Raw genomic sequence first — 144,179 nt, forward strand, 5'->3', positions numbered from 1 at the left:
AATTTTGATTACTGTAGAATATATATATACATTTTTTTTGAAAAAATTGAAAATGCAAATTAAAAATGCAAAATTATAAAAAGTAAAATGAAAAATACAAAATTAAAAACAAAGTTTCTGATATTAAAATGCAAAATGTATGGGATTCACTTTAAAACTTTCATTTTTCCCTCTCTTTCTTCTCCAGGAACCTATTTTCTTCTCCAAGAACCCTACTTACATCTTTCCCAGCAACACCACCATACACCATCCGACCGACCCGTCGGATATGGCCGACTAGAGGTGCAGGAGGGGTTCCGGAGATGGCAACGACGCTCAAGACCTTCGATTTAGATACGTTTTTTTGCAATTGCAAGAAGGTAGAGTAGCTTTGGATTGTCAACGACCAAGCAAAAAATTGAGAAATTGATGAATGTTGTGTCGTATTGTCTATGGTTTGTTGTTATTGTAACAATTGTTTGTGTATTCAAGAAATTTGATGGATTTGAATGCAAAACTATAATTTTGAATGATGAATTTTGGATGAATTTTGAATATGAATCTGAATTTAATTTTGAGCATGGATGGATGGATTTTGAATCTGCTACGTACCATTATGGGATGGATTCTTGAATTTCGATTAGAAATTCTGGATGGATTTTTTATTGTGAATCTGAATCTGAAAACATACAACTTAATAAACATTAAAGTAGTCCATGATATTCATAATCAAGCTCAAATAGGTCCTAGACATTTTACAATAATTAGATGACTAATACTTCGAGATTAAGCCTAATCGGGTCAACAATTTGCTAATGAACAGTTGACCGTCAAAAATTGACGGAACTGTAAAAAATGGACCTAATCGACACGGATTTCATTTGTTTTGAACCCGTTTTCTAAAAGTGAATGTTTTGAACCAAATTCGTATTTCGGCCATATGTTTAGGACCAAAATTGACCTTTACTTTATTTTTATTGAAGTTTTCATATTCTTCTCTTTGATCTTTATTTCGTTTCTGATTGAACATATAAATTTACCTAAAAATAGTTATATATTAGTTTCTTTAAATTCTAAATTTGGGGGATATTTCACATTTGATTCAACTTCAAATTTTCAAAAATGACTAAAATTCCCATGCCTGCAATTTCGAATAAGTTAGATCGCACTATGCACTCTATTCACAAAATTTAATCCTAGACATCCATCTTATAAATCTAAAAACTAGGATTAGTGTTATAATGTCACTCTAAACATGGTGTCACCCTAATTCTCCATATTGTAAATATTTAATATACCAAAAACAGTCTAATAAAAATATACTACATGTTGAAAGTACATTTTAAAAAATATTAGGAGTTCAAATGTGTTACTATTTTTTTCTATTAAATAAATTCGAAACTTAGGTAATTAAGTAGTACTCCTACTTATTATCAAATTAAAATAAAAACCTTTTAATATTTTGTGTTGGGCAATGTTAGATGGGAAGAGGGAGATTTGGGAAGAATGAGAGACGATGCTACTACTTGGTGGGAAGACGGAGAGACGATGCTACTACTTGGTGGGAAGACGGAGAGACGATGCTACTACTTCGATGGAAGTTAGAGAGACTACTATGTTTCTCCACCTTACTTTATTGCTTTATATATTTTGATTTGATGATCCGCCACTGAGCATATCAGAGGGCTTCTTTTGACGGTATAGTGCGTTTCCAGTTCCTTGTTGAAATTTATGAAGCATTCCTATTGATATTTCTGTTTTCTTTTAGTTGTAGAGCTGTTCATTGTTAGCATCATTAATGGCGAGAAAGGGGGATGGACGGGCAATTGGGATCGATTTGGGGACGACGTATTCGTGTGTGGCGGCGTGGCGGCATGACCGCATTGAGATTATACCAAACGATCAGGGCAACCGCACCACGCCGTCTCATGTCGCTTTCACTGCCGCCGAACGTCTCATCGGCGACGCCGCTAAGAATCAAGTCGCCGAAAATCCCATCAATACTGTTTTCGGTGAGTTTTCTCTTCTATCAATTTTATTAGTTTTTCAGTTTTTTCTCATCTATTAGATTCATATGCAAACAAAGCACAAGTTTATTGTTTTTTCGGTTTCTCCTACTTAATGCATAGATGCAAAGAGGTTGATCGGTCGCAAATTCAGTGACTCAACGGTGCAGAAAGACATGATATTTTGGCCATTCAAGGTTATTCCTGGTGCTGATGGTAAGCCTATAATTGTAGTAACCTACAAAGGGGAAGAGAGAGAGTTTTCGGCTGAGGAGATCTCCTCAATGGTGCTCACTAAGATGAAGGATATTGCCGAGGCATATCTTGGATCTACTGTCACGGATGCTGTGGTAACTGTCCCTGCATACTTCAATGACTCTCAGCGTCAGGCCACCAAGGATGCTGGAACCATTGCTGGACTGAAGGTTATGAGGATCATCAATGAGCCAACTGCTGCCGCCATTGCATACGGACTGGATAAAGGGGGTGATGTGGCAAAGGATGTGCTGATTTTCGACCTTGGCGGTGGGACGTTCGATGTGTCTGTGGCCACAATTGAGGATGGTCTCGTTGAAGTGAAGGCTACTGCTGGAGATACTCATCTTGGAGGCCATGACATGGACAATAGGATGGTGAATCACTTCTTGAAGGAGTTTAAAAGCAAGACTGGTAAGGATATTAGTGGGAACTCAAGAGCTGTTAGGAGATTGAAGAGTGCTTGTGAAAGAGCCAAGAGGATCCTTTCCTCTAATTTGGAAGCCCAAATTCAAATTGAGTCGTTGTTTGAGGGAATAGATCTGTTTACTACTGTTACTCGTGCTAAATTCGTGTACCTTAACATGGACTTATTTAAGAAGTGTATGGAACTGGTTGAAAGTTGCCTTAGTGATGCAAATGTAGAGAAGAGCAGCGTGGATGAGGTGGTGCTAGTGGGCGGGTCGAGTAGGATTCCTAAGGTCCAGCAGATGTTGAAGGAGTTGTTTGGTGGGAAGGAGGCGTACAAAACAATTAATCCAGACGAGGCTGTGGCATATGGTGCTGCAGTGCTGTCCACCAAGTTGAGCGGTGAAGGCAATGGCAAGGTGCAAAAGCTCATTCTGTTGGATGTTACTCCGTTGTCTCTTGGTATAGAAACTAATGAAGATCTTATGTCAGTATATGTTCCAAGAAATTCACCAATCCCAACAAGGAAGGAGAAAATTCACTACACGATGTATGACAATCAGACCGATGTGAAGTTTCCAGTCTACGAGGGTGAAAGGAGCAAGTCAAAAGAAAACAATCTGCTAGGTGAATTCACACTCCATGACATTCCACCAGCTCCCAGAGGTGTTTCTAAATTCAAAGTGTGCATGGACATTGATGCGAATGGGATCATGAATGTGTCTGCGGAGCACATAACGACTGGAATGAAGAAGAGCATCACCATCACCAATGACAAGGGTAGGCTGTCTAAGGAAGATATAGAGAGAATGATTGGGGATGCGGAGAAGTACAAGTTGGAGGATGGGGAGTTTAGGAAGAAGGTTGAGGCTAGGTGTGCTTTGGAGGACTACACCTACGACATGAGGGACACCATCAGAAGTGCAGCAAAGGTCACAGCAGCAGACAAGATGAAGATGGAGGATGCTTTCGAGTCTTTCACACAATGGTTAAAGTCCAACCAACATGCTGAGATTTATGTTTTTAAAGACAAGATGAAAGAGCTCCAGACTATTTTCAATCCCATCATCGCCAAGATGATGTAAGAATGAAAAATGATGATTAGTAAGATATCGTGTGTCTTTACTTTTATCTATAACTAAGACTTTTTATCATATTTTGTGTGATGATTCCTAAGGTACTATTACTAGTTTATATTCCTCTTTTTTTATATATTTTAGTTATATCTCTCTTTGTTAGTTTCTTCTTCTTTGCTCTTTTTATTGATTATGCTTTAGCAATATAAGTTAAGCGAAATCAAGTGTTTTTTAGATTTCTAATAGTGATTCACTTAAATTTATCAGAGTACTGTTACTTACTATGTCTTATTTCAACCACAACATATTCATTGAAAAGAGGCTTGCTCATAGCATTTCATAAGGGTCAAAAGAAAGTCTTCTAGGACAATGTTGGCTGTAGTATGAAGATTCCGAAATTTTCTGCCTCTGGCTAATACACAAAAGAAGCAATGACTGTGAAGACGTTCTCACTCCAGAGTCGGAGCTGAGTAGTAGTCGTCAAAATGGTAAAAAATCCGCAAATCAGGAGGTAAAAATGGTGATGAGCAGTGGATTGAGCGAAAGATTTATATGTTCAAGCAGAAAGGAAATAAAGAACAAAGATAGAAGAATACGAAAACTTCATTGAAAAAAAAAGAGGCTTATAACAAATAACAAAAAATCAATATAGTAACTTAAAGCTATCAATCATCCATTTCCAGTCTTAATTCATCTTGGCAACGATGGGATTGAAAACAGTCTGGAGCTCCTTCATCTTGCCTTTAAAATCATCAACCTCTGCATATTCGTTGAATATCAGCCGCTGTATAAAAGACTCGAATGCATCCTCCACAGTCTTCTTGTCTGCTGCTGTGAGATTAGCTGCACTTCTAACTGTGTTCCTCGTGTTGTATGCGTAGTTCTCCGAATCATACCTCGCCTTAGTCTTCTTCCTAAACTTCTCATCCTCCAACTTGTACTTCTTCGCATCCTCAATCATCCTCTCGATTTCTTCCTTAGACAGTCTGCCCTTGTCGTTGGTGATGGTGATGCTGCCCTTCGCTCCAGTCTCTGTGTCCTCTGCTGACACGTTCATGATACCATTTGCATCTATGTCGAAGCAAACATTGGCTTTAGCAACACCTCTGGGCGCTGCTGGAATTTACCTAGCAGATTGTTGTCTGTCCCCTTGCTTCTTTCGCCCTCATACACCGGAAAACTCATACTGGTCTGATTGTCCTCCGCTGTGGTGACAATTTCCTCCATCCTTGTTGGTATAGGTGTATTCCTCGGAATAATCACGTGCATCACATCTCCAGTGCCTGAAATACCAAGAGACAAAGGAGTAACATCCCAAAGAACCACAAAGCACCATATGCAACAGCTTCGTCAGGATTAATGGTCTTCCGCTCCTCTATCCCACCCAACAACTCTTTCAACATCTCCTGCACCTTTGGAATTCTACTCGACCCGCCCACAAGCACCACCTCATTCACGCTGCTCTTCTCCATCTTCGCATCAATCAGGCATTTCTCAACCAGCTCCATACACTTGTTGAATAAATCCATGTTAAGGTCTTCGAATTTCGCACGAGTAACAGTATAAAACAGATCAATCCCCTCACAGAAAGATTCAATCTCAATTGGGGTTTCCAAGGTGGAAGAAAGTATCCTCTTTGCCCTTTCACAAGCAGTTCTCAATCTTCTAACAGCTTTTGGATTCCCACTTATATCCTTACCCTTCCTGAGTTTGAACTCTTTTACGAAATGTTCCACCATCCTGTTGTCCATGTCCTGACCTCCAAGATGAGTATCGCCACTAATAGCCTTTACTTCACTGACATTTGTCTCAATCATGGCGACTGTAACATCAAATGCCCCACCACCAAGGTAAAAAAAGAGCAAGTTCTTTGCAGCTGAGTTAGTAGCTCCTTTATCCAGTCCGTATGCAATGGCTGCGGCAGTGGGCTCGTTGATGATCCTCACAATGTTAAGGACAACAATGGCTCCAGCAGCCTTGGTGGCCTGACGCTGAGAGTCGTTAAATAAGCAGGCACAGTTACAACAGCATCCGTGACAGCTGGTCCAAGATATTCCTCGGCGATATCCTTCATCTTGGTAAGCACCATTGAGGAGATCTCCTCAGCAGAAAACTGTTTCTCCTCCCCTTTGTATGATACCGCGATCATAGGTTTGTCATCTGTGCCAGGAATGACCTCGAATGGCCAAAATACCATGTCACTCTGAACCGTTGGGTCACTGAATTTACGACCTATCAACCTTTTTGCATGTGTTAACAAATAATTTCAATTTAGGTGCATTAAAACAGAAATCATACATAATAAAATTATGGAGAATCAATTTACTATATTTAACCTTAATAAAAAAATTCCTAACTCAGGCAAATATTTATCTATTTCACATATAGATCAACAAATATAACATGGCAGGAAAACAAGAAAAATAAACGATTAAAACAACGGAAAATAGAAAAGAAAACTACCGAAAACATGTTGATTGGATTATTTGCGACCTGGTTCTTAGCAGCGTCGCCTATAAGTCAATGGGAGTTGGTGAAAGCCACATAAGACGAGGTGGTGCGGTTGCCCTGATCGTTCGGTATAATCTCAATGCGGTCATGCTGCCATGCAGCCACACACGAATATGTCGTCCCCAAATCGATCCCAATGGCCCATCCTGTCCCATTTCTCACCATTAATGATGCTAGAAATAAATGGCACTGCCACAACAAGAAAACAAAATTATCAAAACAATACTTCAATGATTCCCGAAAATATGAAGAATTCAACAAGTAACTGAAAATGCACTATACCTGAGAAGTTTGTTTTAGCAAGAGGAAAATGAAACAGATACGTTGAAAGAAAGCCTAATCTGAAATAGTACATAGCAATAGCTTAGTCTCTCCTTCCGATAAAAAAGCGGCTTTGTTATTGATAACTATTTATCATTATATTGAATTACTAGTTTGCATTCCCTTATATAGTAGTAGCATAATAACATGTAATAATCCAATGTTAGCGAAAAAAACAGTTCAGTGTTCACTAATAACCTTAGCTTTCTCACTTGTAAAATAGACTAGGCAGTGATAAATGTACATAATTGTACATACATAATCGAACTTTTTTTAAAGATTTTACAAGGAAAATCGATTTATAAATATTAATTGATATAAAATAAATTACATACTAATCCTGTTGCAACAATTTAAAACAGATTTGAAATTTGAACTTAAATATTTGCATGTTTAAGAAAAAAAAAGATATTTTTTTATTAAAAAATAATTGTGGGTATATAAATTAAAAATAATTAGGACTCTTTATATAGAACTAGTATGACACGGTGGAACATCAAAAACTATATGATAAGTGGGTTGTGGGTTAATTTTTATATTTATTGTATAAATTTAAAGTTAATTTCAAATTGTTATATTTATTTCATGATTTAGTTTATTTGTTTTCCTCGTTTTTTGTAGGTTACTTTGGACTCATAAATGAGTTAAAATTAGGAAATGAACATGATGAAGACTTCAACTTTCGTAAAAAAGCCTCTGTTAAGATCTGGTCTGAGATAATTGAGCCATCTCAGCCTGCCACTCTTCCTACATCTCATTAATTGTATAATTAATTCAAATTAAGCTCGAAATCATGTTACAATTCAACATAAAATTTCTATATCATTCCTTTCTTATTGCTACATAATAACATAAGATATAACAAAATTAATTTTTTAATTAAATTCAGTTAAATCTAAAAATCAAGGTTATTATGTACGGGTACAATTTATATACATTTATCTTTACTCAAACAAAGGTAATGTTAGTTTAACTTTTTATTTTATCTTTCGAGATCTTATTCTATTTGCAAGATACGATCGATATCCTTTTGAGTCATAGATTTGATTTGATTTGATTTTATCTTATTGATTTTCTTTGTTGATTCTAGGGGTGAGCAAAAAAATCGAAAACCGAAATTTTGAAATTCGGTTCGGTTTTTTCGATTTTTCGGTTCGGTTCGGTTCTGTTTAAAAAATATAAAAATTTTGGTTTTTCAGTTCGGGTCGCGCGAAAAAATCGATTAACTGAAAAACCGAATTATATTTTAAATATAATATTATATATATTTATTCTATTAATTTATTATATTATATCATATATATAATATATATTCTTTTAATATATTTTATATGATATGTATTGAGATTTTTTAGTGTAATTAAGAATTGAAATGCATTATCAGTCACTCATTTTTATTAAATGGGTGGTCCAGAATTTGTCATATAGAAAATATTTTTAGATTTATTAATTATGAAATGGTAGAATGATAATTTCATGTTTTAATTTATGGAAATGAGAGAATGTAGATGAGAATTGTGTAGTGTGGTGTGAATTTTTAAGTGTGAAAGTGGGGGTATTTATATATGAAAATGTGTATTTTTTGGGGGAAAAAATGAAAAAAAATTAAAAGTGGGTAGAAAACGGTTATAATTTTTTTGGGAAGTGGGAATATTTTTTTTATTTTTAATCGGTTTTTAATTAAAAACCAATTTTTTTTTTAAAAAAAATCAAATTGCCAACGGCTATGCCGTTGGCCAATCAGCGCCTGCCACGTCACCTGCTCGCTGGCACGGACGTGCTCGATGCATCGAGCAGCGCCGTGCCAGTGGCGCGAGCGCAGCGGCGGACAGCGTCTCCGTGCCGCTGGCACGGACGGACGGACGAGCTGCAGCTCGCGTGGATGCACTTATGCTCTTCAATTTTTCTATATAAAAGGATTAGTATATTATGATAAACATGTTATCCATTTGTTATATTATTTGTGATTTCTCGATTCTTTTAAAGATAAGAAATCAAAATATATTAAAAACCACCACCAATTGGTTATATCTATATATCGTTTATAAAATAGTCTTTAATTTTTTTCAGAATATGATTTGCCCATTATGTCCCTGTTACGTGATTAATGTTCTTATCTATTGCTTAAATAAATATTTTGTACATGGAAACAAAATCACATGGGGTTGTAAATGGTTACATACTTACATGTGCTTAGAAAACAAATAGATATTATACATGTATTACTAACTCTGAAATAGAAAACTACTGTAAGCTTATGAGAGAATTACTCCCTGTCACTGTTAATTAGAAGTCTCATTTTGTCATTTTTATAAAATACTTACTAGAAGTCATATTTTATTTTTATTATTTTTGGCAAATAGACCTCACATTCCGATAACTAACTACACTGACATTTTACTATCAAATCAATATATAAAAATATGACTCATATTTTTTCTACCACTTTCTTTTATAAAGTCAAATAATTTCTTAAAACTTGTGTTGGTCAAAAATTGGACTTCTAATAGGAATGGGAGGGAGCACTTATCAATATCAATCAAAACATAAATAATTATTCTAAGTGTAATAACATACCTCCTCTGTCCCTAAAAAATAGATTCATACAATTCATCATTTTAGCCAATCCCATAAAATTAGTTTACTTTATATTCTTGAAAATCTTTTATCATACATTATACTAATAATAAGGTGGAACTAGTTCTCCATTAACACACTACTTCAGTTACTTACTCTCTTTCTTAATTTCTCACAATTTACTAATTTCATTTTAGTAAAATTCGCGTTATCCTAAAAGTTTATTTTTTTGGAAACGTGTAAGTATAAAATAATATTACCACCTTTTAATTTCAGGCAATTTCTTTTATATTCGTAATCATTATTCCTCTTTGAATCAAACCTTACACCATTATATTCATTTCATTAGCCAATAAATGTTTTTTAACAGCTCGGATTTCAAGAAATTTTTTAACTTCATAAAAGAAAATATGTTGAAAAGTTAGAAAATATGAATCTTAATTTTATACACGGCTTTTATGATGAAATATGAATGAAATGAATTAGTAGAATATATAGTTCACATACCAAAAATTTTAAAAATGAAATCAAACATTTATAATGGATGGACCAAAAAGGAAAAATTAGACGATAAAATATAGCTTAATTGGTAAGACACTCATCTTTCAATTAATAAATCAATAATTCAAGTATTTACAAGGGTAAATGGAGAACCTTACTAATCATCTTTAAAAGAAAAAAAAAGGAAAAATGTGACATATAGAGATGAGTTTTTATGAAAATTTTGTACTATGTAAAAGCAACACATCAAGTAAGGCAAGACGGGGGCTGGGTATATGGTTCCACAGTTATCGTTAAATCGATAATCAAATTAACAGTGTTCGGTTTGGTTCCGGTTTTATGTTATGCTTAAATTCGGTTATCAGTTATAACCGATCGGTTATCGGTTATATCGGTTAAAACTAATAACTGCACTTAACTAATTCAATTTTATTTTCAATTATAATGTTGATATTAAATTGTATTCTCAAAAAGTAAAGAAAAACTTACATTAACTTTTTAAAAATTTCATTACTATATAAATTATTTATTTCTATATTAATTAGATTTTGAATTTTTGTTATTAGTAAATATGAACATCATGAAAATTAAGCACTTGATTATGAGTTTTTATAAAACTTTTTATGGGTAAAAAACTGAAAATCAAGCACTCGATTAATAGGTGAAAACTTGGTGTATTAATTTGATATTAATCTATTATTATTTTTGTTTGTGTTGGAATTTAAAATTTTAATTCGGTCCAATTCGGTTAGTACCGTAACCGACCGGTTCTAACCGAGTCGGTTAGTGAATTAACCGAACTAGAGTTCGGTTCGGTTTCGGTTAGTTTTTTGGGTTTGTTGACCGACAAATTGGTTCGGTTATTAACCGAACAGCCCATTTACCCAGCCCTAGGCATGATCATGGATCGGATAACCTATTAATCGGATAAAACAATATACGAATTCATATGAGATACGGGCCAATGGATTTATAATCTGGAGTTGGGCTGGTTGAAGGCGGAGCATGTGGGCTTGGCGGGCTTATATTCTACCGGCTTGAGTTATCGGACATAGCAAATACTTCATCCGTCTCATAAAAATATGAACATTTTTCATTTTGGTCCGTCCCATAAGTAACTCTTTTTCATTTTTGGTAATTTCTATCTTTAGTGAGGTGGTTATCCACTAACAATATTGCAATTATTTTTTCTTTTTGTATTTTTTCTATTTTATCAATTGTGCATTAAATCTTATGCAATACTAAATATCCATATTTTTATAGGATGAAAGGGAGTATAAATGTAACGACTTGAGTTTGCAGACCTACCAGTTCAAATATCACAAAATGTGTTTGCAGAGCTACCAATTCAAATATCACAAAATGTGTTTTATACTTTTCTTCATTATACACTTGGTGAAGAGGAAGACCTAGACCTGATGAGAGCTACAAATTGCTACAAGACATAACAAATTGCAATAATGTTTTGTAGTTCAAACAAAATATTATTTGCATGTCGAGCTAGAAAATAAGCTAGGATAATAATTCTCCACCACCCATCCGTTTAAAAACTAATTTGATTTGCCTTGCTTGTTCATTTGTAAATATTCATGCATAGATGTATTCATATTCATATGCTAAATATTGTTAAAAAACAAAACACTTTTTAGTCCATTAGATCTTGTGATGTAACGGTTAAATTAATGTCATGTGTCATCTATTAATGTAGATTATTAGTATGATAATGTAACTTAGCTAATAATATACACTATTTTAGTAAATAATGTACCATTTTAGTTTAATAATGTAGTTCTGCTTATAATGTACTGACATCATAGGCTAATAATGTAGCTTATCACAACCATCCAATCCAAGTATCTAAGGGTTGTGATTTGTGTTTATAATAAGGAGTTGTGAGGACCCTAATACACCCATTTATGCATATACACCAACTTCGTAATAAACGTATAACTACATGTACTCCTTTGTCCGCTAATAAATACATGTCTTATTTTTTATTGGCTCGGGTTCAAGAAATTGTTAAACTTTGTAAAGGAAAGTGATAGAAAAAGTCAATGGAATGTGAATTCTACCTTTATATATTGATTTATAATAAAATATGAGTGAAGTGATTTAGTGGAATCTAAGATTTATAAATCAGTAATAGTGAAATATTATAATTATTGAGGTACAAATAGAAAGAAAAATGAGATACTCCCTCCGTCCGTCAATAGGAGTCTCATTTCTTGGCGGCATGGGTTTTAAGAACTGTTAAGACAAGTGAGTGGAAAAAAGTTAGTGGAATTGATGTCCCACTTGTATATATTAGTTTTAAATAAAATATGAGTGTAATGGGTTAGTGGAAGGTGAGACCCTATTACCATTTATGGTAAAAGTGAACCGATACTCCTATTCGCGGACTGACAAAAATGAAAAAGAGACTCCTATTCGCGGACGGAGGGAGTATTTGATAAGAAATGGAGGGATATTTGATAAAAAAAATTGGACGATAAAATACAGCTTAATTGGTAAGACGCTTCTCCTTCAATAAGTAGATCAGTAATTCAAGTTTTCACAAGGGTAAAAGAAGAACCTTACTAATCATATTTAAAAGAAAAAAAAAAGGAAAAATGGGACACGTCATATAGGGATGAGTTTTTATGAAAATTTTGTACTATGTAAAAGCAACACATCGAGTAAGGAAAGATTGGGGCTGGATAAACGGTGCCACGGTTATCGGTAAATCGATAACCAAAATTAATAGTGACTTGTACGCATTTAAGGAATTTTCACATTAAATCTTTATAATTTCAAAACAAACGAGTGTACATATCATTTGAGTAAATTCCATTACTACTTAGCCAAGCATTTACTTAAACACTTAAGTTTCACTTCTTAATACTAACAAACTTCTGCATGCTAGGACTGAGGTATATCTTCACAACAATAGTGATTAATATGCCAAAATGTCAACACTCTTTAGGGATGAAGGAGGTATTATTTAGTGATTAATATGCCAACACAAATTTAGTTGACAAAGTCATGTCTTTGGGTTGACATTTAAATATAAATGTCAACAGAAAAACATAAGTATGTCGACTAGATTTGTATTGACATATTAATGTCATCGTATTGACATTTTTTATATGAAGAGTTGACAAGTTAGCAAATTAACCTAGTTAGCGGCCTAATAGGACCCTAAGAGATACTACCTCCGTCTTACAATAGAAGTCACATTTGTTATGTGCACGGGTTTTGAGAGAAAAATGAGTTGAATAAGTTAGTGGACTACGAATCCCACTTATATATATTAGTTTTATAATAAAATGTGAGTGAAATAAGTTGGTGAAATGTGAGGCATACTTACCATTTATAGTAAAAATAAAATATGACTCTTATTATGGGACGCACCTATATGACAAAATGCAACTCTTATTGTGGGACGAGGATAGTAATACGTAACTAAAGATAATTTGTAATGAGTGCAAATCGTAGATCTCAGTTGAATATTAGGCATCTTCAGGGATTGTCTCAGGCTTCTTCGGAGAATTGTTCTACTACAGTAAGTTTAATTGCAGTTCTTGTTTTCCGTTTTGCTTTGTTCTCTTTTTTTTTAACTGTATACGCCTTTCACTTCATGATGTCAGTAATCTCAAAGGCAGTTCAGATGGGTTGTTTGGCAACGGGGTTGCGTGTTGTGGCTGATCAATGGGCTCTAGGGATTGATGTTGCCCATCATCCGGAGTTGGGCTGTGATGGTTGGGCGAATTTTTGATGGTAGTAAATGCAGGTAATGAATATAGATCACGACACAAGGAATTACGTGGTTCGATTTACTGAGGTAAATCTATGTCCACGGGAAGAAAGGAGGGCAAGATTGTATTGCTTGATCTGGTTTTCCAGCTTACAAATACAGACTTGCAATATGATATTTGATGTCTAGAGAGCTCTCTTTTTTCTCCCCTAGTCTATCTGATCTAAGTTCTATTTATACATTGAACTAAGATCGTGGCTTGCATCACCACTAACTAGGTCGTGGCTTACATCATCACTAATTAGGTCGTGGCTTACATCATCACTAATTAGATCGTGGATGTCGTGGAGGTCATGAGATCCTGCATGGGTCCACCACTAAATAGATCGTGTAGTGGAGGTCGTGGAGGTTCTGCATGAGTCCACTATCTCCCAGTTCGGTCGAATAATGAGACCGAACTGCTGAACTATTGCCGAGCAGCTTTTGCCAATCTGAGAATAGAGCTTGATTGGTCGGCTTTTAACGAGCTGTAGGCTGGGGCCGAACTCTTTGGTAATGCCGAACTGATACTCTTCCTTGGGGACCGAACTGCTGAGCTATTGCCGAGCAGCTTTTGCCAATCTGAGAGTAGAGCTTGATTGGTCGGCTTTTACCGAGCTGTAGGCTGGGGCCGAACTCTTTGGTAATGCCGAACTGATACTCTTCCTTGGGTTTTGGGCTGATGGGCCGTTACTGCTATTGGGCTTGTTTAGTACGTACCCCATCACTACCCCCCCCGAAAAGCGAAGTGAATCACTTCGGCGAAGCGAGTCACTTCGGCATTCTGGATAAAGGTACGGGGGAGGCTGACGTTAGGGGACGTGCCTTGCGCGTGACTGCATTAAATGCGACAGTAAAATCCGGCCGTTGAATCCTGAAAAGGTGGGATTCGAAACGGTGCGATGATTTTGAAATCTTCTCCGAATCTGATAAATACGTCCTTTCTTCATCATTTGAACACTTTTGCTATTGCTTCTTCTGCATTCTCTCTCTTTTGCGTAAAAATTTCCTTCCGCTTTCAAGAATTTCTTCAGAATTTCTTCAGACTTTCAAAGAGTAAGAACTATGTCTTCTTCTTCTTCTGAGTCAGGTAGCGGTAGGAAAGGGGATAAGGGGTCTTCTAGCCGGAAAGAATCCGGGGAGAAGACCGTAGAGTATTTTCACAGCATCTTGAGTAAGGATACTGTGATATCCCTACACGAAAAATATTTTTTTCCTGGGGGGAAGGTTGCGATTCCCGACGACCTTCATAGGGCTGACTCGCCGCCGGAGGGTTACGCCACCGTTTACGAACTTGCTAAACAAGCTCGGTCGCAAATCCTCCGAATCTAAGGAGCCAGAGAGGCCGAAAACCAGCAGCTCGGCGTCTGATGCCGAGAAGAATCCGAAGAGGCAGAAGACCTCTTCTTCGGATCCAAAAGAGCCGGAGTCCACTTCGGCAAAGAGGAAGGGGAAGACCCAGAAGCCCCCAAGAGCGCCGGAGAGAGACATCGTCTTGGCGCCCCCTTCGGAGCATGTCTGTGAGCCTTTTGCATGGCCAACGGACTTTGCCGAGGTAACTTCTCTTCTTGATTCTTTGGCTTTGCTTCTTTCCTATGTTTTTTTTGTGGCCCCTCGGTTGACTTTTTCCTTTTTCCATTTTCAGAGGAACGATATGCTCTCCAAGCTCGTCGCCGTTGAACTCTCCAAAGCGTCCAACGATTATGCTGAGATGCAGAGGAAGTTGGCGGCTGCTCGTCACCAGGCCGAACAGGCTAAGGCAGACTTTGAGAAGGCCAGAGCTGCTAGGATCTCGGCCCAGGATGAAGCCCAGTTTGCCAAGAACCAGCTCGTCATCCAGCGAGAGCAGACAAAACGGAGGGATGCTGCCGCCGTGGTTGCCCAAGGGGAGGTTCTCCGTGCTTTCGCGGAGAAACTCTTTCTGAGCAATCAATTTTCGGCCTTTGTCGGTGATCTGCTGAAACTGATGACCGATAATGCCGAGCAGGGGCCCGAAGTCGTCCTGCCGCTGTACGGCCGAGAGATAGCAGCTCGTCTCCAGAGTCTGCCGCTCCTTGAGGAGCTTGCTTCGTCCTCGGTCCTGCTTTCTGCTGACCGAGTTCGTAGTTGCCGAGCTGACCGGGACGAGAATATGGAGGCTATCTTTGCCTCCTTAGGGCCAGTTTCACCCGCTCCAATTTTCCACGGAGAGGGTGAGACCGAGCAGCTTGATCAGCAGACCGGAGACAGGCAGGCCGAGCAAGAGGTGCTGCTGATCGGTGATGGGGGCACCGAGCAGGCTGGGGGGAGCAGGGAGGCCGAGGCTGAAGCTGAGGCAGACAAGGAGAAGGAAGCTGAACCTCACCGAGGAGCCGGAGACGAAGCTGGCGGAGTATGATTTCGTCTCCCTTCTCTTAGTTTAGTTTCTTCCTTCTTGTAAAATGGCCTTGAAGCCCTCGTGTAAAAAATTTTTTTCTTATGAATGAAAAAATTCTTCTTTCTGCACTTGTGTCTTCGTATAGCTTTTCGTACTCTCTTTTACTCCTGTTGTGGTTTACTACCTGCTCAGTAAACTGAAATGCCGAACTGACATAGGCTGCTTTGTATTCTTAACTCTTAAGGAGCTGGAGGTACTTCACTGGAAGCGGCTGTACTCTTCCGCTTTAGACGAAGCTGAGAAAAAAGCCATAGCTGACCAGATGAAGAATGACGAACTCTTGGCTTGTTTAGTGAAGCTGGAGGCCGACAATAAGGACTTAGAGTCCGAAAAGAAAGATCTGGAGGCCGAACTGAATACTGCCGTCGCTGAGAGGACTGCGTATGAGGATTTCATCTGCAGGCGCGGGGGAATGACCATCTCTGAAGTTCAGGAACGAGTTGACGAACTGTGGGAGGAATATCATGTACTCCGGAGGAACAATGCGCTGGAGAGCTCGGCTTGCCAACAAGTCGTGAAATCATTGCGGCGCTGGGCTTCTCGGTACGACATCATTCTTTCCCGGCGTCCCTCAATCGAGAGATTCCTTAGGCATTTCCCGCCAACAGATGCTCATACTCCAGCTCAAACCTCTGATCCACTTGCTCAAAATCCTACTCCAAATCAGCAACGAACTCAGGAGCAACCGGAAACGTCAAGACGAGAACGGACTCAGGAGCAACCGGAAACGTCAAGACAAGGACGGACTGAAGTTCGTAGAGGAGCTGTGATTATGAGTGAGCAAGATCAACAAATGCTTCGTGAAGAGACTCTTCGCCACCGAGGTGCCAGTACTTCCCGGACTCAAGGAAGAGGCGGTAGGTCGATCAGAGCATCTCGTCGACCTGCTTATTCTTCAGCTGCCCGGAACGCCCGAACTCGGCTTCACGAGGATTTTGTGAATAGATGGCTCAACTTTAGCAACCAGGGACAGTAGAATAGTCCTTTGTAATAGCGTAACGCCTTCTCGTAGGGCAGCGGAGTTGTATGCCGAACAAGTTTTAATAAATGAAATCTTCATTTCGCTTCTATCACTGCGTATTTACAGCCCAGCGAAAAAATTTCATCGTGCTCGTCCTCGGTCTTATGAAGTAAACTTCTTTGACCGGACTCGTCCTCGGTCTTATGAAGTAAGCTTCTTTGACCGGACTCGTCTTTGGTCTTATGAAGTAAACTTCTTTGACCGGACTTGGTCCTCGGTCTTATGAAATAAACTTCTTTGACCGGACTCGTCTTTGGTCTTATGAAGTAAACTTCTTTGACCGGACTCGTCTTTAGTCTTATGAAGTAAATTTCTTTGACCGGACTAAGCTTGTGTCCTAATTTGGCGAGTTTTATCGCTCGGATCGGACTTTCCCTTGTCCTAATTTGGGGATCGGACTTTCCCTTGTCCTAATTCGGCGAGTTTTATCGCGTGGATCGGACTTTCCCTTGTCCTAATTCGGCGAGTTTTATCGCGTGGATCGGACTTTCCCTTTGTTGCAGTTCGTTTCAGACGAACTGCTTGTTTCTTAAGCTGAATTGTGGTCTTGTATCCTCCTTAGAAGCTTGGACTCACAATCGTTGGCTTATATATGTTCTAAAAAGGGGATCAGCCTTCGAAGAACAAGATACCTCAGTAACATTTGTAAGAGACGACACGCACATAGACAGACAAAACGCACATAGACAAACAAAACGCATATAGACAAACAAAACGCACATAGACAAACAAAACGCATATAGACAAACAAAACGCACATAGACAAACATGAAACACAAGTAAAAAACAAAGAAAGCACATACCCCTAGGACCGAACTAGACACAAGACTGACTGACCGGACTGTCTCTTACAAATGGAACTTCATGAGGTTGGAAATGTACCATGTTCGGGGTACTTGTTCTCCTGACATGTGAGTCAATTTATAAGACCCTTTGCCGAGGACTTCTGACACCCGATATGGACCTTCCCATGTGGGTTCGAGTTTGCCCAGCTTTTCTGCTCGGCTTACTTCATTGTTTCTCAAGACGAGATCTCCCACTTAAATTGCAGCTTTTTCACCCTTTGGTTATAATACCGGGCTACTTGCTCCTTGTACTTGGCTGCTTTTATGCAGGCCAATTCTCTTCTTTCTTCGGCCAGATCTAGTTCGGCTCTTAGTCCGTCATCATTCATTTCTGAGGAGAAATTTAGAGTTCGGGGACTGGGTACGCCGATCTCAACCGGAATCACGGCTTCAGTGCCGTACACCATCGAGTTCGGCTCCGGTGTGACTTCGGTCATTTCGCCTGCCTCTGACTCCGGCTGCTGTGATTGCTATGCTTGATGGTGCCGATCTGATTGCTCGGCACTTTTAAGCGCAATCTGCAAACACTCGCTCTTTTTTGATCACCTCGGATGACCGCTATCCCTCCTTTAGTGGGGAAGGAGTTCGGCGAGGAAGCCTCTGATCGCTATGATCGGGCTTCTTTTTGTCTTCTCTAGATGAGCTGTCTAAAGACCGTTTTCGACGGTCTGCCTCATCGGCACGAGAAAACTGGTCCGCAATGTCCCACATTTCTTGAGCTGTTTGCGGACTGCATTCCACGAGCTTTCTGTAGAGAGCTCCGGGCAGGATTCCATTTTGGAATGCCGAAATGACAAGTAGATCATTGAGATCATCTACTTGTAGGCATTCCTTGTGGAATCTCGTCATAAAGTCGCTGATCTTTTCGTCACGACCTTGACGTATAGAAAGCAGCTGAGCCGAAGTGATTCGGGCTTCCGCTTTCTGAAAGAATCTCCTGTGGAAAGCATCCATTAGATCTCGGTAAGATCTAATGCTGCCTTTGGGGAGGCTATCGAACCACCTTCTTGCGTTCCCGATAAGCAGCTCGGGAAACAGCTTGCACATATGGACCTCATTGAGACCCTGGTTCGCCATGTTATACTGATAGCGTCCCAGGAAGTCATGAGGATTCACTAACCCGTCATAAGTCATTGACGGAGTTCGGTAGTTCTGTGGCAAGGGAGTTCGGGTGATATCGTCCGAGAACGGAGTCTTCAATGCTCCGTGCATGGCGAACCCGACATCTCTTCGGTATGGAGGAGATAGAGTTCTCCTGTGATTCCGGTACCGAGGAGGAACAGGAACATGTCGGGGTTGAGGATTCTTCTTCTTGGAAGACACGGCACTACTGCGGTAGTGACTTTCATGTCTGGATGAGGAGGGAGAATCCACCGTTTTCGTCTCAGGCTTTTGGCCTGTTTGCAGGAATGTTAAGAATTCATCCTGCTTCTCGGCCAAAAACAACTTGACAGCCTCGTTCAAATCGGGCTGCTGGGAAGACTCGGTGCGATGAGTCTTTGAGCGGCTTGTTCCTTCTCCGTGAGAACTGGAAGTAGATTTCTCCCGAGGCTGTTTTCCAGACCTGCGGGCTGGACTAGCTTCCTCATGGTTATCACGGACGGAAGCACGGGTATTATGTGATCTGGTATGCATTTTTTTGGTGGAAGAGGATCAAAAACTCGCTTTTATCACAGATTTGGTTCTCTGTTTCCCACAGACGGCGCCAGTGATGGTTGGGCGAATTTTTGATGGTAGTAAATGCAGGTAATGAATATAGATCACGACACAAGGAATTACGTGGTTCGATTTACTGAGGTAAATCTACGTCCACGGGAAGAAAGGAGGGCAAGATTGTATTGCTTGATCTGGTTTTCCAGCTTACAAATACAGACTTGCTATATGATATTTGATGTCTAGAGAGCTCTCTTTTTTCTCCCCTAGTCTATCTGATCTAAGTTCTATTTATACATTGAACTAAGATCGTGGCTTGCATCACCACTAACTAGGTCGTGGCTTACATCATCACTAATTAGGTCGTGGCTTACATCATCACTAATTAGATCGTGGATGTCGTGGAGGTCATGAGATCCTGCATGGGTCCACCACTAAATAGATCATGTAGTGGAGGTCGTGGAGGTTCTGCATGAGTCCACTATCTCCCAGTTCGGTCGAATAATGAGACCGAACTGCTGAACTATTGCCGAGCAGCTTTTGCCAATCTGAGAATAGAGCTTGATTGGTCGGCTTTTACCGAGCTGTAGGCTGGGGCCGAACTCTTTGGTAATGCCGAACTGATACTCTTCCTTGGGTTTTGGGCTGATGGGCCGTTACTGCTATTGGGCTTGTTTAGTACGTACCCCATCAGGCTGGTTGGAGGGGAAGCATGTGGGCTTTCCGGGCTGATAAAGGTATCAACTTGAGAGCTACCCGGACATAGCAAATACTCCCTTTGTCCCCCAAATATTGTCTCACTTTGACCCGACACAGGTTTTAAGAAATGTAATTAAAAGTGAGTTGAAAAAGTTAGTGGAGAGTGAGTTCTACTTTTATATATTAGTTTTATAATAAATGTGAGTAAGAATGAGCTAATGGAATATTAGGTCCACTACCAAAAATGGTAAAATTGAAATGAGACAAACTTTGTGGAACTGACGGAAATGAAAAATTGGGACAAACTTTTAGGGAAGGAGGGAGTAGTACAATTATACAAATGTATCGACTTGACTCTTGTGAGCTCCCAATGCAAATAGTCAAATACTCGTATAACAATTTGTGTTTCGTGCTACTCCCTTTCCCTCCGTAAGATAAACCTTTTCTTTTTCACCTTTATTTTTGAAAAATGATAATAAATAATTAAAGTGAAGAGAAAATAAAGAAAGAGATATAAAGTGGAGAGAAATTAAAGTAAAAGAATAATTAAAAAAGAATCTCCTCTATATTATTCTCTCTCGACATTTTTCAAATATATATGCAAAAAAGAAAAGTATCATTTTAAATGGGACCGAGTATTTCTTTTGTTCATATTACAGTTGACGTTGACGAAGACCTCATGAGAGCTACCATACATAGCAAATTCAATTACCAATTCAAATATCACAAATAGTTTTACTGTTTATACTTTTCTTCATTATAGTACTTGATTTATAGTACTTGATTTCTACACTTGACGACGACGACGACGACCTGAGACCAGACATCAAATTGCATTAATGATTTTTGTACAAGTTCAGACAAAATATCTTTGTAAATTTTCAAGCAAGTAGACTAATTTGTAGTAAATGAGGACTAGATATTCTCCACCACCCAATCAATTATAGATGGAAGGAATAAGAGAGATCGCTAGATATCGATCCAACAATTCTTCACAGAACTGGACGTTGACGGCGACGGGAAGATAAGTTTTAGGGAGTTCAACAAGACGGCGGGCTCGTGGCTGCGCGCGGAGGCCGTGTTCGAGAAGCTCGACGAGAAATCAATCTAATATTTTAATTTTTAGTAAAAGATATATCCACTTTTAGGTTTACACTCCACCAAAGCCATTTTTCTTTTTAATTTTGTGAATAAAATAATATATAATATTTTTTTAAGTTTGAGTTTAGTGTAAATAATGATTGAAATAAATTCATACTCCCTCTGTACGAAAAGTATGAACGTTCGGCACGAGTTTTAAAGAAAAAGTAAGAGAGAGATAGAAATAAATAAAAAGTTTTAAAGTATTTTTAGTTGAAAATGAGTCACACCCCATTATAGAGAAAAAAATTTCTAAAGTTAGAAAGATCATACATTTCAGGAACAGACTAAAAAAAAGAGTGCATACTTTTCAGGGACGGAGGGGTACCGTCCCTCTGTAGCTGAGTCGTATTCCTTTTTTGGTTGTTCCACTGTAGCTGAGTCATTTCCTATTTTGGTAAAAAGCACCCAACTTTTCTTCTCTCTTACTTTATTGTCTCTTCATCTCTCTACCTTTTTCCTTCCGTACTTTATTCTTCTTTCACTTAACTCATTATTAACACAATTTCTTAAATCTCGTGCCGAAAAGAAATGCCTCTACTGCAGAAGGACGGAGGGAGTATAACATTTATTTAGGAACCGAAAACCACCTTGAGAGATACCCGGTCAACAAATACAAATGTAAACTGCTTGTGAGATACCAATTCAAATATCACAAATTGAGTTTTGTACTGTTGTTCAATATAAGTTGACGAAGACGAAGACCTCATGAGAGCTACCAGACATAGCAAATTGCAATAATGTTGGTAGTTCTAACAAAATATCTTCGCAAATTTTCAAGCAAGTGAACTAATTTATGTGAGCTTAATGGTAAACAAATTCATATGAAATACGGGCAAATGGACTTATAATCTGTTGTTGGGCTGGTTGGAGGCGGAGCATGTGGTCTTGGCGGGCTTATAAATGTATAGACTTGAGAGTTACCGGACATAGCAAATACTTTATCCGTCTCATAAAAAGATGAACATTTTTTTATTTAGGTTCGTTCCATAAGTAACTCTTTTTTTATTTTTGGTAATTTCTCTATCTAATGAGGTGGACTCCATTATCCACTAACAATATTGTAATTATTTTTTCTTTCTATGTACCAATTGTACATTAGAACTTATGTAGTACCAAATATCCATATTTTTATAGGATGAAGGAAGTATAAATGTAATGATTTAAGTCTTCAGAGCTATGATAAGGCCAATTTCATGCATTGGTTAAGGGGTTAAATTTACACAATTGCTGGGTCTAACACACATTTTAAGCCAAGTGTGTAGAAGATTTTCGCCAGGTCCAGGAAAAGAAGTGGACAATCGCATGGTCCATGGAAACTGGCGTATTAGTGAGCATTATGGAGGGAATTGCAAGACGGAGGAAATCACGGAGCTGAAGGGTAGAATGGAGATTTCTACGAAGGCTTCTAGAAGATTATGTCCGCACCTATATAAGGGAGAAAGCATGCATTCTGGAGGGATCTTCTCGGTGGAGACCTCAGTAACAGATTTAGCTTGCAACTCACTTCACTTCTACACACTTTTGGGTTTTCATGGGGGCATTGTGGGGTAATTCTGGGTTTCACGTTTGCTAGGCAGTAGTGGAGTAACACCGTCCTCACGGAGGGCGAAGAAACAGTTTAAATCGCTTTCGTTTTAGTTTTCTGTCGTGGATTTCACCACTATAGCTTGAGCTGGCTCTCCGTCTAGATGAGCACTATGTAAGGAAATGGAAAAGATTCCTTATGCATCAGTGGTTGAGAGTTTGAACTATGTTCAAACATGTACGCGACCAGATATCACCTTCACGGTTGGTATGTTGGGTCGATATCAAAGTAATCCCGGAATGGACCACTGGAAGGCTGCAAAGAAAGTCCTCATGTACTTGCAAGGCACCTAGAGCACATGTTTATATAAAGATGATCTGAAGACTTAAATGTCATTGGATATTCAGATTCATATTACGCATGATGCGTCAATGGTAGAAATTGATGTTTGGCTATTTGTTCCTTTAATTAGTGGGAGCAATATCATGGAAAATGGAAAATAGTTTGTCATTGCTATTTCCATTATGAAAGTTGAATTTGGTTTGTTTTGAGGCCAAAGTTCATGAAAAGTGATTGCGAAACATAAATCTTGAGACTTGAGATTATTAACATTATGGCCAAGTCACTAAGATTTTGTTGTGATGATTTCGCAGAAATCTTCTTCATATAGAAAGATAAGTACATAAAAGTGTGAGTACTTATTTGTAAAGGAAAAAGTACAGAAACATAAAATGTCTTTTGAGCAGAATAGAACAATATAATGAGAACGTTTATGTTAAGTAAAGGATTACCCAAATGGCCATGAAAAGTATTGGGTATTATAGAGAAAGCCTTGCTATATGGATTATATTTGCTCATAAGGTGTAAAAAACTTTGAATTCAATAAATGTTATGTTTCTGTGTATTGATATGTTATCATTAAAGTTTGTATATAGTATGATTTTTAGATAACATATGTTATATTGAGAATTAAGATTTATCTCAATGAAAGGTTCATTCATATAAAGTTAGAATTGATTTGTGATACATGGAAGGAATCATGTCAACTAAATGATTGTGTGACCACCATGATTCAATCAAGTCTAACTTTATAGTTATTTAAAGTATATATGAACTTGATGTAAAGTGCGCAGAAAAGTAATTAAATAATTGAAAGCTACAAATGTCAAGTGGGAGAATGTAGGAATATTTATTCCTATATGTGACCTATGTAGATATTGGTTTAATATTAAAGGTCAAGTTCAAACATATCAGTTGGATTCTAATATAAAAGACGATACCGTGATGGATCGGTTTCAATTAAAGAATTAGAATCGGGTGTATTGATAACCCTCTTCTCTTGCCTTGCATAGATGGTATAAATATGTGCATATTAAAGTGTATAGAAGATGAAAAAGCTGTAGAATAAAGTCTACAGAAAATCTGATGAGTTACATGAAAGGATATAAGTGAACGGATGCAACCTTTCGTGAAAGGTTGCGTATAACTTATATAAACAAATCAGATTTTCAGATTTAAAGGTTACAGAAATCTCTACAGAATTCTATATACAAGAAAGTCATATATTATCAGATTTTTCTCCATCAAAAGAATCCGAAAAGTAAAGGCCAAAGAGACGAAAAGATCAACCGCAGCTTTAGGGGAAACATCAACTCGTGGAATTCCACCCTACATCAACTATAAGCTATGGATGGAGGTTGGTAAATCATCTCTTTGATGTGTTACGTGTTATGGTTGAATTAATACGAATCTAAAATTTGATTTCGGTATAGAAATCGGTAAAGCATCGAAAGATGGCTAACACTTTAGCCCCACCCTAAGTATATATGGGTCTGCCCCAGTTCATGCATATACATCAACTTCGTAAGAAACGTATAAATACATGTACTCCTTTGTCCGCTAATACATACGTATCTTATTTTATATTGACTCGGGTTCAAGATATTGTTAAACTTTATAAAAGAAAATGACAGTAAAAGTTAATAATGAAATACGGATTCTATTTTTATATATTGATTTATAATAAAATACGAGTGAATTGACTTAGTGGATGTGAAATTTATACTTGCTAAAATAAATAAAAGTGAAATATGATAATTATTGAGGTACAAATCAAAAAGAAAAATGAGATATTTGATGGACCATGTGGAGGGATTTTTTTTGTGGTTTGTTTAAACATTAGTATATTCATCAATTTATACACTTGCCAATACAAACATCACAAATTGTGTACAAAACGCGTTGAAAGATCAAATCTCTAATCAATACTCGCACTAGTCCCCACTAAATATTCATTATTTTTTTATTTAGACTATTCATAAATATAATTAATTTCATTTTTACTATTTTAAATAAATGGAACCCACGTTCTCTAACTCACTACTCATATTTTATTATAAAATCAATATTTATAAAAATAGATCTACACTCCACTAACCTTTTTCACTCACTTTTTTCTATAAATCAAATAATTTTTCAAAATCCGCACCAGTCAAATATAAGACATTCAATGTGAACTGGAAAGAGTATACCCGCATATTTCTCTAACTCACTACTCATATTTTATTATAAAATCAATATTTATAAAAACATATCTACACTCCACTAACTTTTTTCACCTACTTTTTTCTATAAATCAAATAATTTCTCAAAATCCGCACCAGTCAAATATAAGACATTCAATGAGTCAAATATAAGACATTCAATGTGAACCGGAAAGAGTATACCCGCATATTTTTCCAGCAAGTGGACAAATTTTGTAAGTCGATTAAAAAATGTTCTTCACCACACATCCATTTAAGAGTGAGTGATCAGTAAGTGAAAAGAGTCAAATTGAGAGAGAGATGGAAGAAATGAGAGAGATCGTGAGATCCTACTACGAGAGGGAAAGCGAGGCCGATAAGAAATCAATCAAACAATCCTTCACAGAAATAGACGTCAACGGCGACGGGAATATAAGCCTGGCGGAGTTCAAGAAGACGATGAATGACGGTGTGGTGGCCTTGCTCTTGTTTGATAAGCTCGACTTGAACGGCGACGGGAGCCTCGATTTCGACGAGTTTCTAAGCCTTTACTACATGCTAAATAACAAGGTGCCGATAACCTCATGCAACGGCTGCGCTAAGATTCTGGCGGGCCCTTACTTCTCTTGCTTGCGTTGCTTTGGAAGAGACGCCACTTCGTACGACATATGTTGTTCGTGCTACCGCAGTGGCGCCGAGTTGTCGCATGAGCACTCGCTTGAGGACATGGTGGATCACCACTATCTCATCAAGCTCTTCAGGGATGAAAAATCTAAAAACAAGGTACTCATGCACAAAATAATGTCTCATATTATCATTTCGAGAAGCTTTTTTACCCTTTTCTATTTAGGATTACAGATTTTATTATAAAACTAGTAAGTACTTCCTCTGTCCATGAATAATCGTTCTATTTTCCTATTTTTGTTTGTCCACTACTAAATGTCTCTTTTGTTTTTATACTCCTTACAAAAAATAGTCTCATTTGTGTACGACATGAGTTTCAATGAAAAATCGGTAAAATAAGAAAAAATGAGAGAAAAAGGTGGGGAAAGTATAAGAGATAAACCTTCCATTTTTAGCAATGAGACTATTTTTTATAGACATCCAAAAATGACAAAACGAGATTTTTTTTTTAGATAGAGGGAGTTCTATTTTTGTAATGGGCCTCTTATTTTTGTAAAACTAAATCCACCTTCCACTATCTTTTTTCATTCACTCTCCATTACATTTCTTAAAATATATGTCCAGTCAAACTGGGCCTTGTATTATTAGATAGAGAAAGTAACATATAAAAATAAAACTTACGTGCCACTAAATTAACACATACTCCATTTAGAGTGTGCGAATATTAATGATGTTGTTGTAACATGAATCCAAGCAGAAAGAAATAGAGGAAATTCGCGAAATCGCAAGAGCCCTTCACCAAGCCAGCTCTCCTGAAGTCCAAGAATTAGCAACCAAGTTTTTCCAATCCATGGACTCGGACGGAGACGGCCGAGTCGATCTGTCAGAGTTCCTAGCCTTCATGACGGAAGTAGGCCTTTCCTACAAGAAAACATCTAGTTTATTCGACGAGCTCGACGTAGACGGCAACGGCACCCTCGACTTCATCGAGGTCATGACGCTCCTCTACATCATCAAGAGCGGCCGCCCTCAATGCGACTGCTGCGAAAAAATCATCCCCGGTGTATTCTTCTCCTGCGTCGAGTGTTTTAAGAATCCCAAAACCTCGTTCGATCTGTGCAAGGATTGCTACAGCACGGGGAAGTACAACCATAATCACGGCGGCCGGGCTCAGTTTTTGGACAGTCATACGTTGTTGCAGGCTATGAGATGTCCGGAGATTGCAGATATGTCAGGCGTAAAAATTCATGAGGTAATTTTTTTATTTTATTTTATTTTTTGCAAAAATTCCAACCTTGGAATAATAGTTATTACCAATGAATATAGATAATGATTTGCAATAAAATGAAATACATAATTAACAATATATTTGGTGTATTCATTTCAATTATGATATTAGTCTTGAAATCATTAGGGAAAAATGAATAAAACACACAAGATATAATATTCAATTCGAATTAATTAATTAATTAGTGAATAATGCTGTCCTTTTCCCCCTTTATATGCGGTAATTAAATCTCTTGTTTGTGGCTGCAGGCAGGGAATAGATCCACAGTTGACACATCAAACCCAAAGTGGGTAAGTATGCAAAATTTGTTTTATGTGAATTTTGGTACGAGAAATTATACATATTGAAAATTAGATTTATGAAAATGATATATCAAAATATGCAAGCATAATATAAAAAATGAAACTCAATTTGATTAACACATTGCTCTTTCTTGATGCATCTCAGAGCAAAAGGAAGGCTGCATATACTACATTTGACATAGCATGCAAAGTCGGGACCTTTTCCAACGCCGTAGGCCTCTGCACTATTATGTGATAATATGAGAAGGCCAAATAAATTCAAATAGAAGAGGGCTAAAAAAGTGCATTTCTTTATATTAATGATATTGTACACGAATGTTGATTGGACTACTTTTTTTTTTCTTGTTCATGTAATCTTATTAATGATATTGTTCACGAATGTTGATTGGACTACTTTTTTTTCATGTTCATGTAATCATTATCTTTAATTGTTGATGTGTATGTTTAGTGTGAATGACATCATTTTAATCAAAGTAAGAGAGGACTCTTACTTATAGTATTATTTTTTTATCCTCTTTCCACTTTAACTCTCTTTGACCGTTATTAAATATCGAAAAAGGAAACTTGGGACACTTAATCGGGGACGGATGAAAAAGGAAACTTGGGACACTTAATCGTGGACGGACGAAAAAAAGAAACTTAGACACCTAATCGTGGATGAACGGAGTAAATAATACTACCTTCTAAATTCTTACAACTTCGGAAGTTCGAAGTTAATTGAGTCATTTCTATTTTTGGCAAAATATAATTTCTTTTTTACTTTATTCTCTATTCATCTCTCTTACTTTATTATCTCTTATTTTTTTCACCATCCATTAACACACTATTCTTAAACTCCGTGATGAAAAGAAATACTTTATTAACAAGGAACGGAAGGAGTACAAATGTATCGACTTGACTCCTGAGAGCTACCAATACAAATATCACAAATTGTGTTTTATACTACTCCCTACGTCCCACATAAAATGACACATTTTTATTTTCGGTAATTTTTTCTTTCCAATTAATACACCCAAATACTCTTTTTCTTCCAACTCTCTTTCTCTCTTCATTTAATCCTTTTACCCACTCTTTCTCTCTCTAATTAACCACAATAACCAACAACTCCTAAAATCCCCGTGCCGACTAAGAAATTTGTCATCTTAGCCGGGACGCAGAGTAGTATTTATTTTGTTCATATTACTGTTGATGTTTACGAAGACCTCATGAGAGCTACCAGACATAGCAAATTCAATTATCAATTCAAATATGACAAATTGTGTTTCATACTTTTCTTCATTATAGTACTTGATTCTTACACTTGACGACGAAGACCTGAGACCAGACAGCAAATTGCATTAATGTTTTTTACTAGTTCAAGCAAAATATCTGTGCAAATTTTCAATCAAGTAGACTAATTTGTAGTAAATGAGGACTAGATATTCTCCACCACCCAACCAATTATAGAGAGAGAGAGAGAGATGGAAGGAATGAGAGAGATAGCCAGATCCTTCTACGAGAGAGCAAGCGAGGACGAGCAGAAATCGATCCAACAATTCTTCGCAGAAATCGACGTCGACGGCGACGGGAAGATAAGTTTTAGGGAGTTCAAGAAGGCGGTGGGCTCGTGGCTGTGCAGGGAGGCCGTGTTCGAGAAGCTCGACAAGAACGGGGACGGATGCCTCGATTTCGAGGAGTTTCTGTGCCTTTACTACATGGAGAAGAAGGTGGACATCTCCGAATGCGGCGGTTGCTCGGATCTGCTGGTGGGGCCCTACTTCTCTTGCATCCTTTGCCAGGGAAAAGGCGCTAGTACGTACGACCTCTGCTGCGCTTGCTACCGCAGTGGCGCCGGCCCGTGGCACGAGCACGACGTGCAGCACGTGATGGATCATCACTCTCTGCTCATGCACTTCAGGAATGGCTCCGCTGAGTTTAAGGTAATCAATCTTGTTATGCTCAATCCATATTTTTGTTGTCGTTGACGAAACATGAATAAAACCTAACAAATTATAAAAATTTCTATTTTTGTTAATATTTGTAATTTTTAAATGTACAAATGAAGAGAATGAATTATGGATAGGGTTAATTGGTTAAATTTCAGCATGCGTTAATTCAAATTCTTAAATTTAGTTAATATAAAATTGCGGGCCCCTATAGTTTCAGGTAGGGGTGGGTCGATACGATATATCGTATCGAAAACGTTGTACCGTATATCGTATCGAAAATATCGATATGAAAGAATTTCATATCGTTATCGTATCGAAAGTTTCGATATATCGAACTTCCGATATGGAGGATATCTATATCGTTATCGTATCGATATTTCAATATATCGTACCGAAATTCGATATATCGAAAATATCGATATATATCGTATATTCGATATAAACGATATATCGTACCGAAATTTGATATATCGAAAATATCGATATATATCGTATATTTGATATATATCGTATATTCGATATAAAACGATATATCAAAAATATCGATATATATCGTATATTCGATATAAAACGATATATCGCGATATAAGGAAATTCATATAGTTATCGTATCGAAAACTTACGATACAGTATCGTTTCATATCGGAAATTATAATATATCGAAAAACCGATAATTTTTCGATATTTTTCAATACGATACGAGCGATATATCATTTTTTCGATATTTTTCCCCAACCCTAGTTTCAGGTAGCATTAACTCTACATGTGCATTGCCAGCACTATTGATGTGTTTCATTTTATTTTTAGCCTGGATAGATAGAAAAAGTTAATGGAACGTGGTCATACATCTACATGTTAGTCCCTCCGTTTTTTAAAAATAACAACTCGTTCTATTTTTGTCCGTTTTTTAAAAATAGCAACTTTCAAACCTTTTATTTTAGGAAATCTTTACAACTCTATATATCAATTTATTTACCACTTATACCACTACAATTAACAACTTAAAGTGGACCCCATGATCCACTAACATTAATTCCATTACTTTTTTCTCTCTCTCTTACTTTACTAATTTTTCTCCTCTCTCTTATTTTATCAAATTATGCATTAAAACCCGTGTCGTTTTAAACCTCCTTATTTTTTAAAAACGGAGGGAGTACTAGTTTTATAAAGTCCACTAACAAAAATAAATGTGATAAGTATGGGCGAATGGACAAAAAAAAACTATTAAAAAACTATTTTTAATAGTCACTCTTTCTTTGGTAAAATTTGTCATTATTACTCTTCTAAAACTTGTGGTACACCAAAATCTTCTTTCATACATGACCTATGATGAAGTACATTAGTCAAACCCAATGCCTGCAACTGATGAAAGCCCTACGGATTATGTACGTCAAATCCCGTCATAATTAAACTAATTGAAAATTAGCCTTACATATAATTAATTAAAACAATTTCTCAAAGTTCATAATACTCTCACTGTCCCATTAGAAATGAAATGTTTTCCTTTTTGGTTAGTCCCATTAAAAATAAAACGTTTCTAAAAACAGAAACAATACTCTCTCTACTTTTTCTTCTCTCCTACTTTACTCTGTCTTCATTAACTCACAAAAAACACTACATAAAATCCCGTGCCGAAAAGCAAATGTTGCATATTTAATGGGACGGAGGGAGTATAAGTAAAACTTTTAATAAAAGCCCAGCTCTAAATTAAGCTAATTTATTGAATGTTTTCTCAAAATTCAATCTATAAAACACTCTTAACCAAACTTATAAATTGTACTAATGAACTCTTATCCCAAATGCATATTTTAGTCTCAATAGTTGTGTGAATATGACTATATGCATTCTAGGTTTTAATGTAGCTTATTTACCATGACTTAAGAATATAACTAGTCAGTTAAAAGTAAAAACATGTACTCCACAAGATTAATCCTAGGCACCCATACACCTTAGTTGTTGATTTTGTAAGTCAATCTTTCTTTCTGGATATTGGCAAATAAACATAAATTTTATATTCGTTATTAATACATGAATCCAAACAGAGAGAAATGAAGGAACTGCGCGACATCGCAAGAGCCCATTACGATGCCGGCTCTCCACAAGTCCAAGCATTAGCCTCCAATTTCTTCCGATCCATGGACTCAGACAGAGACGGCCGAGTCAACTTGTCCGAGTTCCTAGCCTTCATGAGCCACGAAGGCTATCCCTACATGCAAAACTCTTGTTTCTTCGACATGCTCGACGTCGATTGCAACGGAACCCTCGACTTCTATGAGGTCATGACGTTGTACTACATCATTAAGAGCGGCCGCCCCTTCTGCAACTGCTGCAACAAATTCATCCCCGGAACATTCTTCTCTTGCGTCGAGTGCTTTAAGAATCCCAGAAACTCGTACTATCTGTGCCTGGCTTGCTACCGGACGGGCCGGTGCCACCATAGCCACGACGGCCGGACTCAGTTTTTAGACAATCACACGCTGTTGCAGGCTGTAAGAGGTCCGGCGCTTGCACATGCGTCGGTGGTTCCATTTCATGAGGTAATGTGGGTTTTAATAATTACATTACATAGTGATGTTATATTCCCGCGTCCCATTTAAAATGAAGCGTTTCATTATTAGTACAGAATTTCTTTCGGTGTTATTTTATGTATTAAGTGTAGAGAAAATATAGTAAAAAAGAAAATCGAGCCAAAAAAAATAAAAGAGTAGTATTTTCATTTTTAAAATAGAGCCAAAAAAGAAAATATTCCCCAAACAAAAAAAAAAGAAAGACTAGTATTTTCATTTTTTAAAATGTATAATTGGAGTGATACATCTAAAAGAATATGTAACTTTAAATATTACCTTTAGATGCCACTCTAAAAATTTGTAACAGTCTCAGGAGTCATAGAACTGGGCTTGTAAAAGGTACTCACAAAAGAATTGTTTAATCATATTGCGAGGGTATTCATAAATGATTTTTACATGAAAATGAAAGAATTTGACATAATTAATGAAAAAAAATCACAACAGTTAATGTGGAACATGACATAAAAATACTACATGAACATGTAGTTTAGTGTAAACCGTTTAAGATCCTTTCTCTTATCTTGTCGACACAACGCAAACACAATATTACCTGTCGATTCATGTCGTGGTCGTGTCAAATTCGTGTGACTATTATCATTAATATTATTATTTTAATAACTTAATTATTTCAATTCGTAGTTTACTCAGTTGTGGTTTATTTGAGCATTAATTTTAAACTTTTAGAATTTGGGATCCGTAGGAGTATGTGTCATATGAAATTTTTATTATATCTTGTCGTATCAGCATGAATTAAATCTTGTTGTTATCACGTGTGTGTCCGTATCAATGGATTTTTACCACATCATATTAGGGTTAAAAGTTATTGTGTCATGTTATTATCATGTTGACATAATAACAGGCCGGCACACACATTTGATTGGGAAAATTACACATGTAATATTCAATTAGATTGTATAATACTCCATCCGTTCAATAGTAGTAGAGTCATTTTCCATTTTGGGTGTTTCATAGTAATAGAGTCATTTCCCTTTTTAGTACACATTTTCTCACTCTTACTTCTCTATCTCTCTTATTTTATTCTTTCTACTTTTTTCTCTCTCCTACTTTATCATCTTTTATTTAATACATTACACACTTTTTTCTTAATCTCCGTAACGGAAAGAAATGTCTCCACTACTGTGAAACACTATACAACGGAGGGAGTAATAAATTATCCTTTCCTTAATTCCCCCTTTTTTTGTCCCTTTCTCATAGATAGTGAACTTATATTACTAGTAGCTGGTAAGTATCTTGTTTGTGGCTGCAGGCATGGAATAGACCAACACATGGCATAGCTCCATTGCAACATGTCAACGTGTATAATTCGTACATGAATCAATACAATACATACATAAATCACCAAAATGCAATTGTTCCAGCATCATCAAATTCAAACTGGGTAAGTACAATATTTCGTTTTAATATGATTTTTTGGATCGAGAAATTATAGGTATGGAAAATTATTTTATGTAAGGTGTTACATGTATATCAATAAAAAGAATTTTTGTAGTATTATTAATACATATCTCTTTCAATTGATACATCTCAGAGCAATTGGAAGTATGCACTTACAGCTCTTGAAGGAGGACTCAGCATTGGGGGCATTGCCAGCACCCTCTGCACTATTTTGTGACAATGTGATCAAAGAGGGAAATGAATACAAAGCTACAAGCATTTTACTTAATAGCAAAATCTGCATTTCTTTATAAGTGCGATTTTGTAATTTGCATATTCGGGAGAATTTTGACTGGAATATTGGCGTATGTTGCTGTTGAGTGTGACCTACCTCATTTCAAATCCTATAACATTTGGTATTTCACTTTCAAAGGATATATACTTTTTTATTATGTATTCGCTGCTTCTCATAATGGATGGCACACTTGTATAATGATATGAGATTTTATGAAATGTTGTTTTGTGTGTTGAGTAGAGAGAGAAAATATTTTATTTATATTATGAGATGTTGTTTTGTGTGTTGGGTAGAAAGAGAAAATATTGTAAGAGATGTTGTTTTGTGTGTTGGGTAGAGTGAGCATTTTCTATAAAAAAAATGAGACATATATTCCACCAACTTTTTCAATCATTTTTTTTTATATTTCTTAAAACCCGTGTTGTAATCAAAGTGGACAATTATTGAAAGACGGAGGGAGTAGTTGGTAAATTTCTTTTTTGAGGATGCAGACATGGAATAGGCATGGTAAACAATAATGTTGTACATGTACATTTTGTTTTCTGGATAATAAATTATTTCTATTTATATATTGTGATCCCTTCCAGGGTGGACTGGAGGGAGTATTATTTTGATGCACACAGTTGTATTATAACTTGTACTGATTCAGCTAAACGAATGAGTTCTAACATATAGGGAGATGATCAAAATAAAAATGTATTTAAATCCAGAAATGCAGCCCAAATCTTAGCCCTAGGATTAGATGATCTAATGGTCAATAATTAGCCAAAAACACGGAATGCCATAATTAAGCAATTTTAGGTCATATTATAATATTTGGGTTTAATGTCATGCTACGATCATTTTAGGTCATGCTTTGTTAGTATGACCTAAAAATTAACTAACTATGACCTAAAAGTGCCCTACGTATGATATTGTTCTGCGTTTTTGTATTTAAATCTAGTTTTGCATAGATCAAAACCCCATATATATATATATATATATATATATATATATATATATATATATATAGGGTATTGATCTATGGCAAACACCCCTTAACCAAATAACTAGAGAACAAATCTCAGCCACACATCTTAATACTCCAAATTAATCTTATGGCTTAGCTATTTTTACATGTTTTAAATAAAAAGTAATTAACAAGGGTATTTTTGGAAACTATATTCAATTCCAACCGTCTCCTTCAATTTTTCAACTCCAATTCACACTTCTTTTCCTCTCCCCTCTCTTCCTCCTCTCCCCAGCCTCCGCCGCCGAGCTCAACACCACCAGCCGCAAAATAGATGTGAGCACAGCCTTGAAGCAGCCAAGATATGATCGACTGCATCGAAATCCATCTTCTTCTCTCTACAAGCAAAATCCGGCGTACCTCTCCATAGATTCATGCGCAACGAAATGCGGCAGTAGTATCTTATGGATTCAATTTCTTCAAAAGCTACGTCATTAGCTTTGGGCTTCTTAGTTTACACAAAATCGGATGTTTAAGTAACGAGTATTATAATCAACGAAAGGACTAGCTGGTGCTGGATTCTTGCTGGGATGGTCCATTGCGTGGATGTTTCCTAGTTGGTGATAAAGATGTGCAGTCTGTATATAATCTACTGCAGCTTGAGAATTTTGTGGTTATTGTGCGCTTGTGTGATGTTCATAGAACTGTATTTCCCTTTTTCTTGTACGTGATTAAGTGTATTGCCTTCAATTTCAGTTTTTTGGTCTTTGAGTAGTCCTTTTTGTAGCAATGTTGTAAATATGATCTTGATGGAACTTCGGTAAATACTTACAATAATATTGGGCTAAGGGATGGAGTTGTAGCATTTTAATAGTGATGTGTTTTGTTAACAATAGTGAAGTAAAATCATGCTAAGAGTGATGTGTTTTGTAAACAACAGTGAAGTAAAATCATGCTAAGAGTGATGTGCTTTGTAAACAAGAGTGAAGTAAGATAATGCTGAGAGTGATGTGTTTTGTAAACAAGAGTGAAGTAAAATCATGCTAAGAGTGATGTGTTTTGTAAACAAGAGTGAAGTAAAATCATAATAAGAGTGATGTGTTTTGTAAATAAGAGTGAAGTAAAATCATAATAAGAGTGATGTGTTTTGTAAACAAGAGTGAAGTAAAATCATGCTAAGAGTGATGTGTTTTGTTAATAAGAGTGAAGTAAAATAATGCTAAGAGTGATGTGTTTTGTAAACAACAGTGAAGTAAAATCATGCTAAGAGTGATGTGTTTTGTAAACAACAGTGAAGTAAAATCATGCAACAGTGAAGTAAAATCATGCTAAGAGTGATGTGTTTTGTAAACAACAGTGAAGTAAAATCATGCTAAGAGTGATGTGTTTTGTAAACAAGAGTGATGTAAAATCATGCTAAGAGTGATGTGTTTTGTTAACAACAGTGAAGTAAAATCATAATAAGAGTGATGTGTTTTGTAAACAAGAGTGAAGTAAAATCATGCTAAGAGTGATGTGTTTTGTAAACAAGAGTGAAGTAAAATCATGCTAAGAGTGATGTGTTTTGTAAACAAGAGTGATGTAAAATCATGCTAAGAGTGATGTGTTTTGTAAACAAGAGTGATGTAAAATCATGCTAAGAGTGATGTGTTTTGTTAACAAGAGTGAAGTAAAATCATAATAAGAGTGATGTGTTTTGTAAACAAGAGTGAAGTAAAATCATGCTAAGAGTGATGTGTTTTGTAAACAAGAGTGAAGTAAAATCATAATAAGAGTGATGTGTTTTGTAAACAAGAGTGAAGTAAAATCATGCTAAGAGTGATGTGTTTTGTAAACAAGAGTGAAGTAAAATCATAATAAGAGTGATGTGTTTTGTAAACAAGAGTGAAGTAAAATCATGCTAAGAGTGATGTGTTTTGTAAACAAGAGTGAAGTAAAATCATAATAAGAGTGATGTGTTTTGTAAACAAGAGTGAAGTAAAATCATGCTAAGAGTGATGTGTTTTGTAAACAAGAGTGAAGTAAAATTATGCTAAGAGTGATGTGTTTTGTAAACAACAGTGAAGTAAAATCATGCTTAGATATGTGGTTACAACAATTAGCTGATCAATCAAATGACTCTATTATATTAAATTATATTATATTATAATCAATAACATGAATGATATGAATAAAATATCTAAAGTAGATTGCTTTATCAATTCATAATATGATTATTACTGCATTTGCTTTGGGGAAAGGATGTTGAGAGCCGTTTTTAGTAAGAGGATTGGGAGCATACAGAGAGTATTTGTTATCTTGCTACTATTATTGGACATTAAAATGTGTGATTTTATTTTAGATTGGAGCCTTTGCAGCTCCGGACAGAATACACTGGGCCCCTGGTCAACCAAAGACGACGAGCGGAAAGATAATGAGAAGAATTTTGAGGAAGATTGCTTCGCAACAGTTAGACGAGCTTGGTGATACAAGCACACTTGCAGAGCCTGGAGTTGTCGATCAGCTGATTGCACTTGCTGATTCCTGATTTGAAAGTTCAATAATATTCAAATAACAAATGCAAACTCCAACGATAGTTGCGAGTACAACATTCAAATACATAAATAGACGAATTCACCATGTAGCCCTCACAAAATCATAGGTGGAAGCCAAAGGAGATATGCAACCATGCAATTTGCAGAGTGTTTCGCCTATAAATACCGACGCTTCCGCTTCGCCACTTCTCATCACCACACACACAGCGCATCAAGATATCAACCATGGGCAAGCTCTCGCTCTCTGTTCTAAGCTTTCTTCTGCTGCTAGGATTGGGCTACGCCATTAGAGAGCAGCAGGGAGAATGCCAGCTCAGCAACGTGAAAAAAACGGCAACACAGTGAAATTTCATAATGTAATTTCCAAAAATACCCTTGGCCTATTTTAGATTATTAAAATAAATAATATTTGTTCCATTAAGATGTGTGGCTGAGATTTGTTCTCTAGTTATACACTTAAGATTAGTTATATCTTGATCACTACCCTATATATATATATATACTCCATAAATTAATGAAAATTTGTAAAGTTTGTAATAAGCATGCAAAAAGCAGGATATCTAGTCTGTGGCCGTGGGCATCTGGAAGCGGCAAAGCGGGCAGTAATGATTCTTCCGCAGCCAAACCTTGATGCACTCGCCGTGAAACACATGCGCACACGGACGATGGAGCGGGCGGTGGCGCTAAGGTGCAAGGAGGGGGGTGTATGAGATGGTTGACGTATTCTTTGTTGAGGGAAAAGTTGAATTTGAATTCGAGATGAGGGAAAATAGTGGTGTGGGGTGTGCTGCTTATTCTGAATCTGGTGTGACAACAGTATTGAGAATCCATGCTCATTGATTCAACTAACCAATGTTTTTTTCTTTGGGAGATTTTGTGCGAGACAATGGTTTAATCAAGGCTTTATTTGTACATGTCGGATCATTGATGTAAAAAGAATCCAACTTCAGTTAGGAAATATATTACCTTTAGACTAATTTTTGGTTTCTATTTAGATTTTTTGTGATCTAAATAAATTCTACGTTGAGATTTTTGGGTGTTTAGGTATTGAATTATTAATATTTTCATATTTCTGGATTCTATTTTATGTTTTTGACTTATTGATAAACTGTTGGCTTTACTTTTCAAATATTTCTTCCTCTTCATTTATGGTATTCAAAACTTTTAAACAAAAAAGTATATTTTGATAAACTGTGAAACATGAAACCAAGAAAATGAAATTGTGGTTGGATTGGACACATCACACTTCCTCAACAGTCACATACTAATTTAACATTGATTAAAAAAAAACTATCGTTCCTCTGACATACTCCATTCATCTGTCATTTAAAGAGTCATTTTGATTTGGTACGATTTTAAAAAATTATTTGACGTTATAAATGAAAAGTGAACGAAAAGTTATAATAATAGATCGTAACATCCTGACTTTTTCTACTTTTTAGTTGAGCTCGAAACGACATTAATTTTCAAGCAGAATATTTTTTCATTAATTTTTGTTTCTTTTCTACAATTAGAGGAGATACGGATGTTGACGATCAGTGAAGAGGAGTTTTGATTTTTGTTTAATGCTTGAAATAACACCAAAGTACACGGATAACGTGGGAATGAAAACAAGTTGCGAAAGAAATTACGAAATCCACAGCCTCCAAAGATCAGCGTTTTCTTTTTCTTCTTCATCTTCTGCTCCTCAGTCTCAGTAATCTGCAATCAAAAGTTCACACTTTCAATTAGCCAATAAAGTCTCAATTACGCATCTTAATGCAAAAGAGTTCTCTCTACTCCCTAATCTGCTCCTCATAAGCCAAATCAATCTCTAGCACTATCAATTCCTCCAAATCTTTACGACATATAGGTGGCGTTCGGTTGCCATGACTAATATCATGAGACTATCCATCTAGGATTAAGTTGTGGGTTTATTTTAGTTGGAGGGGGAGGCTATGACTAATTATCCTGAGACTATCCATCTAGGATTAAGTTGAAGGGTTCAATCTTATAAACCAAACATGATACATATTTAATCATGAGATTTAATCTTGCCAACCGAACACCCCCATATTGAATAACGATATATTTAGACAAATTGAGGAGCAGACATACTCCTTCCGTTCCTTTATAGTTGAGTCATTTTTTCATTTCGAAAAATTCCCTTATAGTTGAGTCATTTACATATATAGTACTCCCTCCGTCCCATAGTAGATGGCATACTTTCATTTTTAGTTTGTCCCACAAAAGATGTCACATTTCCTCTTTTGAAAAAAGTTTCCTCTCACATCAATTATAAAATTATATTTTCTCCCACCACTTAACACACAAAACTACGTCTCCTAAAATCTCGTGCCATCTACCAAGGGTGCCATCTCCTTTGGGACGGAGGGAGTAACATTTTTCTCTTTCTTACTTTATCTGCTTTACTTTATTCACTTTTACTTTTTTTCTCTAACTTTTTTATCTATTTATTTAACACATTCAACATCCCTTCCTAAACTCCATACCGAATAGTTTCGCCTCAACTATGAGGAAACGAATGAAGTAGTATTTTACGTCTCAATAATAAGGGAAAGTTAAACTCCCATCCTAAATCTGCTACTGAATACAATCAAAACTATCCGACTCTAAATTGCACAAAATATTACATATTTTTTGGTACTTCTTTTGTATTTATTTGCCTCTCCTATATTGTCACATGATTGTGCACAAGGTGGTGGAAAGGTTCCCAACGCTGACTGCTACTTCCAAGGCCTCAAGTGTCGTCTTGAATTTATTCTGAGATGCATCAAGAAAGAGCTACGTATTAATCATGAAATTTCATTTTATCTTTACATGTACGACGCATCATTCGCATAAAAATATTTTCCCATATCTATAATTTCTCGTTTTAAAAAAAATCAAATTAATACGAACTACGCACACTTATTACCCATTTTGAATCTGATGGTGCTGGATCAATTGCATTTTGTGTATGTACAATGCTATCATGATGTACTGGAACTATCGCATCTGTGGGTTCATCACATGCCTGCAGCCATAAACAAGAGACGGAAAAAGAGTAAAAGTGAAATAAGACATTTATTGGTGAACGGACAAAAAAGGAAAAATGAGATATTTAACGGCGGACAGAGGGAGTAGTTCCGTCACTATATAAAACCCACATTACCTCATTAGAATTTGCCCCTGACGCATGAGCAAGCCCCGGATCTCTGATAGCTTGCAGAAGCGCATAATTGTCCAAGAACTGAGACCGGCCGTCGTGATTATGATTGCATTTCGCCATCCGGTAGCAATCACAACACAGATGGAACGAGGTATTAGGATTGTTAAAGCACTCGACGCAGGAGAAGAATATACCGGGGATGAATTTGGCGCAGCAGTCACAGAAGGGGCGGCCGCTCTTAATGATGTAGTAAAGCGTCATGACCTCGAAGAAGTTGAGGGTGCCATCACTGTTTAGGTCGAGCTGTTCGAAGAAAGAACGGTTTTGCATGAAGGGATAGCCTTCGCGCCTCATGAAGGCTATGAACTCGGATAGATCGACTCGCCCGTCGCCATCTGTGTCCATTGATTGGAAGAACTCATATGCTAATTCTTTCACCTGTGGAGATGCGGCTCGGTAATAGGCTTTTGTGACTTTGCGCAGTTCCTCCATTTCTTTCTGCATGGATTAATGTTTCAACAACATCAGATCTAATATCATGGTTGAAAAACTAATTGTGTGAAGATTACATAAAACTAATACTGCTTCCATCCAGCATAAGTGAGTCATTTTTTTGGGACGTCCCTTCATAAGTAAGTCATTTACTCATGCCCTTCCAGTCCCTCGGCCAAGATCCAGCAATACACAACTCCTTTTTTTTCCAATCTCAAACCGGCAAACCAAAGCCAAAATCAAGTGAGATCCAATTCAAAAGGCCAAATCAATTGAATCAGCTTCAATAGGATTCAAACTCGATGGGAAAATTTTCCCTATTTGGTCTGAACTCATGCCCGTTGCCGTCTGCAGCCGAGACAAATCGGACCATCTAGAGGGTGACACCGTTCCTCCCAAGTTCGACGATCCAAAATTCAAAGAATGGCTGACCGCCGACTACACGGTCTTCTCATGGCTCATCCAAAACATGGAGCCCCGAATCGTCATGCAGTTTGCGCAACATCAGACGGCCAAGGCTATGTGGAAGAGCTTGGTCACAACCTTCAGCGTGAGGGCCGATCGAGTCCAAATCTATGATCTCGAAATGACAACAATCAAGACGATTCAAGGATATAACACACTCGAATTCTACTAGGGAGAACTCCAGAAACATTGGGTCAATTTTGATGCAAGAAAACCATGTCCCTACACCTGATGTGACAAGGGAGTCGAAATTTACATGAAGGAGACGGGTATTCAAAGGTTACACCAGTTTCTCGGTGGCCTCAACGACAAATACGACAGCCTCAGGAGAGAAATCCTCAAGCTTGGGGATGATACAACAGCCGAAGAAGCTTTTGGCATCGTCAAACAAGAAGAAGAACGGACCGCAGTTTGGAATCCATCGGTCAAACCGACCGCTGACTCAGGGGAGGCCGGAATTGGAGCCAGTTTTGGAGCCCTCAGAACAGAACATCCGCTCCACCCCACACCCGCGACCACAACCACCACAACCACACGGATATCCCCACAATCGGCCACCGAAAATTGACAAATCGAAGCTTTACTGTACACACAGTGGTATGAACAAACACACAATGGAGACATGCTTCAAACACATCGGATATCCGGAGTGGTGGGAAGTCGGCCACAAATTGAATTGGAATGGAACGGCCAAAGGGAAATCAGCGGCTCGGTGTAGGAATGCAAATGAAGGTAAAGGGTTTGGGATTTTAATCCAAACCCTCCTATTTTTCCCTTATTACAAAACACACCCCTAATTTTTCCTCAATCCCCCACCGTTTCTGAAAATTTTTTAAAACCACCCCATTCTGGTAATATCTATCAAACTGGTCCCCAAACTCCCCACAAATCCGAAACAGATCCACAAATTTGATTAACCCCTTTTTGGCTATAAAAATTGTTCTACTTTAGATGATCCATATATGGCTCGAATATGTCATGTTCAATCTGAGGGGGGTAAGAAAGATAAGCAATGGATTTTTGACTGCGGTGCTACTGATACAATGACGTGTGATTTAGCAGATTTGTGTAACTTAACCACGTCAAGACGCAAATATGTTGAAACTGCTAGCGGAGAACTAGCTCGGGTAAAAGGAGCTGGCACTATTCAAATTTCTCCATTATTAGCTCTATCAAATTGTCTCTATGTTCCATCTCTATGCCAAAAGTTGATGTCTGTTAGCCATGTAACAAAGGAGCTCGATTGCACCGTTCTAAAGCATCCTAAGTTTTGTGTTCTGCAGGGTCTTCGTACGAGAGCGATTATTGGGCGTGGCACTGAAAACCATGGATTGTACTGCGTGGATGAGATAGCTCAACCGGGCAGTATAATGTTGGCTCAAAGAACTTCACGACAAGAAACGATGTTATGGCATAGGCGGTTCGGGCATCCATCTCCGGGTTATTTGAAAATTTTGTTTCTTAGTCTTGTTTCAAATTCAGCATTTAATTGTGAGACTTGTGTTTTGGCCAAGTGCCACAGACAATTTTTCTTCTACCGATACTAGAGTTGAGACTATGTTTTCATTAATACATTCTGATGTGTGGGGTCCGTCTCCTATTACTGGGGGACATGGGTTCCGCTATTTTGTCTTGTTCATTGATGATTGCACTTGAATGACATGGGTCTATTTTTTGAAAAATAAATTTGATGTATTTTCAAAATTTGTTGAATTCTACTCGATGATTCTTACCCAAATCCAAACCAAGATTAAAATTCTTCGGTCTGATAACGGGGGAAATTTGTGAACTCAAAAATGAAAGATTTTTGTGCTGAGAAAGGCTTATTGCATCAAACATCTTGTGCCTATACGCCTGAGCAAAATGGGGTAGCCGAACGGAAAAATAGAGTCGTCCTACAAATGACTAGGCACTTCTCCTTGATTCCAAGGTTCCAATTTTTTTTGCTTAGAGGCTGTAGCTACTTCCATTTATCTCCTCAATCGTCTTCCTACTCGCAGCTTAAAAATGAGATCTCCTCTCCAAGCCTTATCTTCCTTAACAACAATCCCATCTTCTTTGTCTCTTAAACCCCGTATTTTTTAATGTTCAGTATTTGTGCCTATTCCGAAAAATGATCGTACCAAACTATCTCCTTGTTTCCTAAAATGTGTTTTTGTAGGATATGGCTTAAACCAAAAAGGATATAGATGTTATGATCTCAACAGTCGACAAGTCATTACCACAATGAACTGTTAGTTTTGGGAAAATGAATTCTTTTATGGATCCTAACTTCCGAGTCAGAGGGAGGGAAATACGATAGACTTCCTAAGTTGGTCACCTATGCCATGCACAATAGATCCTACTGAGGGTCCACCCGAGCCAGCTTATACTGCCCCGAGCAAGTCTTGCACATTGTACAACCTGTGAACCCGATGACTCACCAATACCCCGTCCGACACCTGAGGTAAACAATACTACAATTGAAATTCCTGTTATTACTGATGATAATTCTGCATGTTACCCAGTAGATGGAGATATTGGACAATACATTCTACCTCACTAGAGTAATCGAGGTATCCCACCCAAAACACATTCGCCGGAAAGAAGGGGGAAAGCAAGATACTCAGTAGGGAATATAGCAAGGGAAAACTTGACAAAAATGGCGAGAGCTTTCGAAGAAGCATTATATGAGGAAGAGGAGATTCCCTAGTAAGTCAAAGAAGCCATGAAAAATAAAAAATGGAGAGAAGCAATGCAAATAGAATTGAAGGCACTTGCAAGGAATCATACTTGGGAAAAATGTCTGCCCGTAGAAGGGAAACGTGCAGTGGGATGTAGATGGGTATTCACAATCAAACGAAGACCAGCTGGATCTGTTGAAAGGTACAAAGCTCGACTTGTAGCAAAAGGATACACTCAAACCTATGGAGTGGATTATTCAGAAACCTTTTCCCCAGTAGCCAAGATGGATACAGTTCGAGTATTACTCTCAATTGCATCAATTCGACGTTATAAATGTCTTTCTACATGGAGAATTGAAGAAAGAAGTCTATATGGAGAGCCCTCCTGGCTTTGAGGGGACTTCAAAGAAGCGGAAGTATGCCGACTGAAGAAAACTTTGTACGGACTAAAACAGTCTCTGAGAGCATGGTTTGGTAGATTCAGCGAAGCAATGAAGAAATTTGAATATCAACAAAGTAATGCAGGATCACACCTTGTTCCTAAAAAGGAAAGAAAATAAGAATACTTTCCTACTGATCTATGTTGACGATATGATCGTAACAGGAAATGATGAAGAGGAGATCAATCAACTCAACAAAAATCTGGCAACTGAATTTGAGATGAAAGATCTAGGAGCACTGAAATACTTTCTTGGTGTGGAAGTATTAAGATCAAGGAAAGGGATATTCATCAACCAAAGAAAATATATCCTTGATCTATTGGCAGAAGTAGGGATGATGGATTGTAAACCAGCAGAAACACCCATCATTGCAACCATGGTCTACAAATTAAAGAAGGTGCTCAACTGACAGATCGAGAAAGTTACCAAAGGCTTATGGGGAAGCTAATCTACTTATCTCATACTAGACCTGATATTGCATATGCAGTCAGTATAGTAAGTCAGTTTATGTACCAACCTCAACAAAAGCATCTTAAAGCAGCAATAAGGATCGTGAGATATCTGAAAGAAACATTTGATCACGGGATCATGTTCAAAAAGAATGACCATTTGGAAATTCAAGGATACACTGATGCAGACTGGGCAGGGAATCATAGGAGATCCACTTCTGGTTACTTTACATTCGTTGGAGGAAATCTGGTCACTTGGAAAAGTATGAAATAGAAAGTTGTGGCACTCTCAAGCGCATAAGCAGAATTTAGAGGTATTAGAAATGGATTAACGGAAGTCTTATGGTTACGAAGACTAATGGAAGAATTGGGGTTGTTATCACAGAAAACATGTAAGCTTTTTTGCGATGACAAGACTGCCATCAGTATATCAGAGAATCCAGTTCTACATGATCGAACAAAACATGTTGAAGTTGTCAGACACTTCATCAAGGAAAATATTGAGGAAGGAATTGTTGAATTCCCTTTTGTTCGATCCAAAGATCAACTTGCAGACATATTGACTAAAGCAGTTGGCGCAAGAGATTTCTCGGTTGTTCTTGGCAAGTTAAGTATCGGGAATCTCGTTATTTAACTTGAGGGGGAGTGTTGGAAAGACAACTTGAAGTATCCAAGAATGTTAGGAAGAGAAAGTATGAAGTTCCAACCCATTGGAAAGAGAATATAGCATTTATAATGTAGAGTCCCAATAGTCTAGTCCCTATGTGCATTTATATCTCATGCCCTATAAATACCAATGTATCAAACAAACACAATTCAGTGAATAAACATTCTTCTCCAATATTCAATATTCGATTATTCAACAGTGCCGTCCCCGAAGTGCATATTCTTTGGGGACGGAGGGGAGGGAGTAATTTCTTAATATTCGTGACAATTCAAAGTGAGTCTCTTGTTAAGGACAGGAGTATTTCCTAAGGTTGCGAGGAAAAATGAAAAGTAGGCTTAGTTGGTGATATTACTGTAATAAAATTACCTTGTTCCGAACTTTTTCATCGTCAGCGATGTGATGCCTGAAGAGCATGAGCAGAGAGTGATGATCCACCATGTACTGAGAGGAGTGCTCATGCGACGAACCTCGGCGGCGGCGGTAGCAAGTGCAGCAGAGATCATACGTATCGGCGCCTCTTCCCAAGCAAAGCAAGCAAGAGAAGTAGGGCCCCACCATCAGCTCCGAGCAACCGCTGCATTTGCCTATCTCCACCTTCTCCTCCATGTAGTAAAGGCATAGAAACTCCTCGAAATCGAGGCATCCGTCCCCGTTCTCATCGAGTTTCTCGAACACACCGTCGGTGCTCAGCCACAAGCTCACCGATTTCTTGAACTCCACCAGATTTATCTTGCCGTTGCCGTCGATGTCGAGTTTTGCGAAGGATCGTTGTATCGATATCTTGTCGGCCTCGCTTGCTCTCTCGTAGTAGGCTCTTGAGATCTCTCTCATTCCATCCATCTCTCTCTCAAAACGATGTGTGATGAAGAACATTAATTAATTGTATGGTATATCAGCATTTTCTGATTCGATTTACAATATTTGCCCACTTGATAGAAATAAGAATGCGAATATAACTAGCGTTAGTTAATTTGATACAACGACAGACTAGATAGTTAAATTGATACAACGATTAATAAGGAGGTATTACTAACTCTAAATATTATGCTAACTTGCTAACTAACCAACTTAGTATAGTAAAAAATATTAATACAATGATATGATTGTGTAAACTATATTTTTGTGTTGACATTTGTATATTTAAATGTCAACTGTCGACACTGTGTCGATATTTTATGTTGATGTTATTTTGTTAGGTATTGAAATTAACATGCAATCAAGTGTGTAATCAACAAATTTTGTGATAAATCGGACTTTTGTACGGAGTATATTAACAAAGACCAATAACCGAGAAAAAATAATTCCTTGTAACAACGGATCTAGAAATTGATTTTCTAGGTCGGACGAATATAAATATACTCCCTCTTTAGCTAAAAGTTTCTCACATTTTTCCATTTCCGTCTGTTCCACAAAATTTGTAACATTTAACTTTTTTTCATTTTTGGTAGTGGACCTCATATTCCACTAATTGATTCAAACTCCATTTTATTCTAAAACTAATACTCCCTTTGTTCCACTTAAAATGAAACATTTGGAAAACGACACGAGATTTTATGTAGTGTTATTTTGTTAGTTAATGAAGAGAGAGTAAAGTAAGAAAGATGAAAAAGTAGAGATAGCATTATTTTCATTTTAGGAAACGTTCATTTTTAATGGGACAATCAAAAAAAGAAAACGTTTCATTTTTAATGGGAAAAAGGGAATATATTATAAAAGTATGATCCATATTCCACTAACTTTTTCAACTCATTTTCCATTATATTTCTTAAAACTAATGTCCGTTAAAGTATAACAAAATTTAAGGAACAGAGAGAATAATGTTTAAATATATAGTGTTATAAAACATATTATAATCTACGTAGCATACTGTCAATTTAAATCTTGTCTAAATTGTTATCAATTAAACAATTGCCACATAATTGACAATCGTAATGATTTTTGTTCAACTATCATTAGAAAAATGATAGTTGATTGGGGTATTTTAAAGAAATCTTATCCATTAACCTATGAGGTACTACAACCATTACTGTTGAAAAATTCATAGTTTGAATAAACAAATTGATACAATTGAATATTATGCAACACTTGGTCAAATTTCTACCTATAATAACCCTAACAATCACTAATACGCATTGAATCCTACCAAGTCAATATTTAATTTTTAGCAAATTGATACAATTGAATATTATGCAACACTTGGTCAAATTTCTACCTATAATCACCCTAACAATCACTAATATGCATTGAATCCTACCAAGTCAATATTTAATTTTTAGCAAATTGATACAATTGAATATTATGCAACACTAGGTCAAACTTCTACCTATAATCACCCAAACAATCTCTAATATGCATTGAATCCTACTAAGTCAATATTTACTTTTTAGCTTTTAAATATTCTTTTTTCTTAATACGAATGTATATAATCTCTTCGTCTCATAACAAATGTCACACATGAAATGACACAAAATTTTAGGAGATATTATTTTATACTGTACTATGTAGTGGTGAGACAAAATATATTTTTATAATATTAATTTAAAAGAGAACTTTTTCGCAGCTCGGTGGGCTGCCCACTAGACTGACCCGCCTAATCATCAATCCGAACGATTAGTCTGATTTCGAACTGAATTATAATTTTTTCAGCTCTTACCCTATAATTTTAGCAGATTGATCAGGCTAGCTCATTAGATCCGGTTTGAACTAATGTACTAGTAGTTGAATTGAAAAGATGAAACACGAGCTACCGATTTCGAGATGCTAAAAGTATATATTCCCTCCGTTCACAAAAAAAAAATAGTCCTATTTGTGGACGACACAAATTTTAATAAGTAATTGGTAAAGTAAGAGAGATGAAGAGAAAAAGTAGGTAAAGTAAGAGGAGAGAAAAAAGTAGGTAAAGTACAAGAGAGAATTTTTCCATTTTAAGAAATAAAACTATTTTTTGTAGACATCCCAAAATAGCTAAATAGAACCGTTTTGTGGACAGAGGTAGCGCGTCCATATCACAAATTAAATGATTCTGAGTTTTTGCATATTTAGACTTTCGAACAAATATCGGGACATGACTTTCATTTTACTAAGCTCGATCGACCAACCACTAAAAAGCATCAAGTTGTACGCTTTCAGTGATTAATTATAATTGCCCGGTGACTTACTTGTTTTTTTCTTTTTTAAAAGTCTATTTGACATCACTAATTAATTTTATTACTTTACATATCAATTCCGAAGCTATCACCAATTAATTATTCTTTTCACAAGACTTTGTAAGTGACTAATTAATTAGTTGAAGTTTGAAATCGTAAATGCAAATTTAGTGTTATGATAGTTTTTTATAAAAATGTAATATATGCGTTTTAATCTATGTAAATTAAATCTTTAATACAAAATGCATAATCAAAACGTACAGATAGTGTTTAGGTCATTATTAGTTTATTTGTAGGTAATTTTTGGTAAGAATGACCTAAAATGATCTAAAAATAACATTTAATCCAGATTTTATAAAATGACTTAAAACTGATTAATAATAATCTTTCGTGTTTTTGGTTAATTATTGATCATCAGATCGCATAATCCTACGGTTACGATTTGAGCTGCATTACTGTATAAAGATGCATTTTTGTATTATCATTTTCCTATATGCTCTAATGCTAATATTCATTTTATGAAAATATCTTTTTTTTACTAATTCGCCTTTGGACTTAAGTCAGCTCTAATAATATTTAGAAAGAGAAATAAAATTACTGCCCCAATAAGTTAAGGCTATCTGCAACTCTGTCTCTTATCCGTCCCTTAACCGTCACTTAAATTACTATTCATGGGCCCACTATACTTTTTACTTCATCTCTTAACTAAGGGAAAGAACCTGCAACCCTCCATCTCTTATCCGTCTCTTAACCATCTCTTAAATTACTATTCATTCATTTTCATTTTTTATTTTTATTTCCAACAAATTCAATTAATAAAAAACACACTTCATTAAGTAAAATAAAAATACAACTTAAAATCCTAAAAAATACATAATTAAATTCGTGGAAAAAAAAGACATTATTTAAAATACAATTTAAACCTAATTATAAAAACTACTCCGCCGGCGAATCATCCCCCGAGGGCGGTGGCGGTTCACTACCTGGAGGCGGAATACCAAGTTGTCTTGCCATAAACTCAATTACGGCAAGATAGGCTTGGTATTGGGGAGGCGTCATGCGGGAAGTGTCCGCCATTTTGGCGGTCATGTACATGGACATTAGGGAGTTCGAGGGTGCCCCCGAGCCCGAGTCCGCCTGGATTGATTCGCCTCGGCTCCTCCTCCCTCTAGCCGCCTTTGCCGAATCTCTCCCTTGCGGCCGACGGCGCCCACGGGAGGACCCCCTGGCATCTTCTGCCGTGCCCTCAACCTCTTGCGAGGCAGCCTCTTGTGCGGCGCTGCCCGAACCGCCCTCACTAGACGAGTATTGGCCACCCGCAGTGTGCTTCGTGTGCTTCGAGGTCAAGCCCGAGCTGGACCTCACACCGCCGGCCAACCTTTTCTCGTCTTTGACGACCTCTCAAACATCGACATGTTTGAATTGATTGCCGGTGTTGTTGAAGTAGACTCGCAAAGCCGACCTCAGAATGTCGGCACCCCGTGGCTCCGCTTTGGTAATGAGCCGCTTCACTCTTGTACATGGCGCAGAATTTTTTGACCTCTCTGTCGACTCGGTCAAAGTGAGCGCGGAGCATCTTAAATGTGCGGCGGCGCCCCTCCCCCGGCTTAATCTCGTGGTAGTCATCAATGACCTTTTCCCAGAAGCACTTCGGGGATTGTTGATTCCCGACGATGGGATCGTACGAGACGCTGATCCAGGCGTTGTACACAACCATCGTTTCCTTGGGGCTGTACGGATGTCGGCCTAGATCCTCCTCCTCCTCGTCCGCCTCCGCCTCAGCCTTGGAGCTTCCACCGCCTCGGCCTCCTTCCGGAGTGGGTTCAACTGGATAATCCTTCTGAATCTGAGATAATCCCTGCGAATACCTCGGGGCGGAGGGACGGGGTATACATCCACATCAAAATGGGGTGGTTGGTACCCCGCCGGCGTCGACGAACCCTGGGGGCCCGGCGTCGACGAACCGGTACCACCACCCAGGACATTGTACATGCCCCCAGTCGCCGAACGCGTTGATGTCAAACCCGCCGGAGCCGCCACCGCCACCGCCAGAGTTTCCGTCGCCGGAAATGGAGATGATTTGGGAAGAACAGATGTGTATTTGCGTGTGAAATGAGGATGAATCAGGAGTATTTATAGAGTAAAAAAACAGTCGAAAAAACGGTAATATTACCGTTGACGCCCCGGCGAGTGGGCGTCAAGCATGGCGCCGGGGCGCGCCACGTCGCGCAAGCGCTTGGCGAGACGGCTTGCCATCCGTCTCGGCGGGCTGGGGACGAGGCGGGACGCTGCAACGCGTCTCGCCGGGACGTGCGTGACGAGTTACGAGCCACCCGCGTGACGCGTTGCGGGTGGCCTAAGACAACTGAAAATAGAGAAGTGCTGAAACATAACATGACTTATTTAATTGGTCGAGAAAGACGGTAAAAATCGACTCCCTTTCTCTTACCATCTTAATCGGTCATTTCCGTATATTTGCATTTACATTTATATGAAAATATTTGAGATATAGAATTACTCTGTTATTTTAAAATTTTATTCACCAACGTTAATGTTCATTAAAAAAATTACTCACAAGTTGTACTTTTTAAACCGGATAATGGTATGGTAATGGCAGCAGGTGGGTGGAAGCGACATGTTCCTTCTACTTTATAGAGCTATTCTCAATTCATTTATCCAATTTTCCAAAACACACTTGTTGGAACATGCCATTCTCACCGAGCGTCTCTCGGTATTGTGTACCTCTTGAAATTTTCACAACAGCCATTAGAACAACTCGTTTTGACATATCTTGTTTTTTTTACAGCAGCGCTAAGTTAGAAGCATTAATGGCGGGAGAGGGGGAAGGGCGGTCTATTGGGATCGATCTGGGGACGTCATATTCGTGTGTGGCAGCGTGGAAACGCGACCACGTTGAGATTATACCAAATGAACAGGGCAACCGCACCACGCCGTCTCACGTTGCTTTCTCTGACTCCCATCGTCTCATTGGTGACGCCGCCAACACTCAATTCGCCTATAATCCTTTCAACACTGTTTTCGGTCAGTTTTCTCTTCTATTTTCCATTGCTGCCATATTGTATTTGGTCTTTGCCTCATATACATATATTAGGCTAGGTAAACCTTTCTTTAAATGTAGTAAAAAGAAGTAGTAATTACAAACTTTGTTAAAATCTCTCCAATATTGACTTGGTAATGTAATGATAGTGTCTCATCTACGTAACCCTTCCCTTATAAGACCTTTCAAGAGGGTAAGTGACTCATTTCTTATATGATATTTAGATTAGATTTACCCCGCAAATATACTACCCAATGAATTAAACCTAATTACCACAACTCAATTATTTTCACTATCTAGATAATCAGTAATTAATACCCTTTCCGTTCCCAAAGAGTATGAACTTTGTGTTCGGCACAGATTTTATTGCATAATTGATAAAGTGAGAGAAAGATAGATAAAGAAAGTTTTTTAAGTATTGTTAGTGAAAAATGAGTCTCACTTCATTAGAGAGGAGAAAATTTCCAAAATTAGAATGTTCATACTTTTCAGGGCGAACTAAAAAGGAATTGGTGCATACGTTTCAGGGATGGGGAGTAGAATCCATTTTCTAACTCTACTAAATCATAGCTTAAGCAAATAAAATATGAAAACCAAGAACGGCAGAAGAAAAACATTACCTGTTCGATAACATTATTCTATGTTCAATCAATTTCCCCAATTTATAGATTTCAACACACTGAAGTCTCATTCTAGAATTATATTAACAACTCCTAATAAGCTCAGGTATTATTGATTAAGATGTCAATTTAATCTCCAATCAAATTAAATTACTCATCTCCCTATTGTTGTAGTACAATCAACATTCATTCATAAAATGCTATTTAGAATAGGCCAGCTTAATTGGTTCTCCGGTTCTCGGGTACCTGGAACCGGAACCAGAACCGACCGGGTAATTGAGGAATCGGGAACCGGAGAGCCGGTTCTGGTTCCGGTATCGGCTCTAATGTTTTTGAAAATTCCGGTTCCGGTTCTACCCGGAACCGAATAATATATCAATTTTAGATTTTATAAAATTAAATTTTTTTATTAAAATTAAAGTATAGTAATTAACGGAAAATATTTATTAATATTTGTCAAGGTTCGTTTTAATTCTTTAATTTTGCTGAATGTATTCTCTTAGCTACTTGGATATTGCTTAAAATAAATGCTAGATTGGGTTGACCATATGATTTTCCAATTTATGTGTTTGGATATTATACTTTATTTATGAATTCTATTATTTACTATTATACTCATCGAGGAAACATGCGAAGGAAATACCATATCCGCTTGGCCCAAGATTGGATTTGTTTGAAAACAACCAAGGTGGCGTTCATTCAATCAAATCTTTTATGCCTAATTACGGTTCAAGACGATGAGCGATCAGGGGACTTCTTTCTCCGGAGAGCCTAATGGGTGGAAAGGTCTGGAGAAGATACTCGTGCAATCTAAGCTAAATCTAGTGGTGTTAGATTAAAATTAGGGTAAATAATAAATAACTTACTGTTAGTTATTATACATAAATTAAAATTAAAACTACAAATTAGTTCCGGTTCGGAACCGGAATAGACCGGTTCTTACCCGGCCGCTTCCGAACTGGAACCGTCCGATTCTGGTTCCGGGTCCAAGATTCATGAAAATTAGCAACCGCGTACCCGGTCAACCGGACCGGGTAGAATCGGAACCGGCTGAATAAGCAAGCCTAATTTAGAAGGTAAAATCTTGTCTCCTCGCTATTTGTGGATTGCAACTTAAAAGTGAAGTCTCCTTCTAGAATTAAACTAACAACTCAGCGGACCGCTGACTTGATCCGTTTTATCCAGTCTTCATTTTTCGACCGTTTTCTTTCATTTTTCACGTCTATTTTGCATATTTCTAACAAAACACGTCAAAATACCAAAATATAGAAATATACTTACAATAAATATATATCTATGTCAATGAAAAATATGAATTCTTTCCTTTTTAGTCTGTCCCTGAAAAGTATGAACATTCTAAATTTGGAAACCTTTTTCTATCTAATGAGATGAGACTCATTTTCCACTAACAATACTTAAAAAAAAATTTCTATCTATCTCTCTCTTACTTTACCAATTATGCATTAAAACCCGCGCCGAACTAAATGTTCATACTTTTCAAAGACGAAATTGCATGAAAAATAATCGAAACTGACCAATTCTACGTTTTGAAAACATGCAAAATCTGTGTTTATCAGCCACCCAGGTAGACTTTGTGGACTCGCGACTCTCTATATGCATAATGATCCGGCCCAGGTGGCTTCGTGGACAAAGCCACTCGGCCCGAGTAAGGCCTCTGGAATGGTCCCAGTATATTCATTCATTCACCATTTCCTTTTCCCATATTTCTTAACATATATACTCAAGAAACTCGTCATTCAACCAATTGATGCATGATTGATACAAAAATGGACTTCAAGGCTTCAAGCTATAAAACTTGACAATAATGAGTTTATAACCCACATGTGGAAGTCCCATGTTCATGTTCATTGTTGCCCATTGAAGCAACGCGGAATGTGTAAGTGCGATGGTGCTTGATGGTAATGATGTACAAACCTCTAGGTCCAGAGGATTCGCTAGATCACAGGGTCTAGGAGATCGTGGAACCTTTGGATATGCAGTCGGTGGATGCACACTTTCTTGCTTCAAAAACTTCAACCCACTACACTATTGGCTAGCATAGGGAAGTAAAAGATCGATCCACGAGGACGGATGAGTTTAGCATGCATTTAGAGGATTTTGGAAAGGTTCGGTTGCTGCCACGCAACAAGTGGGTTGAAAATTAATCTACTGGACTTGGAAATAAACTTACTCTACTCTATCTAGTGGGTCCAAAGAACCAAAAGTACTTTAAACATAAACGCATTCATTATTTGAAAACTGAAAATTAACTCTGGCACATTTATCAAACTATTGAGTCTGGTAAAATAAAGTTTCCTAAAACAGTGAGACATAAAAGCATGAAAAAGTAACAGAACAAGTGTCCAGAGCCTTTGTCCTAGCGGCAAGGAGCTTAGACATTATTGTATGAGGTGTCGAGTGCGAGTCCTCTTGACATCAGTTGTAACTTCCTCCTATCTATAGTATAGGAGTTTATTTGTAATTTCCTTCCTTATATGGGAGTTAATTTAAAAAAAAAGTAACAAAACAAGTTTCCCTAATTAGCCAGTGACAGAAAAAGATGCAACTAACAAACAAACGTGGATCTGACTCTAACTACCGATTATCTTCATCATCTTCAGCAAACAAACATGAACTAGAACATAACAGAGCATAAAAACAGAGCATACTTCAGATCTAAAAACTAACAGATCTAATCTACTGGGTCAAGCAAATCAACAGTAATAGAAAATTCCATGCAGATCCAGAAAGTACGTACTCAGATTCAAAAATTAAAATTGAAATCTACACTAGATCTAACAGATTCAACATCAGCAAAATTCAGATTCGAAACTTTCAGCTCCGATTCAAACCAACAACCAATAATCAACTTAGATCTCTCCGATCTCAGCGACAAACAACCCAACAATTGCGAAAAGCATCCAGATCAGTAATTCAACACAAAACATTGCGAATTAGAGTGAAAACAGAAAATAGAAACTAGATTAACCATAAAACTTCAAAATCAGTCACAAAACAGTCGCCGAACTCCCGGCAAGGAATTCGGCGAGAGAAAGTACGTGCGGAAAAGTAAATGATTGTTTCTTCACCCTTATCAGGACGGTGTTACACTTTCAAATGACCAAAAACAACACCACACTACCCCGGATTTCCCATCTGAACCAAATGCGCGAGTTAAGAGAGTGAAAGGAAGGGTGAGCCGAGAGCTCCTAAGGATTTTTCTAACTAAAAGCGGTTGTTTCTTCAATATTTTTCCTCATATTTATAGGCGTGGCTCCAATCCCTAGGGCAACGGTCTTTGTGATTTGACGTTTGTGCCCCTGGGGATTCCGCTCATTTTCTTCACTTTTTTTGCTACTTTTCCTCCACCCTGGTAGTTGATACTCATTCCTGGGTCTGGCAGGTAATTCACGCATCTGGACTTACAAATACACGTTAGCACCATGGAAAACACAGAATTTAGATCCAAAATCAATGCATGAAACAAGCCTTATCACCCATATTGATAATACTCTTATCACCCACGTGTGGAAGTCCCATGTTTATTCCGGCTTACACGCTTGTCTACCTCACAAGTTGATGTCCGATGTTCATTCCAACCCATAGGTGATAATACTCTTATCTTGTCTGCCCAACGTGTGGAAGTCTCATGTTCATTCCGGCCCACATGTGTAAGGGTTGTATCTCTTATCTCTATATATCTCTCTTATCTTTTCTACCCCACGTCTTGAAGTCCCGTGTTCATCCTAGCCCACACGCTTATCTACCTCACGAGTGGAAGTCTGGTGTTCATTACCGCCCCCAATGCTCACGAGTGGAAGTTCGATGCTCATTACGGCCCAAACGCTTGTCTACTTCACAAGTGGAAGTCCAATGATTATTCCGTCCGATGTTCATTCCGACCCATATTGATAATGGATCTCTAATTTTTTCTACCCTATGTGTGGAAGTTCCATGTTCATTCTGGCTCTTATGTGTAAGAGCGTGTTAAAATCTCACTTTTAAGGGAATGAATGACTCATTTCAAGTTCAATATTGAGTTTATTATACAGTGGTATATATGTAAGAGGAACGATAGTTTTTTATCAATGTTAAATTAGCAAGCGACGGTTGAATAACAGTGATGTGTTTGAAACAGATGCTATTAATCCTATCCAACCACAATTTTACTTTCTTGGTTTCATGTTTCGTTTGTTTTGCACTGTAAACATTGTTGTTTTCTCATCTCTATTATTTTTCACACAGATGCAAAGAGGTTGATCGGTTGCAAATTCAGTGACCCAACGGTTCAGAGTGATATGAATTATTGGCCATTTAAGGTCATTCCTGGCACTGATAACAAGCCTATGATCGCGGTAACCTACAAAGGAGAGGAGAAACAATTTTCTCCTGAGGAGATCTCCTCAATGGTGCTCATTAAAATGAAGGATATCGCCGAGGCATATCTTGGATCAACTGTGAAGAACGCTGTTGTGACGGTGCCTGCTTATTTTAACGACTCTCAACGTCAGGCCACCATGGCCGCTGGAGCCATTGCCGGCCTTAACATTTTGAGGATCATCAATGAGCCTACTGCTGCAGCCATTGCGTACGGTCTTGATAATGGGGTTACCAGCTCGGAGCCAAAGAATGTGCTGATTTTCGACCTTGGTGGTGGCACGTTTGATGTGTCTGTGGCCACAATTGAGGCATATGACATTGTAGTTAAGGCTATCGCCGGTGATACTCATCTTGGAGGCCAGGACATGGACAATAGGATGGTGGATCACTTCAGCAAAGAGTTTGAAAAGAAGACTGGTAAGGATATTAGTGGGAATGCAAAAGCTATGAGGAGATTGAGGAATGCTTGTGAAAGAGCCAAGAGGGGTCTTTCCTCTGCTTTCGAAACTCCAATTGAGATAGAATCATTGATAGATGGGATTGATATGTTTTCGACTATTAGTCGTGTTACATTTGATGACCTCAACATGGATTTATTCAACAAGTGTATGGAGCTTGTTGAGAAATGCGTGAGTGATGCAAAGATGGAGAAAAGCAGTGTTGATGAGGTGTTGCTGGTGGGGGGCTCGAGTAGAATTCCTAAGCTGCAGGAGATGTTGAAGGAGTTTTTTGATGGGAAAGAGGTGCGCAAGACCATTAATCCAGACGAGGCTGTGGCTTATGGTGCGGCAGTGTTGGCCGCCAAGTTGAGTGGTGAAGGAAATGAGAAGGTGCAAAAGCTCATTCTTTTCGAAGTTACTCCATTGTCCCTTGGTGTTGAAATTATGGGACATCTGATGTCAGTGTGTATTCCAAGGAACACACCAATCCCAACTAGGCGGGTGTGTACTTATCGCACGCTGTATGACAACCAAACCGCTGCAGGTATTCTGGTGTATGAGGGCGAAAGAAGCAAGTCAAAAGACAACAACCTGCTGGGTGAATTCACACTCAAAGGCCTACCAGCAGCGCCCAGAGGTGATGTTGAAGTCAAAGTGTGCTTTGAAATCGATGAGAATGGTATCTTGAATGTGTCAGCAGAGCACATACAGACTGGAATAAAGGACAACATTACCATCACTAACGACAAGGCCAGACTGTCTAATAAAGAAATCGAAAGGATGATTCGGGACGCAACAAAGTACAAGGAGGAGGATGAGGCGTTTAGGGAGAAGGTTAAGGCCAGGTCTAACTTGGAGGACTACGCCTACAAAATGAGAAACTCCATTAGAGGTGCAGCAAAGATCACAGCAAAAGACAAGAAGAAGATGGAGGATGCTTTCGACTCTTTCAAAAAGTGGTTGGAGTCCAACAAACATGCAGAGGTTGCTCATTATATAAACAAGATGAACGAGCTTGAGACTGTTTTCAATCCCATCATCGCCACGATGAATTAAGAATGAAAAGTGATGATTGGCAGGATTACATGGTATGGACCGTTTCCAGACTCTCTATTCCAGACTATCTATCTTTACTTCATACTAGTATTTGTGTTTGTTTGATGATTCCCAGATTGTTTGGTTTAAGTGTTACTCCACTATATTGGCTTTGACTATTGTTTATTTTAGTCTATGTTATACTCCTCTATTTTTAATTATATTTTCATCTATTTTGTTAGTTTCTTCTTTCTTGGCTCTTTTTACTTTAGGGTAAATAAGTTCAACCAAATTTATTTTTTATTATCGGTCATGTGCTACATCCGTCCCACGATAGAAGTCATATTTGGTGTGGGCACGAGTTATAAGAAATGTAATTAAAGAAAAGTGAGATGAATAACTTAGTGGTCTATGGGTTCTACTTGCCATTTATTGTAAACGTGAAATGTGACTCTTATTGTGGGACAGACAAAATTGGCAAAATGTGACTCTTATTATGGACAGACAAAAATGACAAAATGTGACTCTTATTGTGGGTCGGAGGTAATAACTTATATACTCTCTCTTACCAATAGAAATAGGCCATCTAGGGTTGTTACGAGTTTTAATGCGCAATTGATCAAGTAAGAGAGAAGAAGAAAAAGTAATTAATATTGTGTAGTTAATGATGGACCCATAAATGATGAAGTATAAGAGAATGAGAAAAAGATTGCCCTAAATGGATATGGACTAATTCTATTGGACAAACGAAAAAAGAAATATACTCCCTCTGACCCACTTTCCTTTTTGGTATGTCCCTACCAAGATGACCTATTACTAAAATTAGAAACACATTTATCTCTACTTACTTTCCTCTCTCCACTTAACACACAAGATAAAGATGCATAAAATCTCGTGCCGCCCAAGGAAGTGGTCATCTTCCTTGGGACGGAGGGAGTAACATATTTCTATCGGACGGAAGGAGTATCTTCTTTCAACCACAATGTATATACATTGATAAGAGCACTCACATCGCGATCGGAAAAGTGGTTATACCTCAGGACGGTTTAGTGACGGAACCAGGAACTTAAAGAAACTGGTGCTGAAATTTAACGACAAGTGTGGTCGCATGGTGAGACGTGGAACGCTAGGCTTTTCTAGTTGTCCATATTAACATATCCATGATTTTCAATTTATAAGTTCGAAGGTAATATTATACTCCATCCATTCAATAGTAGTGGATGCATTTTTTTCGGTACGCAATTTAAGAAAAATTGTGTTAAGTGAATTAAGTAAATGAGGAATAAATTAACAAAAATGAAAAAGGTAGAGAGATAAAGAGAGAATAAAGTAAAAGAAAGTAAATTAAGTGAGAATAAATGTGTTGACTTTTACTAAAAAGGAAATGACTCCACTACTATATAATGTACCAAAATGACTCTACTACCATGGAACGGATGGAGTAGTTAATTGTCTACAAAATCCCGAAATTTAATCAAATTCTAATTTATCTGGCACTTTTCAAAATTTGAATAACAAATTATAAAGTTTCAAAATTTCTCAATTGGTTAGATAAATATATTTTGTACATGGCATCAAAATATTGGAAAGTAAATATTTTGTACATAGAATCAAAAAATCATATCGGAAAGTAAAATGTTACATGTGCTTAGAAAACAAATAGAGACATGTCACATAATACATGCATTACAAAGTCTGATATAGAAAATCCAAACATAAATAATTATTCAAAGCAATTATAACACATGGAAAGATTTAGTTAACACTCTAAATTAAAAACGACAGTAATATATTTACATAGACATCGCCATAATAAATAGTGGTACCACTATACCTTTTGAATTCTTGCATAGCATTATGGTGCCACCATAGTTAGAGTGACAACGTACCACCAACCTCGTGCTGCAACGTGACACGTTATCCAGCAATATTAGAGGCGTATCCAGCAATATCATAGTAAGCATTTTAGATGGATTTCTACAGATTGCATGATAGTACTACGTGGATTGTTGTGTGGAGTGTTGAGCATTGCTGTATTAGCTATTCAGCAAAATAACGGTATTAAAAAAGCAATATGTCTATATATATACTGCAACTGAAACATTTTATGCCTATACAGCAATACTCAACAATCTACACAATAATCCACCTATTACTATCATGCAATCTGTAAACGCATACTAAATGAATATTGCTGAATATGCTTCTAATATTACTGGATACGTGCCAAGTGGCAGTACGAGATTGGTGGTACGTTGTCACTTTAAAAAGGTTGTCATCATACCCTAATCCCTCATTTATATATAAATATTTATCCCTGCTTTTATATTCTTTTATAGTTTTGTTATAACACAGCTAGTATATCGATAGTAATTTCTCTAGAAAAACACGTAAAAACAAGGCTGGACCAATAGATAACTTAATTACTTGGATAGGTCAAATTGGCCGAGCCGAAATGGTAGATTAAATATGGGCCAATGGACTTATCAAAACTAAACCGGCCCAATCTGATACGCAACAAAATTTGTCACTCCCATCCACATATTTTGCTCCTTTGAAAATTCTCTTATCACCCATCTTCCATACTTTATCACCTTCTTCTAAGATATTCGGACCCAAAATTTCACCGTTGATTTGTGATCGAAAATAGAAAGTGAAATACGGAAAATAAAAGATGCAGAATATATACTTTAACGACTATATTTAATTATGGTTAATGAAAAGAGAACTAAACTTAGAATGACTGAACTGGTAAAAAGAATTCAAATAATTGAGAACTTCGGGGTATAAAATTCAAAGCAAAATTAATAATCAAAGTCTGATTTTTAGTTCAACAATGTTTTTAGTTCAACAATGAGGTCTTTATATAGGCTTTCCCTAAACTTATGGAAAATAAAACTAGAAGAAAAATAACTAAAAGGAAAATAAGCAAACGAGGAAAACCTAATTTATATAAGGAAAAACAATTACTCCTAATATTTTCCACCTACTAATTCTATTAACTAGGAAATAAATAAAATCCAAAATATAATTTACTTAGGTTTAAGGTGCATCAACTAGTGTAGCTCAAATGGTTAAGTTGGCTGAGAAAGAAACAAAGAGCCTAGTTCATTATAAATTTTGTAGCCTTCTATTGCTTCCTTTATGTAATTAAGGATTTTTCAGATTATTATTACTCATTTCACAGTATTATTGCATTTAAATCTTAATAATTTCAAAACAAACAAGTGTACATATCATTTTAGTAAATCCCATTACTACTTAGCCAAGCATTTACTAAAACTCTTAATCCACTTCTTAATAGTAGCAAACTTGTGCTTGCTAGGACTGAGGTATATCTTCACAACAATGGGCAAGTAAATCCTCTTAAGCTCCTTTATCTTCTCATTGAAACACTCTGCCTCTGCCTCTGAGGCTTTGTGCAACCTCAACCATATCATAGTTGACGCGAAAGCCTTCTCTATCTTCTCCTTCTCGCCTGCTCCAATCCTCCCTCCTGCAGATCTGGCGGTGTTCCTCATGTCGTACGCGTAGTTCTCCAATGCATTCCTCATATAAGCCTTCCTCCTATACTCCTCGTCCTCCCTCTTGTACTTCTCCGCATCCCCAATCATCCTCTCGATTTCTTTCTTAGACAGCCTGCCCTTGTTGTTGGCGATGGTGATGCCGTTCTTCACTCCACTCCCTATGCCCTCCGCTGACACATCGATGACGCCATTCTCATCAATGCCGAAGCACACTTTGATTTCAGCAACGCCTCTAGGCGCTGCTGGAATGCCTTCGAGCCAGAACTGGCCTACCATATTGTTCTCTGTCGCCTTGCTTCTTTCGCCCTCGTAAACAGCAAACATTGCACTCGTCTCATTGTCTTTAACCGTCACAATAATTTTCTCCTTCCTTGTCGGGATTGGTGTATTCCTTGGAATGTATACACACATCTGACCGTCATTCATTCCGATACCGAGAGACAAAGGAGTAACATCCGAAACAACCATTGAAGCAAACCGAGTTTAGATGCTCTTTCACACCCTCAAAATTTAAACAAGGATCTAAAAACCTAGGCAGGCTTCAACATTAAGGATTATTCCTTAATGTTGATATATATTTATTCCTTAGTCATGGGATAGATAGATTTTAATAACTCAACGCGGATATACTTGAATCTTTTAAATAGGCAAGTTCTAATTCTCTCAAACGAAAGTATATGTATTTCCAAGATATTCCGATTAATAGGAGACCAATCCAAGTAGATTTTGGATAAAAAGAAAATTAAATGCTAACAATTTTCAAGATTTTTAATCTTTGAGAATAGTTTTTTCTTGAAGCACACCCTCTAAATTTGTTCTTCAATCTATCAAAATAGCCAGAATTTTTTTACGTGTGGAAAATAACAAACTCAAGGTAAAGTTGGTGATATTATTTGCCAATTTCAAAGTTTGTGTGAAAACTATCTATCAAAATAGCCAGAATTTTTTTACTTGTGGAAAATAACAAACTCAAGGTAAAGTTGGTGATATTATTTGCCAATTTCAAAGTTTGTGTGAAAACTCAATTTTTGAAAGTTACATGATATTAGTTGCCAATATCCCTTTATTTTTCAAGAATCTTTATATATCATCGCATTCCATATGATATATTTGATTTATTTTCTTTGGGAAGAATATCTTTTCGGATCTCAGTCCTTATATTATGGAGTAAATCAGTATGAAGTAGTTGTTGAGAAAAAGAATAAATAAATTACATATTTTTATCTGATTCTCTACTCTTCTCCCTTCAATTCTTTCTTTCTTTTAGTTGCAGAGCTGGTTTTTACTGCTAGCGTCGTTAATGGCTGGAAATGGAAAGGGACCGGCAATTGGGATTGATTTGGGGACTACTTACTCGTGTGTGGCCGCGTGGCAGCACGACCGCATTGAGATTATACCAATCGATCAAGGCAACCGCACCACCCCTTCTTACGTAGCTTTCACCGCCACCGAGTGCCTCATCGGCGACGCTGCTAAGAATCAAGTCGCGATTAATCCCATTAACACTGTTTTCGGTAAGTGTTCTCTAATTTCATTATACTTTTAAACACTTTTTTCGGTGACTTTCCTCTTCCTATCATTATAAATATGTTTAAACTTGTTTCTCTTCTTTTCATCTTGGGGTGATCAGTACCACATCAACGCACTAGTATATTTTGGTGGTGTTTGATTTTCTAGATAAAATAATATAAAAATATAATATTGAATTTAATAATGAGATTATTTTAGATGAAGGAATGGACTATGACCACATGATTAACAATCTTAATGGATTTAATCTTATGAACCAAATATAATACATTGTCATGAGATATAATCTCGCAAATCGAACAATCACTTTCTTGATTAAATGCATTGTTTGTTTTGTGCTTTAGTTTTGTTATGTTCTCTTCTCTCCCTATTTCAACTAGTTTAATTATGCAGATGCAAAGAGATTGATTGGTTGCAAATTTAGTGATGCAACAGTTCAAAGTGACATTATATATTGGCCGTTCAAGGTCATTCCTGGCGCTGGCGACAAGCCTTTGTTTGCGGTAACATATAGAGGAGAGGAGAAACAATTTTTAGCTGAGCAAATTTCCTCAATGGTTCTCACTAAGATGAAGGATATTGCCGAGGCGTATCTTGGATCAACTGTCACGGATACTGTCATCACCGTGCCTGCTTATTTCAACGACTCTCAGCGTCAGGCCACCAAGGATGCCGGAGCCATTGCTGGCCTTAATGTTATGAGGATCATTAATGAGCCTACTGCTGCGGCCATCGCATACGGTCTTGACAAAAGGTCTACTAGCTCTGTGCCTAAGAATGTGCTGATTTTTGACCTTGGTGGTGGCACGTTTGATGTGACTGTAGCCACTATTGACGGAGATAGCATTGAAGTAAAGGCCACCACCGGTGACTTGGAGGCCAAGACATGGACTCACTTTGTAAAAGAGTTTAAAAGCAAGAAGGGAAAGGATATTAGTGGCAATCCAAAAGCTATAAGGAGATTGAAGAATGCTTGTGAAAGAGCCAAGATGATACTTTCTTCTTGTTTGGAAACCCCAATTGAGATTGAATCGTTGTTTGAGGGGATTGATCTGTTTTCTATTGTTACTCGTGCAAAATTCGAGGACCTTAACATGGGTTTATTCAAGAAGTGTATGGAACTGGTTAAGAGTTGCCTGATTGATGCAAAGATGGAGAAGAGCAGAGGTGGTGCTGGTGGGCGGGTCAAGCAGGATTCACAAGGTGCAGCAGATGTTGCAGGAGTTTTTCGGTGGAAAAGAGGTGCACAAGACCATTAATCTAGACGAAGCTGTGGCATATGGTGCTGCTGCGCTAGCTTCCAAGTTGAATGGTGAAGGCAATGAGAAGGTGCAAAATGTAGGTTTTTGTGGATGTTACTCCTTTGTCTCTTGGTGTTAGAACTATTGGAGATGTGATGCATGTACTTATTCCGAGAAATACAACTATTCCAACAAGCAGAGAGACATTTTATCGCACGTCCAGGGACTATCAGACGAGTATGCGGTTTCGTGTGTATGAGGGCGAAAGAAGCAAGGCGACATACAACAGTCTGCTAGGTGAATTCAGACTCCAAGGCTTTCCAGCAGCGCGGAGAAGTGTTGCAAGAATCAAAGTGTGCATCAACATTGATGTGAATGGTATCATGAATGTGACAGCGGAGCACATAGGTAGTGAGTTGAAGAAGGCGATCAGCATCATCAACTACAAGGGCAAGGGCAGGCTGTCCCAGAAAGAAATAGAGAAGATGGTGAAAGATGCGGAGAAGCACAAGTGGGAGGACGAAGAGTATAGGAAGAAGGCTGGTGGAAGGAATGCTTTGGAGGGCTATGCCTACTACATGAGGGATGCCACAAGATGTGCAGCCGGGATTGAAGCAGCCGACAAGAAGGCGTTCGAGTCTACTATAAAATGGTTGGAGGCAAACAAACTTGCAAAGGTTGATGCTTTTGAAGAGAAGTTGGAGGAGCTTAAGAGGATTTATAATCCCATTGTTGTGAAGATGCACCAAAGTACCATGCAATCTACTGGTCCCAATATTATACTTATAGAATTGGATTAAGAGTGGATTTGTAAAGGCCAGATGCTATTGCAACTAGTAAAGTTTTGATAATGGCTATAGAAAGAAGCATATTTATTAAGGATATATTTCTTATAGTAAGCACAGGGAACTCATTTAGTATAGCATCTATGAATTTGATCTAGTAGCAGTACTAAACACTTTATTTATTTTTACTATATTAATTATAATTTTATCAACAACAACAAATAAACATTTTTATCTTGTTCTTTATTTTTATTCTTATCTTAGTTTTATTTAACAACTGCTCGGTCTCAAATAAATTTTATATTTATTCGTATGTTCGTAATAAATTTTTCATTTTATTTTTAATATTTTTAGTAAATGGGTTATATATTCCATTAATTCATTTAATTTATAATTGTTATAAAATTAATATGTATAGTAGTACAAAATTAGGATTTGCATTCCAATACTTTTTTTCCACGCACACTTTATCTTACAAATTCAAATATTTTCTTAAACCTTCTACTAGTGAAACACATTTTCTTACAAATTCAAATAATTTTTTAAAACTTCTACTAGTGAAACACTATGAAACATTATATCGATAATAACATTCTTCCACGTCCCACCGTAAAAGAACCGTATTCCTTTTTGTATTGTACTGCTATAAATGTGTCGTTTTCTTTTTGTTAGGCAGAGGTTGCATTTTTACTCTCTCTTATTTTATTTTTATAATTTATTCTCTTATTCCATTTAATTCACTAAATATATTTTTTTTAAAGTTTTATGCCAAAAAAATGTCTTGCTTATGGTGTCCATAAAATTTGAGTTGCAATCGTTTATCCTACATACTGGAATTTTCATTGCAGTCTAATTAGTGTCCATCAAAATTTGAGTCGCAGTCGTTTATCCTACATACTGAAATTTTCATTGCAGTCTAATTAATACTCCATTAAAATAAAAAGAAAAAAATGTAAAGAAGTTTTTTAGTGTTGGCTCGCGTGTGTTGGATGAATCAAGAAGTAAGCTCTACGCGAAAAATATAGAAGCCGCGATGTTACTTGATGATTGGGTCAAAGCTGACGTCAGAGAACAAGAAAATTATTGGGATGATCGTCAGGAGGGAACGCAAGAAGAATTCACCGGGGATGAATCGTAGGCCAACCGTCAACCGTCGGGCGCCGGCCAAGCCAAATAGGTAAGTAATGTAAGAGAACTACGTGGCATTTGATTCCCTCATGCAAATGAGCATTGGGGATACGTACGTACCTCAACTTAAATTTTAAATTTAAGTTGAGCTCAAGTCCTTTTTCCTTTATTAATTTTTATAAAATTAATAAAAATCAAAGCTCGATTTATTGTTTTGTTCGTTTATTTAAAGTTATAGAGGAAAAAACAATTTGAAATTTGTTTTTTTATTAAGTAGTGTTAGCACGGTGCTACGCACGGACCAAAGAATTTTTGGCCAATTGTTAATAATTGAAAAAATTATAATTAAATACACTTTATAAAAAAAATGATCCTCTAGTCATAATCTTAACAAAAAATTTTCATATTCAAAACAAAATTTAATACATTTATAATTTATGAGAAGAAATAATAATTACTCACTCAACAATAAAAAGTGCGTCAAACGTCGAGATTAGTGTTGACGTAGCATATTATTTTTCCCAATTTTATAAATTCAAATATATCAATTGATCTCATTTATGTCACTTTGTCAACTACGTCACCCATAATAGTTGTTTTTGTTAAAAAAAATAACTTTGTCAATTACGTCAATTTTTTTCCTAAGTAACACGCAAATGATTTACCTAATATCACAAAATTTGCTAAAAATTTATTTATTGCAAATGAAAATGAATAAAAAAATTTATTTATTTGCTAAAAAAATGATTTACGTCAACATTTAAACTTTTTTTAAATGAAAATGAGTCAATTTTATGATTGAATAAAAAAAGAAATTATTTTTATAGGACGAGTATTTATTTCGCACGTGCCAAAACGCGGGGGCACCTTGGTAAAAGAAATCTCTGGAACTTCCTAGATTAGTAAAGAAGAAACCGTGATCGTATTGAGGAGGCCAGAATATTCCAGATTCCTCCACTTTCGCCTATATACCTTCGTATTATTTTGATTCTTTACAACAATTCAATCCAAAGCTCGCAACAATTACTCTAATTTCTCTGCTTTCATTCTTCTATACTTCGATTTTTGCTCAACTCATACTGTTATAATTGTTTTCGGCATTAATGGCGGGAAAGGGCGAAGGACCGGCAATCGGCATAGATTTGGGGACAACCTACTCGTGCGTGGGAGTGTGGCAGCACGACCGCGTCGAGATCATAGCCAATGACCAGGGTAACCGCACCACGCCGTCGTACGTGGCGTTCACCGACACCGAGCGTCTCATCGGCGACGCGGCGAAGAACCAAGTCGCTATGAATCCTATCAACACCGTCTTCGGTGAGTTTTCTATTCTGCGATCTGCGGCTGTATAGTTTTATTCTGCTGTGATTATGTCGTAGCTGTAAGGTTTAGGTGGATTTAACTTCTTTGCTTCTGTTTGTGGTTTATAAGTTGTGATTTAGCTGAATAATCGGGTTTCTTAACTAAAATTTCCAGTTGATGATAAAAAAGTATCGGTGCTTCTTTGCTTTTGAATTTGTCATTTCTGATTCGGTTTCGATTTTCTGCTGTGATTATGTCATTACTGTAAGGTTTATGTTCATGGATTTAGCTTCTTTGCTTCTGTTTGCGGTTTATTAATTGTGGTTTAGCTGAATAATCCGGTTTCTTTTTCACAATTGCCAGTTCATACGTTTTGAATTTCATCAATTTTGAATGGAATAAGTTGGGGATTCTCTCTGTTTGATATTCATCTTGCATATAGTAGTTAGGGTGTTGTTTCTGAGGGAGGGACTACTGGCTTCCTTGGAGTATCTGTGTCATGATTTAACTGTGAATGCTTATATCTGCGTTTACTGTGCTTTGCAGATGCTAAGAGGTTGATTGGCCGTAGATTCTCTGATCCGTCTGTTCAGAGCGACATGAAACTCTGGCCATTCAAGGTTATTGCCGGCCCTGCCGACAAGCCTATGATAGCGGTATCCTACAAGGGAGAGGAGAAGCAGTTTTCAGCTGAGGAGATCTCTTCCATGGTGTTGAACAAGATGAAGGAGATTGCAGAGGCGTATCTTGGGACGACAGTGAAGAACGCTGTTGTGACTGTGCCAGCATACTTCAACGATTCTCAGCGCCAGGCAACCAAGGATGCCGGGGTGATCTCTGGTCTAAATGTTATGAGGATCATCAATGAGCCTACTGCTGCAGCTATCGCGTACGGTCTGGATAAGAAAGCCACCAGCACCGGTGAGAAGAATGTGCTCATCTTCGACCTTGGTGGCGGTACATTTGATGTGTCACTCCTCACGATTGAGGAGGGCATTTTCGAGGTGAAGGCTACTGCTGGGGATACGCATCTTGGTGGTGAGGATTTTGATAACAGGATGGTAAATCACTTCGTTCAAGAGTTCAAGAGGAAGAACAAGAAGGATATAAGTGGCAACCCGAGAGCTCTTCGGAGGCTGAGAACTGCTTGTGAGAGGGCGAAAAGGACTCTCTCCTCCACTGCTCAAACCACAATTGAGATCGATTCATTGTTTGAAGGAATTGATTTCTATTCCACCATTACTCGTGCGAGGTTCGAAGAACTGAACATGGATTTGTTCAGGAAGTGTATGGAGCCCGTTGAGAAATGTTTGAGGGATGCGAAGATGGACAAGAGCACTGTCCACGATGTTGTGCTTGTTGGTGGCTCGACTAGGATTCCGAAGGTGCAGCAGCTACTCCAGGACTTCTTCAATGGGAAAGAGCTTTGCAAGAGCATCAATCCTGATGAAGCAGTGGCTTATGGTGCTGCTGTGCAAGCTGCAATCTTGAGTGGTGAAGGCAATGAGAAAGTGCAGGATCTCTTGCTTTTGGATGTTACTCCTTTGTCTCTTGGTCTTGAGACTGCTGGAGGTGTGATGACTGTGTTGATTCCGAGGAACACAACCATCCCAACGAAGAAGGAACAGATTTTCTCGACCTATTCCGACAACCAGCCGGGTGTATTGATTCAAGTGTACGAGGGTGAAAGAACCAGGACGAAAGACAACAACTTGCTTGGGAAGTTTGAGCTCACCGGCATCCCACCTGCCCCGAGAGGCGTTCCCCAGATCAGCGTGTGCTTCGACATCGATGCAAATGGCATCTTGAATGTGTCTGCCGAGGACAAGACGACAGGCCAGAAGAACAAGATCACCATCACCAACGACAAGGGCAGGCTGTCCAAGGAAGAGATCGAGAAGATGGTGCAGGAGGCCGAGAAGTACAAATCTGAGGACGAAGAGCATAAGAAGAAGGTGGAGGCCAAGAATGCTCTGGAGAACTACGCCTACAACATGAGGAACACCATCAAGGATGACAAGATTGCAGCCAAGCTCCCTGCAGACGACAAGAAGAAGATCGAGGATGCTATCGAGTCTGCTATCCAGTGGCTGGATGCCAACCAGCTCGCAGAAGCTGATGAATTCGAAGATAAGATGAAGGAGCTCGAGGGCCTCTGCAATCCGATCATCGCCAAGATGTACCAGGGTGCCGGTGGTGATGCTGACATGGGGGGTATGAACATGGGAGGTGACGGCCCGTCTACTGGTGCTGGTGGTGCAGGCCCCAAGATTGAAGAAGTCGATTAAGTGAACATGTAGATGCTGGGATGGTCATGTGTTGTTGTGATGGTTTTCTGCTTCTGATCTTTTCTGTTTTTTTTTCTCCCTGTTTTTGCTTTTTCCTTGTGTTGAAACTTGAAAGAACACCTGCGCTTAGTTTATTCTGTGACATCTTTGGTATACTCAGTTTGCTTGAAATTTTGGTGTTCTCAGTCTTCTGTTTTACTTGAGATTTGGCCTATTTGAATTTTACTTGAGATTTAAAATATTTTAATTTTCCTAAATTTTCAATAATTAAATTATGTCGTGATCTCTCATTTTATCAACTGTGCAATTTTGACGAGAAACTGCGGTTGCTAAAATTACTAAAATAATTATATGATTTTCTAATTGCAACAATATATTTAAATGGGCTCACATCTAAATTTGATACTAGTATAGAACTCAAAGTTTACATGGTTTTGTATCAAGGAAGAAATGCAGAAGAAAGTGACTTATGAAACTTGGTGTTACAGTATTAGAGAAATATGTGAATAATTGGGTAGATAACTTAGGGGTGGGTAGGTACGGTATACCTTACCGAAACCACCATACCGTATACCTTACCGTAAATACGGTATGCGAAAAAATCATACCTTTTCGGTATGACAAATTTTCATACCGATACCGTACCTTATTTTCGGCATACCATACTGAAGTTCGGTATACCTGACTTTCAACATCAATTAAAATAGAAAATTAGAGTTTTTAGAATATTATTTATATTTTATAATTTTAAAAATAAATTAAATATAATTTATTCATAATTATATTTATATTTCACAATAGATTTTATAATTTAAAAATATATAAAATATATTTTATATATAATTGTGTTTATATTTTTGTGGTATATACCTTAGTTTACGGTATATACCTTAATTTACGGTATATACCGAATTTCGGTATGCAGCGGTATACCGCGGTATTTGAAAATCCATACCGTTACCTTACCGAAATTTTTCGGTAAGGTATCATACCATACCGAAAGTCACGGTATACCAAAAATTCGGTATTTTCGATATTTTTTCGGTACGATAAGGCCGGTATTTCGGTATTTCGGTATTTTTCCCCAGCCATAGATAACTCTATCGTCTATAGTGATTCGATTATTGACCATTTTATAAGTCCTGATATCAATTAAGATTAAAATCAATCTAATAATGTCCTAATGCATCAATCACAATGGTCGTCGGACCGGTCACTTGAAGTCGTTCTAAGAAGTTCAAGAATAAATAGAATTGATTTATACAAGAAATGTTGAGTAAAAAATTATCCAAAAAGCACAAAATAAAATGATTAAACAGTGCATTAATTTAATTAATTACATGTAAATGGGCCACAAATTGAAAATAAATGAAGAAAATAGTCCAAGTAGAGCAAACAATGAAAAGAATTTCTAAAACTTGGTCCTAGTTAATTAGAATCAGAAAATGGAAAGTTGTTAACTATTAATTAATTTTGATATTCTTTCCTTTTATCAATTAAAATTTTAATTCAACATATTTTCATTTTTGCGTTGCTCTATCCTTAGAGCATCCACATCCGTGCTCTTGCCAACGAGCACGGATGTGGGCCCAGACCCACATTTACTCCCTGCTCTTAGCCAAGAGCACAACACCCACATTCGTGCTCTTCCGCAATGACAAGCTCAATGGTTCCACCATTCTATTATTCAATTTAAATAAAAACACTTCCACAATATTAAAATTTATTAAAAATAACCAAAATAATATTACAAATTACAAAAAAAATTAAAAATTACATAATTAGAATCCTAAAAAATAAAAATTACATAATTAAAATCCTAAAAATTAAAAAGTACATAATTAAATTCATAAAATTAAAAAAACCCACTACTCGTGGCCGAATTTCGCCCAAATGTGTTTGATTAGGTCTTCTTGTAGCTCAACGTGGGTTCGGGTATCGCGCATTGTGTGCCTTGTTTTCGATCCTCTCACCCACCGTCGTATGCACACCTCGGCGTGGGGATACCTGGCGGTTGAGCTTCCGGCTTCATCCCCGTCGTAAAAGCTACCTGCTCTCGGTCCTTTGTCGGCTATAATCATGTTGTGCAAGATAATACACGTGTGCATGATGTCGGCGATATTTTTCACGTACCACAGCCGAGACGGGGCCTTCACAGTGTTGAATCGGGCTTGATGGACCCCAAAAGCTCTTTCGACGTCTTTCCGAGCGGACTCTTGACGCTGCGCAAAAAGAACCCGTCTCGGGTCTTGCGGGTTGCTGAGCGTCTTCACGAAAGTCGACCACCTTGGGTAGATACCATCGGCGAGATAGTAACCCAGGTGGTATGCATTTCCGTTGACGGTGAAGTCGACCGTCGGTGCTACACCATTCAACACATCATTGAAGAGTGGTGAAGAATAGAGCACGTTCAAGTCGTTGTTGGATCCGGCATCACCGAAATATGCATGTCAAATCCATAGACGGTAGTTAGTGACTGCTTCAAGGATAAGTGTTTGGCCGTCGCCTTTGTGGCCGCTTAAGTGTTGCCCCCTCCAAGCAGTTGGGCAATTTTTCCACCTCTAATGCATGCAGTCAATGCTGCCAAGCATACCGGGAAAACCATGGATTGTTTCGTGAAGACGAAGCAACCGTTGGCAATCATCGGTGGTGGGTGCCCGAAGGAATTCATCCCCGAAAGCTGAACGAGCGCCCTCGCAAAAATTTTTAAGGCAAATGATTCTAGTGGACTCACCGACATGCAAATACTCGTCGAAGAGGTCAGCCGTTTGCCCAGTAGCAAGTTGTCGGATGGCACACGTACACTTCTGCAACGCCGAGAGACTTTGCCGACCGGTTGTGTCTGTACTTGTTTGAAAGTATTCAACACGGGCGGACAATGTGTTGACAATACTCATAAACAAGCATTTTCACATGCGAAAACGGCGCCGAAAGTAATCTTCCGGAAACCGCGGCTGGTCGGAAAAATAGTCGGCAACGAGCCTTTCGTTGGCTCCCTCCCGGTCACTATGGATGTAGCGGCGAGTTGATCTAGTTGGTTGAGGAGGAGGGGAAGGGGTATTCACTGCGACATAGGCTTCATAGGCGGCACGATATTGTTCATAGTATTCTTGTTCTTCGCGCTCCGCTTCCGCAATGAGATTGGTGAAATCCATTTGAGGGTTTGAGTGAGAGATGAAGATGTAGATAAGTTGTATGAAAAAATATGAATGAGAGATGATTTGATGTGAAAAATTGATGATGAATGTGTGTATTTATAGATGATTTTGGGGATAAAAAATATAAAAAAATTAAAAAATACAGAAAAACTGTCAAAAAACGACCATTTTTTGGGATTGTGAATTTTTTTAGTATTATTTTCGATTTAAAAAAAAAATGAATTTCCAACGAAAATGCCGTTGGCCAATCAGAACGCGTCACGCCTGCTGCCCGCTGGCACGGACGTGCTCGATGCATCGAGCAGCGCCGTGCCAGCGGCGGACAGTGGTTCTGTGCCGCTGGCACGGGCGGACAACATTATGCTCTCCGCTGTGGATGCTCTTATATCTTCAATATCTTTATAATTTATTTCCTTATTTCTTTCGAATTTATATCAATATTTATAGAATTTATGGGTATTCCCTTTTTGCGAATATAGACGGCTTATTTGACTCGTCTGCCTACCTTTCACACCACCGTCAACTAACGCCGTCAGTTTATCGACACGGCGGTTCCAACTGGTGCAGGTCTCTCTCTCAATATCTTCCTCCTTTATTCCACACTCTCTCTCGTCGTCACTGAGGTACACATCTGCTCTCTCTTGATTTTATGCTGCGATTTATTTATGTTCTCGATTTCTACTAGTGCAACCAATTAAGCGTTTCCCCTTTTATCCGATTGCAGAATGAGCTGTACACAAATCTAACCTAAAATCGTTGAGATTCGATTTTGATGGTGTTTGCGTTTGTCTCTATTTTGGACGTCGATTGAGATTGCTGTGATTCTGAAATAGCTTCGAATTTTAGGTGTGCGCTCCAGCTTGGCCGGGTTAAGGGCTTGTAGATCAGATCACTATTTCCGTTTGATTTGAATCGTGTGAAGATGTATTTTTTCTGCTTTTGTTCTTGATTGTTTCTGAAAGAGGTGGGGCTTTTGATATCACTGAAACATTCGCATAAGGATGCCTACAAAAGAGCAAATTGGGGATAATTTACTCACAAACTTATCCATGGAGAGCAGCCATTTATCCACTCTCTTGTCCATGGATTCGAGCTCTTCGAATCAGGATGAGAGGGTGAGAGAGTTCAATCGATGCGTTAACCTTTTGCATCTCCCACCGGATATCAATCTCCCCCTCTGTGCTGAGCCCAGCCCCCCTCCCCAGCATACATGGAATGATGCTTGTGAAATGTTGGAGGTCAGCCTTGCACCTCAGAACTACGATGTTGAGATTACTGGTAACGGTGTTTCTAAGGTTGGGAAGAAGTGTGCGAACGCAAAGCGCCTTGACAGCGTTTGGGGGGCGTGGTTCTTCTTTAGTTTCTACTTCAGGCCTGCTCTGAATGAGAAGTTCAAGGGGAAGATTGCGTGCGAGGCTAATGGGGTTTGTGATGAGTATGATAAGACGGATTTGAAGCTGGAGGTTTTCCTGGTGCAACATGATATGGAGAATATATATATGTGGGTGTTTAAGGAGAGGCCGGAGAATGCTTTGGGGAAGATGCAGTTGAGGAGTTATATGAATGGGCATTCGCGCCAGGGGGACCGCCCCTTTCCGTTTAGTGTGGAGAAGGGTTTTGTCCGATCTCATAGAATGCAGAGGAAGCAATATAGGGGGCTTTCTAATCCTCAGTGTGTTCATGGCATAGAAATTGTTCCATCTCCTGTTCTTACAGGAATTGACGAGGAAGATAGGAAGAGATGGAAGGAGCTGACGGGGAGAGATATTAATTTCTCAATCCCTCCCGAGGCCAGTGATTTTGGGTCGTGGAGAAACCTCTCTACAATGGAGTTTGAGATTGAGCGACCTTTGCAGCTGAAAGGTAACGTGAATTCGCAGGTTAAGAAACTTCACAATGGTCCTGCTTTGAATCTGTCAGCTAAGCCTCGGGATAATCTAAATGGGGAGGTAATGGAGCTGAAGGGAGCTGCACCCGCTGCTAAGCGTAAAAAGAACTTCTTTCCACATGGAAGTGACGATGATTGTGATTTGGCGAGCGACTCCCAGGACAGGATCTTGGAGATTCATGCCATCGAGCCCTCTTGGCTAAGCGAGTTTGGTGGTGTTATGAGGAGTGCATATGGCCCAGTGACAGCTGCAAAAACTATTTATGAGGATGATAAAGGATTCTTGATTCTCGTCAGCATGCCGTTTGCTGATCTGCAGAGGGTGAAGGTAACGTGGAGGAACACTCTCTCACACGGGATCGTGAAGATATCCTGCGTGAGCACTGGTTGTATGCCGATTATCAAGAGAAAAGATAGGACATTCAAGCTGACTGATACAGCACCTGAGCACTGCCCTCAAGGGGAGTTTATCAGGGAAATTTCGCTTCCAACTCGCATCCCAGAAGACGCCAAACTGGAAGCATATGGGGACTCAACGGGGACTATGCTCGAGATCCTCGTGCCAAAGCATTGCGTTGGGCCAGAAGAGCACGAGGTTCATGTGTGCCTCCGCCCTTCTCCTTGGACTGATCCAGCTTACGTGGATTGGACAGAAGCCTTGGTATGAAATAGTCCTTAGATTCTTTTCATTTATTTGATTATCTGCTGCTATCATTCCTTCTGATTAAGCCCTTAAAACGTTATATATTTCTTGTTTTTCAAATGTCTCTTTCTGTTTGTCGCTACTCATTTAATCAAAGAAAACATTGTCACGTTGCTCTGTGTTTTATTTCATCTCATCTTAATAAAATGATAATAATAGTAGTAGAAGCAGGCAAATAGATGGTGACTTCCCATAAAAAAAATTAATAGTAACATTCTTGCTATATCCGTCACCAAACTCAAACAAACACACCAACAAAGTCATGGCAGATGACGACAACAACGGCCTCGTGCTCAAGCTGATCATCTGCCTCATCGCAGCCGCGTCTGCCGCGGTCGTCGTCACCGTCTACCACTGTGTCACGGCAAGGTACGCGCGGCCGCAGCCTCCCTCCAGCCGGCGGTGGCTGCCGCCGTTGGAGGTGCAGCAGCAAGAGATGAGTGTGAGTCTGGAGCACTCCGTGGCGGAGCTCCTTCCGGCTCATAAACACAGCAAGGGCGCGGGATCGGACAGGGTGGATGACAGTATGTGTGCAATTTGCTTGTGTAAGTTTGAAGAGGGCGAGGAGCTCCGGACCCTGCCGGAGTGCTCGCACTCGTTCCCCGTGGCGTGCATCGATATGTGGCTTTGTTCGCATTGGAGCTGCCCGATCTGTCGCTCTGCGGTTGGGGTGTTCGGGTCGTCTTCGCCGAGGCTTATGCACTTGCTCAATCCTAGCAGTGTTACGCAGAATACAAGTCCCATTGAAACATTGTGATGGTTCCATTTTCTTGTCTCAATTTCTTTGAAATATTCAATCAGTTGGATTTTTCTGGTAATATGCCAAGGAGAATTTTCAATTTGGTGAGCGTGTTTTCTTAAAAATTCAATGCAGTAACTTATTTCTTAGATTATTCTTTTGTAACTTATTTGGTGAGCGTGTTTGCCTTTGGAATATTGATCAGGTTCTATGTTCAGTTTGTAACTTTCTTAGATTATTCTTTTGTAAAATGCACAAAATATTGGTGTCATAAATTTAAAAACTTTGCACTTTGCATATGCTATTTCTTAGGTGACTTTTTTATGTGAGGTGCGATGTTTGAATTAGATATTTTAATAATGTACTTAAATACATAAATAATTGTTTGCAAATATAATGCTTCTTAAACTAATAATAGCACATTTGAATATGAAAGGTACATCGCAAATTATGTAATTTTGATTTATATAAACTATAAATTACCTAAATTTCGGTATACCGTAATTTTCAGTACGGTATAAATTTTCACATACCACGGTATCGAAATTCGTTATATATTGTAAATTAAGGTATATAGCGTAAAATATAAATAAAATAATATATAAAATATTTTTTATATATTTTTAAATTATAAAATCTATTATATAATATAAATAATATTTCTCAAATTATCTATTTTCAATTATGTTGTAAGTAAGCTACACCGCAAAAGTACGGTATACCAAATTTTGGTACGATTTACCAGAAACTAGGTACGGTATCAGTATGGAAATTCGTCATACCGAAAATAAGGTATACCGAAGTTTGGTATACCGAAAATTTTTGGTAAGGTAATGGGTATGATTTTTTCGCATACCGAATTTATGGTAACGTATACGGTATGGTGGTTTCGGTAAGGTATACCTTACCTACCCACCCCTAGATTAGCTTGATAGCGGAAATCATTGCGTGAAATTCTGAGAAGGAAAGAGAAAAAAAAGCGCAAGGAATTCTTAGAATCGAGGAAGAAGTGCGTTTCGTTTGATTAGTTTCATTATTATAAGCTAGTACTCACTCCGTACGGCATTAGGAGTCCCGGTTGACCATTTTCATCCGTCCGACATTAGGAGTCCCGGTTAGACATTTCCATAAAAAGTGAAATAAAAATATTATAAAATAAAACACTATAAAGCACAAGTAAAAACACATCCAAACAATAAAGTAAATAATAATGCAAATGGGTCCCGCATTCTATTATCACACACTCAAACATTTCTTAAAACCCACACCTAACTCAACCGGGACTCCTAATGCCGGACGGAGGGAGTATTATTTATTATTTTAACATTCCGCTTTTAATTATTAAACGATGTTGACACGGAAAAAACTAAACAATTGTTAATAGTATTTTTTTCCTAATATTAAAATCCTGGCTTCGCCACAGCTTGAATTCTCGACCCGAAATCGAGCTTGACATATAAAAGTAAAAAAATGACCGTGTTTGGAATTTCACACAATTGATGTTTCCGTCGAAATCGAAACACACATGAAACTTGTCCATTCATATGTGGCCAAAACCGAAACGAGGAGTAGTATAATTTAAAGAATGGATAAAATTAATAAATGAGACTAACAAAAAATTTAATGGAGTAAATAAGACTAACAAATATGACACTGAATACAAAAAACTAAATTTCGTGTATAAACAAAAAGAAATTTCGATCTCGAGTTGAACCGTGAGATGATCACATACCTTCGCGCCCAAATGAAGAAGCAGTAGTTGTGGCTCGGGTTTCTAGTATTTTTAATTTGCTTCGTCTAGGAAATGTAATGTTAATTTCTAATGAACAATGCATTTTCCCGGTTTCAATTGTTCAACGAATTGCATTTATGAGTTAAATATGTTGAAGTTGTGAATAGTGTCATTTATTAGTTGCGGCCCGGGTTGTGGCCTGCAGGTTAGAGCAGCTGAAGCCTGGGCCGCAACTGTAGAGGAATGATGACGTAGAGGGGACTTGGGGCCTGAAACCGGGCCGGGGTTATTGATGCCCTAAGAACATGAATTAAAAAAATTTGGGTTGAGATTTAATCTCAAGGTTTACGTGAAGCATCATTGCTTTTCCCGTCTGATTAGTCAACATAGATCGATTTTGTCGGAGTCATTAATTATGAGAAATCACAAACAAGATTTTTACAACTAATTTTTTTTTTAATTCCAAAATTTGGTCATAATTGGTGATATTAGAGTATTTGCAACCGTTTGGAAACCATCACGTCATAGTCCTCTAAAATGGGGCAGTCCAATGCTTAAGATCTACTCTTTCACTGTTATCGTGTTATATTTTATGTATACGAGTTTGATGTATTGATTTTTTAAACATTATAATATGTCAAAGGGTGATTTGTCTCATTTGTAGGAGTATTATAAATTCAATCATGTTATAATCAATTTATATGCATTTAAAAAAAAGTTATTTAATCTATTTTTGTATTTGTCATTTTAGTTCATTCACCAAATTAGTCCACTACGGGGGTGTTCGGTTTGCAAGATTGTATCCGAGATTAAATTTGTAGTGTGTTTGGTTCATGAGATTCAATCCTAGATGAATAATCATGGGATAATTAGTCATAGGTAATCCCCTATGACTAAAATAATCTCACAACTCAATCCTATATTATATCTTGGTATTATTTTATCTTGGCAACCGAACACTACCTACCACTACTAATAATATATTGCTTATTTGCTTAATAACGCGTGTGCAATTAATTTAGAGGTGATGAAAACGAGGGAGATGATGAGAAGAAGAAAGTTGATGAAGAGGCTCCCCATATTCACGATTGAGCAACTAAATATTTTGCGGGATTATTAGGAAGAATAATTGTTATTATTATTTAAAATGTTTTTGTTCCACATTTATGCTCATTTATCATTTTACATGTGAACGATTTAATTAGCGATATACCGAGAAAGTACTAGGACAACACTTGTGAATGTCATTTGACAATGTCGGTGATTTAGTATGAAGAGATAACAGTCAATTAAATCAAGGATAAAATTCTGGTTAGTTCCATGAAATTTATAAATACAACATTAAATCAACTCTCAATTGCTCAATCAGTATATAAAAACAGACCTTTTTTATGATGCTAGAAATGACATTGATTAAATATCTATTTAATAAAAGGCAATAAATAAACATGTCTAAAACAATAAAACAATCTCTAGTTTGTAGTATTATCTTTTAATTTGTTAAGAATCCAAGCATTACTCGATTTCCTTTGGGTGTTATGTTTCCAAATGAGAATGAAAACAATTTTTAGTTTGTAATTATCTTCTTGACAATCAATTAAAACTACCTCATTAGTACTTTATATTGCACCTTCAGATATATTGGTTTGTCTTTTCTACATGTTCTGATGTTTTACTTCTTTCCTTTTCTTAGTAGAATCATGTTTTGAATACCCCTGATATTTTTATTTGCATATTGTGTGTTTTTTCGTACTTCTGCATGAACAATTTAGGTACGACTTCAGTTTTAAACACATATTCGAAAGAGACCATAAATGAAAAATAAATTTGAGTTAATCGAGTTGAGAAGCTAGATCGCCATTACTTTATTTTGATTATGATGATATGATGTAGTCGACTTTTGCTTCTAATTTTGTGAAGTTCTAAAACATAGCATCCTTTCTGTATCCTTCACAATGGAAGCTGTATTTCATGGAAATGCAAGTATGCCTTGTAACTCTGTAAGGTTTAAGATACAAGTTACAATTGAACATGTGTAGTATTATAAGCTTGTTTGAAAACCTTATCTGATAGCATGGTTTGTTGTCTGGATTGGCTTTAGCCTATACATATTTTGACAGACATTACATTTTGTGTACCTTTTAGGGCACATTTGGACTCTATCAAGGTGCAAGTAATCATAATTTGATGATTCGCAGGCTTAAGAAAGATGTTCTCCCCGAGCTTCCGAAGAAATGCAGGCAACAAGCATACATTTGTGTAGAAGAGTATATGTAAATGCAAAGTGCAAAGGCAAAGTGCATTTGTAAATGCTTATTCTGGCTGCTCAAACAAATATTTGCCATTTTTATTTTAGATGAATGGAAAAATCCCATTAATGATATTTTGTTTGTGAAAGGGAAGATCAAATCATGTCAGTCCAAGGAAGAAGCTGAATCATTGAAGTTCACAGACAAAAATCTTATTAATAAGGTAGGACTGTGAAACAATCCTTTTGTTCAGCTTTACTTGATCACTTATGTTTCACCATTGGTTACACTAAATGATTCCATGACCTTTTTATTTATTTCATAAAATGCCTCTGATTCTGCTGCAGTTGATCAGGTATCATGTTACCAACTTTATTTTCACATAGGCTGACAAATGACAATGCATTGCTATCAAATTGAATGAAAAAAAAGAGGTGACACAATTCATTAGGTTTACTTAAATCTCTTAATAATACTTACTTCTGAGCATGAGTGGAGGTGACCAGTCGGTAATATTATTGACATCAAGTTTTCTTTTATTGTGAGTAAAAATAAATACTTTAGATATGAAAATGCTAAAAGTTGTAATTTTACTGGAAGCCTATAACCAGGGCCTAGTGCTATCTAGAGGAATATGTTAGAAATTGTTGAGTGTAAAGTGTTAGTCCATTTTGTAGCCAGGTTTAGCATCTTTGATTATCAAGTCTCAACTGTAATAGGAGTATCATACAAATTTACAATAACGAAAATTAAGTTATTGTCACATTCAACCTTAGATATATTTTAAGACTGAACTACATAAATGATACTTGATCTTTTACTTTCGCACATAAATAGTACCTGGTCTTTATTTATATTGTTTTTGGTACCTATAAATCACATTTTTAGTACCTGATGCAATTTTCACCCCAAAATACCCTCTAAACAAATTCATTTTTTCATTTGTGTCATAAAAGATATTTTGGACATTGACAGAACTAGTACCAAAAGTGATATTATAACATCTTCTCTCATTCTCCTCACTCTCTATACTATTATTATTAATCAATATTAATATTACTATTTTGATGTTATAAATTAATAATTAATTTATTTTATAATATCATTTAAATATACTTAATCATAATTATAGTTATAATTATATTTAATTATTATAATAATATTATTGTTATAATAGTAAAAACTAGTACAAGTAATTAATAAATAATAAATATATATTTAATTAATAACTAATCAATATAGTCTTAATCAAAATTTAAAATTGTGAGTTATATTCATAATGATAAAGAGTTTGAATAATTTTAGTTAGGTGTTTCAATCCTAAAATGAGTATAAATAATTTAATTAAAAATATTCAATTGATTTAAATACTTTAAATAATTAATTTAATTAGGTATTTTGTTATTGATTTATATTATGAATGCAATTAGATGTATGTATAAAATACTAAAAAGAAAGAAAAAAAAGAAGAGAAAAGAAAAAAGAGGAAACATAAACTAAGGAGAAAAAAGAATAGAAGAAAGGAAGATAAAATACTAAAAAGAAAGAAGAAAAGAGAAAGAAGAAAGGAAGATAAAATATTAAAAAGAAAAAAGAAAATGAAGAAAAAAGAAAGAAGAATAAACTAAAGAAGAAAAAAGAAATAAGAAAGGATGAAAAAAAAATCACATATTTGGTTCTATTTAATTGAAATTTCCAAAAATATCCTCTATAACAAAAAAAACACATGTTTGGTATCTAGGATTATTTTTATCATGGGGTACCAAACACTATATAAAATTAAAATCAGATGTCATTTATGTGCGAAAGTAAAAGATTATGTATCATTTATATAATTCACTCTATTTTAAATCAACTTAAATTAATTTTAACTAGACAAAGTGATTCGAAATAAATGACAATGGACATTTTAAGAGTGGACCTAAAGATGAATTATATACGAGTAATAATATAAAATATATTCTTATTTATAATTGTTTCAAATTGGAATCATAAATATATCTGATAAATAAGTTTTAGTGTACATGGTTTTTTACCGAAAAAAGGCAATCCCACTATGTTACCTTATGCTGATTGGAAAAATACCAACTTCTCATAATATATTTAATATACATCCAATATTTGTATTAAAATTGGCGGTAGAATGATCTAAATTTTCCAATTGGCACCGTAAATTTACCCAATTGATATGATCAATATTATTGAAAGTGACAATTTGAATATTACTACTCCCTCCGTCACAGTTTAAGAGTCTTGTTTTATTATTTCTGTCCTTCCCAGTTTAAGAGTTTCATTTAGAGTTTACCTTATTTGGACATAAAATTTAACCTCATTGTTGATGAAATTTACACTCAAATGTCATTACTTTCATAAAAATAAAACAAAACAAAATTTTAAACATACTCCTTCCGTCTCATTGAAGATGACTCACTTTTCTTTTTTGTTTGTCCTAACTAAGATGACTCATTACTAAAAATTGAAATACCTTTCTCTCTACTTTATTCTCTCTCTCTTACTTTACTCTCTCCCCTTTACACACAAAATAAAGATGCATAAATTTTCGTGCCGCCCAAAGAATGGGTTATTTTCCTTGGGACGGAGGGAGTACAAAAAGTCAAAAGGGTCTCACTTTTCACTACTTCACTTCAATTATTACACATTCCAACAACTACTACACTTCAATTATTACACACTCTAACAATTTCTTAAAACTCGTGTTCTAACTAAATTGCACTCCTAAACTGGGATGGAGGGAGTATATGATTGTAGTTTAGTCTTCCACGCGTTGGAATTTTCTTTTCTTTTTAGTACTTCATCCGTCTCATTAAAGATGAACCACTTTCCTTTTTTTATTTGTCTCAATTAATATGATCCCTTACTAAAAATTGAAACATCTTTCTCTCTATTTATTCTCTTTCTCTTATTTTACTCTGTCCATTTCACATATAAAATAAAGTTGCATAAATTCTCATGCCGCCTAAGAACGGGGTCATCTTTCTTGGGACGGAGGGAGTACCACTTACCATAATTTTTATCGAAATTTTAATAGTATAAAGTAGGATTAGAGTGGCGCGTAAATTGACTAATGGCATAATATGATCGTAGCTGCAACACAATACACCTTTTCGGTATCGAATTGTTGGAGTTCATCTTGTACATACATAGTTACATGTTTTATTTGATTGAATTGTTTGAATTCCATTTGATTTATCATATAGTATTACTTGTCACTTAAATGTCCCATTTTATTATTTCAAAGTTGTTATTAATAATTTATTTTACTTTTATTATATTTGGTATATAAATCTCACATTTCCTAAACTCATTTCATTCCCATTGAATTATATAATGCAAATTGTAAAATAAATCATAAATGATTGTCATATTTTGATTTGTCCCACACTTTCAAAAACTGAATTATAAATCGCGAAGTTTTTGCAAGTTTTTGCATCGCAATTATTCCATCAGTCTCAGTTTCGGAAAAAATACTCATGTGGCAACTAATTTTTGAACACCTGAAATTTGAAAATGTTATTTAGGAATATTGTTAACTTTCTTCCTTAATTAGGAGGATATATGTTCAAAATATAAAATTACAAAATTACGAAGTTTGTCAGTTTTTTTTTAAACATGCTAAGTTTGAATAGTTATCCCTTGCCACATACGAAAACACATTTTTATTTTACTCGTATATATTAGTAAAATATTTTAATATTGGCTGTCACTCAACATGGGAGACTGTAACAATTGTGGGAGATTATTAATAATTAATGGAATGTCTCATTGAGCCCCATGCGTCAATAGGAATAATTTCTTATGGTAGGTTCGTATAGACTAGTTAATTAATTAATGTGGTAATCTATAAAACTATACAAAGATTAAATATTGTGTTAACAACAAATAAGTTTGACCTATATAGTATTATTGTCATCTACAATAAAATGGAAAGGTGGTGATATATTGTGTAAATCAAATGTATATATGTATTTAAACACAAGACTATCGCTTTTGTATAAATAATCATTTAATTTGTTCATTTTCATTCCTCTAAACACAGACTTTAATTTTTTTTCATTTAGGGTTTAAAGTGATGTTTACTCTATCTAAGATTCTCTTAGTTGTTTTTTGGGTTTGTGAGGGTCAACTTTAATTAAAATAACATCCGATATTTATGTCATTTATCTTTTCTGTATTGATAATATGAAAGGGTTAGTTTGAGATATATATTAGTATAAAATTATTATACAAATTTGATACTTTGAAAACAACATAGAAAAGATGCAAATAGAATTAGTTTGAAGAGAAATGAGAGTTAAAGCATCAAAATAGGAAGAGTGGTGTGGCCATCACTTGTTCAAAAATTGAGCGAATAACAAAGGAGCTGTAAATTCGGAGCTATGGAATAATCACGTCCACACCTCTTTGTATATAGTTACACATTCATTCGCAATCTCTCCAGATCGATTTCCTAATTCTATATTCACAATTTTGCGTAGGTGTATTTTCAGTTTCTCTCTCAGCAATTGGTGATTTGATGTTTTTCTGCTGCTGCATTTGGTTTTTGATCGATTGTGTTGCTGTAATTTTAATGGAGATGTGGCTAAATGCATTTAGATTTGATTGGATAATGAAATTGTTAGCATGAAAAATGATTTTTTTCTTTGAAGAAAATTGGTAATTAATTGTGCATATATGATCCGATCGTTAATCTGATTCATGCATAGATCGAGTTTTACGAAAATTGATTGTATTTGGAAATCATATTCTGGTTTTGTTGGATTATCACATTAATTGTTTTTGGAAATCGTATTTTGTAGTTTGAGCATGTTTTGGTTTGATTATCTTTTCTAATTTATCTCACATCTGATTTGAAGAGAGATCATATGTTCTGTGTATGTGCTTACTGTTAATCTGTTTTCAGCTGAAAAACTAGTTTAAAATGGCGGAAGCCGAGGATATCCAACCACTCGTCTGTGATAATGGAACTGGAATGGTTAAGGTATTGATAAAACTCTTATCAGTGTGATGAGACATGAATTTTGTTGATTTGATTATGTGCATTAATGAATGGTATCAAATTGAGGTATTGTTTGTATAGGCTGGCTTTGCTGGAGATGATGCTCCACGAGCTGTGTTCCCTAGTATTGTAGGGAGGCCCCGCCACACCGGTGTGATGGTTGGTATGGGCCAGAAAGATGCATATGTTGGGGACGAGGCTCAGTCGAAGAGAGGTATTCTAACTTTGAAGTACCCCATCGAGCATGGTATTGTCAACAATTGGGATGACATGGAGAAGATTTGGCATCACACGTTCTACAACGAGCTCCGTGTGGCCCCAGAGGAGCACCCCATCCTTCTCACAGAAGCACCCCTGAATCCAAAGGCTAACAGGGAGAAGATGACTCAGATCATGTTTGAGACATTCAATGCCCCTGCCATGTATGTCGCTATCCAGGCCGTCCTGTCCCTGTATGCTAGTGGACGAACCACTGGTAGGAAGTTTGCATATACATCGTTTACAATACATCTCTGGTGATAATGATTTACTGACATGGTTCCTTCCTTGAAGGTATTGTGCTGGATTCTGGTGATGGTGTGAGTCACACTGTCCCTATCTATGAGGGTTACTCCCTCCCACATGCCATCCTTCGTCTGGACTTGGCTGGACGTGATCTTACTGACTACCTGATGAAGATTCTGACTGAGCGTGGTTACTCATTCACCACCTCAGCAGAGCGAGAAATTGTGAGGGACATGAAGGAGAAGCTGTCCTACATTGCTCTTGACTACGAGCAGGAGCTCGAGACTGCAAGAACCAGCTCCTCTGTTGAGAAGAGCTTCGAGCTGCCTGATGGGCAGGTCATTACCATTGGTAATGAACGTTTTCGTTGCCCTGAGGTCCTCTTCCAGCCTGCAATGATCGGTATGGAAGCAGCGGGTATCCATGAGACCACCTACAACTCCATCATGAAGTGCGACGTGGATATTAGGAAGGATCTCTACAGCAACATTGTTCTCAGTGGAGGTACTACTATGTTCACTGGTATTGCTGATAGAATGAGCAAGGAGATCACCGCCCTCGCTCCCAGCAGCATGAAGATTAAGGTCGTCGCTCCTCCTGAGAGGAAATACAGTGTCTGGATTGGAGGCTCCATTTTGGCCTCTCTCAGTACCTTCCAACAGGTTGCTTCTTTTACCAATGATCAATTTTCAATCAACCGAACTTCACTTTTAGTCTTCTAACTTGACTATCTTATGTATACAGATGTGGATATCCAAATCCGAATATGATGAGTCGGGTCCATCCATTGTTCACAGGAAATGTTTCTAAGCAGGCCATCTCACAAGGTTTTGGCACTGGTGATCTATCGGTGGTCAGGATCAATTTTTGGATTTTAATTTTCATTGAGATGGTAAAGAGTTTTTTTGCTTCATTGTTCCTATTCTTTAATTTGTTCTTCGTTTAGCTACAAAAAAATCGGTATGGAAAGTAGATGTCCGATAACATGGGCATGTCCTGGTAAAAGTTAGATGAATAACTTGACGTTCCAGTTCGATTGTGGAAGAGTAGAAGTCCATGCTACTATAGATGAGGTCTTGATCATTTTCTGGGTGGAGTATTTGTTGGTTCATCTTGAGCTGGTGCTAAGAGCGCACTGTATGCCATCTCTGCAACTCATGTCGCGCTCTGCTGTTTTTCCTCAAATCTACAAGGGATGTTAAGAGAAATAAATTAGAATGGATTTGTATTCTTTTATGCTTTCATTACATCTTTTAGTGTGTAGATTTTGTTCGAGATTCTTAATAAAATGTTGCGTTATTTCATTGGCAGAAAGTGCTGTTTCTAAGTTCAGTTGTTGAATTTTTTTCATTATCACACACAAACACACTATATAACATGCATATAATACTGCATTGTCCAATACATAAATATCTGTGCATGAAAATAGTTGGATAATTTTGTTCTTGATGAAGTTAGATAAAACCAACTAAGGACTTTTACTTGAATAAAAAGCAGGAATTCCTATCAGCAACTATATAAATTAGTGCATCTCTATATCCTCTTATATAATGTAAAACATGTCCTGGAAGTATTTAGCAAAAATGTGAAACACTAAGCAAGGATGGTCTGAGAAGGAAAAGCCGCGGAGGATGCTAGAAACGATTAGGTTGTGTGAGCTATAAGACATTTAGAACAAGCTATTGTAAGGAAAATTAAACACCTTAACCTGGTCTTGAAGTGTTTGGATTGAAACACAAGCCTTAAAACTAAGGCCATTCGCAACGCTGTCTCTTATCCGTCTATTAACCATCTCATCTCTTCACTATTCATGGGTCTCACTGTACTTTTCATCTCATCTCTTAACTAAGAGACAGTACATGTATCCCTCCATCTCTTAACCGTCTCTTAACCATCTCATCTCATCTCATCTCATCCCTTAACTATTCATTCAATTTCATTTTTTATTTTTATTTCCAACAAATTCAATTAATAAAAACACACTTCATTAAATAAAATAAAATTACAACTTAAAATTCTAAAAAAAAAACACACATAATTAAAATCCTAAAAAAAATTAAAAATACATAATTTAATTTATTCTGCTCACTCTCTCTAAATTCAAAATCTCACAACACAAAGAAGCTGAAGAAAGAGTTATCTAATGACGATCATGTATGTCTACTGGTTGCCAAATTTTGCCCAAATGTACTCCATTTGCTCAAATGGATCAATGAATGAATTAAATTTGAGAAAAGAATAATGTTTTGAGATGAAGAATGTAGAGTGTTTGAGAGTGTTTGAGTGAGAATAGAGAGTTTTTTTTGGAGAATTAACTTGTGAGAATGATTTGATATTTATAGAAGTGATTGGGGCTTAAAAAAATACAAAGAAAATTAAAAATTTGTAAAAAACGGCTATAAACGGCTAGTATAATTTTGGGATTTTTTTATTTTTTGAGTTTTTCTGAATTTAAAAAAAAAACAAAAAAAATACATTTTCAACGGAAATAAACGACGCCCACTCGCGGACTGCCGAGTGGGCTTCACGAACAAACCACAGCTCGCCACGTGGCAAGCTGTCTCGCGGGGCGTCTCTCCGCGGCGAGACAGGGGACGGGCTGGGGACGAGACGGAGCCCGCATCGCTGTCTCGATGCGGTCTCGTCTCTCCAAGATGAGATAGAGCCCGCATCGAGACGCGATGCGGGTGCCCTGGCTGTGTCTGCCTGCAAAAGAATTGAAACTCACTTTAGATAAAGAGCACTGAGAGCAAAATAGAAGCAAATATAGTTTGATTATCCATCGTTGCAAATTATAAGCTGTTTCTGTCGGTTGCTACCTTATCATAAGGAGATATTACCTTGACATCAATTAAGTAATGTTCTGATGCACCATCCTCAAATAACTATGAATAGTATTTCTTCAATATAATGTAATAGGGTTTGTTTCAACCGTTTCTGCTGCAAAATAGAAGCAAATATAGTATTTCTGCTGAGAGAAATTGCTGTTTGTGTAATTCGTATTGCAGTAATAGGGTTTGTTTCATTTATTTCTGCTGTAATTTTTCTTTGTTCATTTGACTAGTGTTACGATCCGAGCTCGTAACTTCCCTATCTTAGCTCGTCACTGCCGAACTCAGTGACTTCTTCTCGGTCCTACTTGTTACGATCCGAGCTCGTAGCTTCCCTATCTTAGCTCGTCACTGCCGAACTCAGTGACTTCTTCTCGGTCTCCCTCTCTTAGTTCGGCATTGTCGAACTCAGCGATAATACGCAAAGCAACTCTTGAATGAACAACCGAGGATCGTATTATTGAATCAACAAGAAGTTTACACGATAGAAACAATCAAACGAAGAGGAGGAACTAGATCCACGATCTAAGCTCCGATTTACAATTCAACACTATACTCGACATAACCGAAAGAAATAAGCAACTCCTCTACTTATACTCTTCATCTTAGCTCACTTAACTAACTAACATCCACGTCATATCTCACGTGATGATTGCCAGCTGGCTTGAGTTAGTTACACAGCAACTAACTCCTACTTAACTCCCAACTTCCAACGACTTCCTTTATAGCTCGCTATCTTGTGTTGCATGCATTTTACGCATGAATGATCATGCATGCAACAATACCCCCGACTTAAGGTTCCTTGTCCTCAAGGAACCAAGGGAAACGCTCGGTGATCACGTCCGCGAATTCCCAAGAAGCATCGGCAGGGGATCTATCTTTCCAATGGATCAGCCATTTTGTAGCCGCTTGATTGTGTCGCTTCACCATTTTTCTATCCAGAATCGCTTGTGGTATAGCATCATTGATATGAGATGTAGATGGTAGATCTGAAATAGGCCCGAGAGGAGGTGCAGCGGCCTTCAGTAATGAAACATGAAAGACATCATGTATAGCAGCTGATGAGGGTAAATTCAGCTTATAAGCTACCTTCCCCATTCTATCCACGATCTGATATGGTCCAAAAAACTTAGCTTCGAACTTGTGGTGTTTGCCCCGAATAGATTTCTGCCTATAGTCTTGAAGCTTCAGCCAAACCCAATCACCAATCTGAAACTCTCTGTCAAAACGATGAAGATCAGCTTGTTTCTTCATTCTTGCTGCAGCTTTCTCAATATTTTTCTTTAATATGACAATCATCTCCTCTCTATCTCTCAAAGCAATGTCTATAGCTTCAATATCTGAATCCCCAGGTAGGTATGGGACATGTAAAGGAGGTGGAAATCCATATAATGCTTCAAAGGGGGTCATCCGAATACTCGAGTGATAAGTAGTGTTGTACCAATATTCGGCTAATCCCAGCCATTGAACCCAAGAGTGTGGTTTCTCTCCCATAGAGCATCTCAAATAACATTGTAAACATCTATTAACAACCTCAGATTGTCCATCGGTCTCAGGGTGATAGGCTGTAGAATATAGCAATTCCACACCCAATAAAGTCATAAACTCCTTCCAGAAAGCTCCCACAAACACAGCACCTCGATCACTCACAATTTTAGCAGGCATGCCATGTAATTTGAAAACAAAATCCATGAATATTTCTGCTACTTTCTTGGCTGTAAAAGGATGGGACAAAGCCATAAAATGAGCATACTTACTCAACCGGTCTACCACCACAAATATAGTGTCTTTTCCATGCGAAGTAGGTAAAGCCTCTATGAAATCCATAGTGATATCAGTAAAAATTGCAGCAGGCATAGGCAGGGGTTGAAGTAATCCAGCCGGGGAAGTAGTACTTGGTTTATATCGTTGGCAAGTCACACACATCCTCACAAATTCTTTAACATCCTTCATCATTTTAGGCCAATAACACAAGGCAGAGATCCTCTTGTAGGTTCCCAACACACCCGAATGGCCAGCTGTTGCAGACTCATGGAATATAGTTAGAATTTTGGCCTTCAAGAATACATCATTTCCAACTACAAGTCTGCCATTTCTCCTTAACTCACCATTTTTCCAGCTAAATTTAGGGTGAGAAGTAGTATCAGTCTGTTTTGCATTCAAAATTAATTGAATTTGTTGATCTGCTTTCCAAGATTCCTTAATCTGCTCAATTAATTCCAAGGGAATTATAAGAGAAGTTAGAGCAAATATCATAGATTCTGGCACCCTAGATAAGGCATCAGCCACTGCATTATCACATCCTTTCTTGTACCTTATCTCATAATCGAATTGCATAAGTTTTGTCATCCAAGCTTGTTGAGTTGGAGTTGTCAACTTCTGCTCAACCAAATATTTGAGGCTCTGATGATCAGTTAGGATTATAAACCTCCTACATTGCAGGTAGTAATACCATTTTTTTACTGCCATCAAGATAGCCAAGAGTTCTTTTTCATACACAGACAGGGCTTGATGTTTAGGAGTTAAGGCTTTGCTGATAAAAGCTATAGGATGTTTCTCCTGCATTAGTACAGCACCAATACCCACTCCAGATGCGTCTGTTTCAACTACAAACTCCTTGGAGAAATCGGGTAAAGCTAAAACTGGTGCAGATATCATAGCACTTTTTAATTTATCAAAAGCCTCTTGTGCTTCCTCAGGCCAACTAAATGCAGCACCTTTTGTCACCTCTATCAATGGTTTAGCAATGACTCCATAATTGTATACAAATCGCCTATAATATCCAGTTAAACCCAAGAAGCTTCTAACATGTTTAATCGTTTTTGGTCTTGGCCAATTCTTAACCGCTGCTATCTTGGCTTCATCAGTAGCAACACCATCAGCAGAAATGACATGTCCCAAGTATTCCACCCTTCTACACCCAAAACTACATTTAGACTTCTTAGCTAGAAGGCTGTGCTGCTTCATTAAGTTCATCACAGCCTTCAAGTGAAACTCATGGTCTTCCTTACTTTTGCTATAGATCAAGATGTCATCAAAGAAAACCAAAATAAATTTCCTCAAATGCTCTCTGAAGACAGAATTCATCAAGTTTTGAAAGGTGGCCGGAGCATTTGTTAATCCAAATGGCATCACTAAAAATTCATAGTGACCGGAGTGAGTTTTGAAGGCTGTTTTATGGATGTCCTCCAGCCTCATTCGAACTTGCCAATAGCCAGACCGTAGATCAATTTTAGAAAACCAAGTAGCCCCACCCAACTCATCCAAAAGCTCCTCAATAACCGGTATAGGATATTTATCCTTAACCGTGATAGCATTTAAAGCTCTATAATCCACACACATGCGCCATGATGAATCCTTCTTCTTGACTAAAACAATAGGGCTAGCAAAGGAACTCTCACTATGCCTTATAACTCCAGATTTCAGCATTTCATCAATCATAGTTTCAATGATATCTTTCTGTTTGGAAGCATATTTATAGGGCCTTATGTTGACAGCATTAGACCCCTCTTTCAAAATGATTTTGTGATCTTGCTCCCTCGGTGGTGGTAATGAACTTGGCTCTGCAAATATGGCTTCATTCTCATCCAATATCAGTTTAAGTTCTGGCCATATTTCCTCTGTACTGATCTCATAACAGAAGGAAATTTCCTCTTCTATTGAAGGCATCAGCTGGCTGATCTTTCTTTCATTTTCATCTTTTTCTTGCAGGTTGCAGATATGTAAACAATGTAATTGATCAGATTTTGGTGACCATAGCTCTCCTTGCAACTTCACAACCGCACCATATAATTTGAATTGCATAGTCAGCTTGTTGAAATCCCATGTAATCTCACCCAAGGTAGACAACCAAGCACCACCCAATATCAAATCATAAGTTTCTAAATGAATAAGATAGACCTCAGCTTGAAATGTTGCTCCCTGCATTTCCCACTCAAGGTTACTACATTTCTGATTGCATTGCAGTAGTTGTCCATTAGCAACCTCTACAGCCTTAGAGCTCACTGCAGTGAGTTCACACTTAATCTTTTTAGCTACTCTGGAACTCAAGAAGTTATGAGTACTCCCAGTATCAATTAAGATCTTTAAAGCCTTTTTCTGACAGATTCCCCTAATCCTCATCAGTTGAGGTCCATTCTTACCCCAAACAGCATGTAAAGACAGCTGGAGATCCGGTTCTTCACCATCCCTTGTTTCATCTGCCAAATCTGCTTGTTCCTCACTTTCTGCTGTGTCTCCCAGCTCAATCAGTTGTATAACATAAAATTTCCTCTTAGAACATTGATGATTAGGAGTGAATTTTTCCGTGCACCAGAAACACTCCTTCCTAGCTCTTTTTTCATCCATTTCTTTGGGTGATAGATTAGTGCTAGCTCTAACACCACCCAAACGATTAGGCTCCTTATTACCTCCACTCCAATTGTTAGTATTCACCACAGGTTTACTATTAGTGGTGACTGCCAGAGGCTTACTACTCGAGTAATAACTGCTATTAGAATACACGTTACTCTGCATCACCTTAGGCTTAATTCCTAAAGCCTTCACAGTTAGTTCTTGCAATTTAGCTAATGAGTAAGCCTCAGCCAAGCTCTTAGGTTTAAACATTCTCACTGGCATTTGTAGTTCATCAATAAGTCCAGATAAGAAAAAACTAAGTGCTTGATCCTCTCTTATACTAGCTCTCGGATACAACTCATCAAAAGTATCCATGTATGATTGTAGCGTACCTTTTTGTTTGAGATTCCTCAGATCTGCAAGCGGATCCTCAAAAGCATGAGCTCCAAAGCGAGCTGCTACGCACGAGATGTAATATCTCCAATCAACATACGCCTCATTTCCATGTAGAGTCAAAAATCCTCTATGCCATTGGAGAGCTTTTCCTTCCATATGAATTGCTGCTACCTTTACTTTCTCCGCCTCTGGTACCCTTGCTACTTGAAAAAAATATTCAGCTCTCATCATCCAACCTTCAAATCCTTCACCATCAAATTTAGGAAACTCATATCGAGTAGATCTTCCCCAATCTGATTTTCCTTCGCTACTTCCTTCACCATTATCCATTGCTGCGTTGTTTTTCTGATTCTGCAAATTAATCGTAGCGATTGCTTGCCTCAATTCCAAAATTTGGATTTCCTGCTCATGAATGACTTGATCACGCTCACTTAACTTCTGATCCATCAATTCCGCCATTTTCTTCTCCATTTCAGCGCCTCGCGTCACTGTTCCAGTTTTCGGAGATCGACTGCTCTGGATACCACTTGTTACGATCCGAGCTCGTAACTTCCCTATCTTAGCTCGTCACTGCCGAACTCAGTGACTTCTTCTCGGTCCTACTTGTTACGATCCGAGCTCGTAGCTTCCCTATCTTAGCTCGTCACTGCCGAACTCAGTGACTTCTTCTCGGTCTCCCTCTCTTAGTTCGGCATTGTCGAACTCAGCGATAATACGCAAAGCAACTCTTGAATGAACAACCGAGGATCGTATTATTGAATCAACAAGAAGTTTACACGATAGAAACAATCAAACGAAGAGGAGGAACTAGATCCACGATCTAAGCTCCGATTTACAATTCAACACTATACTCGACATAACCGAAAGAAATAAGCAACTCCTCTACTTATACTCTTCATCTTAGCTCACTTAACTAACTAACATCCACGTGCTCGACTCTCATTGGCTGCAACACGTCATATCTCACGTGATGATTGCCAGCTGGCTTGAGTTAGTTACACAGCAACTAACTCCTACTTAACTCCCAACTTCCAACGACTTCCTTTATAGCTCGCTATCTTGTGTTGCATGCATTTTACGCATGAATGATCATGCATGCAACAACTAGCTTGTGGTATTAGTTTTCATTGGTAAGTAGTGTAATTACTTATATAGCGGATATTGACAGGCAAAATGCAGAAAATATTTATAAAGCGTAAGTACCCACAACATCATCCCAATCTATGTAGCTACACACATTCCCTAAATCAACTACTTTATCCTAATCAATTACTTAATCCTTCATAAATCTTGGTGATGATTGGATTATAAACTCCCTCGAGCTCATTCATCATGTGTTTGAAATCATCAGCCTCTGCAAGATTTTTTGAACTCAACCACAGCTCAGTTGACTTCAAAGCATTCTTGATCTTAATCTTGTCATTTTGGGTGAGCATAGTTGCAATCTTTTCATACCTTAAGGCTTCCTTCATATTGTAGACATACTTTTCCAAAGCTTTCTTGGCCTCAACTTTCCTTTCCTTCTCCACACCCTGCATCATCTTCCTTATCTCTTCCTGGGACAGCCTACCCATGTAGTCGGTGATTGTGATCTCGTTCTTGACTCCGGTCGCTATGTCCTCAGCTGAAACATTCATGATACCATCTGCATCGATGTTGAAACACACATTGATACCAGGAATGCCCCTTGGTGCCGGGGGTATGCCTTTGAGCTCAAATTTCCCTAACAGATTATTGCCTCTTACCGTTCTTCTTTCACCCTCGAACACCTTGATCTCCACACTGGCCTGATTGTCCTCGCACGTGGTGAACATCACCTCACTCGTTGTCGGGATGGGCGTATTCTTCGGAATGAAAACCTCCATCTGGCCTGTAACACCACGAATGCCGAGAGAGAAAGGAGTAACATCCATCAGAACCACACTCTCCACTTGCTCATTGCCTTTACCACTCAGCTTGGCAGCTAGCACTGCAGCACCGTAGGCCACAGCTTCGTCTGGGTTTATGGTCTTGCACACCTCCTTCCCATCGAACAACTCCTTCAGCATCTGCTGCACCTTAGGAATTCTCGTCAATCCTCCCACCAGCAACACCTCATCCACGTTGCTCTTATCCATCTTTGCATCCCCCAAGCATTTCTCAACCTGCTTCATACACTTTCTGAATAAATCCATGTTAAGTTTTTCAAATTCAACACGAGTGATAGTCGAAAACAGATCAATCCCCCCAAACAAGGAGTCAATAACAAGTGTGGTTTCAGAAGCCGAGGAAAGTATCCTCTTGGCTCTTTCACAAGCAGCCCTCAATCTCCTCAGAGCTCTTTGGTTCCCACTGATATCTATATCATTGATGCGTTTGAACTCTTGTACGAAGTGATTCACCATCCTGTTGTTGAAGTCTTGACCTCCGAGATGGGCATCACCAGCAGTAACCCTCACCTCAATAATATCCGCTTCTATCGTGGCCACACACACATCAAAAGTGCCACCACCAAGGTCGAAAATCAGCACGTTCTTAGCCACATTACCCCCTTTATCAAGACCGTATGCGATGGCTGCAGCAGTAGGCTCATTGATGATCCTCACAACGTTAAGGCCGGCAATGTTTCCAGCATCCTTGGTGGCCCGGCGCTGAGAGTCGTTGAAATAAGCAGGCACGGTGACAACAACATTCTTGACAGATGATCCAAGATAAGCCTCGGCGACATCCTTCATCTTAGAGAGCACCATCGAAGAGATCTCCTCAGCTGAAAATTGTGTCTCCTCTCCTTTGTAGGAGACTTCTATCATAGGCTTGTCGTTATTAGGGTGAGGAATGAGTTTGAATGGCCAGAGTTTCATGTCACTCATAACCATTGGGTCACTGAATTTCCGGCCAATCAGCCTCTTTGCATCTATAACAACATAATAAGAGTAAGTGTAACTAACTAAAACATCAACTAATTAAGTTAGTTTTGAGCATGTAAGAGAGAGGACTAATTAACTTACCGAAAACTGTGTTAGTAGGATTAAAGGCGAGTTGATCTTTAGCGGCGTCACCGACGAGACGCTCCGTGCGGGTGAAGGAGACGTAAGAGGGCGTGGTGCGGTTGCCCTGATCATTCGGTATAATCTCAACGCGGCCGTGCTGTCAAACTGCTGCGCATGAATACGTCGTCCCCAGATCTATCCCGATCGCCCGTGCTTCGCCATTTTCCGCCATTGATGATCGATGCCAGCAGCAATAAACAAACACTTTTGTTTTGTGGAAACAACTCAACTACTACGAAACCAAGATTCGGCAATATAGATAAGCTCTGCAGGAAATCTAAAATGAAATCTAAGAGCAATGATGGCCTCTTTCCATATCTGCATTACTAGCTAGTACGATCATACCCATCTACATGTGCCCAACTCGACTTCACGTCTTGTAATAAATCAACTGTCATGAGAATATTTACTTCATTTGTATTAAAAAAATATAGTTAATTTTTGCTATTTTGATCCATCCTTACCTTAATTAGTGTATTTTTTTTGTTTTTTAAATAAGAGTCATTTTTTTACTAATAATATTTTAATAACTTTTTTCTCTTATTTCACTTTACCATTTGTATAGAAATATGACATTCTCAAATCCTCTATTTTATGAGACAAATGGAGTAGGAATAAAATTAATATTCCATTCGTATGCGATTAGGAATCTCAATTGAGTTCGGTATAAATTCCAGAGAAACATGAATTGGAATAAAAGATGAAATTGTTTTTTATGCTAAGTTTGTTGTTTATAACATTTCCTTGTTCTCCTGGCCCTTGGCAATTTTTATACAGGCAAATTTCTAAGCTCTATTTTATAATAATGTTAATAGTACTCCCTCCGTCTCGTTGAGGACGACCCACTTTCATTTTTTGTTTGTCCCAACCAAAATGACTCATTACTAAAAGTTGAAACATCTTTCTCTCTACTTTATTCTCTCTCTCTGTTATTTTACTCTCTCAACTTCACATACAAATAAAGTTGCATAAATTCTCGTGCCGTCTAAGAAATGGATCATCTTTTTTGGGACTGATGGAGTATATTTTAATTAATTTTTTTAGAGAAAGCATTCAGTCGAAAGCTCTATTTTATTAGATATTTTTATTATTTTTTAAGAGAACACATTCAGTCTAGGGATGTCACTCGGGCCAGCCCACCAGGCTTCGGGTCAACCCTATTCGGGTTGCGGGCCAATTGGGTGCGGGATAATCGGGTTGTGATTTTTTCGGGTTATAAAAGTTCAACCCTAACCCTAAAAGCTCGGGTTTCGGGCTAGCCCATCGGGTTAATTGGGTTGCTACCGATAAAATTAACATGCGATCAATCCAATAAATAATGGTGAAAATTAGTTATATTTATAAAATGTAAAATATTTAATTATGATAAATTTGAGATATATGCTTAAACTCAAACATAAACATGATCAAATACTAATATTTGATATTTATGCAAAATAAAACATAAACATTAAGAAATTTTAAAGCATGTTTAGAAATTTGAATATATTTTTAGTGAATTTGAAGTTTCTAATTCATTTATCTATTATTATATTAATAAAAACTTAATATATAATTTATATATTTAATATATAAAATGGAAAGTTATTTTTTCAGTAATCTATATTATAAAATAATCAATGAAGTGTCGAACTAGAGTAAACAAATAGAACAATAGAACTTTTATCGGGTTACCAGGCCAGTCCATCGATTTTTCGGGTCTGACCCTAACGGGTTAATCGGGTGCGGACTAATCGGACTGTAATTTTATTGGGCTGAAAATTTTCAGCCCTAAGCCTATAAATTTGGCGAGCTATTCAGGCCAGCCCAGGAGTTACGGGCTAAATTTACATCCCTAATTCAGTCAATTAATTTCCCTAACTTTTTTTAAAGACCGCGTCAAGATCTGAATTGAATTTGAAACCATTAACTTTGGACATTAATCATTTTACTATTACTAATGCATAGTCTAAAATTATTTGGCCACATATTTTTCAGCTTGATTTATTTTCACATCGCAACTCCACATTTCAAATTACTCATTATTATAACTTGACTGTATTATCAATCGATTTCAGTTCAGCCTATCAATCAATCAGATAAGTCACGGTTTCGACTTCTATAGCAAATTCTGCAAACAACGAATATGGCCAAGAGTGTCCACTATAAGCGGACGGACCCGCCCAATAGCCTCGCCCCTGTTTTTGTCCATAGCCCTAAAATTTTGTGTCCGCCACTATAGTGGACAATTCCAATAGCCCCCAAATTTTATTATCAACTTTCATTTTATAATATTTCAAGTAATTATTAACAAATTTATCGGGCTCTTAGTGGATTAGAAAAGGCCGACTATACGAATTAAAAATAAAAATAAAAACAAAAATACAAATAAAATAAAAATTAAAATTAGAATTACACACTAAATTTAAATTAAAATTAAAATCATACACTACATTGAATCTAATACAAATCACTACCAAGTTTACACAACGCCACCACCTCCCCAACGTGCTCACACTTCTTCAATCAAATCGGCCTGCAGTGTGTTATGTGGAATATCTCGGGTGGATAACGGGGGTTATCCACGAAGTAATCATCCATTAAACGTTGGTGAGCACCGACGTGGTCTCGTGGGATTGTCCGCCGATGAGTAATGGTGCGAGGGATCGGATCCTCCGCATCCTCCGCCTCCTCCGCCAAACGGGCCGCTACCTCCTGGGCGGCCTGGTGTTGCACCTGTTGAATCAGAGCATTCCAGTTGTCTCTCCACAAATTGTTCATTTCCGACCCCAAATTGTAGTGAGAGAAATTTGTATAGATGTTGTGTCTGAATGGTGTGAAAATAATGAATGGAGTGGAGTGTATTTATAGGTGAATTGTAGTGTAAAAAAAAAAATTTCGCATGCAACCACCGCGGCTTTATCTTCGTGCCACTATAGGCGCCGCGCCTATAGGCGCGGCTATAGCCCCCCGCCGCGTCCTCGCCCCGCACCCGGCGATTCCGCGTCCGCCGCCCCTCCCCCCACCCGCCGCGTCCACCCCCGCGGCGGACACCCTTCCCACTATAAGTCGCCCCGCTTCCGTCCCGCTCGAGGCTATAGCCGCGTCCACATTATAGTGGACGCTCTAAGGCATCCACTGTGCTATCTCTATATCGTGCCTTAACTGTCCCTTAAACTACTATTTGAGAGTTCTACTGTACTTTTTTACACCATCTCTTAACTAAGGGACGGAACCTGCAACCCTCCGTTTCTTAACCGTCCCTTAAATTACTATTCATTGAATTTCATTTTTTTATTTTTATTTCCTACCCAATTAAATTAAAACAAACCTACTTCATTAAAAAACACACAATATAAAAAAAATTACAACTTAAAATTTAAAAAAATAAAAAAACACACAATTAAAATCCTAAAAAATTAAACGTTGCATAATTTAAAATACAAATTTAAAGAAAATAAAAACACTACTGTGCCGGCGAATCATCCCCCGAAGGCGGTGGAGGTGCAATATGAGGCGGAAGACCAAGTTGTGCTGCCATATACACAATTTCATTCCACCAGCCTTGGTATTGGGTGGGCGAGAAGCGGGAAGTGTCCGCCATTGTGGCGGTCATGTACACCGCCATAAGGGTGTTCGAGCCTCCCCCAAGCCCCATCCCGAGGCCGCCTGGCTTGATTCGCCTCGGCCCTTCCTCGCTCTACCCGCTTTCGCCGCCTTCGTCCCTTGCGGCCGACGGCGCCCACGGCTGGGTCCCCCGTCATCGTCGGCCGTACCCGCAAACTCATGCGATGCAGCCTCTTGTGCGCCGCTGCCCTCACCGGTGTCACCAGACAATTATTGGACACTCGTCGTGTGCTTCGTGAGCTTCGAGGTTGAGCCCGAGCTAGAGCGGACACCGCCGGCCCACTGTTCCTCGTCCTTGACGGCCTGTCAAACATCAACAAATTTGAATTGTTGGCCGGTGTCCTGGTTGTAGACGCGCAAAGCCGCCCTCAGAATGTCGGCTCCTGTGGCGCCGCTTCGGTCGAGTAGATGCCGCAGAATTTTTTGACCTGTCTGTCGATTCGGTCAAAGTGAGAGCGGAGCATTTTATATGTGCGCTTGCGGGACCCTTTCGGCTTGATCTGGTGGTAGGTCTCGAGGACCTTTTCCCAGAAGCACTTCCGGGGTTGTTGATTCACAACGATGGGATCGTACGAGACGGAAATCCAGGCGTTGTACACCGCCATCGTTTCGTTGTTGTTGTACGGATGCCGGCCTAGATCCTCATCCTCATCCTCTTCCTCTTCTTCTTCCTCCTCCTTCTCGCCCGCCTGGGCTTCCGCCCTAGAGCTTCCACCGCCTCGGCCTCCTCCCCCGCCTAGGCCTACTCCCGGCGTGGGTTCAACGGGAAAATCCTCCCGAATCTGGGATAATCCCTGCGAATACCGCGGGGTGGAGGGACGAGCATATGCATCCACGTCAAAATTGGGTGGTTGGTAACCTCCCGGCGTCGTCGAACCCTGGGTGCCCGGCGTCGCAGAACCGGAACCACCCAATGTGTTGTACATGGTCTCCCAATCGCCGAACGAATTGAGATCCCACTCGCCGGAGCCTCCACCGCCTGAGTTGCCATCGCCAGACATTTTGTGATGAGATGTTAGATGAAAAATTGAGAGGAAATTGAGATGATTTAGGAAGAATATATGTGTAGTTGTGTGTGAAATGAGGATAAATTAGGAGTATTTATAGAGAAAAAATTAATTAAAAAATTTAAAAAAAAAAGAAAAAACAAAGATTTATTGCGTCAACGCGTGACGACGCCCACTCACTGGCCGGCAAGTGGGCGTCACGCATGGCGCAGGGGCGCGCCACGTCGCCATGGCCCGTGGCGAGACAACCCGTCTCTTGTCTCGCAGGGACGGGTCGCGGGATGGGCCGGTGTGTCGCAACGCGTCGCGCGAGCATTCCGTCTCTCGGCGACGGAACGTGGGACGGTGGCGCTCCGCATAGTGGATGGCCTAAGAGCATCCACTGCACTATAGGTGGATACTTCCAATAGCCCCGCCACTTTTTTTGTCCACAACCACTTTTTATTTGTCCGCGGCCCAAAAAAAATGTCTGTAGCAATAGTGGACACTTTTTTTTAGCCACTTTTCACTTTTTTTATATTTTAATTTAATTATAATTAAAATTATCAAAATGTAAATAAATAGAAAAACAAGATAATACTAAAATTAAAAAAAAAATATTAAGACCAAATATATTCTCAAATCCCAATTAAATTATACCAGTCCAAAACGAAAATAAAGAAACAAAATATATCCTCCCAATTTTAAAATAAAACACATGTATACACTCTGGTACCATTTTAAAACAGAAAGCAAATTTCATACTCCCTTTTCAAAAAAAACCTGTACTGCCTCTCATCCACTTAAATTTCATGCTCCCTTTTCAAAAAAAAAACGTGTACTACTTCTTTCTCTCTCCCGTTCTTCCTTCTTCCTTCTCCAATCTCCCCCTCTCTAAAAATGTCGAAAATAAAAAATTAAAAAACCGGCGGCCGCCTCGCCGGTAGACAGGCGCGCCTATCGCTGCGCCGCTCCCCCACCTGCGTTGCCTCGGCGTCTACTCGCCGATCGCCCTTCCGCCCCATAAAATTTGTCCGTGTTACAAATAAGGGAAGAAATTCCCAAGCCGTGTACAGGCGGTACTCTAACTATTACAATCGAAAGGAAACTTTGCAACAAAAAGAGAAATGAAAATTACAATGGAAATAAAGCAAACCAAATTTATAAGTCGAGTCGAGGAAAGCCCTCTTCCGCAAGACAAATTACGCCCCGGCTAGTGCTCACGGAATGGCGTATTGCCCCCAAAGATAAAACGACTTCCTCCTAGCGTGTAGAAGCACCTCAAACCCGCTAGGCACCGGTGAACTTGATGGAGTTCCGAGAATCGAGCTAGACAATACTCCTAAAAAGCTAACTAGAATGCTTGAGAGCTAGAGAGAAAATAGAATGTTTTGTTTGTGTGTTGTTGGTGTCTTCTTCTCCTCAAAACAAGCCTATTTATAGGTTAGGAAACACAAGTGAAAGGTCTTGTAATTAGGGCAACTCATAAAGGTTACACCATGTGAAAAGCCAAAGGCCTAGCCTTTTGAAATTATCACATGTGTTTTCCTACAATCTCCCACATTGGTTAGAGCGCTGCAAGCTCAAACCAACACTAGACATGTATGCATGTATGCAGACTCTTTTGCTCAGTTCTCAGGAAACGATACTGTATTTGGAGAGGTAACTTGTGGTTTTGAACCTTCCATAGTCAACACTATCGGACATACCGGCGGACTAGTGGACGCGATGCCTTGAACTATTCCTCCTTGGTGTATGCCTAGTAGCATTAACACAATATTGTCTCAACTCCATCAGTTCTCACGTTTGTGTCCGTTTCGGCCGTGGAACACCTCTTTGGAATTCATAATGGAGTTACTCACACGAAGCGGCCTCACTTCTCACTTATATAGGTGATTCTTTCATGAGTATCCTGCCATACTGCATCTCCTTGAGATTTCAAGAATCATTAAAAGTCAAAAGACTTAACCTCTTACCACCTGCAGGTTACAACACTCAAAGCTTTCTAAAGAATGGGCGAAGATTAAAAATCTTCTAAGTGTTACAGCTAGATTTGTATAGCTTCGTTTTCCCATTGAACCAATCTCATGGGATCTCCAATCGTATGGTTGGGTTACCACTATACTCATCTTTTAAGATGTGGCTTTCAGTCCCATTCCTTTTAGCAATTTATGCATTTGATCACGGTTTAAACCTTTTGTTAACGGATCCGCTAAGTTATCCATTGACCTTACATAGTCAACTGTGATAACACCACTTGTGATCAATTGTCTGACGGTATTATGTCGCCGACGAATATGTCGAGACTTACCATTGTATAAGCCACTGTGTGCTCTACCTATAGCTGCTTGGCTATCACAGTGTATCACTACTGTCGGCACTGGCTTCTTCCAACATGGAATATCTTCTAGGAAGTTTCTAAGCCACTCGGCTTCTTCCCCTGCTTTATCCAAAGCGATAAACTCAGATTCCATGGTGGAACGAGCAATACACGTCTGTTTCATTGATTTCCACGAGACAGCACCATCCCCCACAGTGAACACATACCCACTTGTAGAAAATGAGTATTTTGAATCAGAGATCCAATTTGCATCACAGTACCCTTCAAGTACTTGGGGATATCTTGTGTAATGCAACCCAAAGTTAAGAGTATACTTCAAGTATCTTAAAACTCTACACAGAGCTTTCCAATGTTCCTTACTTGGGTTGCTCGTAAATCGGCTCAACTTGTTTACAGGACAAGCAAGATCAGGTCGAGTACAGTTTGTGATAAACATCAAACTTCCTATGACCTTTGCATACTCTTCTTGAGCAACAGAATCACCCATATTCTTGCTCAGATGGACATTGAGCTCCAAAGGAGTCTTTGCTGGCTTACAATCAGACGAGTTGAATTTCTTAAGCATTTTCTCAACATACTAGGCCTTTGCCTTTTCACATGGTGTAACCTTTATGAGGTGCCCTAATTACAAGACCTTTCACTTGTGTTTCCTAGCCTATAAATAGGCTTGTTTTGAGGAGAAGAAGACACCAACAACACACAAACAAAACAAATCTTCTCTCTACATCACTTAAGCATTCTAGTGGGCTTTCTAGGAGCATTGTCTAGCTCGGTTCTCGAGAAACAATATTGCATACTTTACGCTCTTGCCCAGGCACAACAAACCCTTCGGGTTGTTCCATATATATTTCTTCTTCCAGATCACCATTCAGAAACGCAGTTTTCACATCCATTTGGTGAATCTCAAGATTGTGCAAAGCAGCAATCGCAAGAAGCACCCGAATGGAAGTGATTCTTGTAACAGGTGAATAGGTATCAAAAAAGTCATGCCCTTCTTTCTGCTTAAAGCCTTGGACAACTAGGCGAGCTTTGTACTTATCTATAGTACCATCGGGCTTATATTTCCTTTTCAGAATACACTTGCACCCTAAAAGCTTACAGCCTTCAGGCAAGTCTACTAACACCCAAGTGTTATTTCTCATGATGGATTCAATTTCATTGTTGATAGCTTCTTGCCACCACGCTGCGTCTGGGCCAGACAAAGCTTCCGCCACTGACTTTGGTTCGTCATCCAACATAAAAGTTATGAAGTCGGGACCAAATGTCTTAGCAACTTTAACTCTTTTACCACGTCTTGGTTCAACATCCTCAGGACTTGACCTCGTCCTTTTTGGAGGATTAGAACTAGTGGATTCATCCATCATTCTTTCACTAGAACGATCCTCTTGCCTCTTGCAAGGGTAAACATTTTCAAAGAATATAGCATTCCTTGACTCAATCGTTGTTCCTTCAGCCACGCCAGGCACAGCTGATCTATGGACTAGGAAACGATAGGCACTACTATTAAGTGCATGGCCAATAAAGATGCAATCGACTGTTTTAGGGCCTATTGCAACTTGTTTCGGAGGTGGTACTTCTACCTTCGCTAAACACCCCCACACTTTGAGGTATGAATACGAAGGTTTCTTCCCTTTCCACAACTCATAAGGAGTCACATCCCTATTTTTTAGTGGAATTTTGTTCAGGATATGATTCGCTATTAACACAGCCTCCCCCCACATGTTCTGGGGTAATCCTGAATTAATCAACAAGGCATTCATCATCTCTTTTAGTGTTCGATTTTTGCGTTTAGCAACACCATTTGATTGAGGAGAATATGGAGCTGTGGTTTGGTGAATTATACCACTTGCATGACATAATTCTGCAAACGGAGCTACATACTCACCACCTCTATCACTTCGAACACACTTAATTCGACAATTAAGATGATTTTCAGCTTCATTTTTGAAGTCTTTAAACGCTTCAATTGCCTCATCTTTACTTCTTAATAAGTAAAGGTAACAATACCTTGTGCAATCATCTATAAATGTGATGAAGTACTTTTTACCACCTCTTGTTTGCACAAATTTCAAATCACATACATCTGTATGGATCAATTCAAGAGGTTTTGTGCTTCGCTCTACCGAATGGAACGGCAGTTTAGCCATTTTGGCTTCAACACACACTTCACATCTTTCTTGTGAGTTAAACTTATCTACTTTTAGTAAATTAAGATTTACTAATCTTTTTATAGCATTTAGATTTACATGTCCCAGTCTATTATGCCATAAATCAGAGCCTTCAAGCAAATAAGAGGATGTGTTTTCTTCCTTATTGCTTATTCCTTTTCCACGGTGAATGACCGTAACGTTCAGCTCAAAAAGTCCATTCACTAGGTGGCCTTCACCTATGAACTTTCCATACTTGGTCAATAAAACCTTTTCACACTCAAATTCTAGTGAAAATCCATGATTTAGTAGAAGTGAGCCTGACACCAAATTATTTCGGATGTCTGGGACATGCAATACATCCTTAAGGGTAAGAACTTTTCCAGATCCTAATTTTAGGAACACATTACCCACACCAACCACCTTAGAAGAGGCTTGGTTTCTCATACGTACTTTTCTACCTCCAACAGATTTGTAGGTAGAAAAAACGCTTCTCTCGGAGCACACATGACATGTGGCACCCGTATCAACAAACCATTCATTTGGATTATTACCATGGTCCACGTCGGAGACCATTGCGACCACCTCGTGATCTTTGTTGTTTATAACAGCACGTTCAAATAATTTGCACAATATTGTCTCCATCAATAAGTACACAATTATATTGAACCATATGTGCATTGGTATATTCAGTAACCCATGCATCCCAATTACTACTACCAAGTCTAAATTGGTCTTGCTTGTCAGATGACAAACGATAAACACAATTCTCAAGAGAATAGATCTCAAGGAATTAACCATTTCGTAGCCCATGAACATTGGTACTGTTCGTTTCTTCATTCCAGCTTTGGTGCTCATGTTTCCTCCAACTTCAATTGGTATAATCCTGCCTTAGAAGAGTACACTAATTTGTCTTGCGATTGTTACAAATAAGGGAAGAAATTCCCAAGCCGTGTACAGGCGGTACTCTAACTATTACAATCGAAAGGAAACTTTGCAACAAAAAGAGAAATGAAAATTACAATGGAAATAAAGCAACCCAAATTTATAAGTCGAGTCGAGGAAAGCCCTCTTTCCGCAAGACAAATTACGCCCCGGCTAGTGCTCACGGAATGGCGTATTGCCCCCAAAGATAAAACGACTTCCTCCTAGCGTGTAGAAGCACCTCAAACCCGCTAGGCACCGGTGAACTTGATGGAGTTCCGAGAATCGAACTAGACAATGCTCCTAAAAAGCTAACTAGAATGCTTGAGAGCTAGAGAGAAGATAGAATGTTTTGTTTGTGTGTTGTTGGTGTCTTCTTCTCCTCAAAACAAGCCTATTTATAGGCTAGGAAACACAAGTGAAAGGTCTTGTAATTAGGGCACCTCATAAAGGTTACACCATGTGAAAAGCCAAAGGGCTAGCCTTTTGAAATTATCACATGTGTTTTCCTACAGTCCGCTACGGGGCGGACGCCCCGCCCACTATAGTTAGCCGCGGCTTAGCCGCCTCCGGGGCGGCCGGCGCGCCGCCCCTATAGTGGATGCTCTAATAATTTTTCCCACGAATACACGCATGCATATAGAATTAATAATTAAAATATTATTCCCTATGTCCTATTCAAGTTGTCCACCATTCTTTTTTAGTTTATCTCATTTAAAACGTCCACTATCTATATTTGGAAATAAATATATCTCTAGTCTCACCTTATTAAAATATTCAACTACCTTTTACCCTCTATTTACTCCACTTAACAATTTCTTCTAAAATTATGGACACATCTTAAGTGGAACGGAGGTAGTACTCTATATGTCCATGAGTCCATCCCTCTTATAACAAAAGTAATCCCATTAAAAAGAAGTTATTTTTGTTATGGCTAGTTTTCTTTTTTTTTCTTTAATTATTTATTTGATTTTATTTTCTATTTTATTCTTTTTACTTATTAACTTTATGATTTCTTCTATTTTATTCTTATTCAGCTTAGCTTCGTGCTCAAAAGAGACGCATAAACTGTAATGAGACGGATGCAATATTAAGTATTAACAGGTTGCACGAATTTGATCCGAACTTAGACCTGAAATTATTGTATCCAATTTTTTTTACTACTCCTTATCTTTATTGTAATTAAGGTTGGGTTTTAATTTTGCTTTTTTACAGAGCTGTTGGTTGTTAATAGATCTTCACTATTATGCAGACACCAATTAGATCTATAAAGTGATATAAAGTTCGGTTAATAGTAAAAAGTTACATTCAAATATATGGAGTGGACTATGCATAGACATTCACACATTTGTGGCAAAGATGGTTTTATACAATGTGATAATATCAGTTGTTGTGAACCAAGATCGACCTCTCAACTAGGTTACCAACAATGCTTCTTGCATAGTAAAAGTTACTCCCTCCATTCCCTCATAGTTAAGGCGAAACTTTTCGGCACGAAGTTTAAAAAAAGAATGTTGAGTGTGTTAAATAAATAGATAAAAACATAAGAAAGAGAAAAAGATAGAGATAATAAAGTAAAAAGTGAATAAAGTAGACAGAATAAAGTAAGAAAGAGAAAAAAGTTACTCCATCCGTCCCTCTGTAGTAGATGCATTTCTTTTCGGCACATGATTAAAGAAAAATTGTTTTAAATGAGTTAAGTAAAAGGATAATAAAGTAGAAAGGAAAAAGGTAAAGAGATGAAGAGAGAGTAAAATATTTTTTGCCAAAAAATGAAATGACTCAGCTACAGTGAGACAACCCAAAAAGGAATACGACTCAGCTACATAGGGACGGAGGGAGTACTATATATGGAAATGACTCAACTATGAGGGAACTTCCCGAAATGGAAAAATGACTCAACCAAGAGAGAACGGAGGGAGTATATTCGTTCTAAAGACCAACTGACATATATTTTGACCAAGTCGGTAAACTCCAAGAGTTTTGGCAATGTTCTAAACGAGTTAAGCGTCGGTAATCCCGTCACTTAACTTGAGGGATTGTGTTAAAAAGATAAAGATGTTAGAAGTCAGAGAAAGGTGAATCTAATCAATGCTTTACATGAGATCAAGCAACACATCAACTTCCCAAAATAAGCTATCAGGGCTTATGTACTAGATAGAGATAGTGTCAAGATAGTCTTTTTAAAATGTTGTTTGATACACAAATTAGTTTTGTAGATATAAAATTGTAAGGACAAAATTACCCTTTTATATTCAATTTCTTTTATACATCTTAAATATCTATTTTTTCAATTACTTTAATTATATAATTGATTATTTAAATAAATTAAATGACTCACGATTGATTGGTAAATATTATTATTAATTACAGCAAAATTGATTTGATTATTCTTAAGGCACATAATTAAAGCTTACTTATATACATCTTAATATATTTAATAAATATTACTACAAAAATTGCATAAAATTAAATGACTCACGATATTTAGTAGGAGTATTAAATATCTAATGAAATGAATCCCAATTCCCAAGTTCCAACACGATATTTAGTAGGAGTATTAAATATCTAATGAAATGAATCCCAATTCCCAAGTTCCAACAGTATACTGTATACCCAAAATCCATTATGCAATTTGTCTCATTTCCCACTCCTAACTCTCTCTCTCCCTCCCTCCCTCTTGCCCCATTTTCTCGTTCAGCCCATTCTCCACCGCTTCGACTCCTCTTTATGAAAATGGTCGACGGCACCGGCTATGCCCCTGCTGGAGGGGCTTGGCCTTAGCTGGTTCCGCCGCTGGATGGAAGCACTGTGGTCTTCTTGATAAGGTAGAGAGAGGGTGAGAGGAAGAGGGAATTACAGAAGAGAGATATGGTAAATTGAGTTGCAGAAGAGAGAGAAACTGGAAGTGAGAGTGGGTGAGAGAAGAATGTTGCAGAGAGAGAAAGGAGGGTAGTTATGACTATCATGGACAAAAAGCTTATTATCGGTGGTTTTTTGTGAGATAGTGTATTACCAAATTTCTGGATAGTCCACCGGGCCGAGACGGACTTTTCACTTTTTTCGGGCTTAGAGATATAGATATCATACCAACCAAAAACTACATAGAACCTAGATAGCAGGCTATATCTATGGCTATCGTACCAATCAAACACGCCCTAAGTTGTGTATTAGGATAGAAAAATACATACTTAGTTCCATAAGACCTCCACAATGCCGCCCAGCCGAGCGCCGGCGCTGGGCGGTTCGCTGGGCGGTCTATTGCAGTCGCCCAGCGGGCGAATGGAGAGAGAAACCGCGCAGCGCTGGGCGGTCCGCTCAGCGCTATTGCAGCGCCCGGATCGCCCAGCGCACCGCCTAGCGCGAAATTTAAATTTTTTTTTCCCGAAACACTATATATACGCGCTTTGCTCGTCATTTTCTATTTTTGTATTTTTTTTTCTCGACAGCGACGGATGCGGCGACGACGGAGACGATGAGTGAATTGGCACTCCTTTTTATTATTGTATTTTTTTTTAAATTAATGTATTTTTTTAAATTATTGTACTTTTTTAAATTTTAATATTATTATTAAACTTTTCCCGTATATGTCTCGTAAATTAAATTTCGTATATTTTGTGATTGTTAATTATTTCATTTTTTATATATTTGTTAATAGTGATGTGGATATTATGTGGCTAGGCTATGGCTGGGCTATTGCTGGGCTATTTGCTTGTTTTGATGATGTGGCAGGAGGATTTTTAGTGCTGATGATGTGGCAGTGGCTGGGCTATTGCTGGGCTATTCCTATTGTGGATGGCCTAAGAAAAACATGTAACCTCTTTCTGAATCATTCAATACAGAAGACAATTATCAGTTGTTACAAAGTTACAAAATTTCATCTCTTTCCCAGTCTTTTGATCCATGTTTAACAGTGGTAAACTCATTCTTTTTTGTTGCAAGACAAGCTAGTCCTTTGAATTGACTGGATTAATGATTTTCTGCAAATAGATTTACAGAAGGTGTTGGGACAAATTGTATATCAAGTTCTTCAAGAACAACAGATGGTACTAAGCACAATCCCAGGCTTTGCAGGTCCGATCTTCGTTCTCCTATCTGCATCGCTGTTTGGTCTCCTGATATAATGTGAAACATTTCCTGCAAATTACATTAATAAAACATGTGAAATATACCAAGCAAAGAGAGTCTAAGAAGTAAAATGTTAAAAAACAATTAGGTTGTAAGAAAAGTTAAACACCTTAATCTGGTCTTGAAGTGCTTGGATTGAAACAGAAGCCTCTAGAAGCACTGAAGCTGTGTCTGTCTGCAAAAGAGAGAAGTATAATTTCAAAATAGAAGTAAATATAGTTTCATTATTCATTGGTGCAAATTGTAAGCTGTTTCTTTCAGTTGCTACCTTGCCATAAGGAGAAACTAGCTTTTGAAGAGTTGTGAGTTTGTCAGTTAACTTCTGGCTTCTCCTCCTCGACGTAGGCTCCTGCGAATTCGACATCAGTCAAGTAGTGTTCTGATGTACCATCCTCACATATGTATGACTATTATTTCTTCATTATGACATAAAGAGAAATTGCACCTTCTCTTTGTGCACTTTTGGCTTGAAAGCGCGTTTGCCTTTTCTTCTCCCTCTCCGTCTCTTTAGTTAAACTGGAAGTGGCACCCTCAGCCGGTCTCTTTCTTGCATCTTGAATGAGCCGAACATCCTATAAAACCACGGACGGATTGCTCATGAAAAGCCCGAAATCTCAACCATTTTACCCCACCAAATATAGTCCTTTTTTTTGACTATGTGCATCAAATTTTATTTGTTAGTATTGAACTGAGTAAACAATTCTTGTTATATTCGTGATTACTTGTGTGATTATTTCCTAACAACCGAATAAATTAAGTATGGAAGGAACTCAGTACTTACGTTATTATGTTGAAGAAAAGTGGAGTTCCATGGTTGGGGTAAAAGGTGTTTTCTTGTAGAGGCATGTAGTTCGTCTGAGAAGTTGATGTTGATTCTATATAATTAAAAAATGTGAAGCCATAAGATTGTTGAATTTAGACAAATAAAACATGATTATAACTATTGATTCAAAAGAAATGTTGTGATCAAACCTGTGACAATAATGCTATCCACAGTATTTTGTAGATCAAAGTGAGCATGATCACTTGCAGCGGCGGATCTAGGATTTTTGATTTGGGGATACGATAAATAATTATATATCTTCGAGTTTTAGAATCGGTTAATTATCTTCTCTTTAACATGTCATTGTTTTTTTTAAAAAAAAGCTTCATTATCTAGACTTCCATTGTCAAAAATGAAAATTCTTATATTTATATATCATGGATAATTTATTTAAGCTTTTATTTTTAATGATAAAACATCTTTTGGCTGATTTAAAAAGAATTTCAACAATTTTTTAAAAAAAAATTAAAAAAGATATGCATTAGAAATACAAAAGATAAAAATATTATGTATTACAGGATGATTATAATACTTTACAAAATATTTGAAAAATGATTAAAGTAATCTAAATATATTTAAAAAGATAAATACATTTAATACAGAAAAAGTAATCTAAATATATTAAAAAAGAAAATAAATACAAAAAAAAGTTTAAAATACAGAAATTTAAAAGGAATTAAGCTTGAAAATAGTGAAAAGATAAGGAAATTAAATATATTATATAAAATTAAAAAATGTTATATGAGAAATTAAAGGCATTAAATATTATAATGCATTAGGAATAATAAAAGGTAAAGAAAACGGAAAAATCAAAGAGGAGAAGAGAAAATTATGAAACGGGCAAGAGGAGACTCAAACTTGGGCTTGGCCGGAGAAACCCAGAGCATTCTACCGCTAGGCCATCAACTACAATTGGTTATAATCGAATCCTATATAGTATTATTTCAAATTTTTGGGGTACAGTTGTACCCCTTCGTTCCCATGTAGATTCGCCGGTGATCACTTACTAGTCTCCATAGAAGCACAAGCTATTATCACTGGGAAACCCGTCCAAATTAATTTTAAGGACACATTTTATTTATTTATTATTTATAAATATATCAATTCAATTAAGGTAAAAATTAAAATTCAAGAATCAGAAAATGGCCAATAACTCAACTTACAAGTTGGTGTTTATTGGTGAAGGAGTTTCTGTCAAAACCTCACTGCAACCTGAAAACTATTGTCATTACTTTCATTACAAAAAAATCTAAAACTAAAAATAAAAGGAAATGTCAAAAGCATAGAGAAAAATATTCTTCATGATTTGTACTACCATTGTTAGTGTAGGAATATGGAGAGAAGCAGGAAAGAATGCCATTCTTCATAGTTATTATGGGACTAAAAAAAGGCAAATAGATTACATAATTCACTTTCATTGAATTATGAAGTCGTTTCTAAACTAGATTAGATTGAATTGTTTAAATTGACTTCGGAAATTTTCTAATCATTAGGAAAGAAAGTAGTAGTAAAACTCAAGCAGCGGAATCCTTTTTACATATACCTTAATATTCTAACAATAATTATGTCTTTTGCTGGTAAAACAACAATCACTTACATTTTAAATAAAGCAAAAATGGTAGTATAAAAATTAGTGGGCCGTTAAAACTTAACGTTTATAAACTTTCCGACAATTTGTATAACTTTTTAAATGTGAAATCTATTGAAATTTAAATTATGACAAACGGTAAAATATGCATCTTGTATCTCTAAAAAAACCTGCATATCCGCATTAAAAAAGACGTAGATCTATGTGGAGTTTCAAAGTATTTTTTCGTTTCAAAAGAAAAAAAAAAGGCGTAGATCCATAAAACCTGCATATCCACATAAAAAAACACCGAAAAAGGAAAGTCAATGGAAAAAAAAGGAGCAGCAATTGGTATAGAGACATCCACAATCACAATACAAAGCAGAGAAACAAGAGATGGCAAGGCTTATGTTTTGGTTCAATTACTCAGACTCAACAGAATCCGCTTCCCTTCACTGTCTGTAGCAAGAACCCGGGCCAATTGGAGGTCTACGAGCATAGAAGTTTCTAACCGGGGCTGCTGGGACACCACGCCTCGTCAGCAGACAGCGGAAATACTCTAATCTTTCCAGCACGGTTGTACGCAAAGATCCAGACTCCTGAGCGCTCCACAGCCGCTCTGCAGGAACGTGAAACAAATTTAAATTAACGGCGAGGCACCATGACATGTCAATTTTTCATAACTGAATCATGCCACATTATCTACGATAGGACACACATGTTCAAGGCTCTAAAATAGTAAGACAGTGAATAGCACGTGAGACTCAGTGACCAACTACCAAAGAAAGAACGCTGGTGATTTTTGAACTACTCATTTTGTCCAGGGTTGATCGATTCATATTCATTTTTTGGGATGTTCCAAGTTAAACGAGTCATTTCCTCTTTTTGGCAAAAATCAACCTTTTTAATTTCTCTTACTTTATTCTCTCATACATCGTTCTCCACTTAACCCACTAAACACACTCTTAAATCCCGTGCCTAAAAGAAATGTCTCGATCAACTTGGACAGAGTCGCAGAGGGAGACATTGACATCAATAAGGCAAGTCTAGTTGTAAGTTTGAATTGGATCTCCTTGAACAAGAAACACTTTTACATAAATCGTCGACGCTAAACTGCAATGAGGAGTGTAATACAGTGCTTTTAGAAACATACCTGCTGCTGCAGCTGCTCGAGGCCATATTGTCTGTTGTACATCTGATGCATCAGCTGTTTCACCCCACATGCAAACTTCTCCCCCAAGCACAAGTTTTTGTTGCGAAGCATCGGTTATGTATTCTAGCGGCTCAGCATAATAGACTAATTCCCAAGGGACATCTAAGTGGTCGAGATACCAGAAACCTTGGTTACTGTAAATGCATCTAAAACCTTTCGCCACAGCCTTTGGACAAACACCAGCTCCTAGCCTATATTTTCATCATGAAAGTATGTTAGGCCAGAGAAGTTAACGACTTACTAGTATATCTAACATTTTAATGCTACAAACTAGATACACACCAGTTATGCACCACGGTCTTGGGGTTGAGACTTGTAGGAAAGCTGTTGAAGGTTTCTTCCCTGAGAAGGAGACTATATATCATACACGAAAACTGTGCAATTATCATAAAACTTCTTAAAAGTCGAAGAAGCACACTCCTGACTGACTAAAGTTCAATATTCAACAGTTGGTATCTGTTAGAATGACAAATGATGGTGAAAAAAGGATATCCAGCTACTTGTCTATAGTTGAAAAAGAGAATAGAATCCAGAAATGTTTTTGAGAAGACTAAGAACTTACCAATTAACTGGAGTCCAATTTAGAGATATAGCTATTTCCTGAGCTCGGAGAACAAAATATTTATATGCATCTTTAGCAGTCATATTATGATCTTGAAGCCTGCATAAATGATGTAACCGTAATCAACGCAATAGGTAGAAAGTCTAACAAATAATTGTATCGAGAACAATAGAAAAACACCACGCAAGTTCCAAACAACAGAAAATAATTCATGGTCTTTACAGAGAAACAAAAAACAGGACCGGCTAGATGATAGATTTTCCTATACAAGTTAATGGAGACAACAATTTCCAAGACCAATAATATGAATTTTGTGAATTTTGTGAGTTTAGGCGGGGACTTTATTTATAAGGACCATATACATGACACTTTGCCATAATGCAGCTAGCAATCCATCCGGAAGATAATAGACAAGGGCTGGGAACTTACCATTGCTGCACATGGGGGGTTGAGGTCCAACAATCTGCATAATTTTGAAGAGGCGGAATGAGAATGAAATCAAATAAATGGGCAGAAGCAGTAAAAATAATGCATCTACAGACAGAGCACACAGTTAAACTACCATATAAAGTGTTAACTTGTCCCCCAGCCTGCAGAAACTAGTGCTAAGTTCCTTCATCCAGCAAACATAATGCTAGATCTGAGGGAATCGTAACCATACCTTTTCTCTCCCAGAAGTAATCTTACTTAATCAGTAGTTTCTTGACACATGATTATGTCTCCAGGAGAGATCTTTTACCAATCCGCCACTTAAGCAGTTACATGTGTTGCCTCTTGGTGCGGAAACACAATTTTATCTTATCTCACTTTAAGTTTAAAGATAAACAATTTGCAATCAATGAAACAGACCAAAAAGCAAGAAGATAAGTGTTACCTGTATTGACCTCATCCCCGCCTAAATGGAAAAGCCCAAAAGGAAATATCTTCTTCATGTCTGCAAGTAAAAACCAAAACTTATTCCATGGCAGAGAGTAGTCAGACTACAAGAATGTTTTCTCAGCAATATGTCTATTCTTATATCCTTTGATGATGCAAGCCCAACATGAATAGCAGCATTCATCAAATAATTTAAACATCTAGAAGCTGGAAAAGCTAGTAACATCTGAAACTAGCCTAGCAACAGGTGAGTTAGTTTCAATTTATGTCCACCAATGTACATATATGAGAAATTAGAGGTGATGTGTCATGTTTTTTCAGATAAGAAAAATGAAATAAAAATGGGATTAATTAGTAAACTAAGTTGCAAAGGGCCAAATATGATACTTCAGCATTACTAACTTGCGCAGTAAGATAATATATAATTTCCAAACCCCAGACCCCATGAGGAAGACTCATTCGCAATGGACTGCACTAGGAACTACTTTAGTATTTGTACTCTGCTTTGCAAAAATAGTCCAGTAAAGTTACTTAAGCAAGAGTCTCTTACTGTAAGGAGTGAAGTTTGCAAAGTTCCAAGTGGATTAGACAAAACGGTGAGATTCAGTTTGCAAATAAATGCAGCAGTCTACTGGCAGGATATGCAGAGTATAGATTGTTGCACATCAAGAATGTGAACGGGCAGCATAATATCACTTAATTCATTCAAGAGAACATATTGTAACCTGAGAGTATGCCAGAGATCAAATCAAAAGTAAAGTTTTTTGAAACATCCAGAGGCTCTCTGCACGAAGAGGATGGCCAAAGATCAGGGTATCCTGTTCCCCTGCATATAGAAAACGCTCATCTGAACATGAACATTCAGAAGTGGTTGATGCATTTAGCAGATAACAGTGACTATGTCACGTTCTTGAATATGCATATATATAATGGTCGGACTTCTTAGTCAATGTTCCTATAGTCTAATGTGTCAGCGGAAAAATAGCCCAATCCTCAAAATAATTTACTCGCAGTTAATGCTCAAAATGCAGCAAGAACCTATCAAAAAGTACAAGTTGGCATGTATGCACCACTTTACTCTTTCACCAAGATTTCTAATATAATAAAAGAAGGCCAGTTCATATCTAACTTCAGCGGAAACTAGTAATATTAAGATACATATTCCATGTCCACAAAGCTCATTAGAGATTTGCACGATTTGCACATGTTCCAACAGAATATCTCCTGCATTTTTCTTGGTTTTGGGAGATGTGCATGGAACACTGCACCCATACAGGGAACTAATTACCCAAATAGAGGCCTAAGTGACAACCTTGATTATGGCCACTAATATATAACAGTATAGAAAACCATGGAAACTATTTGTTAGAAGTTATCCACCACAACTTCCTCATAAGTATTACTACTATGATTATATGAACCAACTTGCAACAATTAGATGACAAGTGCTGCTATTAAGAAGTAAAGGCACTGCATGTTATCTGCAAAATCACCATGTGATCTAAAGGACATAAAACTTACTAATAAAGAGTAGAATAAGCAATAGAAAATAGTTTAGCTTTAGACAAATATTAGTAACTTAAGTGAAAGAATAACTTAATCTCTTAACTTTTACCATGATTCTGCATGTCCAGGAACATCAACTTCTGCCATGACGTTAATACCTGAAAATGGAAACACAAGAAATATTGAGATAATGTGCAAGGAAACAGAGAGGACACATTTGGACTCGGGTTCAGAATTTGACAAATGATTTTAGCATGGTCAAGCAATCCTAATTTCAATACCAACATCATAAATAAAAGGATCTACTATCATTCTCTCATAGACCAGTAATTTTTTGCAGTAAGTATTTTTGGTGATTCCAGAATTCGGAACATTCGTATTCATAGGATGACAAGGAGAAAGCTTCAGAGGACTTAATATAAAAGGACTTGAAGTGAATGTATTTAACGATTAAATACTCCAACAGATCAAATTGGGCACTAAAGAAAAGATACATAATATTTTGTTGATTATATGACACAACGTACCTCTCTTTTTCGCAAAACTTCAATGTAGGCCACAAGGAGTATATGTTGCACATGGAACAAATCATTAGTTTCTCATGAGGCCAAAAAAAACAGAAGTAAAAGAAACCAAGATGGAATGTATGCATTCAGTTAAAATAAATTAAATTAAAATTCTTGAATCGTTATTTGGATCAATAGAAGGAAATCAGTGGATTAACATCCTCCTGCATAAGTTCAGATTCCGAGGATTATCCATATACAAAGAGCCTATATTTTCTGACACTGGTAATGGAAAGATAAACCTACAAATTCTTAATTACTTTTTTATAGAGTGCGGATATAAGAAGATTCTATGCTAGCAACTGGACGCAGGACTAATGCATAATTCAGATCAATGTGCGACTTTCTCAACACTACAGCCTAAAGGTATAGAAAAATTATTTGAAAACTTAGAGCAATACTATAGGAGGTCGACTCTAAATTCTCAAAAGTTGAATCAAGATGAAAATTAGGAATATGTATCGTTAGAGTGACTAGAATTTTACAAGGAAAATAACACAAGGTTTGCGAAAGTAAAATTTAACTGCTTAATGCCACATTCCAAACTCCTAAAAATAATAGGACCACTAAAATTCCTTTCTCACTTCTGGTAAGACTTAACACTCATTCAGTTGACGGGTGACAAAACTAGAAGCTTACTCAACGATTTCAGAAGCATCGTCTATGGTATACCGCTCCCATTTTGTATATGCTCCCTTCCACAATTTTGGGAAACTTGGGACTTCAAGAGGAAATGACTGTTCATCTATGATGTGCCAGTGGAGGACATTCTACTGAATGCAATAATCAAAATTCTTAAAAATATAAAATGGAAACAAATGTCTAGAGAAGGAGAAGTAATATTTGATTCACATATCTTACAAGTTTAGCATATGACATAGACTCTATAACTTGCTTCATTATCTCAATTGGCAAATAATGCCTAGAAGTATCTGCAAAACATGTAGACATGATATTCAACTTGAAGCAACCTTGCACATAAGCATAATAAAAGAAGAATGTCAGTCAAATATTGCCCCACTTACCAATCAGAAGACCACGGTATTCAAATCTCGGCTTATCTTGGATGTACCATGGAGCATTGTACAGTTTTACAGTTTTGGTTCCATAATCAAAAGAACATAGCTGGCTTAATGTCTGGACAAAAAGTATAAACAAGGGTAATTAGAAGGTTAACAATTACTACAATTCTACCTTGTAACTAATTTTTAGTATTATCTGAGAATCTCAATAAACATTAATGTTATTTTTTACAAGTCCATTAATTTTTCACTTTGCTTTCTTTTATTGACTTGTGAATCGGAGGCCAACCACGTGTAGACACATATCTTTGACACTGAGTATAAAAAATAGAATCACACAACTTTCCTGAACAAGTTCTCTTACACAATCATGAACCTACTACTCAATGTACCTCTAGACCATGCAGCGCTCCATAAACAGAATTTGCCTGCAGTAAGTAATAAAAAGTTTAGGAAGATCATATACGAAAATAGAAAAATGGAACATCAGGATACATAACCAAAGCATTTACTGTCTGTACGTCAGTCAAAGTCAGCAATACGAAGTCATGTTCCTAATTTCTCTCGCTTTTGCTGTTGGTTTACACTCAAATAAGTATGAAGATTTTGGAAAGGATGGAAGGGGTCAAAATAACAAAAGAAGTCCCAAGTGGCTGTCTGGCTGGTGAAGTAGATCATACCTCATTGGGTGAGCCAATAAGCTTGGTAAAACAAACACTACACATCTGACGAGCTGCTACATCATCTTCCTAAGTCAACTACTAAGAAGAATTGACATTCTACCATCATCTTAACCCTTGGAAACTTATTTGATTCATATAAATCAGTCTCATCAACACACTGATCACATAGACTTCACCAAATTCACGTGATTTTCCACTCAATAGGAAAGTGCGAAAATAAGACATTAATAACAGGTAAAAATAGGAAATACAGGAATCTAGCCTCAGAAGAAATTCACGATTTCAATTTCGAACATAGAAATTCAATGAAGGAACAAAATCAATGATAGTATTGAGTGCACCTCAATTGTGACTTCACCGATCACCGAATGCGCATCTCTGGCGGCCACCAGCAAATTGTAACTCTCATCCACTCCGAGTTGAAGCTACAACACACCAGACAAAAAAGTTGAACAAAAATTACTCGAATTAAAGCAAACAACTCCGTTTAGAAATTCAAAATTACCTCCTCATCATCTGAATGGACAAGTATAGTCAGTTTATTGAGATCATAGTCAATTCCAGAGCTCGGTAACTTCAAACTAGCATGTTCAAATATGATTCTCTTGTACCTATCAAATGCTTCGGAAACGATTCGAGAGCCACCGCCGTTTCCACTGGTAAATAGCGTCAGATTGGGGTTAACGGTGAGAGTTTGGTTGCCGGAGGTGTACTGCGACGGCAACGGCCATATGTAAGTCGGAGAGTCATCGGCGCCGTGGTAATTGAGCTGGTGGAGGCCTATATTCCGGGAAGTAGTGAGCAACAGTTGCGAGAGGAGGAGAAAAGCTGCGAGTAGAAGAGAGTCGGGGTTGAACGATGATGGAGAGTTCATTTTTTTTCAGAGAGGAATTGGATTGAAGTAAAATGATTTTTGTCTGTTGCTCTAATTTAAAACAGCAAATTACAAAATTAAAATATGATTAGTAAAATATATTAAAACAAAATGAAATAGATTGAATGATAAACAATGAGATAAAAATGTCAATCATACTCAGTCCGCTCAAGTTCGGGTCAATCATATTATGTTAATAAGTTATTCAATTACAAGTTATTCTGTCTTAGTTCATCTGTACTCTAATATATATCTCACTTTAATCTGACATCAATTTTAAAAAAATATAAATAAGAATGGGTTAAAAAGTTAATAGTTGGTGGGTCTTATTTTTGTAGGAGTATAGTTTATAATAAAATAAAATATAAGTGAAACCGATTCATGATAGCAAAAATAAAATAGGTTCAATTTTTGTCCTAAATATATGGCCGAAATACGAATTTGGTCCAAAATATCTACTTTATGAAAAATGAGTTCATAAAAAATGAAATTCTTGTCATAGTGGTCCTTTTCTTATGATTCAATCAAAAACTGACGGTCAACTCCTGATTAGTGATATTTTGACTGTATTAGTGAATTTTAATTAGTACAAACCATCTTTCTTTCTCCTTCTCATTCATCTCAAGAATCTTAATTTTCTCTGCAAGAACACACTACCTCAACTCCCATAATTCTCTTCCAATTCACTATTGAAAACCCTATGAAGAAATCGCCCAGCCCTTCAAAGCTAAACGCCCATTTTCTGACTCCCACAAGTCTCGATTGCTAAGTTAACAATCATTTTCTGACGACGATGGAAGTAGTCCAGTCCAAAGGAGCCGCTCAACGGTGAGCTACGAATCTTCATGGAAGCAGCAGCTCCACACCGGCTAACCATCACGAAGAGAGAGAGAGCTTGGAAGTGGCCGTACTGATTGCACAGGGGCATGATCGAGAGGGTGTAGCGGTGAGCAGGGAAACGAACGAGAAAGACAAGGGAAAGCCGTAACGGAAAGAGAGAAAGAGAGGGAGGCAGATCTGGAACAGTGTGAGGGCGACGGTAAGGCGCCATCACACGCTGGCTACGACGGAGGAAAAGAGCGGGCAAGCGACTGACAGAGGCGGCCGCTGGAATTGAGACAGAAAAGAGAGTGAATTGGTTGGGATTGAGGAGATAGAGAGGATAAGCGCGAGAAAGAAAACCGGCGGCGCCGCAACGGTAGCGGTGGAGGGGCTGAATTTCGTCGGCGGGGAGAGAATTTTAACGAAGGAGAAGGAGAGAGAGATGGGAGTCGTGAATTTGGAGTTTGTCTCTGATTTTTAGAGATGGAGTCGAAAAGTGAGAGGCTTAAGCACCACGCCGGCGAAGACGGCGAGCGCTGGAAATCCGTTTCCGAAAGGGAGCGTACCCTGGTTTTGCCGGCGATTTGCTAGTGGAGACAGGGTTTTTGATGAAGAAGGTGGCTAGCTTTTTTTTAATTTATTTTTTTACTTAATTATATATTAATATTCTAATTAGGTTAAAATGTGATTAATTAGCATTGACTGTTAGTTTTTTAACGGAGCCGTTAAAAAAGGACTACTTTGGCAACATTTTTATTTGTTATGGACTTGTTTTTTAAAAAGTGAATATTTTGGATCAAATTCGTATTTCGACCGTATGTTTAGGATCAAAATTGACCTTTACTCTTAAAAGAATATAGACCAAAATTAAAAATTGAGACATATAATTATGGACGGAGGAAGTATAATTTAAGAGTTACAAAGTATCCCATATTTCATTCTCCATTATCCATCTATTTTACTTCCTCTGCCCGCGAATAGAAGTCCCGTTTTTTCATTTCGGTCGGTCTGTGAATAGTAGTCCCATTTATTAGACTCCCTCTGTCCCACAAAGATTGTCTCACTTTGACTGGGCACGAGTTTTAAGAAATGCAATAAAAAGTGAGTAGAAAAAGTTAGTGGAACGTAGGTCCTACTTTTATATATTAGTTTTATAATAAAATGTAAGTAGAAATGAAATAGTGGAATATAGGGTCCACTGCCAAAAATGGTAAAAGTGAAATGAGACAAATTTTGTGGGACATACGAAAATGGAAAAATGGGACAATCTTTGTGGGATGGATGGAGTATTTATTACTCTACGATTTTTTCAAAACGAGTGCAAAAAAAATGACATACTTTTTTGGGAGAGAGGGTGTAGTACATAAAATCTCTTGCCACAATCAACTTCTAATTGCAAGCCATCTGTATAAAATACGTAATGCTACAATTCCCACATTCAGACATTCCACAGTCTCTAAAGAATAAATAACAAAAACTTAAAACCAATAAAAAAATCGTAACAGAAAAAAAAACAAACAAACCGTAAAAATTACATTGCATCAGTTTATACACAACAACAATAGAGTCGAAAAGAGAGAAAGAATTCGGTATCATTAGGCAACCAAATCCATAACTCAAGCCCTCTTATTCTTGCTCCGAACCAACAGCGACAAGTAGAACAAAATCTTAAAGAAAAATCCCCACGCAATAGTGACCCACAAACACCCCATCTTCGTCAGATCCGTCACCCCCTGCTGCAGCAGTATATCCGCCCCCGTCGTCACGCACGTGTTCCTCGTGATCTTTATCCCCAACGAGCTGCTCAAGCTCTCCAGCAGCTTCCCCTTCAGCTCCTCCGGCACCGCCGCCAACGGCGTATTGTCAAATATTTGCACGACCCCGGAGAGGAACGTGACGAACGAGCTCCCGGCCCAGAAAGATGCGAATATTATTACTAGATAGAACATGAAGCTCCAGTCTAGCCCCACCGCCCAGAAGGTCGTGGCGGTGAAGGCTAGGGAGAGGAACATCAGCGACGGCAGGGAAACTGCAGCGTGGGAGATCACGTACGACGACCTTCTGCAGGCGTTGTACGCGGTCTCCCTCATGAAGATGTACCTCTCATGGAGGAAGACTGGGAGCGCGTCTGCGCACGTGTAGAACATGGTGGACATGGCGAAGGCGAAGAACCCCACGCGCTCCTGCACCCCCTTTGGGGAGGTGTCGAGGCGCCAGAACACGGTGGCGAGGATGAACCCCGTCACCATGACGGCCCCTAGACGGACGCTGAATAGCTCTGGCATCCGTCTGGAGTTGGTTATGGACCGCTTCGACAGCACTGCCATCTCGATCCATATAGGGTTTGCGAATGTCGGGACTAGTGAGGCCGGGGCAGCGGCCCCGGTCCACATAGGGTTTGCTTGCGAATGTCGGGACTAGCCGGGGCCGCTGCCCCGGACACTAGCTTCCCTTTCGAGATACTCGCGCTTATCGCTTCTTTCAGGGATAAATTTGTTGCGTTATCGAGACGGCATCGTTTTCTCGTTTGAGCGCGTGCCATGTTTTGTTGAACTCGACGAGGGCTTTAGTCCCACCGGGTGAGCCCTCGAGCTCGCGGATGATGTCGAGGGTGAACTCAGGGCGATTCTCTTCCTCCGGGATGGGGTGCTTGAAGTCTGAGAAAAAAACCGGGAGATTCGACGGTGAACCGCTGTAAACCGTTTGCCCCCGGGACAGGAAAATCATCTGGTCGAGCAACCCGAGAATCCGATAGCTCGGCTGGTGGATCGACATGATCACGATGCTCCCGCTTTTCGCGATCCTCTACAGCACCTGCACTGTCAAACCCTAGAAGACACAATTCAAGGGAAGAAATAAATCTATTTTAGGAGAATACCAATTAGTGATTATACCTAGAATAGATTGATATGTTTCCAAATATACTTGTATTTCTCTCCTATAAAAAGATATCATTGTATACAATGTAAAACACACAGAAATACAGAAATAAGAGAATCATAAACTTTGTTCTCTGCAATTCACCATGCCTAGCATTTTATCCCTTATCCATCTCGGTTACCATCTTCAAGATGGTATCAAAGCAGGTTATTAAGGTGGGGACTCAGAGAGAGTTCATCACCGTCCCAAGGATACCTTTCCCGACCGTCTGTCCTTAACCCTGTGAGCAAACAAAATGTCAGAAACCACCGAGAGTTCAAACACAAATCCACATAACACAAACACTTCAAACCAAACCAATTTTCCACCAGATTTCGCGGCACAATTTGCCGAATTCCTGAAATTTAAGGAATTTTCATCAGGGCAAAGCTCGAAAAACCCCTCAACCCAGCCAGAATCGCTGGGGGAAGGAACCATCAAAACAAAGCTCAACGGGAACAACTATCCCATATGGGCCAACCTAATGAAGAGGGCTATTGGCGGTAAAGGGCTGACCTCTCACATAATAGGAGTCTCAGACCCCGAACCGCCGATAACCGACCCAAATTACCCGAGGTGGCAGCAGAGAGATCACTGCACCTTCAATTAGATTATCAACAACATCGAATCCGACCTTGTAAACGAAGTTTCTCAATACGCGACCGCCAAGGACCTTTGGGAAGGCCTGGCAATCACGTATGGCAGCGGGAGAGATCCATTTCAGGTGTACGACCTACACAGACAATGTATGACGATCAAACAAGGAGGAATGACCTTGGAAGCATTGTGGCAAAAATTACAGGATCTGTGGATATCCATAGACGCCCGAGATCCAAGCACGATTGACCATCCTCCGTCAATCGAGAAAGACAATCAACGGACCCAAAGGATGAGGATGTATCAGTTTCTTACCGCACTCGATGAACGGTATGAATCAGTCAAGAAGGAGATCATCAACAAAGAGCCATTACCGACTCCTCGAGAGGCATACGCGATGGTGAGGCGCAATGCTGACAATGCGTGAATATTGAAACCTACTGAACAACCAGGCTCCGGAGTTGGATCGGGACTGATCGTATTCGACCGCAACAGGACCAGTCAGCCTCCACCGCCACCACCGGCGCTGTCCCGGTATCCAGCCAATCACCGCAAAGGTGACGAAGATAAAAGCAAATTGTTTTGTAGCCATTGCGGAGGAAAGAGGCATACAAAAGATACCTGCTTCCTCATTCATGGGTATCCCGAATGGTGGGATGAAATGAAGAAATCCAAGCTCCAGAGGGCGGCGAATCGCGGCGGACCGAGGGCATCGGCATCAACAGCAGCGGCGGTCGGAGGCCAAGCCGCCTACGCCGAGCACGCGGCGGGTGGCTTCGGTACTCCAACCACCACCGGAAATTATGGCGGACGCGGGGAGGAGAAACCCGTGGCCACTGTCACAGCGGCGAGAGTGCACATTGGAGGAGAAGCAAACGTGGCAGACCCGTCTAGGGTTTGGAGTGAAGGTAAAGGGGGGTTCTCTCATTTGAACCTTCCAAGTTCTGCCAAATCACGTTTTTTACCCCATCCCCATAGACTTATTGTTTCCAGCCCCAAAACTCCTCACATATTGCACCCCGTACCCCACTTCGAAAATAACTCCTCTAAACTCCCCAAAATTCCTCATAAACACATTCCAACCCCTAAACCTTGTGAAAATCTTGTGATACATCCCACAATAAAATGTCAAAATTCCTTTGAAGTCTTGGCCATGTCATCTACCTCAGAAATAGGAGAAAAGAATAAAAATTGGATTTTTGATTGTGGTGCAACTGACACAATGTCTTTTGATATGTCTGATTTTGAAAGTATTTCCAAGTCAAATAAAACTCATGTTCAAACTGCGAGTGGAGATCTGGCACCTGCTCAAGGGGCGGGAACCATCACTATCTCCCAAACCCTTCGACTCTCGAATTGCTTCTTTGTTCCGTCACTATCTCACAAATTATTGTCAGTTAGTCATGCGACTAAAGAATTGAACTGCAAGTTACTAATGCAGCTTCATTTCTGTTTACTGCAGGATACCAAATCGGGGACGATAGTTGGGCGTGGCACTGAACGACACGGACTGTACTATGTGGATGAGGTGGCCCATCAGAGTACTGCGTTGCTGTCTCACGGACTAACCGATAAGCAGGCTTGGCTTTGGCATCGCCGGTTAGGGCACCCATCTATAGGATATTTCCGTCTGCTTTTTCCTAAGTTGAATTCTTCTTTTACCTTTAATTGTGAAACATGTTTTTTGTCCAAAAGCCATAGACATTCGTTTAAGTTAAATTATACTAAAGTGAAAACTCCATTTTCATTAATTCATTCGGATGTGTGGGGGCCTGCACCTGTTACTGGGGGATCAGGCTTTCGCTATTTTTTGTTGTTTGTTGATGATTATACACGCATGACTTGAGTTTATTTCTTAAAAACAAAATCTGAAGTTTTTGACAAGTTCACCCAATTCTATACCTTCGTACAAACTCAATACAAACACAATATCCAAATCCTTCGATCCGATAATGGGGGGGAGTTTGTCAATTCTAAAATGCAGTCTTTCTTCACTGAAAAGGGATTAGTCCACCAAACCACCTGTCCACATACTCTTGAACAGAATGGGGTAGCAGAAAGGAAAAACCGATATATTCTAGAAGTCACACGAGCCTTCCTAATCGAATCCCGAATCCCAAAATCTTTTTGGCCAGAAGCCGTAGCCACTGCTGTCTACCTTCTAAACCGTCTCCCTACCAAAATCCTGGACTTCAAAACACCTTTAGACATCCTATCTGCCCAAGCCACTATCCCATCATCTTTTCGTCTAGAACCTAGGATATTTGGGTGCTCCGTCTTTGTCCATATTCCCAAACACGAGCGGTCTAAATTTTCCCCTTGTGCTGTTAAATGTGTTTTCCTAGGGTATAGCCGGAATCAAAAGGGCTACAGATGCTATGATCCTAAAACAAGAACCATGTATACCACCATGAACTGCGACTTTGTTGAGGGAGAATACTTCTATAGCCAACCTAGCGGTCAGGGGGAGAGTCGACCAGAAATTTCGGAAAATGACTCACTAGGCTGGCTACCGACACCAATACCCGAACCTACACCTACACCCGTACCCGAACCTACACCTACACCAATACCCGAGCCTACACCAAACCAGGAAGAGAATCACAACAGTCAGGGGGAGGGAAACTTGACGAGTCCAAGTCAATTTGTTCTAAACGTCGGTCCACTAGAGACAGTTAGCGGTAACACCTGGCCGTCAAGTTCCAATGTACAGGACGAGGAGTTCGGGAACCTCGCTATCTACCCCGGTCAGGGATCCTGAGGTAAATAGTCATAACTCTGGAAATATTACTCCTGTGGAAGAAACTAATAGTGACAGGGAGAATGAGGAAATTGAGGAACAAGCAGACATGGGTTATGAGTTACCGCTAAGGAGTACGAGAGGCGTTCCTCCTCGGCGATACTCTCCAGACTGGAAAGGACGAAAGTCCCAATATTCTGTAACTAATCTTGTGCAAGGACATCTCACAGAAATGGCTAGAGCTTTTGAGGCTGCCCTCTATGAGGATGAGATTCCTCAATCCTTTGAGGAGGCGATGAAACACAAACATTGGAGGTAGGCAATGAAGAAAGAGATAGATGCCTTAATAAAGAATGGAACATGGGAGAAGTGTACTCTACCAAAGGGAAAGAAGCCAGTTGGATGTCGATGGGTCTTCACAATCAAAAGACGAGCAGATGGTTCAATCGAGAGGTATAAAACACGACTAGTGGCTAAGGGATACACTCAGGTCTATGGAGTGGATTATGCAAAGACGTTCTCTCCGGTAGCCAAGCTAAATAGAGTTAGAACACTGCTGTCTATAGCTGCATCTAGAGATTGGCCTTTACATCAGCTGGATGTCACTAACGCCTTTTTACATGGAGAGTTGAAAGAAAATAAGGAAGTCTACATGGAAGCCCCTCCAGGTTTTCTTGGAGAATTCGGAGACGGACAGGTATGCAGATTGAGGAAAACCTTGTATGGACTAAAACAGTCTCCCCGGATATGGTTTGGGAGATTCTGCCAGGCAATGTTCAAGCATGAGTATGAACAAAGCCACTCTGACCACACATTGTTCATTAAGAAGAAGGACGGCAAGGTGACATGTCTGATCATCTATGTGGACGACATGATTATCACAAGAGATGATGAAGAAGAAATCAAGAATCTGAAGGAGAATCTATCTAAGGAGTTCGAGATGAAAGAGTTGGGGGCACTGAAATATTTCCTTGGAATCGAAGTCTTGAGATCGAAGAAGGGAATCTTCCTGAGACAGAAGAAGTACGTACTGGATTTACTAGCAGAGACTGGTTTACTAGATTGCAAGCCCTCAGATATTCCTATGGTACCCAACCATGGATTGAAGACAGAAGAAGGAGCAAAGCTAGCAGACCGGGAGAAGTATCAACGATTGGTGGGAAAGTTGATCTATCTCTCACATACTCGACCAGATATTACCTATGCAGTTGGTATAGTCAGTCAGTTTATGTACAAACCGCAAGATGACCATATGGAGGCTGCCTTGAAGATTGTAAGATATCTGAAGGGGACTGTAGGATACGGAGTACTCCTAGAAAAAGGAGGAGATCTGGAGGTTCATGGATACACTGACGCTGATTGGGCAAGCAATCCAGTTGACAGGAAATCTACGAGAGGATACTTCTCGTTCGTAGGGGGAAACCTGGTCACTTAGAGAAGTAAGAAACAAAAGGTCGTTGCCTTATCTAGTGCGGAAGCAGAGTTCCGAGGAATCAAGAGTGGTTTAACGGAGATTATGTGGTTGCGGATGTTACTTACGGAGATAGGATTTGAATTTCCTCCAACACAGAAGAGTCAGTTATTCTGCGACAACAAGGCAGCGATCAGTATTTCAGAAAATCCAGTGCAACATGACAGGACTAAGCATGTTGAAGTAGATCGACATTTCATTAAGGAGAACCTAGAAAAATGAGTCATAGAATTTCCATTTGTGAGGTCAGAGGATCAGTTGGCAGACATCTTAACCAAAACTTTGAATTCTAAAGTGTTCAAAGAAGTTCTTGGCAAGTTGAGCATCGGAGATGCCGCGACTCAACTTGAGGGGGAGTGTCAAACCCTAGAAGACACAATTCAAGGAAAGAATCAAGGAAATAAATAAGTCTATTTTAGGAGAATACCAATTAGTGATTATACCTAGAATAGATTGATATGTTTCCAAATATACTTGTATTTCTCTCCTATAAAAAGAGATCATTGTATACAATGTAAAACACACAGAAATACAGAAATAAGATAATCATAAACTTTGTTCTCTGCAATTCACCATGCCTAGCCTTTTATCCCTTATCCCTCTCGGTTATCATCTTCAAGATGCACCACCATGTACGCGCTCGTCGAGTCCAAACCGGACGTGGGCTCATCGAGGAATAGTAAAATCGGGTCGTGGATTATATCTGTCCCGATCGACACCCGCCGCCTCTCTCCCCCCGAGATGCCGCGGTGGCCTTCATCGCCGATGACGGTGTTCGCCGCGTTGCGAAGCCCTAACTAGTCAATTAGGGCTTGCACGAGGAGCTTTTTCTTTGACTTTGACAATGTTCGCGGCAGAACATTAGGGTTTCCTCAACGGTGAGCATTGGAAAGAGGAGATCATCTTGCATGACGTAAGCAGAGATCACTTTCAACATCCTCGACTCCAGCTGCTCACCGTTGAGAGTAATCGACCCCTTCACGCTCCCCTTCGCCATGCGATTCGCCAGAGCGTCGATCAGCGTCGACTTCTCGGACCCCGACGCGCCCATCACCGCCATGATCTCTCCGTCACGCGCCTCCCCGGAGACGTTATTTAGTATCGTCTTCGCCGACGAGAACCCCAACTCGGGGTCCGTCGCCGGGCGGCGGCGCAAATTCGGGAGGGCGAGCTTGCGGCGGACCTTGACGCTATACGTGATGTTGGTGAAAGAGAGGACGAACAGGATCGAGCGGGTGCCAACGCCCCCGCTGATCTCGAGCGCCTGGTGCGCGGGCGTCTCGTCGCCGACGCACTGGAGGAGGTGGCCGAGCGTGGGCGACGCGAGGACTCCACGCGCGCCACCTCACTCGGAGGGATGTTATCAGCGACTACTCTCGACATTGCTGATTGTGAAAATATTTGCTTAATTATGAGTAAATACAAAGAAGAGAAGAATTATATATATATGTGTGAAGAAGCTGATGGCAATTAGGTGGAGTGTTGTAGGAGTTGTGAGCAATTAACAAAGTTAAAGAACCTTCTGCATTGCTATGAGATATGAAATTAAATTTGATAGCACACTTTATTGAATCTTGAAAGTTGAAAGTGATGATTAATTTATAATGATAGTACATATTTTAATTGGTGCCGTTATTTTGCATGAAGAGTGTGAAGTGTAGAGGGGTGTGGGATTGAATTTGTGGAGATGGATAGATTTGAGAGGTGGCCAACATCTCCTAATCTTTTATCTACAAGTATGGCTATATTTGGTCAAGACATGTGGACGTTTCTGGTTTGTTGAAGCGTGATTAATTTAGGTAGGGATGGTAATCTACTGTTTGGCTTACCCAATTGGGACTTTATTTAATAGTGTATGGATATAGTGCTTGAATTCTTTAGCCTTAAAATTACTATGTATTCAACCTTGCTCATCTAGGGGTACTATATGTATTCAACCTTGCTCATCTAGGGGCAAAAACATAGCATGTACAGGATATGTATTGTTGTATCATCATATATAGCCACATATGTGATCATGCACACATCATGCATGTATATATATAATATATACTCTCTCTTTTCCCATAATAAAAATATTTTTATCATTTAGTTCTGTTTCATAATATAAGAGTTTCTTTTTACTTTTACTATAAAAGGAAGTATGCCCTGCAATATTACACTAACTCATTATACTCAAATTTTTTTATAAAACTAATATTGCATCATCCCTCTATAAGTGAAGCGTTCGAGATTTAAAATACTACTTCCTTCGTCCCTTATTATTTGATGCATTTCTTTTCAACATGGGATTTGATAAAGTTGTATTTAATAATATAAGAAAGAATAGAGTAGAGGAAAGAAGAAATAATAAAGTAGGAGAAATGATAAAGTAAGACTAGCTAGATGTTTTGAGACATTCCAAAATGAAATACGAATTAAGTAACTTGGGACGGAGGGAATAATATTTAGAGAGCTAATTGGAAAGGGACGTCCCAAAAAGGAATGTGAATTGCTTTTAGTAGAACGGATGAAGTATATAAAAGTGATATACATATTTCACTCCCTTTTCCAAGTACTTTTCTTCACGTTTCTTAAACTCGTACCAAGTCAATTGTGGACTCTAAACAGAATACCTGGTACTCCATTAGTCATTTTTTTTCCAAGTTGGGAAAAAGGCCACACAATGTCCTTTAGTTAGGGTTTGTGATCTTTCAATATAATATTGACTTTTTAAATATCCTCGATCGTATGAAGAATTGAATGCCAAAATATCTTGATTGTCTAAATATGCAGGTACTACATCAATTCATTGATTTTGCATTTCACAACAATTTTCCATTTTCATACAGCCTAATCGCCAGTTATGTGTTACTCAGTTAATCTTATGTGTCCCAATAATAATTTTACTAGTATTTTACTAATACTATTGGTTGAATAAAAATTTATTATTACATAATATATCATGATAAACATCTGTAAAAAAAGTTGATTTTAAAATCATATACACCATAATATTGGTATATTTTTGAAAAAAATGATTGTTTTGGTTGATTATTCAAAAATATCGTATTGCGGACAGATAAGCTCAACCCAATAGATTTGTTGGGCCAAAATAAAGTTTGAGCATTGACTTAAATTGCTTGCTCAAAATAGAAAAATCCATTTGATTATTGGGTTAGCCCAACGGCCCATAAAGCTAACAGAATATGTTTAGTATAAAATCCTTGACAATAATTTTTCTTCGAATAGATAATATTTTTCTCAATTAAATAAAACTGAATATAAAATTAACTATAGATTCGAGTGGATACTAAACAAATACACGACTCTACAACAATATTTACTAAACTGCTCCATAAATAAACCAACAAAGTTATGTATTCATTCTCTAGTCGATCGAACCACTTTGAAAATTGGTTCGAGAAATTACATAGCATGCAATTAAAAGGGAAATTGTGCACGTGAAAGAGGAAGGAAATAATAAGATAAATAGATATTTCTTAAAATTAATCATAAATTAATTTAATTATGCGTCGACTCATGACAGTCAAATCAAATTTTCATAGTTTAATATTCTACTATTTCATTTTAAACCAGACCAAACAACGTACCAATGTGTAAATACTTCAAATATTTGAATAAATTGATATTGGTAAAGATAATCAAAAGTTTTTTAACAAAATGACTAAATCAGTTATCATTTCCATATAATTCGATAACTAAGTACAATTATCGAAATACCAATTAAAGGGAAATAGTTTACCTACTTCACTAACTTAACGCTAATCTATACTAATCTAAAGTGACAGTTTAATGAAAAGACAAATTTACCCTTTTTGGCGGGAAAAAATTACATTATCTGAGAGGGCACTTTTGGTAAATCCAATTGGCTAAATTTGGAGTTTATTTATTGATTTTATTTTATACTGCAGCCTATATTTTCTGACTTTTTTTGTTTTATTATTTTTCCATTTCTTGGTCACTAATATATTAAAGTAGTTTAGAAAACAAGTTTTCTCCACATGTGATACTGTCAAATATGATAAAATCAAGAAAAATCCATTTTCCCAATGCTCGAATGGAGTGAATTTTCTATAATCTATTTCCCAGGTGTGCAAGGAAATATAATCACATTTTTAGTTTTATTATTTTGTAACTAAGAAATAATGATTTTGAATCCTTTTCATTATTTTTATAGGTATCTTTATTTCATAGATCATATCTCATGCAATTGAAATCCTTATTGAACTAATATCACCATTTTCTGTAAATTAAAATGCAAAGTTAAAGGGAAGAGAATTAGATCACAAATTATAAAATGAAAAATAGGAGAGAGAGAGAGAGAGAGAGATAGAGAAATCGATAGACACATTTATGGGGAGATCGAGAGCCTAATAACTACAATCTTTTTTGCTAAGCAATTTTCTAAAGTAATAAATCTGTTTCCAATGCAATTTATCCCTGAAAAAGGTAAATAATCTGTTAGCATTCATGTATATATATTTTTAAGAAATTCGGATCTGTAAATGTATGCAGAATCAGTTCAATAAATGATGGAAATTATACATTAAAGTTGTAACATACCATATCTGCAAATAAGATTAGATTGTATTGCTGAGATATATACATACGCATGTTTAGAATAACTAAATAAAAGAACTTTGCTTGATTTAAGGTTTAAAAGCAATTGGGATAAATGATTTGTATCTTATCCGGTTATAGATGTTGTATATCTCTAATGATGATAAGTGCAATCAGTATACTGACTTATTTATCATATAATCATATACAGAAAGTGTATGGAGATAGTTAGATATATTGTAGTGTTGTAAACTTTGATGAGATGACATATTAATCAGAGAGAGAGTTGGAATTCGAAAGTGAAATTAGAACTAAAATGAATAATTGGTAATCTAATATAGAAAGGGTATTAAGATACTTATTGGACTTGATATAAACTAATATTATTTATGAAATTTGTTACCTTTTAATATGCCCGTTCTGGATTTCTTCTAATCTTTATAGATTTGAAGAGTTTGTTATGGAAGAATCTCTTCTCGGAACTTTTGTAGTCTCTGTGTAGGTAACAGACTATGTGAAACTTTTGTATCTCTCCAAAAACTCTTGGTGATGGTGGCTGGCGGCTGCTTTTTAGGTTTATGATGAATCTCTTTTGTATTCCTGTAAAATTGGATTAGTTTAAATAGAGAAATATCAATCAGCAAGGTCATTTATTGGCCAAAGTAAATGGGCCATTCAATTAATAGCTTTTACTGTTTTATTCGTTTTCCAAGGTGAGGCTGCCACTCATTTCTATTCCTTAATATTAATTCGGCTAATTTAAAACCTAATATTCCTGATGCATTCTTAACACTCATTTATTGTGTTCATACTTATTTAATACTTTCTAAAATATTATTTGATATATATTTTAACCTTGATATGTGAAAGGTTCACCTAATCATTCTTTTTTTGGAATATGTTTTTGTGTACATGTGTGCAGTGCAGACTGGTTTCCCTCCTCTATAAATACGTTTATTCACTCATTTTACAAATTAGTTAGCTTCACTCTCTTAAGAACTTACATCCAACTCCAATCACAGTGATTAGCTCGATATTTGGCAGTTCTTTCTTTCTTTCATTCTTGTCAAATCTATTGTCTAAAACTATAAGCTCTGAATGTCTTACCTTTTTACTTAGAGATCTTCTTGGACTCCTTTTCATTTGACTGTTGTTTCTCCATTTCATGCCCTGTTTCTGCACATGTAAACATTTTATATTTATTTGTTGCTGTACAAGATCAGTGTACTAACTGTTTCTGTTAGCATTGTTTTGATTGTTGTAATCTATATTCTTACACTTTTGGTGAAAGATCTTCTTGGCCTCTTTTTTTTCAATGTTGCCTTCCCCGTTGTTGTATTGTTTCTGCACTTATGTAGAGTTTGTAGTCATGTTTTGCTGTACAAAATCAGTAGACTAAGTATTTCCTTTATAGTTGTTTTAACTGCTGTAATATACTTTCTTACCATTTGGCAGAAGATCTTCTTGGTATATATTTTAATGAAAAGACAGTTTAATGAAAAGACAAATTTACCCTTTTTGGCGGGAAAAAATTACATTATCTGAGAGGGCACTTTTGGTAAATCCAATTGGCTAAATTTGGAGTTTATTTATTGATTTTATTTTATACTGCAGCCTATATTTTCTGACTTTTTTTGTTTTATTATTTTTCCATTTCTTGGTCACTAATATATTAAAGTAGTTTAGAAAACAAGTTTTCTCCACATGTGATACTGTCAAATATGATAAAATCAAGAAAAATCCATTTTCCCAATGCTCGAATGGAGTGAATTTTCTATAATCTATTTCCCAGGTGTGCAAGGAAATATAATCACATTTTTAGTTTTATTATTTTGTAACTAAGAAATAATGATTTTGAATCCTTTTCATTATTTTTATAGGTATCTTTATTTCATAGATCATATCTCATGCAATTGAAATCCTTATTGAACTAATATCACCATTTTCTGTAAATTAAAATGCAAAGTTAAAGGGAAGAGAATTAGATCACAAATTATAAAATGAAAAATAGGAGAGAGAGAGAGAGAGAGAGAGATAGAGAAATCGATAGACACATTTATGGGGAGATCGAGAGCCTAATAACTACAATCTTTTTTGCTAAGCAATTTTCTAAAGTAATAAATCTGTTTCCAATGCAATTTATCCCTGAAAAAGGTAAATAATCTGTTAGCATTCATGTATATATATTTTTAAGAAATTCGGATCTGTAAATGTATGCAGAATCAGTTCAATAAATGATGGAAATTATACATTAAAGTTGTAACATACCATATCTGCAAATAAGATTAGATTGTATTGCTGAGATATATACATACGCATGTTTAGAATAACTAAATAAAAGAACTTTGCTTGATTTAAGGTTTAAAAGCAATTGGGATAAATGATTTGTATCTTATCCGGTTATAGATGTTGTATATCTCTAATGATGATAAGTGCAATCAGTATACTGACTTATTTATCATATAATCATATACAGAAAGTGTATGGAGATAGTTAGATATATTGTAGTGTTGTAAACTTTGATGAGATGACATATTAATCAGAGAGAGAGTGGGAATTCGAAAGTGAAATTAGAACTAAAATGAATAATTGGTAATCTAATATAGAAAGGGTATTAAGATACTTATTGGACTTGATATAAACTAATATTATTTATGAAATTTGTTACCTTTTAATATGCCCGTTCTGGATTTCTTCTAATCTTTATAGATTTGAAGAGTTTGTTATGGAAGAATCTCTTCTCGGAACTTTTGTAGTCTCTGTGTAGGTAACAGACTATGTGAAACTTTTGTATCTCTCCAAAAACTCTTGGTGATGGTGGCTGGCGGCTGCTTTTTAGGTTTATGATGAATCCCTTTTGTATTCCTGTAAAATTGGATTAGTTTAAATAGAGAAATATCAATCAGCAAGGTCATTTATTGGCCAAAGTAAATGGGCCATTCAATTAATAGCTTTTACTGTTTTATTCGTTTTCCAAGGTGAGGCTGCCACTCATTTCTATTCCTTAATATTAATTCGGCTAATTTAAAACCTAATATTCCTGATGCATTCTTAACACTCATTTATTGTGTTCATACTTATTTAATACTTTCTAAAATATTATTTGATATATATTTTAACCTTGATATGTGAAAGGTTCACCTAATCATTCTTTTTTTGGAATATGTTTTTGTGTACATGTGTGCAGTGCAGACTGGTTTCCCTCCTCTATAAATACGTTTATTCACTCATTTTACAAATTAGTTAGCTTCACTCTCTTAAGAACTTACATCCAACTCCAATCACAGTGATTAGCTCGATATTTGGCAGTTCTTTCTTTCTTTCATTCTTATCAAATCTATTGTCTAAAACTATAAGCTCTGAATGTCTTACCTTTTTACTTAGAGATCTTCTTGGACTCCTTTTCATTTGACTGTTGTTTCTCCATTTCATGCCCTGTTTCTGCACATGTAAACATTTTATATTTATTTGTTGCTGTACAAGATCAGTGTACTAACTGTTTCTGTTAGCATTGTTTTGAATGTTGTAATCTATATTCTTACACTTTTGGTGAAAGATCTTCTTGGCCTCTTTTTTTTCAATGTTGCCTTCCCCGTTGTTGTATTGTTTCTGCACTTATGTAGAGTTTGTAGTCATGTTTTGCTGTACAAAATCAGTAGACTAAGTATTTCCTTTATAGTTGTTTTAACTGCTGTAATATACTTTCTTACCATTTGGCAGAAGATCTTCTTGGTCTCACTTTTGTTAAACTGCTATATCCTCTGCTTTATCCTCTGTTGCAACATTTTTTCTATACATAAATGGAGTTTTTAGTTATTGGTTTCTGTATAAACTCAATAGACTATTAGAATGATTTTTATTGTGATTGCAGTAATGTACATTCTTACCAGATTTGTAAAAAATCTTCTTGACCTCCCTTCTCTGTCACTGACGTCTCCCCTTTTCTCAAGAATTGGCTTTGTCTATACCCCTAAGTTGCAACTTACCTGCAGAGGAATGTAACATTATTATTATTATTTTTAATTAATTAATGTGTTTGTGGTAGTGTAGTTTTTCAGCCACTTATCTGCTCCTAATGTAAGCACAGATAATCTTCTAGGATTGACATTACCTCTTATTTTATCTTCTTGGCCTTCCTTTGTGTCACTGATGTCTCCCCTTTCTGTCACTCAAATGGATTTATATATACCTCTCTTTAATGTATTTCATGCCTGCAAAATGGATGTTATTGGAATGACTATAGTCAGAATATGTGTTTTAATAGAAATATCTTTGAACTGAGATGTTTTTTGTCATTTTACAGGTGAACTTCTTAAGCAATGGCTCCCTTTGTTACATGTTTTAATAATTTAAGCAAGACAATAACCAATTCAACTATTAAAGTCAGGTGTGTTCATTGTATCAAGGTTTACCAGAGGACAAGAATGACAATAGTTTGGAGTGTGCTTCAGTTGAAAAATCATATTGGGTATTATAGGAGCTATCCATTTACTGTCAACAAAGTCCATTAGCTCCTATATAAAGCTTTTTGTGTTTCTTTCTTTTACTATTTTTAAAAGTTCATTAGCTCCTATATATAGCCATTTACCTCCTTTAAATGATATTTGCAGGAGGTTGATCTGTATCTCATATAGGGTGTAATATACTAACATGTTTATATACCTTTAATCTGCCATAGCCTCCACTGTTATCTTAGTTTTCTTCCTGTCATGGCTCCTTCATGATGTGTTTTCTTTTAGATCATCTCCTGCAAATAGAATGTAAATTAGATTTTTTTTCACTTACTGTTCTTGATGCATTTCAGAAAAAGTTCATACCTTTAATCTGTGTTGCTTCCATTTCTATCGTATTTTTGTTCCTATTTTGGCTCCTTCATATGCTACAATGCTTTTTATAAATTGATATCATTCCCTGTACACAAAACATAACTTCATTAGTACAATGCATTTTGTTTAAATAAATGACTGGCTGTATAATGTTTATTTTCATGCCTGAGGCACAAACAGAAGTAATGGCACCTTTCATGACTTTGGTTGGTGATCTTAATCCTAGATGTGCAAACTCTATCATCATAGTGGGATGTGTTCGGGTTTTATAAACAATAATATGTTCTATAGTAAACAAGATAACCTAAAAGAGATTTCAATGTGACTCTGTTTTGTTTTATAGGGCTCATGGATTCAAGCATCCTTTCCAAAAAATTCATGCCAGAAAATATGTTACATACTTAAGGGAGAAGGTCTTTCCCAAGTCACAAATCTTGACTCACTATGCATTCTACAACAGAAATGTGTGATGTTTTTGTTGAGTTATACATTTTTCTAGATTTTCTATATTTTATTAAAGAAGTTTATATATGCTTTTGAAATTGGTATGACCTAAATTTTAAACAAAAAATTGTAGTTTAAGAACTTTATAAATAGTATGGCTGCAGAGATTATTTAATCCTAAGTAGATTATCAAGTATAGCACATAGCAAGATCAGAACTGACTGCACAACTATAGATTTCATAAAATTTTGTACACTTATTGATAAACTATGTATGTCTTAAATAGTTGGGAAATTACAATTACTGAACTCCAAGATTTTTGTTTACAGAGAAAAAAGCTACTTTTAGAACTAAAAATTGATACAATACCAGGGAGATAAAAGCTACTTTTTGAACTAAAAAATGATACAATAATTGGTTGGTTATAATTTTTTGAGCTATATCATCATAGTTTAATTGAGTAGCTGATATTTCAGGAGTTTATAGTAGTAATCAGTTAACATGAGATATGTGTTTTAAAAGATGTTAAAAGATCTATTAAAGGCCAACTTTGAAGCCTAATTTTAACATGTATATGAATGCTCATCTTTGTTTTTGTGATAGCTTATAGGTTAAATGTTATTTAGGTTCCAACACTGCTGGTTTCAATATAATATATTTATATATATATTAGAAACTTTTTATAATAATATATTTACATGATCGAGTATTTGGATTCAATATTGGTTCCTGCCTTTGAAACTTTTTGTTATTGTTGGAGATCATTCCCAGCAAAAACTATTGAGATTATGTTTATCTTGAAAGAGAAAGTTCTTCCTGTGTTGTTGGATATTGCTGAAGTTGCAATGATTTTTTTAAAAGTACTGAATTCAGTTTAATTAGATTATTGTTTACCTCATGAATATTGGTTTGAATTCAGTATTTCTCCCCATCTATGCCCAAATACTGCAGAGTTCTACTCCACTGTCCACATCAATCACTGTAAATCACAACTAAAGTACATTTAGCAACCAACCAAAACAAAATCACACATACACAATTACATACACTCATGCAACAAACAAACACACACCTTTGCAAAAATAAAGAACATATGGATTCCATTGTTAACACTTATATATCACCTCAATTCTAACTTTTTTTTATTAATGTGCAGTTAGTTAGCATCTTTGAGACCTTTGGAGAACATGTTTTATCATAGTTATAAGCCAACTAAAATACCTAATCTCAGTATAAGCCCACTTTCAAACTTGAAAAGTTGGATAAACTGTTAGGTCATCTTGGTTTATGTTATTTTCAAAAGATTTAAATTTTGAAGTTCAGGGTTTAGAGTAGTCCTCAGTGTTTTCTTAAATTTTATTCTTTATAAGCTATACATTATCTCCTTTCTGTTTCTGGATTCACATATTCCTCCTGAAGCAATGAAGAAGCTAAAGAAATCTGTGATACTTAAGAGTTTTGCATCCCAACTGTTAACAGTTCCAAATTTATGCAAAAAACAAAGATGAGCATTCATATACCTGCTACTGAAATTTTACAAGCTTTTTCACTCCAAAATTTCTCTTGAATAAGTTCTCAATCTTTCTGAATTAATTTTACTGCCAAAGCCTCCACCTTGGAATGATAAGGCAACATGTAGCTTGCATCTATGGGGCTGAACTTAAACCCTTTCCTTTCTGTCTCCGTAGCTGGAATCTCTATCCTTAGATATTCGTGGCTGATAGAGACCTTATTTCAGCACCACTTCGCCATTCACGATTTAGATCTACCGCTTCCTTGAATCACTCAGGACATCGGCCCCTTCCGATTCCCTCCCCACCAGCCTATGCATCTCCAAGCGCCCTACTCTCGACGCCGTGACGTAGACCAGTAGCCCCGGTTCATGTGAAAAGAATTGAATTTCACCCAAAACGACTCGATTAAATATTTTTTCATCCCGCGGAAGCTGAAGCTTGACCACCGCAATCGCCTTCCGATCCACACGGAGGATGGACCGCTGGTTGTGCTCCTCCGTGTTAGAGATGAACGACTTCACGAATTCGATTCTGAACTGCAGAAGAGGTAAATGAGGGGCGCGGTTAAGCAGACGATTGCAGCGATCTCAGAGAAGGTGAAGTTGTGCAGCGGCGTGGAGGTGGTGGAGGAATCAGGCAACGGGAAAAGGTGTCGCCGTCTAGGGTTTTTGGCTCCGTGGTATCGCCGATATGGCTGGAGCGATAATACCTTTAGAAATTCCTTTTTATATGGTGTATAAAATATGGTGTAAATGTGTAGGTTTATTAATTCTAATTAATTCTAATGAACTAAAATTAAACGAAGTAAACTGTACTTTATGTAATTTAATTGAAGCATATTAATTTTGATTAAAAGTTTGTGCCCTGTTTTAATTATTTTTGGTTAGTTATTCAATTCAAAATTGGGCCATTGATTTAAATTTATCTAGGCTGTTTTTTTGAGTAGTAGTTAATTAACAATTGGGTCAGTGATTTTAATTTATTTGGACTGTAATGTAATTGCATTTTTTGGGCAGGGAAAATGTTTTTTTTTTTGGGTCTGTGTTTTTTATATGTATTTTTATATTCTAATATTGTTCAATTTATATGATTTTTCCTCTTTGATAATTAGTAGTACAATTCTTTTGTATATATATCTTATTCTATTTAACATATACTCTTTATTTATGAGTCACACGTCTCCTCTTTGTTGTTTATTTTATTTTATTTTACTCTACTCATATTAAATATTTAAATTATATAAAATTGTTTGCCAAAATAAAATGTTCCATTTAGAGTGGGATGAGAGAAGTACATTTCTCTTTTGTTATTGTTTATAATGTTTTCAAGTGTTTATTTGTGGAGATGTGGATTTCTTTCCACCGTCCACTGCCTGAGAACGGCCAAATTGGAGTTATTGCGGCGTAGAGAAGGATAGAACTAGGGTTTGTGTTGGCGCAAATGGTTTGACAAGAGCATTATATATTTTTGAGTTAATAACGTTTTAGTACTAAGTATGATTAATTATGCTTAATAATTTCAATCAGAGTAAGGTAAAGTGGTGCTTTTGTTTAAAAATTGTTTGGGCTTTTATTTTCGGCTGATTGTAATGTATCTGAGATTAGAATTGACATTTTATTTTTTGTGGATTTTTCTTTATAATTGAATTGGATTGTAAGTTAAATCCTAACAAACTCTTCAACTCTTCAAATCTATTAATACCCACTTGGATTGCATAAATCTTTTAATTTAAATTCTCTTTTGTAATTAAATTTGTATATTATTATTTTACCTTTTATTAGACTTTTAAATTAAAAATATAGGTATAATTATTGGAAATTGTTATATATAGTAAAATAAATCTTTAACTTGATGAATTCGATAATAAAGTTGTAGGTTTTCTATCTAAAAATAAATAAAAATTGGAGGATGTTGTAGTCGAGTAATTTTATAGAAAAGTGGTCCTTCTAAATTTTATTGAAAGATGCATATATAATTGAAACTTAATTATAAATAAATTATCTAACGTAAATTCAAAGTAATTAATACCTGGAAGTAAAATTATTTCGTTATTAATACATACTCAATTGTTTGCAAATTGTATTTATATTTTCATATTTTAACTTATGAAAATTCTTTAAAGACACCAAATCTCTTGAATTACTAAAATTCTATAAAAAAAATACTACTGTCCATATTACTGAAAATTTGTCACTTATTCTCATTTTGTTCGTCCCTAAAAATTTGTCACATTTTACTTTTACCATCTTTCGTAGTGGACCTCACACTCAACTAACTCATTAACACTCATATTTTATTGAGTATAAAACTACTTCCTCCGTTTCATAGTAGTGGAGTCATTTTATCATTTTGGTACATTACATAGTAGTGAAGTTGTAGGTTTTCTATCTAAAAATAAATAAAAATTGGAGGATGTTGTAGTCGAGTAATTTTATAGAAAAGTGGTCCTTCTAAATTTTATTGAAAGATGCATATATAATTGAAACTTAATTGAAGTCATTTACCTTTTTAATAGATTTTCAGTGGGATGCCCCAAAAACATGTTAATCGCTTATAGTGGACGGAGGGAGTATTATGTTATCATGATCAAATTTATATAGTAGTATTTTTTTACTTTTGTGTTTTCCAAATATATAGTGTAAGGATATAAATACATCTAATAAAGTGTTATATACCATATGATTCCTTTATTCAACTATAACACATATTTTTCTAATGTCTTATTACATTTTCTGAAATGGAAGCATATTTCCAATTTATCCTTTGTCTTATTATATTCATATTCTCCACTCTAACTTTTTGTTTTAATATATTTAGCCGCTATATATCTTTATTATTTGAAAATCATTTGTCCCGTGCATAGCACGGGTGATAACACTAGTAATAAAAATAAAACACCGACATTTTCCTCAAGCCAAACGCGGTCTTACTGGTCAGTCGCTGAAGCAGAGGGGAAGGAAAAACCCAAAATCAGACATCAAATTTGGAGTAATTTACACGTGCACACAATCTCTGCTGATAAATTGCATACCAAAGTATAAATTTAACAGAAATCAGAAGCAGATATATCACTATTGGGAGCTAATTCACAATGTCGTGGATACGATCGGCGGTGAACAAGGCGGTGGAGGTGGGGAACAACAACAACCTCACTCGCACGGTCAAAAATTACGCCGATTCCGTCGTCCAGCAAGCCGGCCAAGCTGTTGCCGAGGGCGCCAAGCTCCTCCAAGACCGCATTGTAAATCTTTTGCATCTCAATTTTGCACCATTTCATTTGCGAATTAGAAGGAAAAATTGATTAACCGCCACCTGTTTGGAGTTTTTGCTGGGAAAAAATAGTGACTATCAGTGAGATATGGTTAGTTTGACTCTTGATAATTTAGGTATTGGGGGTTTTGCGTATGACAATGCTAGCAGAAATATGCACACTATCAGGTTTCAGCTCTTGATCGTTTTTTATTTGAATTGGGAAAATTGACATTTGAGTTTGATTGATTGAGGTGTTGAGAGGGAATATAATTTTGCGTCTATTGACATTGAATAAACACACACACACACACACACACCTTTTGATAGCTGTGGTGCTTACACTTTATTGATCTAATGTAGAAATTCATTGACGAAAATGGATATATCATTTAATTGTTTGTATAGTTTGAGATGCATGGAGTTGAAGAATACCTATGAACCTAGAAGGAGGTTTTTTTTTTGGGGGGGGGGGTTAAAATCATTCACTTGACTTTTAATGGGAAAAGTAATGCCATGAATTTGAATAAAAAATTGTAGATTATTGTATTCCGTTGGCTATCTATTTTGATTAGTGGAAGTGGTGAACTTACCAGTTCACACTTTTTTCCTCAAATAGTGAAGTCTGTGGTTGGTATTGTCAGGGTGGTGGGAATGTTAAAAGCTTCAAGCAGACTGTGAAAAGGTTAGAGGAGGCTTCTGTTGCATGC

General features: G+C 37.5%; 9 protein-coding genes and 3 pseudogenes across 16 annotated transcripts; 7 read left to right on the forward strand and 5 right to left on the reverse strand.

The window, feature by feature from the left end:
- Window positions 1-1,469: 1,469 nt before the first annotated feature.
- On the forward strand, window positions 1,470-3,987 carry LOC121774853 (heat shock cognate 70 kDa protein-like). Its single transcript, XM_042171724.1, has 3 exons — window positions 1,470-1,677; window positions 1,748-1,991; window positions 2,109-3,987. The coding sequence occupies exons 2-3, from the start codon at window positions 1,778-1,780 to the stop codon at window positions 3,731-3,733; spliced, it is 1,839 nt and encodes a 612-aa protein (XP_042027658.1). The 5' UTR covers window positions 1,470-1,677; window positions 1,748-1,777; the 3' UTR covers window positions 3,734-3,987.
- Window positions 3,988-4,409: 422 nt separating this feature from the next.
- Window positions 4,410-4,792, reverse strand: LOC121774544 (heat shock cognate 70 kDa protein-like). Its single transcript, XM_042171399.1, has one exon. The coding sequence runs from the start codon at window positions 4,779-4,781 to the stop codon at window positions 4,410-4,412; it is 372 nt and encodes a 123-aa protein (XP_042027333.1). The 5' UTR covers window positions 4,782-4,792.
- A 3-nt stretch (window positions 4,793-4,795) lies between these two features.
- LOC121774851 lies at window positions 4,796-96,672 on the reverse strand (annotated as a pseudogene).
- LOC121774859 lies at window positions 25,508-27,921 on the forward strand. The gene is made up of 4 exons (XM_042171735.1): window positions 25,508-26,013; window positions 26,612-27,106; window positions 27,391-27,432; window positions 27,590-27,921. Exons 1-4 carry the CDS (start codon window positions 25,552-25,554, stop codon window positions 27,677-27,679), a joined length of 1,089 nt encoding a protein of 362 aa, XP_042027669.1. The 5' UTR covers window positions 25,508-25,551; the 3' UTR covers window positions 27,680-27,921.
- LOC121774857 lies at window positions 28,806-33,847 on the forward strand. The gene is made up of 4 exons (XM_042171731.1): window positions 28,806-29,363; window positions 31,415-31,909; window positions 33,207-33,338; window positions 33,489-33,847. The coding sequence occupies exons 1-4, from the start codon at window positions 28,905-28,907 to the stop codon at window positions 33,570-33,572; spliced, it is 1,170 nt and encodes a 389-aa protein (XP_042027665.1). The 5' UTR covers window positions 28,806-28,904; the 3' UTR covers window positions 33,573-33,847.
- LOC121774856 lies at window positions 39,598-46,407 on the reverse strand. The gene is made up of 4 exons (XM_042171729.1): window positions 45,806-46,407; window positions 40,267-40,761; window positions 40,030-40,128; window positions 39,598-39,875 (listed from the first exon to the last, which is right to left on the reverse strand). The coding sequence occupies exons 1-4, from the start codon at window positions 46,310-46,312 to the stop codon at window positions 39,792-39,794; spliced, it is 1,185 nt and encodes a 394-aa protein (XP_042027663.1). The 5' UTR covers window positions 46,313-46,407; the 3' UTR covers window positions 39,598-39,791.
- LOC121774852 (heat shock cognate 70 kDa protein-like) lies at window positions 51,222-58,359 on the forward strand. 3 transcript variants are annotated; one of them, XM_042171721.1, is made up of 3 exons: window positions 51,222-51,316; window positions 51,392-51,627; window positions 56,509-58,359. In XM_042171721.1, exons 1-3 carry the CDS (start codon window positions 51,291-51,293, stop codon window positions 58,137-58,139), a joined length of 1,893 nt encoding a protein of 630 aa, XP_042027655.1. In that variant the 5' UTR covers window positions 51,222-51,290; the 3' UTR covers window positions 58,140-58,359. The 3 variants fall into 3 exon arrangements, with proteins under 3 accessions (XP_042027655.1, XP_042027656.1, XP_042027657.1); XM_042171722.1 differs by having other exon boundaries at window positions 51,290-51,316; window positions 51,395-51,627; XM_042171723.1 differs by lacking the exons at window positions 51,222-51,316; window positions 51,392-51,627 and adding an exon at window positions 52,098-53,049.
- LOC121774850 lies at window positions 62,946-70,160 on the forward strand (annotated as a pseudogene).
- LOC121774854 lies at window positions 73,547-76,704 on the forward strand. Of its 4 annotated transcripts, none has more exons than XM_042171727.1 (3): window positions 73,547-73,700; window positions 73,802-75,626; window positions 75,929-76,704. In XM_042171727.1, exons 2-3 carry the CDS (start codon window positions 74,079-74,081, stop codon window positions 75,968-75,970), a joined length of 1,590 nt encoding a protein of 529 aa, XP_042027661.1. In that variant the 5' UTR covers window positions 73,547-73,700; window positions 73,802-74,078; the 3' UTR covers window positions 75,971-76,704. The 4 variants fall into 4 exon arrangements, with proteins under 4 accessions (XP_042027661.1, XP_042027662.1, XP_042027659.1 ...); XM_042171728.1 differs by having other exon boundaries at window positions 75,938-76,704; XM_042171725.1 differs by having other exon boundaries at window positions 75,989-76,704.
- LOC121774858 (actin-1-like) lies at window positions 84,542-87,223 on the forward strand. Of its 3 annotated transcripts, none has more exons than XM_042171733.1 (5): window positions 84,542-84,884; window positions 85,310-85,387; window positions 85,487-85,880; window positions 85,958-86,571; window positions 86,654-87,223. In XM_042171733.1, the coding sequence occupies exons 2-5, from the start codon at window positions 85,328-85,330 to the stop codon at window positions 86,717-86,719; spliced, it is 1,134 nt and encodes a 377-aa protein (XP_042027667.1). In that variant the 5' UTR covers window positions 84,542-84,884; window positions 85,310-85,327; the 3' UTR covers window positions 86,720-87,223. The 3 variants fall into 3 exon arrangements, with proteins under 3 accessions (XP_042027667.1, XP_042027666.1, XP_042027668.1); XM_042171732.1 differs by having other exon boundaries at window positions 84,542-84,880; XM_042171734.1 differs by having other exon boundaries at window positions 84,542-84,798.
- Window positions 96,673-113,283: 16,611 nt separating the features above from the next.
- On the reverse strand, window positions 113,284-120,360 carry LOC121775156 (beta-hexosaminidase 1-like). Its single transcript, XM_042172158.1, has 15 exons — window positions 119,956-120,360; window positions 119,792-119,875; window positions 119,160-119,195; window positions 118,771-118,882; window positions 118,607-118,677; window positions 118,385-118,515; window positions 117,707-117,723; window positions 117,289-117,337; window positions 116,399-116,499; window positions 115,672-115,731; window positions 115,227-115,260; window positions 114,798-114,896; window positions 114,518-114,577; window positions 114,176-114,426; window positions 113,284-113,641 (listed from the first exon to the last, which is right to left on the reverse strand). The coding sequence occupies exons 1-15, from the start codon at window positions 120,322-120,324 to the stop codon at window positions 113,475-113,477; spliced, it is 1,641 nt and encodes a 546-aa protein (XP_042028092.1). The 5' UTR covers window positions 120,325-120,360; the 3' UTR covers window positions 113,284-113,474.
- Window positions 120,361-122,762: 2,402 nt separating this feature from the next.
- LOC121774545 lies at window positions 122,763-130,256 on the reverse strand (annotated as a pseudogene).
- Between the last annotated feature and the right edge of the window lie 13,923 nt (window positions 130,257-144,179).

The sequence above is a fragment of the Salvia splendens genome, chromosome 17 (assembly GCF_004379255.2).
Source record: "Salvia splendens isolate huo1 chromosome 17, SspV2, whole genome shotgun sequence".
In the NCBI taxonomy this organism is placed as follows: Eukaryota; Viridiplantae; Streptophyta; class Magnoliopsida; order Lamiales; family Lamiaceae; genus Salvia; species Salvia splendens.

Excerpts from the sequence above, each read along its gene's own strand:
- LOC121774853 (XM_042171724.1), top strand. The coding sequence starts at position 1,778 with ATGGCGAGAAAGGGGGATGGACGGGCAATTGGGATCGATTTGGGGACG. Across the intron at positions 1,992-2,108 it reads TCCCATCAATACTGTTTTCG|ATGCAAAGAGGTTGATCGGT; the intron begins GTGAGTTTTCTC and ends CTTAATGCATAG.
- LOC121774859 (XM_042171735.1), top strand. The coding sequence starts at position 25,552 with ATGGAAGAAATGAGAGAGATCGTGAGATCCTACTACGAGAGGGAAAGC. Across the intron at positions 27,107-27,390 it reads CAGGCGTAAAAATTCATGAG|GCAGGGAATAGATCCACAGT; the intron begins GTAATTTTTTTA and ends TTGTGGCTGCAG. Across the intron at positions 27,433-27,589 it reads ACACATCAAACCCAAAGTGG|AGCAAAAGGAAGGCTGCATA; the intron begins GTAAGTATGCAA and ends GATGCATCTCAG.
- LOC121774544 (XM_042171399.1), bottom strand. The coding sequence starts at position 4,781 with ATGAACGTGTCAGCAGAGGACACAGAGACTGGAGCGAAGGGCAGCATC.
- LOC121774856 (XM_042171729.1), bottom strand. The coding sequence starts at position 46,312 with ATGTTCTTCATCACACATCGTTTTGAGAGAGAGATGGATGGAATGAGA. Across the intron at positions 40,762-45,805 it reads ATGAAAAAGTTCGGAACAAG|AAAGAAATGGAGGAACTGCG; the intron begins GTAATTTTATTA and ends TAATCCATGCAG. Across the intron at positions 40,129-40,266 it reads CAGGGGCAAATTCTAATGAG|GCATGTGATGAACCCACAGA; the intron begins GTAATGTGGGTT and ends TTATGGCTGCAG.
- LOC121774858 (XM_042171733.1), top strand. The coding sequence starts at position 85,328 with ATGGCGGAAGCCGAGGATATCCAACCACTCGTCTGTGATAATGGAACT. Across the intron at positions 85,881-85,957 it reads TGCTAGTGGACGAACCACTG|GTATTGTGCTGGATTCTGGT; the intron begins GTAGGAAGTTTG and ends CCTTCCTTGAAG. Across the intron at positions 86,572-86,653 it reads CTCTCAGTACCTTCCAACAG|ATGTGGATATCCAAATCCGA; the intron begins GTTGCTTCTTTT and ends TTATGTATACAG.
- LOC121775156 (XM_042172158.1), bottom strand. The coding sequence starts at position 120,324 with ATGAACTCTCCATCATCGTTCAACCCCGACTCTCTTCTACTCGCAGCT. Across the intron at positions 118,516-118,606 it reads CTATGTCATATGCTAAACTT|AATGTCCTCCACTGGCACAT; the intron begins GTAAGATATGTG and ends TGCATTCAGTAG. Across the intron at positions 113,642-114,175 it reads TCGAGCAGCTGCAGCAGCAG|AGCGGCTGTGGAGCGCTCAG; the intron begins GTATGTTTCTAA and ends ACGTTCCTGCAG.
- LOC121774854 (XM_042171725.1), top strand. The coding sequence starts at position 74,079 with ATGCCTACAAAAGAGCAAATTGGGGATAATTTACTCACAAACTTATCC. Across the intron at positions 75,627-75,988 it reads TGGATTGGACAGAAGCCTTG|CCGCGTCTGCCGCGGTCGTC; the intron begins GTATGAAATAGT and ends GCCTCATCGCAG.
- LOC121774852 (XM_042171721.1), top strand. The coding sequence starts at position 51,291 with ATGCCATTCTCACCGAGCGTCTCTCG. Across the intron at positions 51,317-51,391 it reads TTCTCACCGAGCGTCTCTCG|CAGCGCTAAGTTAGAAGCAT; the intron begins GTATTGTGTACC and ends TTTTTTTTACAG. Across the intron at positions 51,628-56,508 it reads TCCTTTCAACACTGTTTTCG|ATGCAAAGAGGTTGATCGGT; the intron begins GTCAGTTTTCTC and ends TTTTTCACACAG.
- LOC121774857 (XM_042171731.1), top strand. The coding sequence starts at position 28,905 with ATGGAAGGAATGAGAGAGATAGCCAGATCCTTCTACGAGAGAGCAAGC. Across the intron at positions 29,364-31,414 it reads ATGGCTCCGCTGAGTTTAAG|AGAGAAATGAAGGAACTGCG; the intron begins GTAATCAATCTT and ends GAATCCAAACAG. Across the intron at positions 33,339-33,488 it reads CATCATCAAATTCAAACTGG|AGCAATTGGAAGTATGCACT; the intron begins GTAAGTACAATA and ends GATACATCTCAG.